The 144,179-nt window shown below is 39.2% G+C and overlaps 2 long non-coding RNA genes across 2 annotated transcripts; one reads left to right on the top strand and one right to left on the bottom strand.

The window, feature by feature from the left end:
- The first annotated feature begins 30,029 nt into the window (after positions 1 to 30,029).
- On the top strand, positions 30,030 to 105,709 carry LOC129473283 (uncharacterized). Its single transcript, XR_008654236.2, has 3 exons — positions 30,030 to 30,083; positions 30,271 to 30,381; positions 105,345 to 105,709. It is a non-coding gene; the product is annotated as an uncharacterized lncRNA (long non-coding RNA).
- A 34,628-nt stretch (positions 105,710 to 140,337) lies between these two features.
- Positions 140,338 to 140,929, bottom strand: LOC129473284 (uncharacterized). The gene is made up of 2 exons (XR_008654237.2): positions 140,872 to 140,929; positions 140,338 to 140,583 (listed from the first exon to the last, which is right to left on the bottom strand). It is a non-coding gene; the product is annotated as an uncharacterized lncRNA (long non-coding RNA).
- Between the last annotated feature and the right edge of the window lie 3,250 nt (positions 140,930 to 144,179).

The raw sequence follows: 144,179 nt of genomic DNA, 5'->3' as shown, positions 1-144,179 counted from the left end.
AAGGAGGAACTGGTACCATTCCTTCTGAAACTATTCCAATCGATAGAAAAAGAGGGAATCCTCCCTAACACATTTTACGAAGCCAGCATCGTCCTGATACCAAAACCTGGCAGAGACATAACCAAAAAAGAGAATTTCAGACCAATATCCTTGATGAACATTGATGCAAAAATCCTCAATAAAATACTGGCAAACCGAATCCAGCAGCACATCAAAAAGCTTATCCACCATGATCAAGTGGGCTTCATCCCTGGGATGCAAGGCTGGTTCAACATACGCAAATCAATAAATGTAATCCAGCATATAAACAGAACCAAAGACAAAAACCACATGATTATCTCAATAGATGCAGAAAAGGCCTTTGACAAAATTCAACAACCCTTCATGCTAAAAACTCTCAATAAATTAGGTATTGATGGGACGTATCTCAAAATAATAAGAGCTATCTACAACAAACCCACAGCCAATATCATACTGAATGGGCAAAAACTGGAAGCATTCCCTCTGAAAACTGGCACAAGACAGGGATGCCCTCTCTCACCGCTACTATTCAACATAGTGCTGGAAGTTCTGGCCAGAGCAATCAGGCAGGAGAAGGAAATAAAGGGTATTCAATTAGGAAAAGAGGAAGTCAAATTGTCCCTGTTTGCAGATGACATGATTGTATATCTAGAAAACCCCATTGTCTCAGCCCAAAATCTCCTTAAGCTGATTAGCAACTTCAGCAAAGTCTCAGGATACAAAATTAATGTACAAAAATCACAAGCATTCTTGTACACCAATAACAGACAAACAGAGAGCCAAATCATGAGTGAACTCCCATTCACAATTGCTTCAAAGAGAATAAAATACCTAGGAATCCAACTTACCAGGGATGTGAAGGACCTCTTCAAGGAGAACTACAAACCACTGCTCAATGAAATAAAAGAGGATACAAACAAATGGAAGAACATTCCATGCTCATGGGTTGGAAGAATCAATATCGTGAAAATGGCCATACTGCCCAAGGTAATTTATAGATTCAATGCCATCCCCATCAAGCTACCAATGACTTTCTTCACAGAATTGGAAAAAACTACTTTAAAGTTCATATGGAACCAAAAAAGAGCCCGCATCGCCAAGTCAATCCTAAGCCAAAAGAACAAAGCTGGAGGCATCACGCTACCTGACTTTAAACTATACTACAAGGCTACAGTAACCAAAACAGCATGGTACTGGTACCACAACAGAGACATAGATCAATGGAACAGAACAGAGCCCTCCGAAATGATGCCGCATAGCTACAACTATCTGATCTTTGACAAACCTGACAAAAACAAGAAATGGGGAAAGGATTCCCTATTTAATAAATGGTGCTGGGAAAATTGGCTAGCCATATGTAGAAAGCTGCAACTGGATCCCTTCCTTACACCTTATACAAAAATTAATTCAAGATGGATTAAAGACTTATATGTTAGACCTAAAACCATTAAAATCCTACAAGAAAACCTAGGCAATACCATTCAGGACATAGGCGTGGGCAAGGACTTCATGTCTAAAACACCAAAAGCAATGGCAACAAAAGCCAAAATCGACAAATGGGATCTCATTAAACTAAAGAGCTTCTGCACAGCAAAAGAAACTATCATCAGAGTGAACAGGCAACCTACACAATGGGAGAAAATGTTTGCAACCTACTCATCTGACAAAGGGCTAATATCCAGAATCTACAATGAACTCAAACAAATTTACAAGAAAAAAACAACCCCATCAAAAAGTGGGCAGAGGACATGAACAGACACTTCTCAAAAGAAGACATTTATGCAGCCAAAAAACACATGAAGAAATGCTCCTCATCACTGGCCATCAGAGAAATGCAAATCAAAACCACAATGAGATACCATCTCACACCAGTTAGAATGGCCATCATTAAAAAATCAGGAAACAACAGGTGCTGGAGAGGATGTGGAGAAATAGGAACACTTTTACACTGTTGGTGGGACTGTAAACTAGTTCAACCATTGTGGAAGTCAGTGTGGCGATTCCTCAGGGATCTCGAACTAGAAATACCATTTGACCCAGCCATCCCATTACTGGGTATATACCCAAAGGACTATAAATCATGCTGCTATAAAGACACATGCACACGTATGTTTATTGCGGCACTATTCACAATAGCAAAGAGTTGGAACCAACCCAAATGTCCAACAACGATAGACTGGATTAAGAAAATGTGGCACATATACACCATGGAATACTATGCAGCCATAAAAAATGATGAGTTCGTGTCCTTTGTAGGGACATGGATGAAACTGGAAAACATCATTCTCAGTAAACTATCGCAAGGACAAAAAACCAAACACCGCATGTTCTCACTAATAGGTGGGAATTGAACAATGGGAACTCATGGACACAGGAAGGGGAACATCACGCTCCGGGGACTGTTGTGGGGTGGGGGGAGGGGGGAGGGACAGCATTGGGAGATACACCTAATGCTAAATGACGAATTAATGGGTGCAGGAAATCAACATGGCACATGGATACATATGTAACAAACCTGCACATTGTGCACATGTACCCTAAAACCCTAAAGTATAATAAAAAAAAAAAAAAAAGAAAATAAAAAAAAAAAAAAAAGAAAAATATAAAAAAAAAAATGGTACTGAGATAAAACTATTTTTTTGTATCCTTTATAGTTCTTCATTCACAAATCCTACTTTTAGATGGATTCAAAGAGGAACCAGTTTTATATGAAATTCAGGGAAAGGGAGTTGTATCCCCTAGTTTCTTCTGCGGTTGACAGAGCAGGAAAGGAACTTGAGCTAAATGATCTTAAAATCTGTTGTTAAGAGATTTTAGGTTAATGGAAGTATAACCCTCCCTAAATCTGAATAAAAATGCTAAAATCTTTTGAAAGTGAACATAGGTTGGAAAGTTAACATATTGGTGATTATCTCAATGAAACATTACTACATGGAAATAATGACAGCATGAACTAAAGCATGGGGTGTTATGATTTGTGGGCCCTTGGAAACGTTAGTAGACAGTTGTCAGTCTTCACCGAACATTGGTAATAGTTGCTTGTAAACTCAGACTTTAAGTGAAACTATATATAACAAAACCAGTTTTACCATAGGCTAATGGATATGGCATATTTTGGTCACAGAAGCATCACCAAACATATAAACTAAGACCCAAAACACTTCTGATGTTAAACTTTGAAATAAATGTGAGCTATACATAGACTTAAAGATTATTAAAAACAAGATAATTCAGTTCAGGGTCACAGGTGGCCAGGAACCTCATCCGGCAGGCAGCTCAGGGCGGGCACCATCTCTGGACAGGCCGCCATCCAATCCCAGATTGCGCTCACACACACCCACACCCACCCACAACATAGGAACAATGCAGACACGCCAATTCATCTGATGTGCACAGCTCTGGGATGTGGGAGGAAGCCTGACTATTTGGAGAAAACCTACCATAGGCGTGAGGAGAACATGCAGACTCCACCCAGACAGTGGCCCCCATCTAGGAACTGATTTTTTTTTTCTTGTCATCATTATAACAAAACAATGTTGAACATGATGATGTTATTCCAGGACCTGCTCCACCGGGCAAATGTTTATCCTGCAAAATTCAGGCATTTTTATCATGTGTTCATCAGACCACAATAAAATCTCAGAATCTCATTTTCTTAAATAAATAATAGAATCATCACTAGATTTCATTAGAGAAGATGTAAAATTACTTGTTTCTATATATGTGTACAAATATATTTTATTACATGTATCTTTACATAGATGACAAATATTTGCTATATATTTTATATATATGTATCATGACTTTTCAATATATGCTATAATACAAAACTATTTTCATTTTATCTATTTACCATTTAATCCATTTAGTTTCTGTACCCTGTGGCAGGGAATACTGCAATGTGTGGGAATCTGGTCTTTACATCTTCAGAGAAGGAGACCAGGTTCTCATGGATGGCATTGACTGCTGCTTCTCATGGATGGCAAGCTGCTTTGAAGCTGGAGGTAGTTTCCAGTTTACACTCTGTCACTTCCACTTTATATAGTTATCAGACACCAAAAACCAATCCTTCTCAAAGGACAAGAGGAGCAGAGTGGGGGGAAGTAAGAGGGAAAATGAGACTTGACTTTTTTTTCTTTTTTTGAGACAGAGTCTCGCTCAGTCACCCAGGCTGTAGTGCAGTGGAGTGATCTCAGCTCACTGCAACCTCTGCCTTCCGGGTTCACGCCATTCTCCTGCCTCAGCCTCCCGAGTAGCTGGGATTACAGGTGCACGCCACCATGCCTGCCTAATTTTTGGATTTTTAGTAGAGACGGAGTTTCACTATGTTGGCCAGGCTGGAGAGACTTGACTTTTAGTAAGTAATGATGCTGAAAATTCATGTGCTAAATTAGCCACCATGAAATTTAGTCAGCTTAATAAAAAGGTAAAAAGAAAAGGTATCTTAGAAGACATGAAAGAAGTATGAGATCCAAAAGTAAAAACAGAAAGAGTTGTGCATGTGAAGTATAAGAAAAAACTAAGAAACAGAGACTGGAAAGAAAGAACAAATAATAATCAGAAATGTTAGCAAGTAGGTTGGAGTTTCAGATCTTTCCCTAAGCGACACCTTTTAAGACTTTGATAAACTAATTTACAGTTATTTGATAATGAAAAGAACTTCCAAATGTCTTGTTATTTGAAGAGTTTTTTTAATTATAATAGGATAGAAATGCATGCTCCCCCCTTTTTCCATAAAGCATTCATTAACGTGTTAAAGGAAATGAAAGAATGATTAAAACCTAGATTTTCCTCATGCGACTTTTTCCTTTGATCCAGAAAAGAGCAGAAAACATTGATGTTCTTCATTTTCAAAGTCCTGAACATGAACAAGTCATTCTGCATTGAATGATTTTTTCATATTGTGTACAGTGCTAAAATCACATGCAGGTAAAATGTAAATACATGCCCACGAATGACCACGTAACACCCACTGACACCTTCCACAGATATGCTGATAGAGCAGAATCGTCATTTAGATTGCCTACTGGATTTCCCAGAGAGGATGATCCCTTGCCTAAAGTTGTCATTTTACCTCCTCTACAGGAAATAAGCAGGATGTAGGGCCTGCTGGTATTTGTTGGTAATGACCTCTCACAGCAACCTTTTCTGTTCTCGCAATGAGAAATCCACACAACAGCACAGAGTAACGTTAAAGAGAGCCTGATGGAGGTCTGTGTACTAGTTACTATTTGCAGCCAGTGTTAGGATCTGTGTTGTACTTAAGTCACAGGAATGTAATAGAGTTAACGTGTATCCAGTGCTTTCTATGTGCTAAGCGATGTTCAAACTGCTTGATGAGCATCCTCTCATTGAAACTTCACAGCAACACAATGGAGTCAATACCACTTTGTCCCCATTTGTTAGACGAGGAAACTGAGTGAAGCTCAGAGAAGAAATGTGCCCCAAGTCATGCCTCGTAAGAAATGGAACCAGGATTTGAACCTGGACAACTTGCTCCAGGACTTTTCTTTTCTTTTCTGTTTTTTGAGAAGGAGTCTCGCTCTTTCACCCAGGCTGGAGTGCAGTGGCGCGATCTCGGCTCACTGCAGGCTCCGCCCCCCGGGGTTCACGCCATTCTCCTGTCTCAGCCTCCCGCGTAGCTGGGACTACAGGCGCCCACCACCACGCCCGGCTAATTTTTTGTATTTTTAGTAGAGATGGGGTTTCACCATGTTAGCCAGGATGGTCTCGATCTCCTGACCTCGTGATCCACCTGCCTCGGCCTCCCAAAGTGCTGGGATTACAGGCGTGAGCCACCGCACCCGGCCGCTCCAGGACTTTTCATCAGTCCTCTTTCCTGCTTCACAAGGACATGTGTGAAAATGCTCCTGAATCTATGCCACAGAACAGTCATTCTGATTATGGACATAATGCTCCGCTTTTATAGTATTTCAGCCATTATATATTAATGGTATATTGGCTGTTCATCTGAAAAACCTAAAACGACGATTGTGCTAGCTATCCTAGCTGAACAGTTTTTCATGTGTCATACTAGCAAATATGTTTTGTATTCTATCCAGGTATATCCACTTACTTTGAAATCTGGAATTGTGTGTTGAATACTCTGCATCTTTAGACATCTGTAGTCGTTTTTGGTTTGATTTTGCCAATATCAGATACTTCTAGGTATGAACTTATTTCCTCCATAAAGATGGATATGCCATGTAGTTGCTATCTTGTAGGCAAGTGTCATCTGAGGCTTTCTAAAAGGCAGAGGTCCATGTGGATATCCTGGAGAGGGAATAAAATAAGCCTAGTGTGTAAACTATTACATAATATTTAATACATAAATATATCTGAAGTTGTGATGTCTGACCTACAGAGTAGTCAGTAAGGAATGAACCCTGTGCTTGCAGACGGTGTGGAACTTCCAATGCGTTTTTAAAGGTCTGAGCATGTTGCCTACTATATCCATGTACATTAAGTCATTCTCAAGGGATTTTTGAGATTTCAATTTAGAGATCTAAGTTAATTGTATTCTTTAGATGCTTTTTACACCAGACCACACTATTTTCCAGAGAATAAAAATGTTCCGGCTGAGTGTGGTGGCTCACACCTGTAATCCCAGCACTTTGGGAGGCTGAGGTGGGCAGATCCCCTGAGGCTGGAATTCGAGACCAGCCTGGCCAACATGGTGAAATCTCATCTCATCTAAAAAATACAAAAAAATTAGCTGGGCGTGGTGGCGGGCACCTGTAATCCCAGCTACTCGGGAGACTGAGGCAGGAGAATCGCTTGAACCCGGGATGTGGAGGTTGTGGTGAGCCGAGATCGTGCCATTGCACTCCAGCCTGGGCAACAAGAGCGAAACTCTATCTCAGAAAAAAAAACAAAAAAACAAAAAAACCCTGCCTACTTCTTAAGTGTTTTGAGTTATTCTAGTGTCTGTCAGTTATTTAACGTTGAAAGCAATATATGAAATACCATGCGTTTCCTAATCCACCAGCACTTATGTATGGAGTATCTGCTGTATTGGAGGAAAATACCATGTATTAGATATTGTAGGAAGAAACTAAGAGCTTAGAGCCTGCTCTCAAGCCAGTCCTTGGGTAGCTGAGGGACCAGACATACGTATGGGAAATATGGACTTACAATACTAGAGGGGCAGGTGAATCCCAAGCAAGTACCATTGTGTTTGGGGTGGCTTATTCCAGGGAAATAAAGATGGCATTATGTGGAAGAGTCTCACAGGAGGTGGGATTTTATCTCAAGTGTTGAAGGATTAAGTTGAACAAAATGATTGAAGGTAGAAATTCTAGCATGGGGAGTGTGTGAACAGAACATTGGAATCAATATCTGTTTAGGACATGGGAGGGAGATGAACTTGACCACAGCAGAGGTTTTCTCTAGGGAAAAATGGTATATAAGACCTGCAGTACACATCAGAATCGTGAATGTTTGTTGTTGAATATGGTTAAGGATAACTGGGGTCAGTTTTTTTTGTGTGTGTGTTTGTTTGTTTGTTTGTTTGTTTTTGAGACGGAGTCTTGCTCTGTCGCCCAGGCTGGAGTACAGTGGTGCGATCTCGGCTCACTGCAAGCTCTGCCTCCCGGGTTCACACCATTCTCCTGCCCCAGCCTCCTGAGTAGCTGGGACTACAGGTGCCCGCCACCAAGCCCAGCTAATTTTTTTTTTGTATTTTTAGTAGAGACAGGGTTTCACCATGTTAGCCAGGATGGTCTCGATCTCCTGACCTCCTGATCCACCCGCCTCGGCCTCCCAAAGTGCTGGTATTACAGGCGTGAGCCACTGCACCCGGCCAGGGTCAGATTGTTAAGTCTCGAATGGTAAGCACAGGGGTGTAGAGCAACATTTCCTAAACTGTATTCTCTGCAGCCCAGTTAACCCACAAAGTGATTTGTGAAAATGCATTCTGTGATCACATAAGTGTAGGCAACATCATAGTTCACAAAGTGTACATGGACTTCTCACAGTCTTGAATTTGCTAATACATACTATGCATTCCCAAGGAGGTAGAATCATAGCATGCCATGTCTCTCACACTTTGAACACAGACTGCTTCCCAGAATACTCACCAACAGCTACCCTGCATGCTAGTTTTCTGTGTAATGCTGTTTGAAAAGCACTGGCTTCCATTGCTCCATGTAGGATGAAGCATTAAGAAACATTTTGGAAGAAGAGAATGATAAGAAGAAAGTATGATTATTATTGTTATTATTTTTTGAGACAAAGTCTCCCAGGCTGGAGTGCAGTGGTGCGATCTCAGCTCACCACAGCCTCCGCCTCCCGAGCTCAAGCGATTCCCCTGCCTCAGCCTCCCAAGTAGCTGGGATTACAGGTGCCCACCGCCACGTCCCGCTAATTTTTGTATTTTAAGTAGAGACAGGGTCTCACCATGGTGGCCAGGCTGGTTTTGAACTTCTGACCTCAAATGATCCGCCCAGCTCGGCCTCCCAAAGTGCTGGAATTATAGGCATGAGCCGCTGCGCCTGGCTGAAGGTATGATTTAAGGAAAGTTTTATGTTGCTTAAATCTGCCTGCAACTTTTTTTATTCCTGCAGGCATAGATCTAGGCCGGGGTCCCCAACCCCTGGGCCGTGGACGGGTACCAGTCTGTGGCCTGTTAGGAACCGGGACGCACAGCAGGGGATGAGGGGTGGGCGAGCATTACTCCCTGAACTCCGCCTCCTGTCTGATCAAAGGCGGCATTAGTTTCTCATAGAGCACCAACCCTATTGTGAACTGCACATGCCAGGGATCTAGGTTGCGCGCTCCTTATGATAATCTAACTAATGCCTGATGATCTGATGTGGAACAGTTTCATTCCAAAAGCACCCGTGACCCCCACCGCCATCCGTGGAAAAATTGTCTTTCATGAGGTCCCTGGTGCCAAAAAGTTTGGGTCTGCTGATCTAAGTAGCTAAGATTTTAAAAGTACAGAGAAGTCCTAAAATTTCATGTCTTCCTAAAGCTACTGATGGGAACTAATTTCAAAGTTTGTTTTGTTGTTGTTTTGAATGCTGAGCTTCTGGCTCCTGTTGTGCTCATTGACGCTGAGTTTGAAAGTCTCTTTGCAGTGGCCAGGCGCTGTGGCTCACGCTGATAATCCCAGCACTTCGGGAGGCTGAGGTGGCCGGATCACGAGGTCAGAAGATTGAGACCATTCTGGCCAACATGGTGAAACCCTGTCTCTACTAAAAATACAAAAATTAGCTGGGTGTGGTGGTGCGTGCCTGTAATCCCAGCTATTCGCAAGGCTGAGGCAGGAGAATCACTTGAACCCAGGAGTTGGGGGTTGCAGTGAGCCAAGATTGCACCATTGCACTCCAGCCTGGTGGCAGAACATGACTCTCCCTTAGAAAAAAAAAATTTTTTTTTTTTTGCATGTTCATCTTAGGTATCTGACTATGTTAAGATGCTGCCCCACCTGGATGGTAATTGCTTTTGGGCATTAGCACTGTTAGAGGTGTTTGGCTGGGGAGAGAGCAGTGTGGCCACCCATTTCATGCAACGCTGTCCACACCATCGTGGCATTGAAGGAAGGATTCACTAGGACCTATTGTAGCAATACACACATGGTTGGGTTGAGGTGAGGTTCAGCCCCTCCAGCAGCTGTTGATAAAGGTTTTATTGCTGTTTCTAGCACCCTGCTCCTAAAACCCCAGTCTGACAATTTGGCCTGGTAGAACCCTTTGGACGGACCTGGTATTTGTGTTCTGTGTTGTCAGCCTCTGGATCATCACAGGATCATGGGAGATTGACTCCAAAAATTGTATCTTCCTCTACCCATATTTGAATGAGAATCACGTGGAAAGCATTTCTTCAAAAAATCCTTGGTTGCTTTTTTCTCTGCCTTTCAATAGCTATGTTTAGGAGCATTTTCTTTAACTCTATGTTTTGAAATAAGGTGGCAAATAAATATGCCACCTTATAGATAAAATTAGACAAATAAGAACACCGGATCTAGAGAAATATTAGGAGAATCAATAATACAATTAACTGGATTCTTAGTTACGAAGGTCTTCAATTAAAATCTGTTCTTCGCAAAGACAGGTTGAACGTCAGGGTGGTGTGTTTGTGTGTGTGTGTGTGTGTGTGTGAGAGAGACAGACAGACAGACAGGCAGGCTCTCGTTCTGTCACTCAGCCTGGAGTACATTGATGCAATCCTGGCTCACTGTAGCCTTGGTCTCTTGGGCTCAAGCAATCCTCCTACCCTAGCCTCTTGAGTAGTTGGAGCTACAGGCACACACCACCATGCCTGGTTAATTTATTTATTGTGGAGATGGAGTCTCCCCTTGTTACCCAGCGTGGTCTCAAACTCCTGGGCTTAAGCTATCCTTCTGCCTCTGCCTCCCAAAGTTCTCGGATTACAGGTGTGAGCCACCGCACTCAGCTGAAACATAAGTTTTTAATGAAAGTTGTCATGCTTACCAAGGATTAAGTGCCAAATCCCTGTGTAATTCTTTTTAACCCAGATTTAGACTAAAATTACAGAAAATGAGAGAAAAATTAGGATAGTAAGTACAAAATCCTGAAGTGATCATAATAAAAGCAAATCTGTATTTGGTTCAAATTCTAAGATAGATAAACATGAGTCTTGCAGGAGAATCGCTTAAGAAGAAAAGTGTGTTCAGGAGCAGATGCTTCCACCTTTTTTTTTAATACAGCTCATTTCGGTTTTCTTTTGGTCACCCTAAAATGGTGAAAGGTTTCTTCATAGCCAAGTGGAATCTCTTTTATTTAAACTATCCTCAGAAAGTTTTCTGTGTATATGCGTGTTGCTACTCTCTTTGGACTTGTTTGTGTCTGGTCCTCTTGGAGATTTTTGAAATAATCAAAAACACTTATGTCATTGACAGTGTTTACTGTCTTTAAACAATAGTTTACTTTTTTTTTTTTTTTTTAACAGGTGACATGTTGGAGCACGGGCCTGAGAAATAGTATAGCTAGAAGGGGAATTGAGTGTGAGACACTGGAATCAGGCTGCTTGGATTCTGGTCCTGGCTCCACTGTACACTAAGGCTGCAACCTTGGGTGACTTTGTCTCTCTGTGCCGTGGTTTCTCCTTAAGTAAAATGCAGTGAATAATAATAGTACCTGCTGCATAAGTTCTTTGTGAAGAGCTTAGAACAGTGCCAGGTACATAATAAGTATTAAATAAATGTTAGCTATCGTTGCTAAATAAATTAGTAACAAATAAATGTTAGCTATTGTTTTTAGATTGTATTGTTTGAAAAAGTGGCTTCTCACTTTTGTTGGGTTTTTGGAGGAGGGAGAGAAAATGAGGCAGAAGGGAGGTATAAATCTTTGTTTCTAATATGTTCACTGGAACATCTTTAACTGGAAGATAGGATTTGACTGTTACATGTTTTCATATGTATGCAGAAGCCATGTTATTCCTCCCCTCCCCCGAGTCAATGCCAAGCTCCTGAACACTCTGTTCATGCAGCCTTGGAAACCTTCTAGCTTCATGTTCTCTACCAGAAGCTTGAAAACAACTCAAGAGAATATCTGGTTTACTCAAAACCTTGAGTGGCTCTTTGACATAGAAGCTTATAGTGTTTAGGGTTCTAGGAAACCATACACGTGTATGTCAGTGTTTTTTTTTATGGTTGTCAGTGGAGGGCTAAAAATATCAGACCCTACATACATGTTGGTGACACTGGATTTTTTTTTGTCATAGTGTTAAGTGATTAAAATCAGGTTATTGGTGAACCATAATTTATTTATAGAGTCAAATTCCACAGAACTCTATTTAATGTCATTACTGACCATGAAATTGGCAGTTTGATATTTTAGGATGACTTTTGCTTGTTAGATGTTTGTCTTTGGAATGTTTTGAGAACTACGGCCCCCGTATAAGTCCAATCTCGTCTCTGAAGTATTTCCAAGTTCTTCGGTTTAGAATTTTTTCTGATGGTTTGCCACTAAAATCAAAAGCTGTGATGTGTGTTTGAGAAATTCCACAATCTTCTCAGCCCTTAGCCCCTGAATTCTTTCTCTAAATAGTTTCTCTAAACCTATATGACTTCAACTCCCATCCATAATGACTTCTAATCCATCTTCAGTCTGGACTGCTCACATTTACTCTGACCCCTCCAGAAGGTATCTCATCTGGGTTATAATCATCCTCACCTCAAATTGAGGTGTCTTCAAAAGAGAATCCCCAAACTGGTTCTTCCTCCTTCCTCCCCAATGGCTCATTGGTGATATTCTTATTCTTCTGCTTGCTGAGGTGTAATCCCTAGCTATTCTTCACTTTTTCCTCTCCTTTATCCTCCTTGTCCTCACAGTCACTGAAACCTTTTAAATTATTCATCAGCACTCTTTCTCCCAACGATCTCCCTGGTCAAGAACTCCTGGCTTCATGCCTATGTTAGCATAACAGCCTCCTAACCAGTCTCTGTGATATGGTTATTTAGTCCCATCTTCCCTTGGTAGCTTTCTGACTAACCTTCTAAAGCCTGTATTTTATCTTTCACTCCTGATTCAAAACTTACAGTGGTTCTGAGTAAAGCCCAGATTCCTCCATCAGTGTGTCTTCATTTGGCCCTGCTCCTAATTTGTTCTCAGCATCTTCTACTCTGCAGCAGGAATTTCCTTTTTGTGTTTAGTGTCAAAGCCACCATCACACCAGGCCTATTCTTCCTTTATTTGAATGCTTTAGAATCTCCTTCACTCTATTTCCACTCAGGTATCTCTCTGCCATCCGTCAAGCTTCAGCTCAAGTCTTCCTGTTCTCCTTCATCTATACCTCTTCACTAGGAGACTCAGAACCTGCGCTTTCTTTATCTCTCATTGCTTGCCTTGTGCGAACACATGTTACCTGTCCATTTTGATAACTCCCTAAGGGCAGGTATTATTAATATTAGCTTTCTATGTCCCTCAGTATGATTTGTATACCATAGTAGGTACTAAATAAGAGAATGTGGAGTAATCCTCTCCCAAAACTTGGGGAAGTCAACACATACGCTGCCCTACTTGGGATCCAATGAGATGGCATATGAGGCAGCATTCATAGAAGGACTGTGCAAACGTAAGGCAGTGTCATTAATTGCTGGGCACATTTGGGGCTTTTGATGATGCTGTCCTCTATTCCAGAATAGCAGTATGTGGTCAGGACTTCTCATGAGCTTCAAAGTTTAATTGGAGACAACCAAAATGTGTTTCCAATAATAGGTCGTAAAAAATAAGACTTTTATTTGCGCTATGTTTACTTGTTTATTTACATATTTTTCTAGGTCTTTTATTTCCTATTGTGAATATATTTGTTTTTAAATGTAACAGCTGACTAAGATAGAGGTGCTGTTTTTTGGTCATCTCTGCATTGCCATGGTCTTTGTTATTGGGCCAAGAACCTTATTTATCTTAACACACACAATTGCTTAAGGATGGGGATTATATCATCATCCTTTGCATCTTTGAATTACACTGTGCTGCCTTCCCACATTGTCATGCATACCAACTATCTAATCCAGAATGTCACAAGCTGCTCCCTCTAAGCCATTTCCATGTTTCAGCTAGTATCAGCCATGAAAAATTGCAGGTGAGAGCGGGGAGATGCCTGCATTCTCCAATAGGGCACCACTCTACACCTAAGCTCTTTGGTAAAGGGGGATATAGAATCTATAGCTGTAAGCGAAAATGAGTCATTTTCACATCTGATTAACAGACATTTTTTTCCCCAGATAAACCTGTATCTTCATTAATTTTTTGTTCCTTATCCTTTTTACTCAGTTCATATCAGTGAACATATTGGTCTTTTTTTCCTCTTTATAGGATCTGAGTTTATTGCTTAACCACATCTAATTTGATGTCCTCTGCAGATTTAAAATGTGTGCCTTCTTTTCCATTACCAAGTCATCCCTGCGTTACTACTGAACATCCTTCTCAATTCCCCCCGACCCATGGATGGCTGTTCTCCATTGTCTATTTCACTAGATGTCCTCAAAACAAACAGAAGAAGGATGTGGCTAATGGCAAGAATTTTTTCTCCCTCTTAGAAAATTTTTAATGCATTTACTTTAAAGTGCTGGAGATGTGAGGTTTTTCTTGTAAGTAGGTAATATGAGTGTAGTTCAAACATTTTGTTTTTAGGATATCAAAATTTTAGGAACCTTCATTGGGTCCTTTCATAGTGATGAATCAGAAAAAAGATGAAAGAGTACAGTGCAGATAACTTTTTCAAACGTTCAAACATTTACGACATTCTTCTGTTTTCAGATCCCAGTGCTCTCTACCTGTCACTCCTGGCATGACCCACCCACACAGGAAACTCAACAGAGCCAGAGACAAACTCATTCTGTCTGTTTTAACACGTTTTCCTTTGAGTTTTGTGCTTCAAAGATCGTTGTTCTCATTTCTCTGCTGTCCCCTGCTCCCCAGTCACTCATTCCCTATTCAAGCAGTTTGCCATGCCTTCCAAATATTTCTCTAATTCACCCCCATTTCTCCATTCTCCCATTTGGCCCTGACCATCTCCAGCCCTGGGTGGTTCAGTCACCTTACTGGGCTATCTAGTCTACCATGGACAGTCCTTACTGCTCCCACCCTTCTCAAGTGGATCTCCTTACGTGATTTTTGTTGTTGACCAAAGAGCATATTTCAAGATTTTCAGCATTTCATGCCCCATCTATCTCTTTGCCATAATCTTCCCACACCTGTATTTCCTGATGTCTTTGATTTGGTGGTCTAGTTCTGGTCAAGTTCCTGAATCAGTGCTGATTGAGACAGGGTACATGTAAACGTTTTCCATTCTCCCCTCATCTCTTCCCCTACCCAATGGGCACTTAAAATTAAAATGACTATCCTACCAGAAATTTGGTGGCCCAGTAATGACCTCTGGGTTGTTGTGTCTTTCCTGTTGTTCCCACTACTATTCAGACTCACTTTCCTTCCCTGACATGTCGTCATTTGGTGGCTTCTATTTATAGTTCTTCCAGCCACCTTGTATTAACCTAGTCTAGGATTATACCCTAACCCTTAATTTTGACTAGTTACTCAGGTTAATAATCTTGTCTTCCTCTAAGGTGGCAGCTTAGACTTCAATTTCTTCTTGACAGTTGGAGTGCCTTCCATCTGAATTCTTCTTTTTTTTTTTAAGATGGGGTCTTGCTGTGTTGCCCAGGCTGGAGCAGAGTGGTACAATCAGTCTGGAACTCCTGGGCTCCAGCAGTCCTCCCTCAGCCTCCTAAGTAGCTGGGACTACAGGTGTGCACCACCATACCTGGCTAATTTTTATTTTTTGTTGAGATGAGGTCTCGCTTTGTTGCCCGGGGTAGTCTCAAACTCCTGGCCTCATGCTACCATCCCACCTTGGCCTCCCAAAGTGCTGGGATTATAGGTGTGAGTCACTGCCCCTGGCCTGAATGATTCTTATCAAGACTGGTGATGGTGGCACCCAAGAACAGCTGGGGGTGACTCTTTGTTCACTGTGTGTATTAATTTCCTCTGGCTGCTGTAGCAAATTACCACAAACTTGGTGCCTTAAAACAACAGACATTTAGGTTTTGACAGGACTGAGCTCCTGCCAGAGGCTCTGGGGAAGAATCTGTGCCTTGTCTCTTCCAGCTCCTGGAAACTGCTGACATCCCTTGGCTTGTGGCCTCATCACTCCAATATCTGCCCCCTCCATGGCCACGTTGCCTTCCTGTCTTCCATCTGTAGTCAAATCTGCCTCTGCCTTCCTCTTAGAAGCATACATGTAATGACATTTAAGGCCCAACTAGATAATTCAAATAATCCCCCCATCTCAAGATCTTTAATTTCATCCCATCTGCAAAGTCTTTGCATAGACGATAACATTTACAGGTCCCAGAGATTAGGACCTGATATATTGGTGGCCATTATTCTGTGTACTACACTGTCCACCTAGGTTGGGCCTGCTACTTCTCCTGGAAGTCCCACTCTTGACCATTTCTGAGCCATGGTTCAATTGCACTATGCCTTCCTGCTTCTCTGCCTCTTTGTCTTCCTCACCTCTACCTACAGAACTGGCCTTAGCAATGCTGTCAGTTTCCCCAAGGTCTGTCTCAGGCCCAGAGGCCAGGGCTACCTCCTGTTCCTGCTGCTTCTCTTCCTGTACACTTGCCTCCTTCTCTTTTATTGAGTTGTAGAAAATACCAAGTCTCTTTTCAAAAATCTCATCCTGTGATGCCCCCTTCCTCACAAAGACCTTGCAATCTAGGCCCTTCCAGGCTGTCTGCATTGTGTGACACTTAACTTGGACATACCTAGACATGCCTTGAGATGTGGGCTGCCATTTATTTATCTAAAATGCCCCTTACCCTTGCTGTATATTGGGTGAAATATTGTACATTTTGCAAGGTCTTGTTTAAGTGTCAAATTCTCTGAGACTTTCCTAAGCCCCTCCCCCTCCTCTTTTCCATACAGAATCAATTACATCTTCCCTCTGTTCTTCCTTAGCAGGAAGGAATTATACTTGACTCAAACCCTTCCCACATTGTGTTATACTTTTTTTTGTCTCTGTCTCTCCTTGCTGGACTTTGAGGTTCATGAGAACCAGGAAAAGGATATTATTCATCTTTTTAATTTTAACCTGACATGTAACTCACAATACATCCTTGATATAATAATAATATATGTTTAATTAATTGATTAATTGGAATTTTAAACTTTTCATAATTCAGAATATCTTAGAATAGATGAACATTTAATACTTTTCTCCCAATTTCCTTATGGACCCAAGAGTAATTATTTTCCTTAGATGGCTATGTACAGTCAAGCATGGCTTTTGTTTCCAGTATAAATTAATTAAAAATACTGTAATTTATGCATTCTCTTCTTTAAATTTTGTTCAGTGTGGGGGTTATTACCCTTACCCTTCTAGAGAGCCAATTTACTTATTTTATTTTATTCTTGAGACAGAGGCTTGCTCTGTCATCCAGGCTGGAGTGCAGTGGCTTGATCACAGCTCACTGCAGACTTGATCTCCTGGACTCAAGCAATCCTCCCACCTCGGCCTCCCGAGTAGCTGGCACCACAGGTGTGTGCCACCATGCCTGGCTAATTTTTAAAATTGTTATTGTATGTAGAGACAGGGGTATCCTTGTGTTGCCCAGACTGGTCTCAAACTGGGCTCAAGCGGTCCTCCCACCTCAGCTTCCCAAAGTGCTGGGATTACAGGCTTGAGCCACTCTACTTGGCCCAATTTACTTTAATATGAGATTTTTCTAAACCTTGCAGGCTACCAGTGTAATGTTGTCACTTGGTTGTCTTCTCGTAGATCCAGACTTTTAAGCAAGAATTAGGAATGTTATCTGTGAAGATTGCTTCTTTTCACTTACTGGTGCTCTGCTGAAACAATACTATTTTCCTCCCTTTTCCTGGGTGTTTTGTCTGAGTACATGTGAATGTCAGAGTTATTTTCCCCGCCTTGTCACTGGAATCTGCAGCCAGCCTCCCTGATTGTGAATGCATCCATGCTGTACAGCTGGCGTCTGTTTCCTATTTCTATAGCCGTGAGTCTCTCAGGGCTTTTGTAGAGAGTACGGGTGTTTTATTACATTGCATGTCTTATATTTATGAGAAACTCAAAGGGCTTTGAGGGTTTTCTTTTTTGGTATCTAATCTTCTAACAGCTCTCTGAGGTAGGTAGCAGGAAGTGTTATCTCCATTTTGCAGATGTTATAACAGAGGCATAGCACAACTTGATGTAGGCCCCACAGCAAATCAAGGGCTGAGTGGAAAAGGTCTCCCCAGTCTTTCAACCTCCATTTCAATGCACTAGTTGCCAGACAAGTTAATTTTAATTTTTAAAGCCTCCATCCATTTTGGTTTTGCGTGAAATGTTATTGTCAGCATTCAGGTGGTAGCAGGGCTCCACTTCTAGTACTACCTTTCCCATCTTCTGCATCCTTCTAGAATCCCTTCTTGCTTGTCACACTCACACACACTCGTAAGTGTGTCTGTCTTTTTATGTGTGTATGTATATATGTAAATAAAGAAAATAAAAATATATACTCTTTCTTTAAAAAGAGTTTCTATAAAACATTAGGTTTTGCAGAGGGGTTGCTTGGTCTGGGGACTATATGCAAATATGAGATTTCTGTATTAGCAGCCTATCTGATACTTTCCAACTAGTTTTTTTTTTTTTTTTTTTCTTGTCAATCGAACATACTATGTAGATATTAGCTGTAGGCAAGGAAACATTTAAAAATATAACCAACATGGGCAATATAGTGAGACTCTGTCTGCACAAAAAAATGAAGAAAATTAGGGCGTGGTGGCACATGCCTGTGGTCTCAGCTACTTGGGAGGCTGATGTGGGAGGATTGCTTAAGCCTAGGAGTTGGAGGCTGCAGTGAGCTGTGATCTCACCACTGCACTCCAGCCTGGGCAACAGAACAAGACCCTGTCTCAAACTAAATTAAAAATATATATATATAAAACCTATGACAATGGGAAACATAAGAAATATTGTAAAACTGGATATCAGATACTATTAATAAGTGAAATAAATGTTTTTACTCAGGTAATTCCTCTATGCCACTTATGGTATCCTCAAAGTGAGCTCATACTGTAACTTTCACATAACTTTCCGTCAAATGTGAAGATTTTTTCCTTCTCTCAGAGGACTGTTAACGCCTTTTTGTAAATGTAAAACTGTACTGCAAATGTCAGTTCCTGATCAGATTTGCCTGAGTCTTTAAAGGGAACACGACGAGGGGCTTTGTGCCTGCCGTGTAGGGTGTGTGGTAAGACGTCTTTCTTCCTTGTGGCTGAATTTGGAATGCCTCGCTCTTTCACTAAGTGCCATTAATTACACTATTGCTCCTGGAGCACTGAACTGCCTAGCAGGGAATTTCTTCCCACTTGCTGGAGTCTCTAGGGCAGTTTCCATTCATTGCTGTGGGTGGTGGTGAGGCACAGGCTCTGCACCGGCTGCCTGCCTGGAATCCGCCTGGAGACCTCTTTGTGATTTCCCTAAGCTGGGAGACGGGATTTGGAGCACCTGGTGGGGGGATGCAGCTTGCCACCCTCGTCTTCATCAGCCTCTCCCCTCCACCCCCTGCACTTGGGAGCACCACCCAGCAGCAGTGTTTTTGTGCCTTGAAACCTTTTGGAGCCGCTGGAATGGAGGCCACCCAGAGCTTCTGTGAGCAGCTGTAGCTGCAGATCTCCTATTGGCCAGAGCAGAGAATGTTCTTACTTATCTCCATTGAGCATGGGTGGCCGTGATCCCTCAGGATAATGCAATTTCTCACTGTCTGGAGGTGGAAGCTATTGTCCTGCTCTCCAGCTTGTTGTTTGAAGTTGTTTTGTAAGGCTTCCGGCTTCTGCTGACTCACAGACACACACAGAAAAACTCCCTTACTGGCTTGCTGGCTCCCAAGGCTTTTGAAATGGCTAAGGAGATAACAAACCTCCCCCCTGCAAGGGGGTAATAGCTTAAATAGTAAGTAGAAAGAACTGTTTTGTACATGTCCACAAAGTCTGAGAAACTTCATCTTCCTCTTTCACTGCTCACTCCATTTCCTTCCTTGTCCCTTACTCCCCTCTTCAAAAGTTTTGGGCTGAGCCACAGGCCTAAATGTGGTTTGCATATGATTTTACAGAGACACAATTCACATCTGGGGACTTTCTCGGATTAACGAGTTGAAGGATGCCATCTTTGTTTCCCCTATGGAAAATTGCCATTTCTAATGAACATTTTATGAAGAAGCCTTCTTCACTTACCTCTCCCACTTGTGATAAACTGTAATTAAAATGTATGAAGAACTTGATTCATGGTGTGTGCACCTGGGCTCTTTGTGGAGTCTCTCTTAGCAATATGCCGTGAGAACAGACTGGCAGTTGATGGATTTCTAAAGCAGAAAATCAAGCTTATTCACAATAGAAGCTTATAGTTTTAAAAACCACATGGATAAGAGGACTGTAGTTTTGCAAGATTTGGCAGGCATCAATGAACCCAGTAGCCACAGTGACCGAGACTGAAAATGTAGAAGGCTGGTTTTCCTTCTTAATTACTTTTAAACTACGTTAGCAAATTCTCAGGGTCAGTGTGACAGTGATAGTTTCAATGCTTGATTATAGTGATTTGTTTTCTCATAATAATTTTCTTATGTTCCCATAGCATAAAATACGTCTTTTTATTAATTAAGGAGAAAGAGTGTGTAGAAAGCATTCTTATGTGGTAGCATGTGTGAACTTATAATTAGCAACATGTCCTCATTGTGCACCTAGAAAAATCCAGTGATATAAATCCTCTATTTTGTGCAGTCACTATTTGCCCAACTAAATAAATCATTTAACTGATAACATTCACACCTTTCTCCATGATATTTTAGAATAATATCAATGTACAAAAATAGTCTCTGTCCTTTCATTGTCATCAGTTTATGAAAATACTGCCAAAGAGCTGGAAAACAAAATTTTCTCATGTTTTACAACACAATCCCCTGGGCCACTGGGCCTAATTTGTTCTTAATAATTTTCAAAAGAGACTCTGTCCATTAGCTCCCCAGAAATATACAGGCTGTCCTAAAGAAAGCTGCAGCCTGATACAGAAACTCTGCCAACTTCTAGGAAATGGAAGGTTCTGGAAAGTAGATCATTTTTCCCTCTGGTAGGAACAATGTAAGTTTTAGATGTGGGTGTGAGGGGGTGTTGTGTTTGTGTTAGACATATATGTATACAGCTGCTAGTGCAAAAATCACAAACCTTTCAGTTTCCCTAAGGCTTGTCTGCAGCCCTTGTGCCCTGAATGCAGATTGTAATAAATAGAGGCAGTCACTGTCTGGAAATGCCGGACATCTCTGTTTGAGTTAGAGCTCTTGTTCCAGACCTCAGGGGATTAAGACAGAGGGTTGTTTTCTAGCTTGCCCTAGAGCCCCTGAACCTTTGTGGATTGGCGTAGTTGCCTTTCTGTGTGTGCAGAATCTTGCCTCCAGCCTCCCACAGTGTGGGGAGAGAGAATAGGGAGAAGTGAGAGAAGGGAGATGAATTATTCAACTTCTGCAAAATGCCAGGCACTGTGCTGGGTACTGTACATACATTTCACTGAAAAGTAAGTCTTTTATAAATATGGCAATGTAGAGCTTCGGAGATGGGATTTTGGAGCCAGACTGCTGAAATCAATCCTGGCAAATGATTTTGCCAGGATTCAAATGATAACTTGGCCACTTTCGAGGTATAGGACTACTTGGTGCCTCAGTTTCCCCATTTGTAAAGTGGGGGATAATATCAGAACTAACATGAATTGTTTGTTGTTGGGATTAAATTGTAAAGTACTTAGAAGAGTGCCTGGCATGCAGTGTGATAGATAAGTGTTACGTGAAAGAAATGGAAAACAGAAGTTCATCCACTTGCCCAGTTCAACTAGCAAGTAGCTGGGGCAGGATTTGAATCTGGGTCTGTTGGCTTAAAAGAGATGATTTTTGCCTGGGGAACATGGTGAAACCTCGTCTCTACAAAAAATACAAAAATTATCCAGGCATAGTGGTGCGCGCCTGTAGCTCCAGCAACTTGGGTGGCTGAGGTGGGAGGATGGTTTGAGGCTGGGAGGTGGAGCTTGCAGTGAGCTGTGATTGTGCCACTGCACTCTAGCCTGGGGTAACAGAGTGAGAACCTGTCTCAAAAAATAAAAATAGAGACAGATATGATATTTTTACCTTACCATAGCACCATACTTTCTTTTCTTCCTAGCTACACTTGAGGTGGTACCTTGAGTCAATTCTCTCCATTCCTCCCAACCTTACCTGATCAGGGGTGGTTGCTGTATCAGTCTAGTTTTCCCTTTTCCTTGCTCTTGTAGAGACACTGTAGGGCCAGGACTCAGAGCTTAAACATTTAATGTCTTCTGTGCAGGCAGGTGATAATAGCTTCTTTCCCCCAAACCACTTTGGGGTTGAACTAACCATTTTAGTTGCATGGTCAATTTTTTGGGCTGGAATAAATGATCTTTTGTTCTTTCTTATAGTTATTTGATGTGTTGGTTCTTTTCTTTCCTCAAAAATAGAAGCATCTAATGAGTAGCCTCGATGTCATCTACTTCCTATTGTACTCACCCAAGCAGTTGACTCTCTGCTGAGCACATTGGTAGCAGCTCATGGGCATTTGAATGGAGGAAGAAGGCATCATATTAAATGGCTTTTCCCTGTTTTTGGACATAAAATGCCATGGGACAGCTTTTTTCTTTTTCATGGCGGCAGGATCAAGAGTATAGAGTCTGGATTTGGAGATCTTTGACGTGTGCTTTGCTTCATCTGGCAATTTCTGCTGGGATTTCCAGTTGTAAGCCCATGTCCCTCTATCCTGCAATCCCTCTAAATGTCTGGAGTTGGCTTGAACCTGCGTATCTTATGCCAACTTTCCTCTCTTAAGAAATGCTGCTAAAGAGGTAGAACATATTTACAAAGTCCTTAGCTGTGACGATGAAGAACATAACATTTGGTCTCCAGTAAGGAAAATAAAAAAGGGATTTGATTACTTTTGCCCTAGTCCCACCTAATTCACCTACACATGTCCAGTTTACTTTGGACAGGAGTTTTCATTAATGTTAAAATGTACGTAAACTGCAATGGGGTTTTTGACTAAGGACACAGGGTCTCTAAGGCAAGACAACACTATTAATAGAATGTGGATGTGTGTGGTTTATTTTTGTTTTCAAAATGGAAGTGTTTCTTCGGGGTTTTGGCATGCTCTTTGATATGCTGAAAGATGAGAAAACATCATTTGGGAAACTCAGCACTTCTACCATATTAGGAAATTTACAGTGCTTCAGATTTCACATTTAATGTTTTAATTGCCTGGTTTGGTAATAGAAAAATGTCAAGCTTCTCTCTTTCATGTGGAGTTACCACCACGTTTTTTTCCCTCTTTGCAGTGATGGGCTGTTGCCAGCTTCCACTTACTGCCCTAGTCCCAGCATGGACTGAGTATTTGCTCTGAGAAAGCAGTTCCTCACACGTCATCTGAAATGAGTATCAATGTGGACTTCTGACATACTGGTTTAGCCTTTTTTGTATGATATCACATATGCAGTTGTCTCCTGTGGTGCTTGTAAATATCCTAAATGTACAACTAAAACTGAATTGTCTTTTTGAAACTTTTAAATTGTTTTTGAACGGAGGGTGCTATCCTCAACATTACATAAAGTACAGAAGAAGTCAAAGAAAACACTACCTTCAGATCTGAGAGCATCTTTAGGAAAAGGCTGTACCTTACAAGAGAGAGACAGACACACGTGGAAACAGAGAAACACACACACAGATCGAGGCAGAGAGAGACAGACAGAAATGGAGACTAGAAGGAGAGAGGAGGGTGGAGTTGTGTATTCTGTGAAGCGTAGGCCTTTTGGAAAAATCAAGACCCAAAATCGAGTTGAAATTTACTCTTCTTATAAATACACCTTCCTACCGAGGAAACAATGCTGAAAGAACTTCCAGAAGTAATTTTTTGTGGACAATAAAATGTGGAGGGAAAAACCCTGTGCCTCATCTTTACTGTCATACATTGTCACAGGATTTAGAGGGGAAATGTGCTCTTATCTGGGGAATTAGGGCTCTATTGCTAAGCAGCTGAGTGTAGATATTTTCACTTTCCCTGCACAGTTATCTCCAAACAATATTTGCAATTAAAATAGTTATTTCATTTTTCAATATCCAAATATAATTTTTAACTATATAGTAAGTCATATTTAGTATAGAAAACTTGGAAAATACAGAAAGACCTCCAGACAAAAATAAAAATAACCTGCAATCATATAATCTAGAGGTAATTTGAATGTATTTCCATTTAGAATGTGTTTCTATGTGCTTATGTCTATATGCATTTTTTTATATAAGTGGAATCACACTGCACATACATTTTAGATTCTTCATTTCTCCGTAACAATAAACATGTTATTTAATGGTTACATTGTAATTCTTGGTAGGACTCTATCACAATTCATGTTACCATTTCCCTATGGGTTTTCTTCTTCACTAATTACGTTGCTAGTGATTTATGGGTTAGGTTAAGAAATGCAGTAAAGAGGATCTTGGAGTGTGAATAGTTTTTCTGAATTCCTGATTATTTTATCAAGTTACGTTTCTATATAAGAATTACTGTGTCTTTTTAAGGGCTCCTTTGCACATTGCTAAATCACTTCCCAGAAAAGTTGTATGCTTTGAACTCTAACATTTCAGATTGCTTATCCTTCTTACCTGAGACAGTGCTGACCTGCTTTTAAGACTTCCTTCATCTAACATGAAAAATAATACTTTATTCGTTACTTTAACTTTCATTCTTTGTGAATTATTTGTTTTATTGGAACTTTTATTGTTATGTTTTATTGGTCATTTACTTATTGGCTGCTGTAAATTCTCTACAAGCACCTTTTCTGTATTTCTACTGGGATTTTAATGATGACTGTATAGATTAGTGTGACTTCTTATTTATTCAGGTTGTTAACTCTTGTTTGACTTACTTCCTTTTTTATACATACAGACATAAAACCTAATTTTTATCTAGTGATAAATGTTTTGTGACATCATTTTTCTTTCCTTTCCCGTATTTTTTTTTTTTTTTTATCTTCTCTTAATTTTTCTCCCTCTGAAATGCCCTTGAAATTTCTTTGCTTCTCAGTCTTATCTCTCCACTTCTCCACGGTCTTTTCCCCAGACTACTTTTCCAGACTCACTTCCTGCCATGATCCCAACCAAGTCTTGCTTCATCTGCATTTCTCCACTTTTCCCCTCAAGCACAGTTTTGCTTTCGGTGATTTCTGTTAACCTGTGGTCAACCGTGGTCTGAAAATATTAAATGGAAAATTTCAGAAATAGACAATTTGTATGGGTTAAATTGTGTGCCATCTTGAATACTGTGATGCAATCTCACGCCTTCCCATGCCGTTCCTGCTCTGGATGTGAATTATCCCTTTGCCAGTGTAGCCACTGTATACACTCCCTGTCCATTAGTCATTTGGTAGCCATCTAGCCATGAAATGGAAAAAACATAGTGCATATGGCATAGGGGTTGGTACTATGTTTCTGCTTCAGGCATTTACTGGGAGTCTTGGACCATATCCCCCGTGGATAAGGGAGGACCACTATACCTGGCAAATTCCACTTGCAGCTCTGTGTGTGTGTTTCCCTTGACATGTTATTGCGGATTCTTCTTTCTCTTTTAAGACAGAGCAGGTATGTCACCTCTTTCATACAACCTTCCTTCACTTCAGCATGTGGTGATCTGTCCTTGCTCTGTTTTCAGTGCTCATTTTGCACTTTTTGCACACTAATTTATATCTTTAGTTATACCTTCATGTGTGTATGTTTTGTCACCCTGTGTAGGCTGCCAGGTCCTTGTAAGCACAGATGCTGTCGCTCTCATTTCTCTGTAAGCCTTATCCCCACCTTGGGCACCGCCCAAAAATACTTAGCACAGTGCTGCATGCATGGGACAGCTAGACACTTAGCAATATGTTGTTGACTGATCACTCTCGTGATACTTTACTTTTTCCATCTTATTTCTTTTCGCCTTCTGCCCCTCCCCTCCCCCGTTCCTTTTTTTTTTTTTTTTTTTGACAGAATTTAACTCTTTTTGCCCAGGCTGGAGTGCAATGGCATGATCTTGGCTCACTGAGACCTCTGCTTTCTGGATTCAAATGATTCTCCCGCCTCAGCCTCATGAATAGCTGGGATTATGCATGCACCACCACGCCTGGCTAATTTTGTATTTTTAGTAGAGACAGGGTTTCACCATGTTATCTAGGCTGGTCTGGAACTCTTGACCTCAGGTGATCCACCCACCTTAGCCTCCCAAAGTGCTGGGATTACAGGCATGAGCCACTGCACCTGGCCTTTTTTTTTTTTTTTTTTTGAGGCAAGTTCTTTTTCTGTCACTCAGGCTAGAGTACAATGGCATGGTCATAGCTTACTACAGCCTCCATCTCCTGAGCCCAAGTGATCCTCCTGCCTCAGCCTCCTTAGTAGCTGAGACTACAAGGCATGCATGACCATGCCCAGCTAATTTGTTTTCATTTTTAGTAGAGATGAGGCTTTGTTATCTTGCTCAGGCTCGTCTCGAACTCCTGAGCTCATGTGATCCTCCTGCCTTGGCCTCCCAAAGTGCTGGGATTACAGCGTGAGCCACTGTGTCTGGCATATTGTTGGTTTTCTTATTCGGGATAAAGAATCACTTGGTACACTCACACTGGAAGCCATGTTTCCTACTTGCTCCCTTCCCTTTGAAACATTATCCTATGCCTTCTTTATAATATGCCATGTTCAACTACCAGAGAATCATTTTTTTTTTTTAATAATTTCAACTTTTATTTTAGATTCAGGAGGTACATGTGCAGGTTTGTTATATGGGTATATTGTGTGCTGCTGAGATTTGGGGTATGGGCGATCCTGCCACCCAGATAGTGAACACAGTACCTAATAGGTAGTTTTTTAGTCCGTGTCTCCCCACTCCTCCCACCTCCCCCCACTACCACCCACTCTAGAAAGTCTGTGGTGTCTATTGTTCTCATCTTTATGTCCATGTATACTCAGTGTTTAGCTCTCACTTATAAATGAGAACATGTAGTATTTGGTTTTCTGTTACTATGTTAATTTGATGATAATGGCCTCCAGCTGCATCCATACTGCTGCAAAGGATATGGTTTCATTCCTTTTTTATGGCTGCATAGTATTCCATGGTATATATGTAGCACATTTTCTTTATCCAATCTACTATCGACAGGCTCCTAGGTTGATTCCATGTCTTTACTATTGTAAATAGCACTGAGATGACCATACAAGTGCACGTGTCTTTTTGGTGAAATGATTTATATTCCTTATTCCTTTGGGTATATACCCAGTAATGGGACTGCTGGGTCAAATGGTAATTCTGTTTTAAATTCTTTGTGAAATCACCAAATTGCTGTCCATAGTGGCTGAACTAATTTACATTCTCACCAACAGCGTATTAGTGTTCCTTTTTCTCTGCAGCCTCACTAGCATTTTTTTTTTTGTCTTTTTAATAATAGCCATTCTGACTGGTGTAAGTTGGTATCTCATAGATTTGCATTTCTACCGAGAATCTTGATATCATCAGAAACTGTTAGGCAGTTAATTTCCTCATTGTATAGTTTTGTTTTCTTGGTGGCTTCATCAGTATTATTTGCTGACTTATACACTTCTTGCCTCTCACCTTCTCTGCCAAATCTCCATGCTTTATAACCCAGACTTACCCACGGTCGAGTTCTCTAGACTTGGCTCCTCTGATTGTGTGAGATCCTCCCACATTTAGGAAAGGGGAGCTGGTATTAAATATATGTGTGAAATATTTAAAGAATAAAGTGTGGAATAGTGAAATACGGGCCCTAATGCACTAGGAGATCAGAAGGAGACAGATGGGTATGAGCTGATTGACTCAGGGACAGCTTTATAGGTACAGAGGAGATTTATTATGGATATAGGAGGATGGGTAGGATCTAGATGGGGCATGAGGAAAGAGAGGGCACTTAACAATTGGAATGAGAGTAAACAAAAGCCCCCAAACCTTTATTATTAGTAATAATGCTTGGTAGAAATGAATGGGGTATATACGTGGGAAATGGTATATAACAAGGATGTCTAGGTGGGCAAGAGGAGGACATAGTTATTTCTCAGAAGGAAGTCAATGGGTGCTATGCATGGCCACCGACCATGAATTTCTACAGCTGCTTTCTGGATCCTGCTGCGTGGTTCTCCTCAGGACGACTGCTGTCCTTGTGGCAGCCATGTCAGCTTCCTTCTTCTCCCTCCTGTTTAGCCTCCCACTGGGAAGAGCTGCTATGTAGAGACTGATTAAAATTTTCTCAAAGAGTGGCAGGATGCAGTGGCTCACGCCTGTAATCCTGAGGTGGGCAGATCACTTGAGGTCAGAAGTTCGAGACCAGTCTGGCCAACATGATGAAACCCCTGTCTCTACTAAAAATACAAAAATTAGCCAGACATGGTGGTGCACACCTGTAGTTCCAGCTACTTGGGAGGCTGAGGCAGGAGAACCGCTTGAACCCAGGAGGCCGAGGTTGCAGTGAGCCAAGATCTGTACTGCACTGTAGCCTGGGCGACAGAGTGAGACTCTGTCTCAAAAAAAAAAAAAAAAGAAAATTATTTTTCTCAAAGAATTTTTCGAATACTGTCTCATTGGATGCATGTGATAATCTTGGGCAATGCTGTTACACCAATTTACAAGTAGGAATCTGAGGTTCTTTGAGGCTAAGGAACTTTCCTGAAGCCACAAAACTGGTAAGCAGCAGAACTGGACTGTGAGGCTCTGGCCCAGATGTGGTCGGCGCTGTTTGTGGTCAGCCACGCCACACCAGAGGCCATTTGCCTGCTTTTCTGTTCATTCATTCATCCATTCACTTATTCATTCATTTTTGGTAAATCTCGTCTGACCATCTACTAAGCTCTGGGTCCCAAGTTAAGACAAAGGTAAACAAGGCCCTTTTCTTGCTCCCCGTTCCAGTTGGATGGGGATCAGAAAGGCAAAGCCGGCAGTTGCAGTCTCACATGGTAAGGGCTGTAGGGAGATGCCCAGGGTGCTATGGCTGCCCCTAGGAAGGACTTTAAGGGTGAAATTGTGCCAGGGGCTAAGGCTTCCTAGAGGAAGTGATAGCAGAGCTGAGATACCAGGAAAGATTTAAATGTTCTTTACGGAAATCAGTAACATAAAAGGCGAGAGCCGAGAGAGAGGAATGGTATATTTGGGGAATTAAAAGTAGTTGAATTTGCCTGGAATGTGAAGGGCAAGTTGGGGAATGGTGGAAGATGAAGCTAAGGACACCTTAGCTTAAATCTACCGAGGCCAGATCGTGTGTAGTTGTGGAAACGATGGTTAAGAGATCTCCACTGCTCAGAGCACAGTGAGGAACTGTTTGAAAGGTTGGGAGCCTGAGAGTGACTTGATCAAATTTGCAGCCTAGAAGAATTCCTCTGGTGCAGTGGGAAGGATGGGCTCACTGTTGCAACAGTTGTTGCAATCTGTTAAAATAGAGACATTAGTTGATAGTGTAAAGTGCAGTCGCGTAAGGTGCTTCTCTCTTCTTCAGTCTCTGCGGCAGCATTCTGGAGGAATCCAAAGGCCTCTTCCAGAGCAAAGCTAAAAATGGTGGAGAAGGGAGAAGCGGAATTTGCTGTCTTCCGTGATTTGGTTCCAAATGCACAAGCCTTGTTCTGGTTCTTTTTAACATCTGCGTGTCTCAAGTCAGGAAGATGGCTTGAAAAGCCATAATATCAGCATAGTCCTAGCGTTCAGATTACCTTCTTTCAGTTAGTTAACCAAGATAAACTTTGATTTCATTAAAATCGTGTACTTTATCTACAAGTCATGGGACTAAAAACGCCAACTCTTTAAAAAATATATACGTTTCTACAAGTTTAGAATCATTTTAAAGTATCTATCTATAGCAAATATAATTTTAAACATCCATAAAACCAAAATATAGCTCAGGATCTTTTCATTATGGTCTCGGTTCTCAAAGAGCACATTGCAAGGTAAAGCAAAGAAGCTTAGAGAAAATGTTAAGTGCTTCTTTCAGACAGGCAGAGTTTTGTCAATGTGGCTGAACGTTTGGACTCACAGAGCTGCTTTTTTTCTACGTAAAGAAAACTCTTCTCTTGCAGACCCCTCTACATTTTTCTCATAAGCAATTCTCTTTAGAGACTACTTCTCCAGTTTATCCCTTCCTTCCCCTCCAAAAAGAGAGATGAGAAATTATCTCAAGGAGCTGGCAGGACAGAATCAGAAGCAAGAGGGTGTGGGTGTGGAATAAGTCAGTGCAGATCCAGGTCCTTGCCGTCGCTGGAGATCTCTGAACTTTGCCGCCTCCCTCTTTGCTGAGGTCCCTCAGGTGGCCTCATTGTTTCTATCACCTTGGTAGAAAGCCTGTGTGAAGTCCTTGCCTGCCTGGCAGTCTCGTTGCCATGGAAACTTCCATTCCACACACCTGATTCACACATCACGCTTGGCTAAGTCCAGACAGAGGTCACAGACTGGCATTTGCCCTTTGTTTCCCCTTCTTGTGTTTTCCAGGCACTTAAAAATGGATACAGAAAGACTAGAGGGTGGGCAGTGTTGTGTGTAAGAACGCTTTGTTGTCAACTGTAGATGTTTGTGAGGAAAAAAGCAAAACAAACAAACAAAAAACCTTGTAAATGGAAGAGCAGAGCAAATGGCAAAGTGTTCATATAGTTCTAACCTTCTTGTAAGAAGGCAAAGTTTTAATCCTGTAATGTGTCTGAAAGTGACTTTTTTTCTGGATTTCTAGGTGAGATTGGAAATGGGTATAACAGATTCCAGAGTCTGCGGCTTCACAGGGCGTTTTCTGTCCCATTTCACCAAGTTGCTCTTACACTCTAGGATTGCATTGCGGGTTCAGGTAAACCATCCCTGACAGCTGTATGTGAAGAATCAAATTCTCTGATGTTGCTTTCTATACTTCAGCTTTACTTTTACATAAAGTGTAATGCTTTAGAAAGCATAAATACTTTTGAGGAAATTATCCTTCATTAGAGGTCAGTACATTTGCTGGAGTAGTTTTCTGTTTACCTTCTGATTTTTTCTTCTTCCCATGTAACTTCTTTAATATATAACTTAGAGAAAAGGACCCTGTAGGAAGGCAGATTATTAATGTTCTTGCCCAACCAGAATTTCTCTTTCTTTGGTTGAGTCGTTTTCTTTTGATTCTTGTTTATAAAGCTGAGATTTAGAGATTAAAAAAAAAAAAAAGACTTTCAAAGGGACATGGGACACAGCATTCAGCCCTCCTAAAACATTAAGTTGGCCAGGTGCGGTGGCTCACGCCTGTAATCCCAGCACTTTGGGAGGCTGAGGCGGGCAGATCACGAGGTCAGGAGTTCAAGACCAGCCTGGCCAACATGGTGAAACCCCGTCTGTACTAAAAATACAAAAATTAGCTGGGCATGGTGGCGTGTGCCTGTAATCCCAGTTACTTGGGAGGCTAAGGCAGGAGAATCGCTTGAACCCAGGAGGTGGAGGTTGCAGTGAGCTGAGATCGTGCCACTGCACTCCAGCCTGGGCTACAGAGTGAGACTCTGTGTAAAAACAAACAAACAAACAAACAAAAAACCCACATTAGGTTTCAGACATTACGTGCAGTGCAGTTATCATGTCTTGGCAGTCGGATTAGCTAGTGAGTTTCTGTTTGCCCTTACCTCCACTGACGCTTCTGTTTCTTCTCATTTGTCAGTATTCCTCCTGTTTAGATGGCCTTGATTTACAAAATATTCCCTTCCTACCAGCAACCAACCAGACCTGGGTTTCAAATCTCATCTACCTTGTGTCCTTGGATGAAATTATTAGCCTCTGTTGTCTCGTCTGTGAAATGGCGTTAATAATACAAAACTGCTGTAAAAAATAATGTAATTTTTAAAGTAGATTGCAAGATACCTACCACATAATATCTATTGTTACTATTATCCTGTTAGATCAGTTTAGAAATAACATTTATAGCATCTGAAAGCATATGCTTGCTCTCAGTATTACTAAGTTTGGTGTTCTTGACTTTAGCCAAGGTAAGGACAGGTTGGGGCTAAGTATATGGATGGTGGATGGAAAGAAATTGTAATTTTTACAAAAAATAGAGCATGTACACACACATTCTCCTTGTCTTTTTTTCATTTGTGTACTCACCCTCAGTCTGTTTTTTGAATCTTCCTGCAAGTTCAAGTGGCAAAATGAAAAGGTTGTACAAGTATTGGAAGATAAAATATTGTCATAGAAACATTTAGTGAGCAGTGGCCCTGCTCTGTCAACATTTCCAGGCAGTCATAGGGGTACATGTGTGAATTCCCGTTCTCATGACCTGAAGGCCATTCTAATCCTCTCATTCTAATCCCCTGGATCCTCACCTCCTTCCCTTTCCTCTCACTGTTCTCACATTTTCTCCTCGTTTTTCCTCCTCTCCTCTCCTCCTCCTTTTCTCCCCGTCTTCCATTTCCTCCCCCTTCTCCCCCTCCTCCTTGTCTTTTTCTTCTTTTTTTAAAACTGTGGTAAAATATACCTGCCACAGAACTTACCATCTTAACTGTTTGTACGTTTATGGTTCTGCAACATTACGAACTTCCACATTTTTTGCAACCATCACCATACTCCATCTCTTGAACTTTTGATCTTTCCAGACTGAAACTCTGTACCCATTAAACTCTGACTCCCCATGCCCTCCTCCCACCACAGCCGCTGGAAACCACCATTCTACTTTCTGTCTCTAGGAATTTGACCACTTTTGGTATCTCATATAAGTAGAGTCATATAGTATGTGTTCTTTTGTGACTGACTCACTTCACTTAGCATAATTAGCCTTCAAGGATCATCCCTGTTGTAGCATATATCAGAATTTCATTCCTTTTTAAGGCTGAATCATATTCGATTGTATGTATTAATATATACCACATTTTTGCTTATCCATTTATCCATCGACAGACACTTGTGTGGCTTCCACATTTAGTATTTGTGAATAGTGCTGCTATGAACATGGGTGTACTCATATCCCTTCAAGAGCCTGCTTCAATTCTTTTGGGTACATACTCAGGAGTGGAACTATTGGATTATATGGTAATTGTATTTCTAATTTTTTGAGGAACTCCCATACCGTTTTCCACAATGGCTGTACCATTTTACATTCCAACCAACAGTGCACAAGGGCTGCAGTTCTTCCACCTTTTCACCAACATTTATTTTCTGATTTTTCGATAGTAGTCATTCAAATGGGCATGAGATGGTATCTCGAAGTTTTGATTGCATTTCCTTAGTGATTAGTTATGTTGAGCATCTTTTCATGTGCTTATTGGCCATTTGTATATCTTCTTTGGAGAAATATCTATTCAGTTCCCTTGCCTGTCTCTTAGGTTGTTTGTTTTGTTGTTGTTGAATTTTTAGGTGTTATTTGTGTATTCTGAATATGAATCCCTTATCAGAAATATGATTTGCAAATATTTTCTCCCATTCTGTGGGTGGCCTTTTTACTCTGTTGGCTTTTGATGCACAAAATTTAAAATTTTTAAATGAAGGCTAATTTATCTATTCTTTTCCTTTTGTTGCTTATGCCTTTGGCGTCATAGCCAAGAAATAACTGCCATATCCAATGGCATGAAGCTTTTGTCCCATTTTCTTCTAAGAGATTTATAGATTTAGGTCTTCTGCTTAGGTCTGTGTTCCATTTTGAGTTAATTTTTGTATATGGTGTTATGTAAAGTCCAACTTCATTCTTTCACTTGTGGACATTTCATTTTCCCAGCACCATTTGTTGAAAATGTTGCCCCTTCCCATTGGGTGGTCTCGGCATCCTTGTCAAAAATCATTTGACCATATATGTGAGGGTTTATTTCTGGGTTTTCTATTCTGCTGGTGCATCTCTCTGTCTTTATGCTAGTATCACCATGTTTTGATCACTGTAGCTTTGTAGTAAGTTTTGAAGTCAGGAAGTGTGAATCCTTCAGCTTTGTTCTTTTTCAAGATTTTTTTTTCTAATTAGGATCCTTTGAGAGTCCCTATGGATTTTAGAATGGATTTTTCTCTTTCTGCAAAAATTGTCATTGGGATTTTGGTAGAGATTGCATTGAATCTACAGATTGCTTTGGGTGGTATATCTTAACAGTATGAAATTTTCTAATTCATGAACATGGTATATGTTTTTATGTATTTATGTCTTTTTAAATTTCTTTCAGAAAGTTTTTATTGTATAAATCTCTTAACTCCTTGATTAATTCCTAAGTATTTCATTGTTTTTGATGCTATTATAAATGGAACCATTTTTGTAATTTCCTTTTCAGATTGTTCATTGTTAGTATATATAAATGCAACTTATTTTTATGTGTTGGCTTTGTATCCTGCTACTTTATTGAATTTATTAGCTCTAACAATTTTTTGAGTGCGGGATCGGGGGTTCTTTTGGAGATAAGATCAGATCATTTGCAAACAGAAATAGTTTTACTTTTCCTTTCCAATTTGGATGGCCTTTATTTTGTTTTCTTGCCTAATTGCTCTGGCTAGAGCTTCTTGTACCATGTTGAATAGAAGTGGTGAAAGCAGGCATCCTTGCCTTATTTCTGATCTTAGAGTAAATGCTTTTAGTCTTTTACCATTATGATGTTAGCTATGGGTTTTTTCATATATGGATTTTATTATAATGAGGTAGATATCTTTCTAGTATGTTGAGTATTTTCAACATGAAAGGGTATTGAATTTTGTCAAGTCCTTTTTCTGAATCAACCACATTGAGATGATCATGTGGTTTTAGTCTTTCATTCTGTTAACATTATATATTACATCAATTTTTCTATGTTAAACCATCCTTGCATTTCAGGACTGAATCTCATTTGGTTGTGGTGTATAATTCTTTTAATATTCTGCTGAACTCAGATGGCTAGTATTTTGTTGAGAGTTTTTACAACAGTGTTTATAAGGGATATTGGTCTATAGTTTTCTTTCTTTTTCTGGCTTTGGTATCACGGTAATACTGGCCTCATAGAATGAATTAAAAAGTGTTTTATCAGCTGGGTGCAGTGGCTCACACCTGTAATCCCAGGACTTTGGGAGGCCGAGGTGGGTGGATCACCTGAGGTCAGGAGTTCAAGACCAGCCTGGCCAACATGGTGAAACCCCATCTCTACTAAGAATACAAAAATTAGCCGGGCATGGTGGTGTGCATTGGTAGTCCCAGCTACTGAGGCAGGAGAATCACTCGAACCCAGGAAGCAGAAGCTGCCATGAGCTGAGATTGTGCCGCTGCACTCCAGCCTGGGCAACAGAGTAAGACTCAGTTTCAAAAGACAAACAAACAAAAAACGTGTTTTATCTTCTTCAGTATTTTGAAAGAATTTGAGAAAGATCAGTGTTAATTATTTATTTTTATTTTTATTTTTTGAGACAGAGTTTCACTCTTGTTGTCCAGGCTGGAGTGCAATGGTGCAATCTCAGCTCATTGCAACCTCTGCCTCCCAGGTTCAAGCGATTCTCCTGCCTCAGCCTCCCGAGTAGCTGGGATTACAGGCATGCGCCACCATGCCCAGCTATTTTTTGTATTTTTCAGTAGAGACAGGGTTTCATCATGTTGGCCAGGCTGGTCTTAAATACCTGACCTCAGGTGATCCACCTGCCTCAGTCTCCTAAAGTGCTGGGATTACAGGCGTGAGCCACTGCGCCTGGCTTACTTCTTTAAATGTTTGGTGGAAGGTTGTGCATTTTTAAAAACAGTTTTAAAGAACATATTTAATCAGCTGAACTGAGGGAATCGTTACATTTAGGATAAAGAGAAGTTTGGAAAACTGTGGGGTTTCCAGATTCATTGTTTTATCTCCAAGTGACAATTCCCTTCTGCTCTCCCAAGTCTTTACCACAGGACTGAAGATTGAGTTTGGCCTCTGTGATGTGGCCTGGCCGACAGTCTGTTGCTCTCTCATCCTTTAGGAGTCCTGGGTGATTAGTAAGCGTTTTCTCACAGCAAATGATTCAGAATGAAATGTAGTTCCAGATACAAAAATTATTTCTGAAAATAACCTCACTTCTTTAAAACCATTTCTATTATATGTTGATTTAAAAGCATTTATACTGGTCTCCAGTCAACTTTCTCTTTCTCTTGGTGTTCCTTCCTCCATCCCTCTCCCCACTCTCTTTCTCTCTCTTGCCTGCCCGCCTGCCTGCCTGCCCGACCCCCTCCCTTCCTTCCTCCCTCCCTCTCTTCCTTCCTTCCTTCCTTCCTTCCTTCCTTCCTTCTTTCCTCCCTCCCTCCCTCCCTCCCTCCCTCCCTCATGGAATACCCAGAACAATACTATCTAATAGACATAGAATATAAGCCACATGTGTAGCCATGCTAAAAAAAAAAAAAGAGAATTAGGTGAAATTGATTTTAATAACACACTTTATTTAACCTAATATATCCAAAATATTATTTCAATATTTAATTAATATAAAAATTAATGAGATATTTAACTGTATTTTTCATAGTAAGTCTGTGAAATCCACTGTGCTTTTTAAACTCGAGATACATCTCAGTTTGGACTGATCACATTTCAAGGGCTCAAGAGCCACATGTGTCTAGTGACCACTGTATTAGACAGTGCAGATCTAGTGTATTCGGTACCAAGCACATAAAGTCCAGAAAAGGGCAGCCCTCCACTTTGCTTCATAGACAGGACAGATCAATAAAAGATGAATGATGGCTGTGAGTACCTGGGGAGGAGCTGTGCATAGAGTATTAGGGAAGCCCAGAGGAGGGGCTCCAAAGGCAGAGCTGTGAGCTGGGGCCTCCCTGCAACTTACTTGGCTTGTTCACTACCACTAGATCTCATTTCTTTGAACTAGTCCCCTGTGGGGAGGCAACTGAGCTGGAGTTTGGCATGGGCCCCAGTCCATCAGACATTAACTTTTTGCCTCATGTATTAAGAGAGCCACTGGCAAGTTCATGTTTAATTACAGGCTCTGCTCTGGCCACAGGTTTGGGAGCTGGGATTTTGGAATCACAACCTCACTGCTTTCTGTTCTGGTCTGCCTTTCATTCCCACACACAGGATGGCTCATCTAGCTTCCTGGAGATTGCTCTCCAGCTAGGTGCACCTCCTTGCTTCTTTTTACTGCAGTGCTCAGAGGAAGGTTTAAAGTGTGACTGAGGGAAGGGAAGGAAGAAAACATTTTTATTTTCTTCTTTGTCTAGACACCTCCCCTACTCATCTCTGGGAGGCAGCACCAAGAGCTCTGGTTGTTAATGGAAAGGTCATCAGGTGGCCTTCTGTGGATCCACCCTGTCCCCACCCTGGCCACTCTGCCTGATCTGCTTCTCAGGGACTTAGAGAGGTAGTTAATGTGGATGGTGTGGCTCCAGCAGTTAGGCAAGTGTGTGTATGTCCCCAGGCTCCCTGCGTGGGGAAGGGTGGTAGAGAGATGTTTACAGATATCCAGCCAGGAAGTGCAAGGGAAGAGGAGGAGCTGTTTGCACTTATCCTCCTACCTCCTTTTGGCTTTCTCTTCTGGCATTGCCTACAGCCAAAAAGGGATGGGAATTTGGCAAAGTGAAAGTATCTCATTGTACTTCCCCACCCCTCCGCCTCACCTCCCTTCTAAGACTTTTTTCTACCCAGGTCACTTAATACTCAAAGACTGCAAATTCCTTTCCTACTGCTGATGTGGAAGAAGCTTGGAAACATGTTCCTTTCCAGGAGATGAGTGATACGGCAGAAAGACGGGTCAGATGAGGCCAAGGGATTGGCGCCAGAGTCTTACCAAACTTGCAGGCAGCTTGTGACTGCGGGCATGCTGTGCTGATGGAGGAGGGGAGGCCTGGGGGCTCCATGCTGTCGGGATTCCTCCCTTGATAAACAGAGTCAAGGTGGGTAGGGGGACCTTGTGAGAGGTGTCCAGCCCTTTAGAAGATTCTATTAGCATGTGTTGGCTTGTTAAATGATCTACCCATTGAGGTTGGGGGCCTGGTCCAAGACTCTGCTTCTGATACCACCTAATCTCTTTTAATATTTGAACTGTATACTATTAACATAGATTTCTTTGGGAATTGTATACACTTTCCACCACAGGGAATCAAATCCAGCGTATAAAGATGGCAAGAATCTCAGTAATTACCTAAATTCATGAAGAAGCCAAAGTAAAAATATTTCTTCTCTTGGGAATAATAAAATAAAATAATAACATAAAATAAAATAGATGAGTTGAATAGCTCTTCTCCTTACCCCACACTTACAAACCTCCTAAAACTCAAAATTAATGTTACAATGCACATTAGCAGATAGCATTTTTATTGATAAGTGTTAAATTAAGGAGTTAACACTGAGAAATTGAAACTGATTAAGAAAATGGAAAAGACCACAGTATTTGAATGTTACATATGCATACTTATATTGTACTGTAGATAATGAAATAAGATCATTGTTACTGGTGCAGCCTGTGGTCAAATGCATTTTTTTTTTCGAGACAGGGTCTCTTTCTGTCGCCCACATTGGAATGCTGAAGTACAGCAGTGCAATCATGGCTTACTGCAGCCTTGATCTCCCAGCTGCTCAAGTGATCCTCGCACCTCAGTTTCTTGAGTAGCTGGGACTACAGGCATGCAATACTGTTCCTGGCTAATTTTTTAAATCTATTTCTTTTGTAGAGACAGGTTTGCAGCTCAGGCTGGTCATATGCATTTTGACACCCCAAAATATTTTGAATTATTCTTAGTTTCAGTAGATGAGATGAGTGATCATTTGAGTTCCTTCAACAGGTCATTAGCCCAGACCAGAAGCGAGCTGTGATGATAACATAGGCTGTGGGCAGGCAGGCAGGCACCATGAGGCACAGTGAGAGCACCAAGACTGTGGGCTCTGGGTTTGAATCCTGGCTGCACTACTAATCAGCCCTGTGCAAGTTAGTCAGCCTCTCTTAACCTCATTTATTTTCTGTAAAAATGGGAATTGTAGATTTATATTTATGGAAATCATATAAGATGATCTGTGTAAAATACTTAGGCCACAGTACCTGGCAAATATTAAATTCTGAGGAAATAGTAATTGCTATTATTACTACTTCAGCTCTGAAAATGCTGTTTTCTTGACAGTAAATGGCTGTTTTGTTTATTTCTGCCAGTAGCAAAGCAATACATTGATTGTTTAATGCCTTCTTGGCCTCTTTGAAAATGTTTAAAATTATGTTTACTTTTTCTTTATATCATTGCAGGTTTTGTGTGTGTGTGTGTGTGTGTGTGTGTGTGTGTGTGTCTGTGAGTGAGTGCATTTTGGGAGGCCAGTAATTACCCTGTGCAGTTGGAGCTGCCCAAACAGTCTTTCCCATGGCAACTGAAAAAATAAAAAATAAAAGCAAAAACTTTGAGGTTACATAATTGCCTTCAATAGACTAGGAGGAGTGTAGAGATCATGACTTTTTTTTTGTGGGTTTTGGTGTTCTTTTGGTTTAAGGTGTTGGGTGAAGATACAGAGGTCCTACTGAGTAACTGAACAGGATGCTGTTGCTTGCTTTGAAGTGAATAAATTGGTCAAAAGTACAAGTGGGAGGGGAAGTTGAGGTTTAATGAAGGAGGGCCATTATTAATGTTTCCATGGTTTTAGCAGTTTAAAAGTTGGGAGTTTAAATAAGGTTGTTAGTTGTGGGGAAAACGGCCCACAGACATTCAAACATAGTTGAAGTTTAGTCTTTCAGTCTTCATTTTAATCTGAAAGTAGGGAGCCAAGGCTTCTGAATCACACAGCAAAGGGATTGCTTCATAACTTTAACAGTCTGAATGCTAATTATTGCATGCTCATAATGGCATAAGATTTGCATAGCTCCACCGCTCTCATCAAATCCCAATTATCTGAAGATTGTTTTTCTTGGGAAGCAAAAGAATATTATAATTTTTGGATTTCTTTTAATCTTCCAAAAAGATTTATATTCATCCCCTTAAAACCTGGGTGTAACCAAAGGCACTAGGGTCCAAAGAACAGGTGTTGTCTTTCCAGAACATCCATAAAATGATCCCTGTATACATTCTCTTTGTATCTCTTGTGTAGGGATTAACATGGAAGGCTTCATTATTTGATTGGAAAGTAGGTTTGACTTTTCCACTGGAGATTTGATACTCTTAGCTCCAGAACCAAGAAAGAGAAGACTATTAGACTTTCCTTGCCCACCACCCCCTCCCCAACCCTGCCAAATGTATGCTAAGCCTATATTTTATTTCCAACCAATTTGTTGCAAATAAATTGGTTACTTATTTATTTATTGGTTTTTCTCTTCAGAGACCCGAAAGATCACATAATGCCAACTCTGTGTTATTGATAATAATCTGGGCATAGGAAGAACATGGAGAGTTGAAATCCACAAATTCTCCTAAAACCCAACATTCAAAACCTCTTCTGCTCAGCTCTTTATATGTGAGCAAAGGAAAGGAGAATGAGAGATAAGATATTAAATGAGTACACGTGGCTCAGGGCACTTGGTGTCAGAAACTCTGTGTTATAATCCAGCCTCTTCCAGTTACCTAGTGAGCACTGGGAAATTTTTGTACCTCCCTGAGTTCTCCCTTTATCATTTGTCAAATGATGAAAGAACACTTTAGTCTTGTGGTTGTTGTATTAGATGAGATACGATACATGTGACAATTTGTAAATTTTGGGGCACTCTCTATGTGGTGCTCACACTTTGTGTCATCTGATAGAGAGGAGGAGGAAGCATATACAACTAGTAGCCTGAGTAAATATTGGTTATTGTTTACTTCCAAATCGCCAAGAATAGGCTGTAAACCAACAGTCTTCCTTGTTTAACCTCCATCAACTACAGTTGTGTCAAGGCCCCCAAATTGCAATTAGTAAGACAACAAACAATAAATGCAAAATCCATATTTGTATTCTTCTTCCTTAACTTTTTTCATTCATGGTGGTCAATTGAGGTTGTTAACCTAACTGACCTGCAAGGATAAACAAATGAGTTTTTTTTTGTTTTTTTTTTTTAATCCTTTCTGGGAATCCTAAATAACCAGTTTCAGTTGTTGTAAGTTGTGGGAGCTGGGAATTTGTTTTCTCCCCAGTACTGGATGGACCCTTTTACAGTGGCACACTGGGAAACCAAATTTGAAACTCGAAGGAGAAATGGAACAGTGACAGTTTCCTTTAACCTGAGCTCAGGGCTTTGGCAACAGCTCTGCTCCAAGTTTCTGTTCTATCTAGTTCTGCCTGGAACTTAGATAAAGGAAAGCTTTCTGTATCTTCCATCATCCTTGCCTTGTTCTAATGTAGCAGGAGTAAGTCCTTCCTAATAATGTTGCTTTTTTTTTTTTTTTCTGAGATGGAGTGTTGCTCTGTTGCCCAGGTTGGAGTGCAGTGGCACGATCTCGGCTCACTGCAACCTCCACCTCCCACGTTCAAGCATGTCTTCTGCCTCAGCCTCCCGAATAGCTGGGATTACAGGTACATGCCACCACACCCAGCTAATGTTTGTATTTTTAGTAGATATGGGGTTTCACCATGTTGGCAAACCATGGTTGATCACCAGTAATTCCTGACCTGGTGATCCACCCCCCTGGGCCTCCCAAAGTGCTAGGATTACAGGCGTGAGCCACTGCACCTGGCCGCTCTTTTTTTTTTTTTTGGCCTTCACTTTATTAAAGAGTGAGAGTTTTCTTTTACATTTTTTCTCATTGCTCTCTCCAGTGATTTTTGTTGAAACCAGTATGGAATAGTCACCTTTCCTTAGTGTGTGCGCCCATGGTGCATTACACATGGCACCTCTCCTTGCAGGGGCCACACTCTATCACAACAACCAGTGTCCTCATCTCTCCTAGGCCTTGCTCCTGGCCCAGCCCTGAGCACATACTCTGCCATATCCGAACCCTTGATCAATTCTGAAAGCAATTTATTAACTTCCAGCCATGAGAAAGATGTGAATTAGTGGTCAGGGTAAAAATTGTAGGCATAGTTTGAAAATTCATTCCAGTGACATAATGAAAAATTTCATCAGGAGTCAAGATTGGAGATCTCTTTTTGGCTTTGCAACTGAGTAAATGTGGCAAAGTAACTTGATGTCTATGTACTTCAGATTCTTATTTATAAAATTGGACTGAATTAACATGACTGAATTAACACAACAGCATTGTAATTCTGTGTCTTTAAGTCCCATACAACTATCCATAGTTTAGTTGTCTGATTAGGGATTATAATATTTGCGTCTTATGTAACCTAAAGAATATCTTATGTTATTCAAGACTGCTCATTTTCATTGACGTGCTGAATACTCAAAGCACATAGTTTTTCAAGACTATGACTATTCTCCCCTGTCTTGTGAAGGAGAATGGTAAGGGCCAGTTTCCTCATGAAAGCAACTGAAGAAACTGAAGTAAACATGTCTTTTTTTTTGAGCGGGAGTCTTGCTCTGTTGCCCAGGCTGGAGTACAGTGGTATGATCTTGGCTCACTGAAGCCTCTGCCTCCCACTTTTAAGCAATTCTCCTGCCTCAGCCTCCCAAGTAGCTGGGATTACAGGCGCCCACCACCATGCCTGACTCATTTTTGTACTTTTAGTAGAAACTGGTTTCATCATATTGGCCAGGCTGGTCTCGAACTCCTGACCTCAGGTGATCCGCCCACCTCAGCCTCCCAAAGTGCTGGTATTACAGGTGTGAGCCACCACGCCTGGTCAAGACATGTCTTTTATCCGATCTTTGGAAAGGAGACTGTATAACAAACAAACAAAAAAATCTTCTAAGCTGAGTTCAGTAATAGATGTTGCTTTTGGACTCACTTCTTTTGGAAGCTTTAAAAATGGGATCATGAGATCAGAATGTTACGTAGGTATTCTCTGAAGACAGAATTGTATTTGTCCTTCTAATACCCATCTCTCAAACTTATCAAGTGTTTAGTTGCTTCTCGTTAACATAAGCCTCTGTTGGTAGTTTGTGTATTCTTTTCAGAAGAAATGTAGGAAAAAATATCTAGGGGCTTATGAAAGCTACCGAAATATAGTTGGAAGGTAGATGTGTTCCCTTAGAAAGATTTATATAGAAACCTGTTTTCTAGAAAGATGAACAAACAATGAGCCAGACTGTCCTTGTTCTTGTTTTAAAATAAACATATTTGTAGACCTGTAATTGGTTCCTGATGAGCAATACATGAAGCTGTTTAAGGCATGAAGCTTTGCATTGGTATGGAACCAACTGAATAAAACTTGTTTATAACCTTGTATACCTTTCCAACATAAACACCATTTCTGGAGTTAATCATTTTTGTACTGCTTTATACCTAATATCATGTGACAGCTTTTTCTTTTGCATTTTTTCTGACCTGGATTGCTAGCTAGGCATTTGTATATTTTGATGGTGATTTTCTAGGTTATCCTTTTACATGCTAAATTGGCATAAGCCAGAATATTATATTTTATACTTGTCAAAGGATAGCACATATTATTACTGTATCCTAACTAGGGCTCTCTGTTTTGTTTTGTTTTTTTAAACTGCTTCAACTTTCTACCTGTGTATAAGCAAGTATACCTTTTAAGTGAATGCTTGGATCGAGGAACCAGGAAGTGTTTTTTACTTATCAGTATTGCCTCCCACCTGAAATAGTTCATTTCCTTAGAGGATGTTATGGAGTTTAGTTGTCCATGAATCTGTTTTTGTGGATTGTATTGAAGAAGATGAGTACCACCATGCATTTTTTTCTAAGAGTAAAATTGTAACTATCAGTATGATTATATTTTACTTTTTTTGGTGCATTTAGTGGGTTTCATTAAAACTGATCTTGGATTTTCACAATATAGGAGAGTGGGGTGTTTTTGTAGGAGATGATGTCTGCATACAGGAGATTGTCATTATAAATATGATGTATCCTGGAAATTTTGGAAAGTTGGAAAGAGTGACTTGACAACTCTTACATTGAACAATGTATCTGAATCTATTAATCAAACAGATCACTATCTGACCAGAAATCCCTGTAAGAGGGAAAAAGCTTTCAGTTCTTTTCCTAATTTTATCTGTCTATACAGATAATATTTCTGTTCCTGTTTGACATGTTATTTTCCTCATAAACAGTTTTAATGGTTCCATGCGCCTACAGGCTAAAAAGCAGAGACCCAGTGATCTCATCTCTACTAGTTGACTCCAATCTGTCTTTTCAATAACAGCCTCCACACCCAGTCCTTTGTCAGATGTGTACTCTGAGAGGAGGCATTCTATGATGGGGAGGGGAGACACTAGATTTAGAAAACTCTGGGTTCAAATCCCAGTGCTTCATTTATTAGCAATGTGAACTTTGTCAAATCACATCATGCCTCTGAACCCTAGGCTCTTAAAGGGTAAAATGTGTATAAATATATTAACTTTTGTTTTCATCTGTGATAGCATGTGATATCTTTTAGGGTCAGAAATGTAGTTCCATTTCTTAAATGAATTATGGTGGCTAATTTGAATTTGCAGCGCATAAACAGGCTATTTGGAATTCAAGCATTTCTCCCTTTCCTTGTCATCTATTTAGATGACACCTATTCTATTCAGACGTCATGACAGATGACACCTATTCTATTCACATCTATTTAGATGGTGAATTCTTCTTTTCCTGTTGTTTATTATCGAAGCTCTTTGACCACAAGGGTACTTTTTTTTTTGGGACGGCTCGTTCTGTTGCCTAGGCTGGAGTGCAGTGGCACGATCTTGGCTCATTGCAAGCTCCACCTCCCGAGTTCAAGTGATTTTCCTGCCTCAGCCTCCCAAGTAGCTGGGACTACAGGCGCCCGCCACCACGCCTGGTTAATTTTTGTATTTTTAGTAGAGTTGGGGTTTCACCATGTTGTCAGGATGTTCTCCATCTCCTGACCTTGTGATCTGCCTGCCTTGGCCTCCCAAAGTGCTGGAATTACAGGCATGAGCCACTGTGCCTGGCCCACAAGGATACTTTTAAATATTTGGGATACAAATAAGCTATTTTAAATTTAACAAATAAAAGGGCTACACACAAATTTTTGAGGTTGGTGTCCATTCTTTAATTTTAATAGGTTGTTCAATTATGAAGAGGACAGAGAACATAAAATTGGATTTTTATTTGATTACTTTTATGCTCAATATAATGTTTTTTGGTCTTATCTAATCCTGTAGAAATATCTAGGAGGATATATAATCCAGTGTTCATAGACATTGCTCACCATCTGTTTCCAAAGTGAAAAATCAGCATTCATATTGTACCTTCATTTCCCTTTGTGTGCTAAGTCCAAACTCAGGCAAAGAGGTCGCTATTTGTTCTCTTTACAGCAAACTTGATCCTAACATTGCATATTCCATAATCTGTCATCTTTTTATAGTTTTGTGGTAACGATCTACTCTTACTTGGCCTCTTCACATACTTATTATGATAGATTTTCTTGATTTACCAAATAGGGAACTTATCCATTAGAAATGTTTGATTGGCTTTTTCAGAAAGAAGAAGTTGTTTTGCTTTTTTTAGTTTTTTTTTTTAAATTTTTTCCCTTAGACCCAATCTAATCTAGGTGGGAGAGAAAGTAGCGAGAGTCTCTTGGAAAACTGAAGAGAGTCACAGCAAACCCACAGAGTTACATAGGAATCAGGAGGAATAAAAATGTAAAGGTAACATGGATGAACTGTCTATTAGGTGCTTTCATACATACTATCTCGTTTAAGGTTTACCAATAGCATTAGGTATGGTGAAGATGATTGATATGGGTTGGCTGTGTCCCTATCCAAATCTCATCTTGAATTGTAGCTCCCGTAATTCCCATGTGTTGTGGGAAGGACCCAGTGGGGAATAATTGAATCATGGAGGCAGTTTCCCCCATATTGTTCTCGTGGTAGTGAATAAGTCTCATGAGATCTGATGGTTTTATAAGGGGTTTCCCCTTTCCCTTGGCTCTCATTCTCTCTTTGCCTGCAGCCATGTAAGACATCCTTTGCTCTTCCTTCATCTTCTGCCATGATTGTGAGGCCTCCCCAGCCATGTGGAACTGTGAGTCCGTTAAACTTCTTTCCTTTATAAATTACCCAGTCTTGGGTATGTCTTTATTAGCAGTGTGAGAATGGTCTGATTACAATGATTGTGATAATGACTATTGCCATTGGACAGATAAGGAAGCTGGCTCAGAGTGGCAAGTCACCTGGGCCCAAACATCTTGCTAATAAGCAGCATAGCCTGTTCCTTGATTACTCTGTTATATGTGGCTCTAAAAGGTTTTTTTTGTGTGCATTCATATGGATGTCAGCAAAACCAATTTAAGTGTAGTTAATGGAATTATTATTTCTCATGCCTTCTATGATTTCTTGTCTGATTGGAACATAATACTCCAGGATCAGGTTTGTTATACTTCCTTCTATGACATGTGCCCCAAATGGCAGTGACCTTATGGCAGAGATTGGCTCAGGAGAAGTATTTTCTCATCTTCTGGAATGTCCTACTAACGAAATAACTTAAAAGACAAGGACATATGAAGGTGATTCTATAATATTAACTCTAACCATTATTAAATTCTTAATGCATGCCACATATGCTTCTATTTGCTTACCTGCATCAATTTTTCACTCTGCATAATACCCTTGTGAGGAAGGCACCATTTTTTTTTTTTTCATTTAAAGATGAAGAGGTTGAGGCACAAGAAGATTCATAACTTGCCAAGTTCCCAAAGCTAGTGTGGGTTCCAGTCCATGTCCTCTGCCTCCACAGCCACTCTCCAGTGCTGCTTTGGAGCCTGATATGTTAGTAACTGGTGGCTCCCTAAGAGCCTTGACTTTGGCTTTAGTTGACTTAGAAAATATTTTTATGTGTGTGTATTTACTTCCAAGCCTCTCATATTTTCTCATTAATTATAAGTAGTCCACAATTTTCAGGACTGTAGTTGTAAAATATATCTCAAGGCATAGCGAGAAAGTAGATTTTAGTCATTTGGAATGGTCAGGACCAGCTCTCTGTGTACCTTTCCAGGAATTTAATATTTTAGCTGAGCATAGTGACCCTAAATGTTTGCAGAAAGCGAGAGATTTTGTGTCTATATACATAGATGTCCCTGTGTCATCTTTTTCTTTAGCTTGAAGCACTCAGGATGGAAAAACAAATCTTGGGAAAGATGAAAGGGTAGAACTAAAGGAAATACCACATAAGTTACAAAGGACTAGAGTTTTATGGCTGTAATTTGTAATGTCCACTATCCTTGTGAAAATTACATGGCATAGTTTATCTTTTTCTATTTGGGAAGATGTATTTTTTATATTTAAAAATATTTTGTCTTTAGAGTTCTTTTAAGTGTAATGATTGGAGGGCTGAGATATACAAACTAGAATATTTTCATTCTGGTCTTTTTCTTCTAGTATTTGGGGTAATTTAAATGCTTCTTCGTTCACTCACATGCTTATTCAACAGATATTTATTGAACGCCTACTATATACCAGACCCTCTGCTAGACCCTGAAGATGAAAGGTAGATAAGATGCTGAATCTGTCCTCCAAGCATTTGGATTCTGGTGGTAGAAACGGTTGTGTACCCAGTTAGCCACTGCAGTTTGAGAAGTGCTACACTAGCAGAATGAAAAGTTCTGTAAGGCCACAGAGGAGGGAGGGAGTAATTCCTCCTGTGGTTATGAACAGAAATTTGAGCTAAGTCTTTTAAAGGATGAATAATAAGGCTGGGTAGGCCAAGTGGGCAGGGAGGGCCCAAGAGACAAGGTGCCCAAATGCCTAGAATATGAAAAGGACAGAGTAACTATCATTATCTCACAGCTAGGAACACTGATCCCTGTAACTAGCTTGGCTTACCTGAGAAGGAAATGCCACCACCTCTGAGGGTTTCCCCCCGCCAGTCTTCATTTACTATTGTGTAAAATTAGAGGATGACAGCAGTGATGGCAGTGGTGGTGGTGGCTGCTGCTACTGCTTCTTTGTCTTCTTCCTTTTCCTGATTAGCTTGATAGATTTGGGTTAGATATAGGCATTTTCCACATCAGGCTTTAGTTCTTTATTTTTTCAACTTTTATTTGATTTTTTTTCTTTTTTTTTTTTTTGAGACAGAGTCTTGCTCTGTTGCCCAGGCTGGAGTGCATTGGTGTGATCTTGGCTCACTGCAACCTCTGCCTCCTGGGTTCAAGTGATTCTCCTGCCTCAGCCTCCCAAGTAGCTGGGATTACAGGCATGCACTACCACACGTGGCTAATTTTTATATTTTTAGTAGAGATGGGGTTTCACCATGTTGGCTAGGCTGGTCTCCAACTCCAGACCTCAGATGATCCACCTGCCTCGGCCTTCTCCCAAAGTTCTGGGATTACAGGCGTAAGCCACTGTGCCTAGCCTCAAAAACTTTTATTTGAAATATGGGGGTACATGTGCAGATTTGTTGCATGGGAATATTGTGTGATGCTGAAGTTTGAAGTACAGATCCCATCACCCAGGTAGTGAGCATAGTAGCCAATAGGTAGTCTAACATGCCCCATCCGTATCCAGGCTTTAACCATACTGAGAGAGTGGGAAAAAAACTGAGCTGCCTACAATGACCCAGTGGAATGGAAAGTTTTCTACCATTTTGCTTCTATGTCATTTTCATATTACTTTTTTCAGGAAATTCGATTTTTCTGCCATTCTACTAGACTGTATCTCTTTGATCACTACCTATGTGCCCAAATCACTGCTTCTCCCAACTTTTTTTGTGGGCCATCATCCATGAGCATGGTACGTCCATGTGGTGACTTCCTCTGTTTGTTTAAATTTGCTCATTTAGAGTTTTATATTAGGACAGTAAAACAGTCATGTCTAAATAATTTATAAGTTCTGGGAAACTCATAAAAATGGCCTGACATGATGTTTTGTGCCTATAAGAAACCTTGCAGATGGCTAAGAGAAGAATGAAGATGTTTTGACTTACTGTCTCTTCAATTACATTATAAAAAATTCAGTGGACTTGTCCATGATCATTAGGAAAATGAATGATTTTCCTATTATAAATTACAAGTGCCACAAACTACATAAGGACTGTAATTGACAGGTATCAACTGGTAGCGTTTATTTACATTCTCCAAGGCAACCCACAGAAATGTAGTACTCACCGTATTTATTCAGAAAAATATGTTTTTAAGTAAATAAAACTTCCTTAACACTGGTTACTATAGTTAAGCAACTTGATTCCAATTGTTAACTTTGCTTAGTAAATGATAGGTGAAACATGATTTTGTAAGATAAAAGAACATGGTGCCAAAACATTATATGAGCATGATGCCAAATCACACACACACACACACACACACACACACACACACAAACACACAACTGAATACATTGTTCATAGTGTTTTCTAATTCAGGGAAACTGGAAGATGATTTGAAAGTATTATATTCAACTTTGTATTAATTCCAGGAAAATTTACATAAGGAGAAAATACATTAATCTTGGCATGTAATAAAAACCTACATTTTGTTATATAATTCATTTTGTGATTTACATTTCTATAATTTATTCAGTAAACCTAATAAATGTTAGGTAATGAATGAATTTAGTTTCATGAGTAAAAAATAGTACATGAATGATCTGTCATTGTACAAAACTGCTGAATTATGAATATGGTTTTCGTGAGTATTTTCTTCCCTTCCTCCTTGTCCCATCCATATGTCCTTCTTACGCTAACCTCCTACAACCCGAGGATAGCACGTTGAGGGAAGAAATCGTCAGAAGTTTTAATATAATTATATTCAGGATGAGAGTTCTGTTTAACACCACATCATTGGTTAATTTAGTAATTTCTAGAATGCTGCCCAGACTTGAAAATACTTTCAGTACTCATTGCTAAATATTGCTGTTCTCTGCATGTTTTTCTTCTGGGATTGAACTGGACAGGATTTTGGCTTTTTAACACATTCCAGTGGGTATAAGTATATTGGCTAGTAAAGGTTCCCTTAATTGACCTGGTTTTAATAAAAAATGATCCAGTACTCCTGCCACTAATTTTTCTCTTCTTTGAAACCACAGATTAATAAGCTGGTGTTATCTCTATCACCAAGGTGAGAAATTCTGCCAACAGTGGTTTACAAAAACAGCTATGGGGTTGGATCTGGAGAGAGGCTATGAGTTTACCAAAACTAGATCCCTGTTTTTCTTTTAAATTACATATGGACAGTTTCATCAATTAAGTTACCAAATTCGTATTTTATATTCTATTCACATATCAGGAAACATTTAGCCCAAACAAAGTCTGTTCACATTAAAATTTCTTTTTGGATATTTTCTTCTACTCTGAGGACACATGCCTGTCTTTCCCCAGTATGTTCTCTGCCGCTCCCAGTACCTTGAGTAAAGTGAGCATTCAATAAAGAGTCAGCGAATGAATCCCTTTGTCATTGTGTCTCCATTATGTAGAGTGGAAATCTGTGCTGGAACAATAGCTGGTAGATGATCTGCACCAGGGAGATCTGGGCCAGACTTCAAAAGCTGTTTCCCCATCCCGGCAAGGCAAAACATGTTCCTTATAGGCTGGGAGGTCACAGCTCTATCCCCGTTAAGACTGCACCTCCTTTTTTCTCTCTTCCTTCCCAGGAGCTGTGGAGTCCAAGTGTGACTGCCAAGAGGAATCCAGCAAAGCCAAAAAGCCCGAGCATGTAGCCCTGCCCGAAGCCCGCCACACGCGTGGAAAACCCAGAGGAAATGAGTGAGGATCAATGGGAAGAAGGGAGCCAGCCAGGTGAGCAAGCTCATCAGTCTGGAGGCTAGCGCCACTGGAAAGAATCCCGGGCGGTTCTGTTTATTTGGCAAGTTTGGGCCATGACCTGAGCTTACACTAAATTACCTCAGAGCAAATTATTTTTTACCAAGCCATGTAAATGTTAGGTCGACTCCCTAGAGCTTTTGGGCTGAAGACAGATGACTACATCAAAGGCTGCTCTTGAGTTTCCAGGTGTGGCTGGGGGAATTGTCTGTCTGCTTTCAGGAAAGGGTTAATTTCTAACTCTTCCCCTTTCCGTACCTCAGGTGAATTATTTTGTTTCATGCCAATTTAAGTGTTACGTAGAGACTTTCTACATAGAGCCAATTTATTTATTTATTTATTTATTTATTTATTTATTTATTTATTTATTTTTATTATTATTATTTTGAGACGGAGCCTCGCTCAGTCACCCAGGCTGGAGTGCAGTGGCGCGATCTCGGCTCACTACAAGCTCCGCCTTCTAGGTTCATGCCATTCTCCTGCCTCAGCCTCCCGAGTAACTGGGACTATAGGCGCCCGCCACTGCGCCTGGCTAATTTTTTTGTATTTTTAGTAGAGATGGGGTTTCACCGTGGTGTCGATCTCCTGACCTCGTGATCCGCCCGGCTTGGCCTCCCAAAGTGCTGGGATTACAGGCGTGAGCCACCGTGCCGGGCCACATAGAGCCAATTTAATTGAACATAGAGTCCTCTGGTTTTGGTATGAGTAGGTGTGCCTGTGTGCCTGTCTTCATAAGAGGAGGCCAAGGCTGTGTTTCTTCTTTATAAATACAAATTTCACATTACAGTCTTGGGTGTATATATTCTGAAGAATCCTCCTAGGTAAATTGAATCGGACTATGGTGAATTTTTTTTTTTTTTTTGGCAGGGGTAAGGATTTTAATAATTAAATCACTGGTTGAAGGCTTGTGCAAAGTTTGGTGCTATATTAGGATTTACCAGGGTTCCACTGTGATTCTAAGTTCATTTTAAATTTCTGCCCCCTGCCTTCCTTTCCATTTATATTAAGTGTTATTACCACGTGGAGAGAAGGTATTTTAATAACAGAATTTTACTTAAAAATGCCTCCAGCCAGGCATGGTGGCTCATGCCTGTAATCCCAGCACTGAGGCAGGAGGATGGCTTGAGCCCAGGAGTTTGAGACCAGGCTGACCACCATGGTAAAACCCTGTCTCTACAAAAAATTCAGAAATTAGCCAGGCATGGTGGCATGTACCTGTAGTCTCAGCTACTCAGGAGGCTGAGGAGAGAGAATTGCTTGAGCCCAGGGAGGTTGAGACTGCAGTGAGCCGTGCTCAAAACAAAACAAAACAGCTCCCGTTCTACCACTCCTAAAATCCATATCGTGTATCAAAAAAGGAAGTTTGATACCTGAAATGACGCTTGGCAGGGCTTCTCAACCTGTGTTCCCTGGTATTTGGGGCTGTATCATTCAGTGTTGTGGGGAGCTGTCCAGTGCATTGCAGAATATATAGTAGCACCCCTGGCCTCTACCCAGTAGATGCCAGTAGCATAATTCCTCTCCCCACCTGTGGCAACCAGAAATGTTCTGTGGGGGACCAATTTGCCCCCAGTTGAAAACCATTGTTTTAGGGATTGATTCAACAAAGGAAAAGAAGGTAAAGAAAATAGTAGAGATGTCACGTATGGACCTTTGTTTTTGTTCCTTGTTTATTTTGTCATATTACCCTGTGAATTTCCAAAGAAAGTAAATCCTAAGACAATGAGGTCTGCCACTAGAACTCCCATTTAGCCACCAGTTCTCTCTCCGTTGTTGACTGGAATTTAGTTTGGATTAGTATAACAATTGCAACTCACAACAAGTATTGACTTTGATGCTGTCATTATCAACTGAGGAACTCCCAGGTGTTTATATTAAACATGCAGAACTTCCTATGAAGTGGCCATTCTGATCACTGGGTGTTTTCACAGGGCTGTTTTATTGGGGGAAAAAGAGGGAGTGGTTGGAGAAAAAGACTCAAATAAGGCTGATGCAAGACTTTAATAACTGAATGTATGAGTTGAATGAAGAAACACGCCTACTCTACACTGTAATTCAGCAGTTTTATGAATGGGAGGTCAGATACATGATTTAAATACAGGTTTCATTGAATGCAGTATCTTTTATGGTACTAAAAAAGGTCTGGAATCCTGCGTTCTTCCTGTATAGGATTGTAATTCATTCTCTCTGCTCTCACTCTCCTTCCAAATTTACTTCTACCTCTGTCATAGAATGTTTGAGCTGCCAGACAAGTAGGATCATGTCACTGCTGTGACTTAACATTAAATGTCCTGGTGTCTTTATTTCAAATGTTCTGCGTTTCCTCTATTTTCTGCTCACATGAACATACACACTTGCCAGGCACATTCTGGCTTTTCTTATTTCTCTTTCTGATTTTGCCTCCTTCCTGCCCCTGTTTTCTTCCCTTTTCTCTGGCTGTAGAAACTGTCAGGTGGCCTTGCTGGCATCATCCTACCTCTTTTGAACTATGTTACCCAGGAACTTCCATTTATTATGCCTCGAGCACTCTCTTTCTTTAATACTATATATCTCTGAGGGATAGTTAATGATCTTTGCAGCAAATGAAGGTGAACTGTAGCCACATTATTGTTAGAATACAGCCAACTATATGGAACAGATTGGGCTGAGCTTTGAACAGCTGGGGCTGGCAGAGTGAGTCTTGACTTCTCTCGGAAGAGTTCCAGAACTGCCAAATCATCAAACTTGAAGGGGAAAGAGGGACGAGAAAGGTTATAGGGATAGTGGTTCCTGCAGGTGCTTTTTGCTTTTGTGATCCACCTTTTTCGAAATGTTTGCTAGTTTGTAGATCTGGCAAAGCATGGGCTAATTGAACCCAAGAGCTGCTGTCATTGCCACAGACTAGACCTGCTTAGTGGCCGTGGTGGTGTTTTATTGTTTATTTGCAGGTACTGAACATGGGATAAGATGGATGCTTTTGTTGTGAAAGCTTGTGGCTCTTTTCAGGCAACTGAAACTTTGTGTAGGTTTGAAGAGAATTTTGATTTGCAATGTGCATGTAACCCTAATATAAATTTAATAATGACTCCATTGGAACTTTTGGACTATAGTATGGCTTCCTGGTGGATATAATAAACGAAAAATAGGCGAGGTAGGACAGATATCATAAACTGGGGGACCAGAGAGCTTAATCACTCTTTCAAAAACGTTGTGTTTGCCCATATGAAGTGTTGTGTGTATGTATGCACATGCATGGGTGCATGTGTGTTTAAATGACTTGCTGCCGATATTTAAAAAATGTTTATGTAAACATTTGGTCAATTTTTCCAAAGAAGCCAGAATCTGACTTCACTGGTCTCTCATGGTCAATATCAGCTGTGGCTGAATAAAAAGTGACTTGTGATTAGTTCATTTGTGGAGTCCAAAAATCCAGCCAGGTTTGTAGGTAACCAGTTATGTTTCAAATGTGATCTTAAGCCCACCCTGAGTGAGTGAACCTCAACATGAGAGTAGAAGACCCTGGAAGGGAAGATGTGAGAAGATAAAATACTGTTTTCAGAGCCCTAGGTTTTTGTTTGTTTGTTTGTTTTTTGACATTTTTATGAGTGGAGGAATAGGACTACCTCTGGCACCTAAAATTGGGCTGAAATCCAGGTCCAGTTCTAGGTGATTGCTCAGGGTCCTTCCCATTCCTTCCTCCATCTGCTCCTGCCCACTTGAGTGAAGGAGGTGAATAGTAAAAGAGGAAAGAATGTGGATGAAAAGGAGAGGATGCAGAGAATGAAGATTCTCTGTCCTTTGTAAACCTTTTGTCCTAATCACCAAGAGTATTGTGGCATGTGTAAGTCTGAGAAAATATTTAGGTGAATCCCTTGAAATTGTCAGTATTTCAAGGGTTAAAAAAAAGACAGTTTCACATAGTTCAAATGAAAGCAACAATTACGTTTTTGCTAGAATTTCTCTGGGTCCACCAACGGGATGTATGGAGTGGTTTTAAAAAACCACACAAGGCTGGGCACAGTGGCTCACGACTGTAATCCCAGCACTTTAGGAGGCTGAGGCAGGCAGATCACCTGAGGTCAGGAGTTTGAGACCAGCCTGGCCAATGTGGGGGAAACCTTGTCCCTACTAAAATACAAAAATTAGCTGGGTGTGGTGGCACACGCCTGTAATCCCAGCTACTCGGGAGGCTAAGGCAGGAGAATCGCTTGAACCCAGGAGGCGGAGGTTGCAGTGAGCTGAGATCGTGCCACTGCACTCTAGCCTGGGCTACAGAGTGAGACTCTGTCTCAAAAATAAATAAATAAATAAAAATTTTAAAAACCACACAAGTTTGGGCATCCAGTTGGTGGATTTTTTTCCTTTTGCGTATGCTTTTCTAACATATGCAGATATTTTCTTCTTTGATTTTTCTTATAATCAGGCTTTCTTACTTTTTCTAAAATTGTAGTTATTGCCTCGAATCTCACAGTAGAGGAGTAGAGGCAACGAAAAGGAGAGCCAAGTGTGGGAGCAATTGAAGGCCATGGAGTCTTTCCGGATCATTCACCTGGGAACTTGCATGGCAGTCGTGGGGTTCCAAAGATCCAAAATCACGTGTTTTAACTTAGCTGACTTGAATATTTACTTTGAAAATAAGAAATGAATGTTAAAAAGTTGAAAAGTTATACACATGGGCACGATTTATTGAAACCTGCTCTTAGTTAGGGTAGATTGAACCTTGTTGAAAGTTGTGAAATTTGCTCAAATAGTCATTTTTTCTCTTTTTTTCTAGGTCAGAATGATTTCATGAATATTGTGGTAGTTTGGGCAAAGAACAAATTTGCTTAGTCAAGAAACATTAAAAGCTTCTACGAAGGCCTGGAAGTGGTGAAATCAGTGATCCTCTGGTGGGCATGGTGTGTGTGCATGTGTGTGTGTGCGTGCACACGCGTGTGACTCATCCGGGGTTGGCTCAGAGTGAAAGAGACAGATGCTTCCTTCGCCTGCTTGTTTCCTGGTTTTCAAAGCCCCTATTTCATTGTTGTTTTATTTTAAGGTTCGATGCCTTCTCCATCCGTCAGTGAGGGTGTGGAGAGCCTGCAGGCGTGTGCCTCCCTCTGTAACTTGCTATTCCTTGTGTAATGTCAAGTGGAAGTGTGAAGCACCACAAACTGCTCTGAGCAGAGCCCACTTCCCTTCACCCACGGAGAGCGTGAAGCAGTTACACCAACATCAATCAAGGAAAACCCACAGGCTGAGCTCACACGGTTGAAGCAGGTGCGTGAGCGAGCATTCTGTGACAGGCACACGTGATTGAGGTGTACCTCGGCGTCTTGCCCACAGATGTCGGTTACGATGACTGTGTGGGGCTGTGCCCATTCCCTGCAGAGCTGAGCCTGTCATGCTTGTGGGACACAGCGGGTGCAGCTCTTGGCAGCTCTGTGGGGTGAGCAGGTCAGATAGTTCTGAAGTAGGCTTCTTTGCTGTTTACTCACTTGTTTAATGGCGAGGAGAAGAATCTGGGAGAAATAGTGTTTTATTTTCTTACTGTGGTTTTTTGCAATGAGAACACCCCTGGGATTACTCCTTTAAAATAGTAAATAAGAGGCTGGGTGTGGTGGCTCAGGTCTATAATACCAGCTCTTTGAGAGGCCGAAGCAGGAACATTGTTTGAGCCCAGGAGTTCGAGATCAGCCTGGGCAACATAGGGAGACACCGTCTCTAAAAGAATTTTTTTTTTTTTTTTTTGATTTGCCATGTGTGGTGGTGTCCCCTTGTTCTCCCAACTACTTGGAGGCAGAGGTGGAAGGATCCCTTAAGCTGGGAGGTCGAAACTGCAGTGAGCCATGGTTGCGCCACTGCACTCCAGCCTGGGCAACAGAGCGAGACCCTGTCTCAAAAATAAATAAATAAATGAAATAAAATAGTAAACAAGAAAACATTAGTATTAATTGATTTGCTAAGCCTAAGGGGGAAAATGTAAGGCCTTGAATCTCCGTATGTATGCATATGTGTGTATACATATCTATCAATATATATCAAATATATATGTATGGAGTGGTTTTAAAAAACCACACAAGGCTGGGTGTGGTGGCTCACGCCTGTAATCCCAGCACTTTAGGAGGCTGAGGCAGGCAGATCACCTGAGGTCAGGAGTTTGAGACCAGCCTGGCCAATGTGGGGAAACCCTGTCCCTACTAAAAATACAAAAATTAGCTGGGTGTAGTGGCACGCACCTGTAATCCTGGCTACTCGGGAGGCTAAGGCAGGAGAATCGCTTTAACCCAGGAGGTGGAGTTTGCATATGTAGAGGAGTAGATGTATGTGTACACACATATGCATATGTAAATATGTGTGTGCATACATCAACACAGACGCCAATTTAAAGCAAAACTCAAGTGAGCCATGAGATAAAGAGAGAATGTGAATATCTAGACATTTTAAAATATCTGCTGATAAGGTGAAGGGGCTAGTAAAAAAATGCATATCTCATCCTAAGTTGAACCATCTTGATATGTACTGAGCTTTAGAAAATTTTCACAAAAATTTTGAGCATTTTTAATTTTAAAAATACAGAGGCAGTTAATACTAAGACTTCAATATATATTGTGCCAGTCTTTCAAGGCTGCTAGTACCTGCTATTGGTTATGAGTATCTACTTTGAGTTGACACTTCAAAATATTATACATATTATTTACATTTAAATATGTGAAACAATCACTCTTTCTTTAAGCAATGTAAAGTAAAACAAGACATACTTTTAAACTACTAAACTGACTCAGTTGGAGAATAATGATAAAAATCAGTATTACTATGGGTAAGGAAAAAAACATGCTATTTTGGATGAAATTTTTTATATACTCTCTAAAGGTGATTTCATGATATGTAAAATCAAAAGCCACAAAATATTCTTACTCACAGTTTCAGCAGTTCAGCTTCTAGGCATATTTTTTCTTAGACTGTGATCAAATGTGTAAAAAATTTAGCTGCAAGAATGCTTGGTCGCAAACTTATTTATTTTTGATATATTTTGCTAGAAATGTCTAAACAATATTACAGTGGTCAAATAAATTATAGTAGAAATATGCAATAAAATACCAAGTGAGGCATTAAGCAGTGGTGTAGATTTCTCTAAGACCCTGTTTTTTTAAAAAACTAACAAATCGGTATTTCATGCATTCAGTATGTGCAGATATATTATAAACAGTTTGTGAGATTTATATAAACCTAAAAGTTGTTATAGCTGTGTGATTACAGAATAATTAAATGGCTTTATTTTGCCTATCTGTTGTTATAATTTTCTAATATTCAAGTGTATTACCTGCACATTAAATACAGAAAATGGCAAACGTGGAAATAGCATTTTGGAAGTATACTCATAAGTTACCTAGAGATATTTGTGAAGATGAGGAAGGGAAAGAGGTTTCTTTCTTTTCTTTTCTTCTTTTTTTCCTAGACAATGGCTTAGCAGAAAGTGTTAAAGACTAGTGATTGATTAATCAGTTCAACAAATATTTGTGTGCCTCTATGTGCCAGGTACTAGAGAAGACTCCGGTCACGTTGCTATGTACTTTTCACATGAAAAATTGCTGAATCCGTTCTGTTTGATATTCTGCATCAATGTAGCTTTACCAATAGAGAGTCAATAATATGAATATGAAAGTAATATGGGCATGTAAAAATTATGACGTCACGGCCCAGCATGGTGGCTCCTGCCTGTCATCTCAGCACTTTGGGAGGCTGAGGCGGGTGGATCACCTGAGGTCAGGAGTTTGAGACCAGCCTGACCAACATGGTGAAACACTGTCTCTACTAAAATACAAAAATTAGGTGGGTGTGGTGGTGGGCTGGGCGCCTGTAATCCCAGCTACTTGGGAGGCTGAGGCAGGAGAATTGCTTGAACCCGGGAGGCAGAGGTTTCAGTGAGCCGATATTGTGCCATTATACTCTAGCCTGGGTGACAAGAGTGAAACTCCATCTCAAAAAAAAAAAAAAAAAATTATGATGTTGGGCTGACATTTTGCTTCATATTTTTACATACGTATTTTATCTGCTTTATGCTGTTTCGCATATTAAATGTGTGAAACTTTTTCTATACTGTAGATAGTTGACACCATGAATTGTCTGGAAAGTCAAAAGCAAAAACTGAGAAGACTTGTTATCATTAATGAAAACTTTAAAGGACATTAAAAAGCTTATTTGCAAGTGCTTTGAAAAATATGACCTTTCCATATTTTGTGAGGTTTTGGCTTTGATACTTAATCTTGGTTTAATGTTCTGCAGGTGTCCTTTGGGGAGTTAGAACAGGATTTGCAGGGGTGGGGAGATTGAGTGTGATGACTTTAGTGTCCACTCGCCTGGAATGTTGAGACTCTGAGGCTATAAATAGGAGGTTTAGGTTTGGGATGTCTGACTGGAAGAGGGTCAGGATTCAGGCTGATGTGGAGATGCTCACTGAGGAGTTTAAATGCCTCTCTGAGCCCCTAAGAATCTACCCAAAGGACAGTCTTCTCCTGATGTCCAGTCTCTTTCTCATGAAAATGATATTAGAAGTTTAATTCTTCGAATGACCTCTTAACATGACTTCTCATACTGGTGTGAGATTAGAAAAAAAATCCCAGCCTGAACCATCAAGGGCTCCAAAATGGAGAGTTTTTTTGAGTTTTAAAACTCTGAAAAAGTTTTTCATGAGTTATAAAAATAGCAAAGGTTCTTGGGAGGAAAGGTTTGTTTTGGGTCAGTGCCAATGTGCCAAAGTTGCTTTCCTTGTGTGTGTTTTTGTGTTTGTCTTTGTCTTCTGTCTGCCTGTCTGTGGGGATGATGATGGATTCTTGAACTTGGTTCTTTCTTTCCTATTGATTGGTGAAGGGAAGAAGTTAAACTTTGGATTTGGCTCTGTTTCCGTTGTCCATTGAATCGGAAGAGTTAGCCCACTGGTTATTCTATTGCTCTTTTGCTATGATTTTGTGGGATAATTGTCATTTTCACTTCCCCCTTCTTCTCTCCATCCTTTCCTCTTGTTAAAACAGACATGATGCCTTTAACGAATTGCCTTGGGATAGTTTGAAGTATAAAGGGAGGAAAAAGAGATTTAGCTCTTCCTGAGACAAGCCGCGAGTAGTAAAATCAATAATTCGAGAAATCACTTGCCCTTTAAAAAAAAAAAAAGACTTGTAAATAGAACAAGATTGAGAAAAATATGTCTTTAGGCAGGCTAATCTAATCACACACAGAAGGCAGCCTGTTTTCTTACTTGCTGGATCACTTCCACTTTATATTCTCACAGGGAACAATATATTAAGTACAGTATTTAGAAATATTTGTTGAATCCTACTGTCTGATTTTGGCAAGTCCCAAGGAAAAAAAGAATATGTCTTGGACTGCTTGAGCCTTCCTGGGAGGATATTGGAGTTTTCCCAGAGAGGCTGGCTTCACACTGTGGGAAACACTGGTTTGGTAGATAACACTGTTAGAATTTATATTTCAGAGGGCATTTAGTTGTCTTCAGATTTTAAGAGCAGCCACAGCTGATCTTCTCTGTCTCAGGATCTGAAGAAACTCAAAGTATAAGCTAGCCTTTCTTTATACTAATGTAGTCATTCTCTTTTGAAGGGCACCCTAACTTGTAACTCACTGATCCTGTGTTATGGCAGCAGGCTGAGTTCACCAGCACCAAAATATCCAGTTAGTGTATCAGAAGAGAAGATGTGGGTGTCACAAATAAGAGTAGCTAAAAGATAGGACATGATAGGGTGAAAGGCCCATTGGCTGATGCCGCCTTCTCTCAGGGAATGTTAAAGTGTCAACATTTTGGCAAAATCCTAAGCTAATTTTGTTTAAATGTGATCATCACATAGCATTGACTGAGTAATTGAAATTTGTGATGGGAAATAAGGATGAAATATTTAGAAAGTATGTTATGGCCCCTTTGCTTAAGAGTGTATGCTAAAATAAAAGTATATCTTTACGAGGAATGTTAAGTGAAATAAATTCTTTCAGTTTAATTTTCTCAGCATGTATCTGGCATTAAGTAGTTTATATAAATCTTAGGCAAGGGCCTATCCCATAGCCCTATTCCATTGGTTGCTTAAATGTGAAGTAGGCATATCTGAAGGGTTCTTTTGCTCTGTATTATAATGTCGAGAAGTTAGTTATTGAACCTTAGCTTTTCATCTCTAGAATGGAGATAAGAGAATCATCCTCAGAGTTTTTAAAAAAAAAAAAAAACTTCTAATTTTTAAGTAGTTTTAGATTTACAGAAATGTAGCAAAAATAGGAAGAGTGTAGTCTTACATCCCTTGCCTGGTTTCTTTTATTGTTACCTTATTATGTATGCTTGTCAAAACTAAAAATTAAACATTGGGACTTTCCTATTAAATAACTCCACAGTTTGAGTTTTTTTTTATTTGTTTTTTTTTTTTTTATCTTTATATTTCACTAGTTCTTCTCTAATGTCCTTTTTCTGTTCCAGGGTTATACTGGATACCACATTGCATTTAGTAGTCATGTCTCTTTAGGTTCCTCTGAACTATGAGGGTTTTTCAGCCTTTCCTTCTTTTAATGAGCTTAACAGTTTTGAGGAGTGCTGGTCAGATATTTTGTAGAACGTCCTTCAGTTGAGATTTATCTCATGATTGGACTTGGTTATGGGTTTTTGAGAGGAAGACCACAGAGGTGAAGCACGATTCTCCACCAGCATATCAAGAGTACCTATGATCACCATGACATATCACTATAGATGTTGATCTTGATAGCCTGGCTGAGGTCATGGTGCCAAGTCTCTTCACTGCAAACTTGCCTTCCCCCGACTTCTTCCCATACTGCACTCTTTGGAATGAAATTACTAAGCATGCGTCATAGGGTGATTTTAAGGTTGAAGTGAGATGATGAAGCTTGTGGCATAAAACCCAGTGCTTTAGAAAACACTCATGAATGTTAGTTGCTACTGTAGTTGCTGCCTTTGCACTAGTCCCTTTCAATACATGAAAGCTAGTATTCTTTAGAGCTGCTTTCTCATAATTATACAGTTCTCAGCCATTTACTGATATTGATCAGAAAGTAAAAATAACAAAAAAGAGTGCTCACACACCTTTCAAACGAGATGCCTGTAGACAAAGTCACTCTAGGATGGAAGGATATGAATTCTCTCAAAGTTTACCATGGAGAGACTCAGCTAAACTGGGATTATCAGCCTCTGGTTGTGTTTCCTATGATGGAGTCAGTCATTGATGACAGAGCTGGTGGGTTCTGGTTGGTCTTGGGCATGAGAGGGAGAAAGCAAGTTTAATTTAGGAGCTGAGCCTGAAAAATTGGTGAAGTTTTTTGTTTTGGTTTTTTTTTCTCTGGTGATAGCTTTTGGGTAGAATTTTGAGTTCTTACTGGAATAAACTATCTTCAGCACTTCTCTGTGAAATGAAGGGCTTGTTCTGGGACCTGAAATGCTTCAAACCCTGTGCAGTTGTTGCCAGAGTGGCTGTCTGAGCCTGGATAATAGAGCTTGGAGTCCTGTGTAACCATGTCTGTTGGAATAAATAAGAACAGCTGGTCGCTTGTACAGATACTGTTGGCATGAATTTTTTATTTAAGTCTCTCCATGTATCTAGTAAACAGTAAGCAGTATTCTAACATTACTAAAAGCCTCCTAAGTCTCCCACCAATAAATTTCTTTCACTCTTCCCCATTAAAAGTTCAGGGAGTAGGGCAAGGTTAATGTACCAGAGAAGGAATGGTAGGGAGGTATTTCTGAGCTAGAGAAAATAAGGTTCTTCTTCTGTGTCTCTTTTCCCATTTGACCTTCTAGCTTCTCTCTAAGATAACACATTTTTTTTTGGACTATTTCTTGGGAAAGCAAGATTTATACAGATACTCTTTTGCTGTTTCTTATGTACTAAGTGAAGAGAGACTTATTCGTGTTAAAATGGAATACTCTGTCCCTGAGCGCTTAATGGGAAAAAAAATTTGCATTTTTGTTAAGGGGTAGGTGAGTGGTAAAATATTCTCTTGGTTTCTTTTAAATGTCTAGCAAGGAAACTCTTCCATGTATCTTTATGAATTTTTGTCTCCATAACCTTATTAGAGACTAAACACTCCTTCACTGTCCTATAGAGAACCAGAGATGTACTTAAAGAACATAGATGATGTCGCGCATTCATTTTTTCCGTTTTTTTTTTTTCTTTTTTCTTTTTGTTTTTGTTTTGAGACAGAGTCTTGCTCTGTCACCCAGGCTGGAGTGCAGTGGCACGATCTCAGCTCACCACAACCTCTGTCTGCTGGGTTCAAGCGATTCTCCTGCCTCCACCTCCCAAGTAGCTGGGACTACAGGTGTGCGACACCATGCCCAGCTAATTTTTGTATTTTTAGTAGAGACAAGGTTTTGCCCGGCTGGTCTCAAACTCCTGGCCTCAAGTGATCCGCCGGCCTCGGCCTCTCAGAGTGCTGGGATTATAGGCCTGAGCCACCACACCCAGCCTGTTGTTATCGTTGTTTATAAAAGCAGAAAGAAATTTCCAGCTTAACCTGCCCTATTAACCCTGGGGTGCTAAGAAGTGAGACCTATCAGAGATACTTGGCCCCACTGCTCTGTTATTTCTTTCGTCAAGGAGACACTGAGTTCCCTGCACCAGGTGCTAGGAATGTAAGTAAGAAGATGGGATCTGTGTGCCTTAGGAATCAAATGATAGTCTTTATGTGCTCTGGTACGGGTGTGTGTGTGTGTGTGTGTGTTTGTATGTGTTTCTTTCAAGCCTTTGTGAGACTCGTATGGCCATTAGGGAGGCTCACAGATATCCTGATGGCCTTCCTTGGGCACACTCAGCACAGTTGTACTTTCTTGCCTCCTTTAAGTCTAGACATGACTATGAAAGTGGCTTGCCATGAAATGTGGCAGAGGTCACATGTGACACTGCCCAGATGAAGCTTTACGAGTCGCCATGTGATTTGCTTCATCCCCTTCCCCCTACATTGGTTGAAGCACAGGCCAAGAGAGAGCCTACACAGTCTGGTCCTGTGATGAGGGGCTGTGATGGAAAGACCTCCCAACCAAGGTTGAACATGTCATGTAAGCAAGAAGTAAGCTTCAGTTACTACAAGTCATGGGGATTTAGGTAGAGGTGGTGTGTTCCTGCAGCATTATCCAGCCTGTCCTAAGCAATGCAGTCAGCATTCTTATCTCTTTAGAGTTATAGGAATTAAGGCCTCAATGTTGGGCTGTGGAGGGGATGTTCACAGTTGTGACGGTGGCAGCAGTGGTGGCAAATCTGTACATGTGGTAGTTATTGATGCACAAAAATTGGGCATCATTTTTTAGAGGTGTGACCTACATTTCAGTATCGTTGTTAAATATCTGTAGGGAGATTACATCCCTTCTGACACTGTATGTCTAATTGTCAGTGAATATCTTTATATAATGAAGCATAATTCTAAAGAAGGAAAAAACTCAAAGTATGTACACACACGCACACGCACACACACAAACACACATGCACACATGCACACACACACCCTCTAATTTATTCTCCCAAGAATTATATGAGAGATTTTAATGTTGTTCTACTGGTTGAGTGCCAGGAAGAATTTCTCGGGTGGATGTAATGCTTAATTTATATTTGGGGAATTTCCACTGCTAAATCAGTGCTTGTAAAGTTTAAAAAGAAAAGAGGGGGAGGGTTGGAGAAGGGGACCAAAAAAAAAAAAAAGAAAGCCCAGGGATGTGGTTGACAATATTCCTTTTAATTTAAAGCCACCTGAAGGCTTCAGCTGAATAATAAAGTAATTCCCATATGGTTTCCGTTCTTTCAGTGTTAGAGCCTCCGAAATGCAGTCTACTTTTAGCCTTGGCTTCTACATGCCTCTTTGTCAGGCTGAAATGCTTCCCGTCTGCTTGCTCTGGTAGGAAATGGAACCAAAGTCGACTGCTCTGGGGGACGAGTTCCCAGGCTTTGCTTTCTGTTTGGCAAACGTGGCTCATGTGGTGGGAGGCGCTTCTCCTCCAGGGCACCCTCGACTCTCCGGCAGACAGGACCAGCTCTGAAGGTGGCTGCAAGCTTTCATTAATGCCAGAGCTCGCTATAGGCACTTTTCTCCCTCCCTTACAATTCTGTTTACAATAAACTTTCCCTCAAAGGAAAAACCCAGGATTCATTTGAGTTTCGTTGTTTTCCCTGGAAAGAAGTTTTTGTAACCCTCAGACTCTTTAGAAGGGAAAACATCCAGTAAATCCTGAAATCTGACTGCAGAGTTATTTTTGATTATTTGTACTTTCATTAATTCAAATTCCACCGAAAAACTTTTCTCTTTTTCCTGCCCTGTGTAAGTTGACTTCCCCCCTGTGTTCATATGAGTTCGTGAAATACTTAGGAAGTATATGAAAAATGTTTCAGAAACACAGTTGTGTTATGTGATGCTTACCCGAATCCTGCTGAAGTAAGTGAAAAGACATCCCCTCTCCCTACCCCTTCTTTTTCTCCCCTTCTCTCTCCTAACTTTCTGTGTTCAGAGTCAATGCAAAGGCCCTTCATTTTTAATGTTAATTTTAAAAATAACTAGTTTTCTTCTGAGGTAAACTTAGGGAAAGCATATGTGTTTGGAGATCAATATCTCCATATATACATACATATATATATATCCATATATGTATATGTATATATAAATATTTGCATTTGGAGCTCAAGTTTTTCATTTTATTTTTTAAACAGGTTGGATTAAACTAGCTAAGGACTGGAAACTCACCATGACCATTTGGTGTGGGTTGTATGACACTATTCTGGCTTGAGTTTTTGAACTTCTACAGCAACATCTTTAAAGTGCCATGAGATGACTTTGCTGTTGCCCAAAAAGAAGCTCTTTAGGAACTCAGAAAACAGGAATTCTGGTGCTATTTTATGGTGATAATGTCACTAACTTTTGTACCTTTTTGTCCATTTAAAAAATGAGATAAATGGTGCTGGCCTTTCCGCGTTTCATGTAGTTGCAAAATCATTTCTTCATGCAAGGACAATCAAAATAATATGAATAACGTGGCCTGAATATTTGGAAGGAAAGTCCTGCAAAAGTGTAGGCTGGTGGAAGCAGAGGAAGAACATTTTATATTGAAGAACAAAGGAATTTCAAAAGAAATGGTGTTACCAGCTCTTTCAGTTGACCAGACAAGTACTAAGTGTTTGGGACTTGTTCCCGTCCCAACAAAGCCAGCATTTTGAGGAGGCCTCTCTGGCAGGGTCATTACATCAGCCAGTTTCTTCTCTATTTGAAATGAGAAAGTACATGTTAAGCATAGAGGCACTCTGAAGATGAGCTCATGCCAAAATATGCCTTCATAAGCCTCCAAAGTCACTTGTGGGATACAATGTCAGAATGAACATGATCTTATCTGGCCTGTAAATTAAATGACACATTTTCTGTTTCTTGCACAATGTGGCCTAAAGTGGTGCTTCATGTGAGTTTCTAGAAATGCCTTCTGTAAACTAGACTAATAGGTACATGTGCTTTTTCTTGATCTTTAATTGTTCATTATTAATATACTGACTTTGCATCAAATATAAAGCAATCAAGAGAAATATATCTATGTCGTATAATTTTCCTCAATAGAAATTTTTAATTATACTACTTTTTAAAAAGCTCTCCTTCTGGTTTTCTTGGGTAATTTTACTTAGCATATTTAAAAATCTACTTCATGAGCTGAAGATACAGGCACTGTATCCTTTTCTCTAGCTCTCTGCACCATTCTACTTTCCAACATATATAAACTATATATTTACTTCCTATTTCTAAGATTGTTAGCAATGCTATTCTGTAACCATTATGAAATCTCTCATGGTTCCTGTTCAGCTTGATACTAAAAATTGAAAGCCAGTAAGCAGTGTTTATGCTATATATGCAAATACTTTTCAACAAAGGGCCAATTGGGATGCTCTGATTACATACTTTTCTTTTCCAATTTCTTGACCCCTGTGTCTCTCTATGAAAGGGGTCAAATGCAAGAGGCCAAATGAAGATTTTTCATTTAATTTTATCGCTGATTGAAACCATACAACATTTAGTTTGCTTCAGGCTTGACCCTCTTGTACAATTTGTTAACTCTCAAGTTTTTGATCTTTGTTTTTTCTTGCTGGGAGAAGAAATACAAGCCTTAAAAAAAGGAATTCTCTGTCTAGAGTCAATGTTGTTTTCTGTCATTAAACTTTTAGGATTGCTTTTAATCTCGGTGTTCTCAGATTTCATAATGATGTTTGGGTCTTATTAATCCTGAATGGTACTTAGAGTAATCTGGAAACTAGGCCTCCCTGAGGCCCTGAGACATTTTCTTGCATTGTTTTGATGTGTTTTCCCAAAACTCCCTAATGGGACTCCTATCAGTCAGATGTTGCGTCCCCTGATTTGAGCCTCTGCGTCTCTTCTCTGTCCTTCATATTTTTCATCTTTCTGTCTTTGTCCTTATAATCTGGAACACTTTGACTCTATCTTCTAATCCTTTCACTAATGTTTTTCAGCAATCAAAATTTTGATTTCTTACCATTTGAGCCGGGAAACTCAGTAGTGTATATACACAAAGGAATAGAAATCATTCTATTATGAAAATACATACATGTGTATGTTCATTGCACCACTGTTCACAATAGCAAAGACATGGAATCAACCCAAATGCTCATCAATGATAGACTGGATAAAGAAAATGTGGACATATATACCATTGAATACTATGCAGCCATAAAAAGGAATGAGATCATGTCCTTTGCAGGGACATGGATAGAGCTGGAAGCCATTATCCTCAGCAAACTAATGCAAGAACAGAAAATGAAACACCGTATGTTCTCAATTGTAAGTGAGAGCTGAACAATGAAAACACATGGACACAGGGAGGCGAACAACACACACTGGGGTCTGTCAGGGTGGGGATGGGAGGAGGGAGAACATCAGGAAAAATAGCTAATGCATGCTGGGCTTAATACCTAGGTGATGGGTTGATAGGTGCAGCAAACCACCATGGCACATGTTTACCTGTGTAATAAACCTGCACATCCTGCTCGCGTATCCCAGAACTTAAAATAATTTTTATTTCTAAGAGCTCATTCTTGATTCCTTTATTTTTTTGACACGTGTGCTGAAGTACATTAAAACACTGGTATAAAACACTAGCACATTGCCAGGAATTGATCTGTTATAAAGATCTACATTGTAAATTCAAAATTCCTATGGGTATTTGAAGAGACAGCTAGAATTACCCTGCAGTGTCATAATTTGACCACTTAGGAAAACCGTCTCAGTTGCTGATTGGCTATCTGATTTGACTTGTACATTACAAATAATGAGTACTGAATAGCAGCAAGACACAGAGAGATGAAAAGCATGCAGTTGTGGCCCTCAAGGAGTTTATGGTCTAGTTGTAAAAAAAGACAACATCAGAAAATAAGAATAAAACATGTCAAATTATGCAGTATGGAGTCTTAAGCCAAAGAATATATGTTGTTGTTGTTGTTAGTTAAGATAGACTTTTTTTTTTTAAGATAGACTTTTTTTTTACAGTATCTTTTTTCCATGTTTTGGATTTTTTATTTATGAAGAGATATAGAGAGTCAAATTGTTGGATAAAGACTATTTGCTGTGGAGATATATGTCTATATTCCTTTTAGACTGCCATTCACCATCAAGCACAAGACCAAATTTACCAAAATTTAACTCACAATAAGAAAAAATAAAACCACTGAGTAGCTTATTTGTGAAAAGTAGAATTTTATCATTTTAGTTTGGATTATTTAATTACGATTATGTTGCTTTTTATCATTCATTGCCATTGATATAAAAATCATAATATACTTATGTGCAAAAGATATTGTTTGTTTTCTCCTTCTGCTCTTCTTCCTCTCCCTCCTCTCCTCTTCTCTTTCTCCAACATCTTCAGTCTGATTGCCCAATACTACAGGTATATAAATATAGCAAGTCCAACTTGTGTCTGAATATTTTCTGTACATTTTCTGCTCAGTTCTAGGACTACATGGGATTGTTTCCTGGAGTATGGTTTGATGTATATTATATACACTACTGTCTAGAGGCAAGGTGGTATTGGTTTTATTATTTAATTAATAAATTAATTAAGGCCACCTGTTCTTAGATGGTAAGAAATGTAAATGTGGCTTTTGTTGGGGTAGGACTTGAATTGGAGAGCAGAGGGCAGTTGTTGATACTATTAAACCTTTTTTCCTGAGTGCTAATTTCTATGACTTGTTTAAAGGCTATCTTGATGTGGAACAAGAGAACCATGTATGTGGACTTTGGATTCTTAACCTGGCATCAGAGCAGGCCTTAATTGAATTGACTGGTCACAGCACTACTTCTGTTTTGAAAGCTCTCTACAAAAATATACAAAGTTTAACAACTTCATTCAAAGGGAATAATAATTGGCCCTACTTACTGTATCTGTTTTCATCCTAAAATTCTTTTTCAATTTTGAAATGTGGCTGTCAGTATATTTTGGCTCAAGAAAACTCACGAAGAAATATTGTACCACTTAGAATTTGGCATTATGTGGATCAGTTTCTCATCAATGAAAAATTTTATTTCTTGTGTGAACTAGTCCTGAAAAATGTAAATGTGTATTACTTGATATTTAGAATAAAGCTATCTGAATAGAGTTGCCAGCGTTAGAAATGAGGCTGCAGAGTGAGCCGAGATCGCGCCACTGCACTCCAGCCTGGGCAACAGAGTGAGACTCCGTCTCAAAAAAGAGAAAAAAAAGAAATGAGGCTGCAGATAGAGTAGCAGGACAAAGACTGCATTGTGGCTGAGTATTGATAGTTGGCCTGTTATGCTATAATATTTATATTTTTATCATATATAAAATGTACACTTGGGTTTTTTTTGAGGCAGAGTCTCGCTGTATTGCCTAGGCCTGAGTGCAGCGGCGTGATCTCAGCTCACTGCAACCTCCATCTCCAGGGCCCAAGCTATCCTCCTACCTCAGCTTCCCAAGTAGATGGGACTACAGGCATGTACCACTACTCCCAGATAATTTTTGGATTTTTTTTTTTGTGAAGGTGGGGTTTTGCCATGTTGCCCAGGCTGCTGGGCTGATGTGAGCCTCCTGCCTCAGTCTCCCAAAGTGCTAGGATTACAGGTGTGAGCCACTGCGCCTAACCTTAAAATGTACACTTAAGAGATAAAAATAACTTTATCTATTTGATCCAGTAAAATTACCCTAAGCTTTCAGGTAATTAATCTTTCAACACTTTGCTGATGTCAAAGCCCAAGGTGAAGGTATTTTCTTGAATATTATGGTATTGCCTCTGGTGGTTAAGAGTCGTTTGTTGCAGGCAGTAAGAGGCATGGAGACAAATTTAATTTTAGTTTTACTTTTTAGAAAAAGAGAAACAAGTATTTGTTCAGGTACAGTATAAATGTAGAATATATATATGTGTGTATATATATATATATATATTCACACAAACACACACACATGAAATATTTCTTTGTTTAAAGCAATCAATACAATATAAGACTCCAAAACTTTGTGTAAACATGTTCCTGTACTACCTGAAAGTTCCTATCTCAGTATTTATAGTATGATGTTGATAAATTGCATGATTTTTTTTTTTTTCTGATTGGTGGTAATAAATGACAGTGATTTATCACTAACTTTTCAGGTGAGCTCAAACAGTTGCCTAGGCTGATAAGCAACTAAAGTATTTAACAGAAAAGCAGAACTTTCTGTTTTTCCAGAAGCATTTGTCCAGATATTAGCAATAGGATATGAAGAAGGGGAAGGAAAATTGTAAAAGGGTTGTTCTGAGAGTAGTCCTTACAGTCACAACTGCAATAAGAGCTCGTTTCCATGCCCGGCTGTGTGTCTGCTCTGTCAGCAGCATTAGAGTCTTGACCTTTATCAGGTTACTGCTGCTGATGTCTACATTTTCATTTACCTTGGCTGCCATTTAATAATAATAATAATAATAATAATAAGATGACAAATGATTAAGGCAGAGCTAGGAGTGTAGCTGAGAACGCATGTCTCGTTATGTCTATCACATCTCCTGTGACATCTATGATGGGGCATAGTCTTAATTTTACCAAGCCAGATTCCTATTTTTTGGTTTCCTAACTTTTTCTAGCTTTTAATAAGTTTTTGGAATTATGAAAATGATGAAAACTCTGAAGTCTCATTTCTAGAAGTTGTTCATTTTCAAACTGTGTTCTAAGGAGTCTTAAGGACACAGTTGCCTCTGATGCCATGGAGAACAGGGGTCAGAGAAGGGGAAGGTAACATCTCTCTGAGTTCCTCAGGAAAAGAAGACTTTATCAAAGACTTCTATTTATATATTGGAGTTCTATAAGATTTCTTATAGAAAAAATACCTTTTGAATAAAGTTTGAAGACCAATGGTCTAAGCCATCATAACTGCGGAAATGTCTTCCTTTCTCCAGTATCCCAGCTTGGACAGCGGTTTTGCCTCCGTCGTGTACAACACTGTTCCAAAAAGCCTTTCAACATTAATTATGGCTGGAGCTGACTGCTTTCCTCAGACCATCATACTTCTCCTAATACAATAAATGTTTCTCTTGCTGGGAAGGTGGATGATTGGATTGATGAATGGATGCATAGGGATGGGCAGGAAGGAAGGGAGAGAGGGCGTGCGTTTATCTCCGTGTGTCTGATCCTCTATGTCCAGACATATATTTTTTTAATTATTTGATTATATTTCTTATCACTTAGGATAGGAACCATATCTTGCCCACATTTTTTCTGGCTCATATGCGGTTAGAGAAACAGTGAACTGCCTACTCACTCTTTCATGTATTTTGGGGGCCAGATATCCTTCTAGGTGCTAAGGATACAGCAGCAAGCAAAACAGACAAAAATGCCTGTTCTCGTGGAGTTTAGTTGGAGGAAAAAGAGTAAACAGAGAAGTGAATTTTACGGTAGGCCAGTTACTGATCGGTGCTACAGAGAAATACAAAGCAGCAAAAGGGAGGAGGCAGCTATTTTGTGTGCAGCAATCACTGATACTTGCACAAGGACGTGAAGGAGGTAAGGGAGGGGACCTGGGAGCCATAAGGACAAAGACTTTGAAGTAGGTGCTTGTTTGGCATATTCTAGGACCAGCAAGGAGACCACCTGGGGCAGGGCAGGAAGAGCCAGAAGCTGATTGCTATGAGGTCTGACTGTTTTTCCTTGTTCACTCTAAGCTGGGAAGCCAGTCATGAAGTTTGAGCAGAGCAAAGACATGATCTGACTTAAAAGAACCACTCTTACTTTAGTGTTAATCATAGACCAGGCATCAGAAACCTTTTATGTAAAGGTCCAGATAGTAAATAGTGAATATATTTTAGGCTTTACAGGCCATATGATCTCTTTCACAGCTACTCAACTCTGCTATTTTAGTACAGCAGCAGCCATAGACAATATGGAAGTGAAAGGCTATGGCTGTGTTCCAATAAAACTTTATTTTTTATAAAACAGGTGTCAGGCTGGATTTGGTTCCCATGCCACAGTTTGCCAACCACTAAACTAGACTATTTGCCAAATGGTTTTGAATTGTGGCTATGAGTGGGTAATTATTTTGTCTGTATCACTTGTCAGCCAAAACACACCCAAAACAGGCTACCATCTATTGATAATTTTTATGTGTAATGCCCTATTTATATAACTCATCTGCTAATCACCTCAAAGCCATAGATGTAATTTAATAAAAATTGATGCTTTTAAAAGACTTATCTATTAGAAGGAAAGCCATTCATAGGTTCTTCATATCAAAGTTTCTACATCACTTTGAGGAATGGAATATTCAGGACAAGGACTGTGTTCCCTGTAATGATTGTTGTGACTTCTGCTTACTCTTCTCTACTTTTTTCTCTGACTGGGCTAGCCCAGTGCAGTCCAAGAGAAATGTAACATGGGTCTCAAGTGCAAACCATATCAAGAAGTTCAAAACTTCTAGGAGCCACATAAAAAATGCAAAAAGAAACAAGGGAAATTAATTTTAATAATGTTTTGTTTAAACCAAAATATTTCAGTACGTCATCAATATAAAATTACTGAGATATTTTACATTCCTTATCTTGTACGAAGTCTGAATTCTGGTGTGTATTTTGCAATTAGACTAGTCACATGTCAAACCCTCACTCCGTAGCCACATGTGGCTCTTGGCAGAGATCTACAGGATTGGAGAAGGCTCAGAATTTGGCCTTCCCTGATGAATGGCCTTTTGTAAAAACAGTAGCAACACTAATAACCCAGCAATAATCTTTAAGCTAATTTGTGAAACTAATTTACTTTTTCTTTGAAAGAGATTACAGGTATGGACCACTTTACAAGCGCTGAGATTATTATTATTGCTGTTCTCCAGTTACTCAGCAATGATGAACAGCAAAGTATGATACAAAGAGGACTTCTAATGGTCAATAGAGTTTTCTTTTCTTGTCTTCATTTAAGTTTCTTTTTTTTGAGATGGAGTTTCGCTCTGCCACCCAGGCTGGAGTGCAATGGTACGATCTTGGCTCACTGCAACGTCCGCCTCCTGCGTTCAAGCAATTTTCCTGCCTCAGCCTCCCAAGGAGCTGGGATTACAGGTGCCCACCATGCCTGGCTAATTTTTTTGTATTTTTAGTAGAGACGGGGTTTCACCATGTTGGCTAAGCTGATCTCAAACTTGTGACCCCAGGTGATCCACCTGCCTCGGCCTCCCAAAGTGCTGGGATTATAGGCGTGAGCCACCGTGCCCGGCCTAAATTTCTCATGTGCTTACTAGGTAACTGGTTACAAATATAAAAATTGCAAAATCAGTTCACTAGTGATTCTCTCACCCTCACCCCCAGCTCAATAACTGGCTCTAGAGTCATTTGGCAAGACTTTAGATCTACACAGATCGCACCTTCTCCCCCTGCAGGGGGAATCTTCTATGTGCTCTATCGGTTGTTTTCAATGTGAAACAGGACTCAGAGGTGGTGGCCACTGAAGGCCCAACCTGCAAATAAAGCTTAGTAATATTCATTTTGCACAATTTAAATACATATATGTACATTTACTAATCTATAACTGATCCCCCCAAGACAGAATTATCTGGAATTTGCATAAGAAACTGTTTATATAAACTGTAAAACACCTATATTTTAAATGATTTTTAATAGAATTAAAATTCTAAGAAATTAAATTCTTTTTTCTATTCTTTAAGAAAGGGTCTTGCTCTGTCACCCAGGTTGGAGTGCAGTGGCACAATCATGGCTCACTGCCACCTGGACTGCCTGGGCTCAGGCAATCCTCCCGTCAAGGCTCACAAGTAGCCGGGACTACAGGCACATGGCACCATGCCCAAATAATTTTTTTTTTTTTTTTTTTGAGACGGAGTCTAGCTCTGTCGCCCAGGCTGGAGTGCAGTGGCGCGATCTCGGCTCACTGCAAGCTCCGCCTCCCAGGTTGACGCCATTCTCCTGCCTCAGCCTCCCGAGTAGCTGGGACTACAGGCGCCCGCCACCACGCCCGGCTGATTTTTTGTATTTTTAGTAGAGACGGGGTTTCACCGTGTTAGCCAGGATGGTCTCGATCTCCTGACCTCGTGATCCACCCGCCTTGGCCTCCCAAAGTGCTGGGATTACAGGCATGAGCCACCATGCCCGGCCAATAATTTTTTTAAAAATTAAATTTTTTTGTGGAGACAGGGTGTCACAATGTTACCTAGGCTGGTCTGGAACTCCTGGGCCCAAGTGATCCTCCCACCTCAGCCTCCCAAAATGCTGGAACTACAGGCATGAGCCACCATGCCCAGTCACTACAAAAAACTTTTTTAAAAAATTAGCCAGGCGTGGTGGCATGTGCCTGTAATCCTAGCTACGTGGGAGGCTGAGGTGGGAGGATAGCTTGAGCCTTGGAGGTCGAGGCTGCAGTGAGCCATGATCATACTGCTGTACTCCAGCCTGGGTGACAGAGTGACACCCTGTCTCCAAAAGAAAAAGAAAAAGAAATTAAAGTATAACACAACATAGAGTTTGAGAGTTGGCAAACAGCAGGGCCATAAATAAAATAAATGCTACAGAGCCATTTGACTAAAATTTTTGAGAAACTTGTAGCACTGCAGCAGGGCTACTCCAAAGGCCTGTAACAGCAGTAAAAGCAGCACCTTTCCTCACTTTACCAGACACTGCTGTTTTGGCTTTACCACCCCGAGGGGCTCCCAGGCCATTGTGGGAGTGTCCAGTGGTGTTCACGGGGACCCTGACAGAAAACAGGCCATAGGATCTAATGAAGGAGGCGATGATCAGAGCTGGGAAAATCTGAGTTATCACAGTTTCTCTAACTACATCTGATTCTACCACGGGATCAGTCATGGGTATCTTTGAGGTACACACATACTCAAATCTTGCTCAGTTAATTACTTTCAGGCACAACCAGGCCATTAAAATAGTAATTGAGTTATAAGTTACTATTTTATAAATCCCTTCCTAAGTCTTTGTAGATTTATAGATTCAGTCTTCATTAAATTTGACCGTAAGCCAAGTAATTTCAATTTCTTTAAGAAGAGAGTTTGGCAGATGTTAAAATAGAAGGGAAAACCTGATTTTGTGGAATTTCTTGAAAGAGAACATTTCTGAATCCAGTGAAAAGGAAAAAAAAAGTCAGTATTATTTATAGTCACATAGTATAACAGCAACAAGAAGTAATTCCTCTGGCTAGACGTGACCTCCTCGGGCTAGGGCACTTTTAAAAATGGTTTATGTAGAACTTATTTAATTCTCACAATCATATGAGATAGGTATTGCTCTTTTCCTCGTTGTGCAGTGAAAGAAACTGATTCCAAAAAGGTTTCCTAACTTGCCCAAGGTTATACAGCTAGTAACTGGTAAAGCTGGGATTTGCGCCCAAACAGCCTGACTCTGGAGTTCCTCCTTTTAATCACCACACTAAGTAAATATCCATGTGCATGATGAATGGATACCTGAAAAGCATTTTACAGATCAAGTCGTATTAAGCACCTAATGGGTTTAAAACGTAATGCCATCCCCTAGTGAGTCCTTGTGACATCAGTGGGACATTATTAGCTTAAAATTCAGCAGTTTTAAAAATATAGATTTTGAAAAATCAGATTCACCTAAAACGGAGATCATTTATAGAAAAAAAAAACACAAAGGTCTTCTGTTGAACTGTTCAATAAGTGTGTACTGATACAGTAATATGGCAGGATATTTGGTTTCTAACTCAGAGTTGATAGTTCAGAATTAAATTTTGGCCTATGTCTTGCTTTTAGCTTTTTAAGCCATTCTGACACTACCATAGACATGCCCATCTGATAGATGAGAAATTCAGGTGTAGAAAGACTTGCAGAAATCTTATGAGATGCTCTTTCTTTGTTCCTGTTCTCTTTCTCTGAACCAGCTCCTAACTTACATCTCTGTAGTCCCACCATTAATCCTACCTTTGACCTTCTGGGCTCAATTGTTACGGTTAGTCTTACCAGTGTTTCACACTTGGTTTTCCCTAAGTAACTCTTGCTGTCTGGGTAGGACAGCATGAGTCCTGTCCCATAAGACCCAGCCTGCATCTGCTTTCTCGGACATATTTTTTTAAAAGCAAATATGCTAGTGGAGTGTGTTATTTAGAATGCCTTTTTCTTAGAGATTTCTCTGGAGGTTTATATGGGCTAATGGCTCCCCACCCACTTGACTTTTTGCCCATTACATTATATGTTTCTTCCAAGGAACAAAAATATAACTCTCTTTCTCTGACAGCATGAGGGACATTCTCTTGCTGTTGCTCTCCAGGAAAAATCTCATAATCTAACTAGACAAACCCTTGCTGAAAAATTAGACCAAATGGCATTTGTAAACTCCAAGGAAAGCATTTTTCTTCTGTGAAGTATTCCCTAGCTGGAAGTGTTAGAAACTTTACATATACTGATACCAGTTAGGTTTATGGAAAAAATGAAAAGCTATAAACAGCTGGATACACTGTCAAAACTGAACCCTGTCAACTTAATTTTTTCCCTAGCTCTGTATTCTAAGAACCTGGAAACACTCTTTACTCACGCTATTAAGACGATTGAGAAAAATGGATGGATAGAGTTTATTTGCGAAAAGAAAAACTGAATGACTACCTAGCTACCTCACTCCTTTTTTCTCTATTGGTAAGTTCAAATGAAGGAAATAGTATTAGAAAACATATGTTGGGATTATGTGCCTTTATCCTCTTTCTCACACTGTATTCGTACATAACAAAGTCAATGCACAGATTGTCCGTATGCCTGATGTGATTGGTGTTTGTTTTATTTTATTTTTGACTCATGATCTAAACCCATTACACAATGAAATATTTCATCTTGAGAAATACATATGATCTGCCTCTTTTGGCTTACCAGGGAACCATAAAGAAACTAAAGATCTATGTTGCTTACTTGTTTTCAGCATCAGATAAAATAAAAATGTTACATCTTTTTTGGGTAATTCATGCTGCACCAATGCAACTTTCTTTATAGGATTCTTTTATTTGTTAATTGGCACTCCGCTATCTAATTGATTTGAAGAAACTTCTCATGCCTTGTATATGATGAAGAACTACTAGTGAAGAAATAAGCATAGCCTGTAACTTATTTAACATACTTGTAGGTTCTTAGTAAACACAGTTACATAAATGTTGAAACAAAAATGGGCTGGAGTGAATGAGTCCTGATCTATGGTTGATATTAAATGTAACTAACTTCACTATCTAATGTGCCTTCTTCTTTTTAAGAATGAGATTAGTGGCATGTCTAAAATTGGATTTTGGTTCTAATACATTAAAAAAATAACTTTCTTGTCTTGAAAAAGCAACGAGTGAACAGGAGAGATGCTTGCTCAGTTTATGAGTGCCGTGTATTAAGGGAGTTTTGAAGTGATATTTATCTGTACAACTTCAAATCTACCATGGCATTCTGTGGTAGAGTAAAAACTTTAGAGCTAAACATACCTGATGTTTATACATGACATATAGCTGCATGTCCTTGGGTAAGTTATTTAATTTCTCTCAACCCTAAATTTTGACTGTTTAAAGTAGGTTTTATGTAATTTGAAGTGTTATTATAAATAATAACAATAATAAAATATCTTACACAGTTCCTGGTTTGCAATGATTGTTAAAAGGTACTTGTGGCCTAATTGGTTTCACTAGTAAATTCTAGCAAACATTTAAGGAAGAAACAACACTATTATGCAAAGTCTTTCAGAAAATAGAGGAAGTAAGAACATGTCATATTATGTAGCCATTATAAACTTGATTAAAAAATAAGTTTTAAAAATAGATATCTTAAGAAAATATGAAATGGAATGAAGCAATGCATAAAATTGGGGTTTATCCCTGGAATGCAAAGTTAAATGCTTAAAGATTAACCTGTGTAATTCACCAGAGCCACACAATAGAGGAGACAAAATATATGATAGTTTAAATAATATAGAAAAATTATTTGACAAAAGGGAACATCTATTTATAATAAAAACTTGAAGCAAAGGTGCAATGGTAAGGAATTTCAATCTGTTAAGTGAGTATATGAAAAATCTACAACTAACATTACACTTAATAGGGAAATATTAGATGTTTTCTCCCTAAGGTTTATAACTAGGCAAGGATGCCCACTCTCAGGTCTTTTAATTATCATTGTGTTGGAGATCATAGCTAGCGCAATAGGAGGAGAAAATGAAATAAAAGAAATACAGATTGAAAAAGAAGCAATAAAACTGTCTGCTTGAAGATGATATGGTTGATTGCACAGTATGTCCTAACGACTCTACGAAACAACTATGAGGAATAGTAAATGAATTTGGCAAGATTGCAGGATATATTGTTGATATGCAAATTCAAATGTATTTTTAGATGCTAGTACAAAGAAGTGGAAAAATAATTTTTAAAATTCCACTTACAATGTCATGATGAAACACAAAATACTTAGGAATACCTTTAACAAAATGCATGCAAGGATGTGAGGGTGACCTTGCTGTGACATCTGTCACCCCATTGATCACCAAGGTTGATTTGGCTGATCTGGATGGCCAGGCGGGTGTCCCTTACCTCCCTTACTGCTCTGTGTGTATCCTTCCTGAAGCTGCATGCTTGGTCGAAGAGGACGACTACCCCCGACATAGAGGAGGACCTGTCTTTGGTGAAGAGTATATGAGTAGCTGCGCTCCCCTGCTTAGAACCTCCAAACAAGCTCTCAAAATGCATGCAAAACCTCTACGCCAAGGACTATAACACATTGCTGAAACTAATGAAAGACAACCTAAATATCTAGAAAGAGATGCCATGCTTATTGATTAGAAATTTCTCAATAATGTTGAGATGTCTGTTATTTCCAGATTGATCTACAAAGTCAGTGTAATCCCTTATAAAGCCTACCAGGCTGTTTTATTCTGCAGGAAGACATCCTAATTCTAAAAATTTATTTTAAATGAGCTAGAGCTAGGATATCTTCAGCAACCTTGAAAAAGAAGAACAGTGTTGGAGGAATTACACTATCTGGCTTCATAACTTACTACAAAACTACAGCAATCAAAACTTTGTGACACCTTCATAAAGAGACGAGCAGATCAATGGAACAGGATTGAGGGCCTGGCAATAGACCCACACTTACACAATGGACTGATTTCCAATGTATGTGCCAAAGCAGCCCAATAGAGAGAGGAAAATATTTGTAGAGTAATGGTGCTGGAGTAACTGAAGCATCAACCCCTACCTCACACCATTCACAAAAACCATTTTGACGTGGTTCACAAACCTAAAAAGTCAAAATTATAATGCATCTGAAAGAAAACATAGGAGAATATCTTTGCAATGTAGTGGGTAGGTGAAGGTGTCTTAGGTCACAGAAAGTGATAAAAATTGATAAACTAGGCCAGGCACAATGGCTCATGCCTGTAATCCCAGCACTTTGGGAGGCCTAGGCAGGTGGATCTCTTTAGCCCTGGAGTTCAAGACCAGCCTGAGCAACATGACTGAAACCCACATCTCTACCAAAAATACAAAAAATTAGCTGGGCATGGTGGTGCACACCTGTATTCCCAGCTACTCAGGAGGCTGAGGTGGGAGGATCACTTGAGCCCATGAGATTGAGGCTGCATCGAGCCGTGATCATATCACTATACTCTAGCCTGGGCAATAGAATGATACCTGTCAAAAAAAAAAAAAAAAAAAACCTGATAAACTAGACTTAAAGTTGAACTTGAGCTAATCAGAAGGCATTGTTAAGAAATTTACAGAATATATATGTGACAAAGCGTTAGTATCCAGAATATATAGCACTCTAAAACTCAATAACAAAAAGACAATTCAATAAAAAAAAAGAGGCCAAAAACTGTCAGGTACTTTGCAAAGGAAGATAAACAAAAAATGCTCGATATTGTTAATTATCAAGGGAGTGCAAATTAAACCACGATGAGAGACATCCACTAGAATGGCTAAATTTAAAAAGACCAACAGCAAATATTGGTCAGGATGTGGAGCAACTGGAACTTTTAAATTTTTAGTGAGTGCGTACAATTGTGCAGCCACTATGGATAAAAGCCTGGAAATTTCTTATAAAGCTAAATATAAACCTACTCTGGAACCTACAGTTTTACTTCTAGATATTTTCCAAAGAGAAATAAAAAATACATCTACAAAAGTCTTATAGGAATATTTACAACAGCTTTATTTAGAATAGCCAAAAGTGAGAGTGGATAAACTATGGGATTCCTAAGTGGAATACTTGCCAACCATGCCAAAGAACAAACTACACATTCATGCACCAACATAAGATGAATCCTCCAAACTTTTATGCTGCATAAAAACCCTTATACAAACGAATACCTACTGTATGTTTCCATTTCTATGAAGTTCTTGAGCAGGTAAAACTAATTTATGATGAAGGTATTATCAGAACAGAAGGGATTGCAGCAGGGATTTACCAGGAAGGGGCATGAAATTTTGGAGGTGATAGTAATGTTCAGTATCTTGATATAAGTACTCGTTATACAGGTGTATGTATTTGCTAGAGCTTATTGAGTGGTATACATTTTCTGTATTTCACAGTATGTAAATTTTGCATATAAAATACTGTAAAGCATTGCAGCATTTAGGGGTAAAGTGTACTGATGTTTGCAACTGACTTTGAAATGGATCAAAAAGTAAAATAGATTGATTAAGAGAGGGATGGGAAGATGCATAAGTATATATAACCAAACATCAATGACAGAATTTAAGTGGAGGGAAAAATAGGCTTACATTGTGTAATTATTTCAACTTTTCTGTGTGTGTGAAAATTTTTATAATAAAATATTGTGATAAGCAATTATTTTTATGTTCTAACCTTTAAGGGTAGAAATGATCTTGCTTACAGGTGAAGAAGGCATTGAAATTCAATCCCTCAAAATCCAAAGTTGTCAAATAACAGAGCTAGTATTAAAATTCAGGTGGCTTTAATCCTACAATCCATATCCTTCCTGTGTTGCTGCACAAATTTCCAAATCTAAACACCCAGAGACCTTTGGTTAAAATAGGAAGTGAACATGAAACCTCAGCTTTGCTTTGAACCCCAGTGACGACTCTGCAGTTTCTTAATCAACTGACCTTTCCTTAAACAAAAATTATTCTTGAGGGAAGAAATGCTAGTAGTCAGGTTGTTGAGCACACGTTTACTAAATATCCAGAAAAGGAGATAAATACTGAGATGAAATAAATTATAAGTCAATTTCTGAAAGAATTATTTTTCTTCCTAAGCTCAGGTGCTGAGAATTCTAGATGCAAAAATAAAAGGCCAAGTGTCTTAGAATGATATGCTCATGCCTATGTGTATTTTTTCTTTGCCTTTCAAAGCAGAAATTCATCAAAGTCTTGCAGATGATGAGTGCGTATTCTGTTCCTAAGATCACTACAGGGCAGGCTTAGAGCAGTGTATGGCAGTGGAAAGAGTTTGGGGCTGGGTGTGTGAGACCGGGCCTCTAATTGCAGGTCCTGTGACTTTGTACAACTCCTTTAACCTCTGTCAGCATCTTTCTTCGATCCTGCTTTCCTTATTAGTGTGAGGATAAAAATAAAGCAAATTTCAAAGTTGAAAGAGAGCTAAAAGATAATCAAGCCCAACCTCCTCATTTTATCAGTGAGAAAACGAGCCTCGCTCAAGGAAACTGAGCCCCATAGAAGCAAAAAGTGTTTACCTGATTTAGAGGTTAGTTTAATTGCTTCATCAAAATGATCTGTAGTCAATAGCTATGGAAATACTTCAAGGATGTAGGTACTATAGGAATGCAAAGTGTTGATATTTCTTTATTAGATTGTGTAAATATTGTATGCACATTTTTACTTAGAAAGTATGTCTTTTGAATTATGCATATTAAGATTTTATATTGAATCTGTAACTGTATAATCACGTATATATAACAATCTATGTGTAGGGACATGGTCGTTTTTGTAAAATTCATCACTTTTTTTAATACTCTGACCACTTGACAATATGCTTGACCTTTTTACAGATTATTCTTTAGTGTAATATTCAATGTATATAATAAATTACAGGAGTCAGTATTTCAGCTGTAGATGTTTCACTGGGACCCGGTTGAGGAAAAGTATATAAAACACATTACACAGCATTGCATTTTGAAATAATAAAACTTTTGCAACACTGTAACTAAATATAATGACATCTTGTCAAATATAGTATTTTCTTTCTATCTTTAAAAAGCCAAAAGCCATTTTGAGGCAAAACAGGCTAAATGAGATTTCTTTAAACCAAATGTGCATTGGCAGCTTTTTAAATTTTGGGTTGTGTTTGTGTTTTGTCAACTTTATATTACATATATATTTTTAAACAACTTTATTGAGGTATAATTGAAGTACAATATTCTGTACATATTTAAATACAATTTTATCAGTTTTGACATGTTTACACACTGGTGAAACCATCACCACAATCAAGATAAAGAACATTTCTGTTATCCTCAAAACATTCCTCAGAGCCCCTTTGCCATCTTCTCTCCTTCCAACCCCGTCCCCAGGAAACCACTGACTTGTCTTTTCTCACTATAAATTAGTTTGCATCGCTAGAGTTTTATATAAATAGAATCATAAGCATACACAGTTTTTTGGCCTGGCTTCTTCACTGAGTCTATTTTTGCAATTCATCTATGTCATTGTGTGTATCAAAATTTTGGTCTGTTTTCTTTCCCTTTGCACAGTAGGCATTATGTGGATAACGATGCCATCCTTTGCTTATCCATTCACCCATTTGTTGGACACTTGCATTGTTTCCACTTAATGGCTATTACAAATAAAGCTGCCATGATCATTTGTATACAAGTCCTTGTGTGGAAATATCTTTTCCTTTCTTTTGGGTAAATATCTAGGCCTGGAGTAATTGGATTATATGGTATGCTTAATTATTTATGATGCTGCCAATGTGTTTTCCAAAATGATTATACCATTTTACATTCCCACCAGCAGTGAATAAGAGTTCTGGTTGCTCACAGTCATTGTTAGTGTTTGGTATGGTCAGTCTTTTTAATTTTAACCAATCTAATGGATATGCAGTATCACTTATATATTTTATTTGCTTCCCTATGGGCACGAATGATGCCTGTATGTTTTATGCACTTTTGTCCATTTGCTTATCTTTTGTGAAGTGTCCATTCAAATATTTTGTCCATTTTTCTAAACACTTGAGTTGTGTCTTATTATTTAACTGCAAAAGTTCTTTATAATATTTTGAATACAAGTCCTTCCTCTGATATTTGTTTGGAGAAAATTTTCTTCAACAATATAGCTTGCCTTTTCATTTTTTAGTGATTTTTTTTTTTTTTTTTGACGGAGTCTTGCTCTGTCGCCCAGGCTGGAGCGCAGTGGCGCGATCTCGGCTCACTGCAAGCCCCGCCTTCCGGGTTCACGCCATTCTCCGGCCTCAGCCTCCCAAGTAGCTGGGACTACAGGCTTTTTAGTGATTTTTTAAGAACAAAAGTTTTAGATTTTGATGAAGTCTGATTTATCAATTTTAGCTTGAAAGTTTTGTATTTTGTGTGTGTGTTTTATCTAATAAAACTTTGCCTACCGTAAGATTACAGCTGTTTAATGTTTTCTTTTAGAAGTTTTATAGTTTTAGGTTGTACATTTAGGTCTATGACTATTTTTACTCAAATTTTGTGTCGAGTGTGAGGTAAGGATCATTGTACTTGTTTTTTCAATTTTGATTTCCAGTTGACCCAGCATCATTTATTGAAACGACTTTCTTTTCTCTGTTCAATTTTCTTGACACCGTTGTCAAAATTCAAGTCATCATATATGCATGGGTCTCTTTCTAAACATTCTATTTTGTTCCATAGATCTATGTCTCTGTTTTTTTTTTTTTTTTGCCAATAATCCACATTCTTGATTACTGTAGCTTTATTCTATATCTTGAAGGTTAAGTGAATTCTCTACCTTTTCACTGTCTAGATCCTTTGCATTTACGTATCAGTTTTAGAACCAAGTTGTCAATTTCTAAAAAAAAGAAAAAAAGAAGAAAATCTCAGTATATTTTGTTTGGAATTACATTGAATCTATCGGTCAGTTTTTGGAGAATTGCCCTTCCCGAACATGCCATTTATTTATATATTCCCTAATTTATTATAGCAATTTTTTGTAGTTTTTAGGTGAGAGGTATTGGGTATATTTTCTTAGATTTATTACTAGGTATTCTTCTCTTCTCTCTGCCCAACTACTGTAATAGGAATTTGAAAGAAAATCAGTTTCATTTTTTTTGCTGTGAATACATAATTACAGGATACTTTTTATATTAACATTTATCCTGCATATGGCTTCATTCTTTCATGGTTTATGTAAGTTTTTGGGAGTTCGTTGGTATTCTCTGTACAAACAATATATAATATGCCAATATTGACAGATCCGTTTCTTCCTTTTTGGTTATTATTCATTTGTTTCTTCTCTTGATGGGATCAATCATACCCCAAACCTTAGCATCATGCAATATACCAATGTAACAAACCTGCACATGATTATATGGTTTTCTCCCTTTACTAGGTTACTGTTTTAAATGACATTGATTTCTGCATGTTTAACCAACTTTGCATTTCTAGGAAAAGCCTACTTTTGTTATGATGTATTTTTTTATATACAGCCGTGTCATTCAATGACAGGGTTACATTCTGAGCAGTGTGTCACGAGTCAATTTTGTCGTCGTGCAAACATCATAGAGTGTACTTTCACAAACCTGGGTAGTAGAGCTTACCAGGCTACATGGCAGGGCCTATTGCTCCCAGGCTACAAACCTGTACAGCATGGTACTGTACTGAATACTGTGAGGGAATTGTAACACAATTGTATTTGTGTATTTAAACATGTCTAAACATACAAAAGTAATGTGTTGAGCTAGGACATTCTGACAGCTACGATGTCATGTCACTGACAGGCTACCATGTCACTAGGCAACAGGAATTTTTCAGCTCTGTTACAGTTTTATGGGACTGTCATATGTGTAGTTTATTCTTGATGGAAAAATCATTATGCAGCACATGACTGTATATAGTGAATTATATTTGATAACGTTTTGTATCTTTACATCTATATGAAGTACATTGGAATTTTTTTTAAATAATATATTTTTTTTTATTTTTATTTATTTTTTTATTATTGTACTTTAAGTTTGAGGGTACATGTGCACAATGTGCAGGTTTGTTACATATATATCCATGTGCCATGTTGGTGTGCTGCACCCATTAACTCGTCATTTAGCATTAGGTGTATCTCCTAATGCTATCCCTCCCCCGCCGCCCACCCCACAACAGTCCCTGGAGTGTGATGTTCCCCTTCCTGTGTCCATGTGTTCTCATTGTTCAGTTCCCACCTATGAGTGAGAACATGCGGTGTTTGGTTTTTTGTCCTTGCGATAGTTTACTGAGAATGATGATTTCCAGTTTCATACATGTCCCTACAAAGGACATGAACTCATCATTTTTTATGGCTGCATAGTATTCCATGGTGTATATGTGCCACATTTTCTTAATCCAGTCTATCGTTGTTGGACATTTGGGTTGGTTCCAAGTCTTTGCTATTGTGAATAGTGCCGCAATAAACATACGTGTGCATGTGTCTTTATAGCAGCATGATTTATAGTCCTTTGGGTATATACCCAGTAATGGGATGGCTGGGTCAAATGGTATTTCTAGTTCTAGATCCCTGAGGAATCGCCACACTGACTTCCACAATGGTTGAACTAGTCTACAGTCCCACCAACAGTGTAAAAGTGTTTCTATTTCTCCACATCCTCTCCAGCACCTATTGTTTCCTGACTTTTTAATGATGGCCATTCTAACTGGTGTGAGATGGTATCTCATTGTGGTTTTGATTTGCATTTCTCTGATGGCCAGTGATGATGAGCATTTTTGCATGTGTTTTTTGGTTGCATAAATGTCCTCTTTTGAGAAGTGTCTGTTCATGTCCTTCACCCACTTTTTGATGGGGTTGTTTGTTTTTTTCTTGTAAATTTGTTTGAGTTCATTGTAGAGTCTGGATATTAGCCCTTTGTCAGATGAGTAGGTTGTGAAAATTTTCTCCTGTTTTGTAGGTTGCCTGTTCACTCTGATGGTGGTTTCTTTTGCTGTGCAGAAGCTCTTTAGTTTAATTAGATCCCATTCGTCAATTTTGGCTTTTGTTGCCATTGCTTTTGGTGTTTTAGACATGAAGTCCTTGCCCATGCCTATGTCCTGAATGGTAATACCTAGGTTTTCTTCTAGGGTTTTTATGTATTCAACATTCTTAAAGGGAAGAATTTTCAACCCAGAATTTCATATCCAGCCAAACTAAGCTTCATAAGTGAAGGAGAAATAAAATACTTCACAGACAAGCAAATGCTGAGAGATTTTGTCACCACCAGGCCTGCCCTAAAAGAGCTCCTGAAGGAAGCACTAAACATGGAAAGGAACAACCAGTACCAGCCACTGCAAAAACATGCCAAATTGTAAAGACCATCGAGGCTAGGAAGAAACTGCATCAACTAACGAGCAAAATAACCAGCTAACATCATTATGACTAGATCAAATTCACACATAACAATATTAACTTTAAATGTAAATGGACTAAATGCTCCAATTAAAAGACATAGACTGGCAAATTGGATAAAGAGTCAAGACCCATCAGGGTGCTGTATTCAGGAAACCCATCTCACCTGCAGAGACACACATAGTCTCAAAATAAAAGGATGGAGGAAGATCTACCAAGCAAATGGAAAACAAAAAAAGGCAGGGGTTGCAATCCTAGTCTCTGATAAAACAGACTTTAAACCAACAAAGATCAAAAGAGACAAAGAAGGCCATTACATAATGGTAAAGGGATCAATTCAGCAAGAAGAGCTAACTATCCTAAATATATATGCACCCAATACAGGAGCACCCAGATTCATAAAGCAAGTCCTGAGTGACCTACAAAGAGACTTAGACTCCCACACAATAATAATGGGAGACTTTAAAATAATACTTTTGTTTGATTATGATATTAGTCTTATGCTGGCCTTACAAAACCAAGTTGGGCAGTGATACCAACTTCTTTATCTTCTGAAAATATTTATGTTAGATAAGTGTTATTTCTTCCTTGAAACTTTGCCAGAATTTATGACTGAAGACATTTTACCCTGGAGTTTTCTTTTAGAAAAGATATTGGATAATTTAATTATATATAATTATACATTATTAATTATTAATTGTCTTCATATAATTATATGTAGTATATAGTATTTATTATATATATTTGGGCTTGTGGGTTGCTGAATTAAACATATATTTGTTATTAAATACACATATTGTAACTTTGTTTTTCTTGTGTCAATTTTGGTAAGTGTATTTTTTAAGAAAATTGTCAATTTTATGTAATTGTTGCATATTTTGCTGTAATATTGTATTGTTACCCCCTTTAAAGTCTATTGGTTCTGTGTCATTCCTGACATTAGTGATTTGTGTCCTTTCTCTCTTTTTCTTATACATTCCAGCTAGGACTTTTTAAATTTTATTGATTCTTTTTTCAAGAAACTAGCTATTAGATTTTTGTCTATCTGTTGTATCTTTCATCAATTTTTGTTTTTTTGCTATTTTCTTCCTTCTACATTGAGTCTTTAGACCATGGTTGAATTTAGGTCCAAGATTAAATTACGTATTTTCTGTTTGTCCCCTCTATTTTTTTTATCTTCATTTCTCCTATTCCTGCCATGTTTTAGTTTATTTGTATATCTTTTCACGTTCCATTTTTATTTATCTAATGTATTTTGGCTAAATCTCTTTTTTTGTGTGTGTTTTCTGTAGAAATTTTATTATACATACCAATCCTTTCACAGTTTATTTAGAGTTAATATTATGCCATTTCACATAAAAAGTAGAAAAATTCGGGGGCTGGGTGTAGTGGCTCACACCTGTAATCACAGCACTTTGGGAGGCCAAGACAGGAGGATCATTTGAGCCCAGAAGTTTGAGACCAGCTTGGGCAACACACAAAACCTTGCCTACAAAAGTTAAAAAGAATAATTTAAAAACAGACAAATTGCAATAATATAAATGATCCTCCACTGACCGTTATGTTGTAATTTTTGTATGTATGGCACATATATACATAAAAAAATCCCACCAGATAATAAAATACTGTTTGTTTCAACTAGTTATATGTATTTTATAGAACTTCAAAAGGAAAAATAATCTTTTTTATTTACCCAGAAATTTACCATTTCTGTTGCTATTTCTTCATTCCTAAAGATCCATGGTCCTCTCTAGTATTATTTTCATTCAGCGTGGAGAACTTTCATTAGCAATCTTATATTCAGCTCTCCTAGTGATGAATTATCTTACTTTTCCTTTATCTAAAAATGCATTTATTTTGCTTGCATTTCTGAAGAACGTTTTCACTAGGTATAGAGTTTGGGGTTGACAATTCTTTTTTTTCAGCCTGTAAAGAAGTTGTCTGCCATCAGGCCTCCATGGTTTCTGATGAGAAATCTTCATTATTTCCACCCATTCCTCTCTGTATAATGAGGCATGTATTTCTAGCTGTTTTCAATTATTTTTTCTTTATATTTGGTTTTCACCAGTTTAACTGTGATGTGTTTAGGTGTGATTTTCTTTGGGCTTGTGTATTGTTGAGCTTCTTGAATCTATACATTTATGGATTTGATTAAATGTGGAAAGCTTTCTGGCATTGTATCTTCAAACAATTTTCCTTCTCAATCTCTCCTGTCCTTCTGGTACTCCAACCACATTATTTTTGATCTTTGGAAATTTTCCTACAGGTCCCTGAGGCTCTGTTCACTTATTCTTTATTCTCCACTTTCATTCTCTGTTCTTCAGATTAGATTATTTCTATCATGCTATTTCCAAGTGTTAAATCGAGTTTAGCCTAAAGCAGCCTTCTTACAAATTTTAAGTTCAGTCTAAAGGTTTCTCTGTACGTCGTGAACTAAATGCAGTTGCATACAGACTGGAGTCTACTCTTGTGCCAATCACTGAATGTTGGCCAGTCCAAGGTGGCCAACTGTCCAAACCATGTTCAAATAAGGCAAATGCCGAGCTATAAACAATCCAGCTGCTTCTGAACCTCACTTCTGTTTTCTGTAGGTCACTTTGCTTTTTCCTATACATAAGTCTTCTTCCACTGCATGGCTATGCTGGAATCTCTGAGCCTTCTTTGGCTTAGGAGCCTGCCCAATTTGCAAATCGTTCTTTGCTCAATTAAGCTCTGTTAAACTTAATTCGGCTAAAGTTTTTCTTTTAACACAGATTTGCTGATTCTTTTCTGCATTGTTTTCATACTGCTTTCAAGTTCACCTAGCGTTTTAGTCCGTGTTCATACTGCTGATAAAGACATACTCGTGACTGGGTAATTTGTAAAGAAAAAGAGGTTTAATGGACTCAAAGTTTCGCGTGAGTGAGGAGGCCACACAATCATGGCGGAAGGCAAAAAGCATGTCTTACATGATGGCAGGGAAGAGAGAGAATGAGAGCCAGGCAAAAGGGGTTTCTCCTTATAACACCATCAGATCTTGTGAGACTTATTTACTACCATGAGAACGGTATGGGGGAAACCGCCCCCATGATTCAATTATCTCCCACTGGGTCCCTCCCACAACACGTGGGAATCATGGGAGCTACAATTCGAGATGAGATTTGGGTGGGGACACAGCCAAACCATATCACCTAGTGAGGTTTTCATTTTAAATGCAGTAATGTGCTGCATTACAATGTTTCAGTTAACAACAGAATGTATGTATGACAGTGGTCTCAAGATTATAATGGAGCTGAAAAATTTCTATCACCTAGTGATGTCGTAGCCATCGTAATGTCATAGCACAATACATTACCTTTTCTATGTTTAGATCCACAAATACATAGCATTGTGTTATAATTGCCTGCAGTATTCAGCATAGTAACATACTGTATAGGTTTGTAACATAGGAGCAATAGGATCTACCATATACTCTAGGTGTATAGTAGACTATGCCATCTAGGTTTGTGTAAGTACACTCTATGATGTTCCCACAATGATGAAATTGTCTTATGACACATTTTTCAGAATGTATCCCCATCAAGTGACACGTGACTATACTGTATATTTCACTTCCCAGCAATTTAATTTTTTTATTGTTTATTCTCTATTGAGAATTTTTGTTTTCATTCATTTGAAGAGTGTTTTTACTTACTTATAAAGCATAGTCATTAAGTGCTGCTTAAACTGTCCTAAAGTAGCTAGATCATCAGGTAACTTGATAGGTTTTTGGTTTTTTTGTCATGAGAATTGGTCTTTTTTTTGGTCTACTGAGTAATTTTGGATGGTATGGATATTGTGAATCTCTGTTGAATACAGTCTGTTAGAACATTCCTAATATACTTATTTTAGCAAGCAATCAGGCCACTTAAATTCAGACTGTAAGTTGTGTCTCATCTTCTATGAGAGGTAGTTCAAATCTCAGTTGAGTTTTTAAATTCTCGGCTTTATTGGTTTGTGTCCCTCCTGTGCATATGCAATTCAGGGGTTAGAATAAGGCTTGTGCAGACAGCTCAAATCTCTGTTTGGCTTCCAAAGTATTTGTGATCTTTATTTGGGACTGTCTCATGTATGCTTATTTCAGGAATGATGCTGATAGTTTTGTGAGGTTCATTCACAAATTAAAGGATTCCCTTCGCTTTCTCTTTTATCTGTGGGATTCTCCTTAACCTCTCAGGCTTGCAGGAGTCTTTCTTTTTGGTTTCTTTTGCCAGAGAAACAGGATTTATCTCAGAGTTTATCTGCTTCTGCAGCTGCCATTTCCTCACCATATTGCAACTGAGGTCTATCCTTGAGATCATATTGCACAAGAAAGAAGCAACATGGAAAACTCATCACTGTGCAGGTCACTTTTCCAACTTTTGACTCTCTTCTGTGGTTTGCTTGCTTTTGAGAGGTGGTTGTTTTCTTAAATGCATTTTATTCAGTTTTTAGTTGTGATTAGAATGAGGAATGGGCTACCATGATTGAACTAGAATGTTTATTAATTTTTTTTTGCCAGAAAAAATACTGATTAGGTGTCAAGGTATAGAACCTGTCTTTTAAAATTAACCAAACCAAGGCAGGCACAGCGGCTCATGCCTTTTGAGAGGCCCAGGTGGGAGGATTGCTTGATCCCGGAGTTTGAGACCAGCCTGAGCAATATAGTGAGACCCTGTCTCCACAAAAAAAATTTTTTTAATTTAAAACTTAGCTAGATATGGTGGCTTGCACCTGTAGTTCCAGCTACTCCAGAGGGTAGTAGTTGAGTATGGTAGTATGGTAGTACTGAGAAGGGAGGATCACTGGAGGTCAAGGCTTCAGTGAACCATGATCATGCCACTGTACTCTAACCTGGGTGACAGAACAAGACCCTGTCTCAAAAAAAAAAATTAACCAAACCATTGTGAGAGATGAAGTTCTGTCTTCATGAGTCAGTTAGAGAAGAGCAAAAGTGATTGTTAAATTGTGACTATTACACACACATGCACACACACACAATTTAATAAAATAGCTGCCTGTGATACTATAGATTTCACATTCCACCTATTCTGTGTACTTAGTATTATTGTCAGTGAGTAAAAGACAACACTGTGTTTTCCTCCTCCACTGGGTTATTAAAGATAAAACCAATTGTATATTTGAAGTGCTTGGTGCCATCAGAATCAAGATGTATGTAAATTAAAGTGGTATTATTTTTCTGTTGCATAACTAATTCTTAGATATTGTTAAACCTCCTTATGACTGATTCTTTGAGATGATTTACGTATAAGGCTTAGTTAAAAATCAAGTTTAAAATTAACATTGGTGACAATGTTTCTTGTTGTCAAGTTCAAATAGTAGGTCAATGACAACTTCCTTATGAAGTCGAGTTTACATAGTGATACAATATGAAAATCAAAGGATAAATTACTGTGTTTGATGCACATTTTGGATGTAGTACCATTTTCTTTTTTCCTTCAGAATAATCAAGGGCTAATGTGAATCCTGTGTTATGTATTTCTACTTTTTTGATGGTGATTAGTGACTTTTAAGGAAATGAAAGGATGAGGGCAGCAAGGCCTTTTTATGTAACACTGAAGTTAAATTGTTCTTTAAAAAAATAAAGGATGTATGGGCATATGATAAACCATAACATTTTCCATATGCTTATGATACCCTTCTGACCCTGAATTGGATCAAATTATTTAAATATGGCTCAGATAAGAAGCACATTGCAGTTCAGATGAAAGAGTATCCTAATGGACACTTTCTAAACATTTATTATTCTTGTTTGCCTCTTGAAATTGTGGGCATAGAAATAGCAAGTCTCTGAATTTATGTTATTATTTGTGAAATGATGAACTATTTAGACATTTTATTATATGACTATGAGAATTTAAAAAATACTTATCTGATTAATCTCTAATTTATTATATCACGTGACCTCAGTATTTTACAGTTTTCAAAATTGAGATATAATTGGCACTTGGTAAAATGCACAGATCTTAAATGTAAAATTCAATGAATTTTCACATAAAGTCTATACACTTTTTACATATATTACCCAGATCAAGATATAAAACATTTCTGTCATTCCTGAAATTTTTATTGTAACTTTTTCGTTTCAATAGCTCCCACCCTCCAACTAGAGTCAGTCACACCTTTGTCAGCATAGATTAGTTACCTGTTCTTCAGGTGCATATATATATATATATATGGCAGCATACAGTGTGCACTCTTTTGCATAATGTTTTCAAGATTCATGCATGTGTTGTGTTTTCATCCATGTGTTGTGTGTTATTTCATTTATATTGTTGGGGAATTGTATCAATATTCCCCAGTTTCATTGTTCATATTTCTCTTGCTGGACTTCTTTTTTTGTTTGTTTCTTTTTTGAGATGGAGTTTCGATCTTTTTTTTGCCCAGGCTGGAGTGCAATGGGCGCAATCTCAGCTCACTGCAACCTCCATCTCCCGGGTTCAAGCAATTCTCCTGCCTCAGCCTCCCAAGTAGGTGGGATTACAGGCGCCTGCCACAATGCCTGGCTAATTTTTTGTATTTTTAGAAGAGACAGGGTTTCACTATGTTGCCCAGAATGGTCTTGATCTCTTGACCTCATGATCCACCTGCCTCGGCCTCCCAAAGTGCTGGGATTACAGGCATGAGCCACCGCGCCCGGCCTTCTTGCTAGACTTCTGACTCACCTCCATTTTTGAGCTATCATGAATAAAGCCACTTAGGATATTCTGTATGTCTTTTTGTGGAGACAGTTCTTATTTTTTACATTAGATAATAAATTTATTATAAATTCATACGTATATTTGCCTATTTGGATTTCTGTTTCATGTCAACTTTTAGAATATAATTTGCTATAAAAAATGGTCCCAAAAGGTAAAAGTTACACTAAAAAATTCTAACATTATTTGAAAGATTATTCTCCCTTATTTAAAACATGGATTATCCATATTTGATTCTCTTGTGTAAACTGCAGGGAAAAATTAAACTTTATAAATCTGTAAAAAGCATATGAAAATTAAAACACTACACACATGACGTTCTCACTTTTTCCAAACAACTGATGTGACCATTTCTCCCTTCAAGGGCCAGCCACATGGCTCCCTATCCTTTCTCCACCATGCTCTTTTACTATATTATGATAAGCAGTGTATTCACCCATCTCCCCATGAGACTGTAAGCTCCCTGGAGACAAAGACCATCTGTGTCTTTTCTTTTTATCCCTAGCTTCTAGCGCTTTGCCTGGTACATGGTAAGTACACATTCTATGTTGAATGAACTGAACAACTGCCTTTTGTCTAGGGTATATATTTGCTTTGCAAAAGTTGCTTTTACTATAGAAACACAACATACACTTAGCTTTAGCTCAAGAATTTACTATTCCCTTTATGTCTTAAGCCTTTTGTTTAATACATGAGCTGACTTATCCTAGTTTCCTGTTTATGTAAAGAATGCTTCTGATGAAAATATACACTACTAGAAACTTACAAAGGGTTTCTGTTTTATTAGTTTAATAACATTGTTAAGATTTACTGATGTGTCATTGAGAAAAAACAACTTCAAGTGAGGACAACACACACACACACATCTTTAACTGTTTTTTTCTTTGAGAGTATATAGTACTTAGCACACTATATACTTGGTGCATAGAATATAAACATCACTTTGCTTATTTTTATTGTTGGCAAAAGATACAATATCTGTTTTACACAATTAAAAGACCTTGAAATTATGCATGATTTTTATTACTACTGGGATTTCCATGTTGGATCAAAGGTCATCATTCTAATCGTCTCAGACTCCCTTTTTTTTCTTCTCATTGATCATTGCAGTGCCCATCTGTCTGTGGCTCATGGTATAACCTTTTTTGATAGGGGCAGGGTGGCAGATGGACAGCAGGTGGGAGTTTTGCCCTGCCTCGTGGTTCAGATCTTGGCCCAGGCACGAACTGTCAGAGACTGTCAGTTTGTCATCTCAGCTTGTGGGCTCCAGTGCTGTGTTTGGCACCTCAGCCATGGGTCTGAATTGATGCCAAGCTGGACCAGCTATTTGTCATTGTGACTAGTTAATGTTAATGACCAACATTCAGGGTGGGAGCACCTAGTGAGTGTGTAAGATAACCTGGTAGAATTGTGCTTTCTACTGTGAGCTGGATCCCCAGGACCCGAGAGTTAGCTCATTCTCAGGATAGAAGTTACAGAATTAGAAACATGTAGGTGTCTTATAGGTATTTTCCCACTTTAAAAACAACACAGTTTCCCCAAAGTTTTCCTTTCTATACAAAATCACATGAGGACATGAGTAAAAAGTAGATGTAGATAGACAGTGGCTTGTGTTTTTGTCTAATTGTTGGACAGTTGTCATCTGGAATTCCTAAGGGTACTGCATGATTCAAACTTTGACTATTGATAACATGTTGAATGCAGTAACTATGACTGCTTCTGCCATCACATTAAAAGACAGTTCCTGAGATTGCTGGTCTTTTCAAAAGGAAAGAAGAAAGTCTTTAAAAAAATGTATTCTGAACTATCAGCACACTTTTTTTTTTTTATGTGTGCATGAATATGCTGCTTTACAAGTGACTCTTTTCATTTCAATAGAAACCAGCTTGAAGTAAACAGACCAGGCTGGGTGACGTCTCCTAATGGAGGGTAAGCCTTGGCAGTGACCATGAATAAAAGGCAATAATGAGTCAGAGTGGACGCTGAGTTCTGTGCTTTTGTCTTATTTCTTTAGTTTCTTTAGACTTACAGCTCCACGGAGATCATATTGTGCCATTCCTTAGCTGAGCTGAATCCCAACTTTGATGAATAACACAAGAGAGTTTATATAATGAATATGTGCCCACAGATCTCTAAATAAATGTCCACAATAAGTATAGAAAACTGTCCCACTCTGTCTACCAGGGCCATCAGTAACTTCTCACCCAGTTGTAGAGATCTTTAGAATACTCCATTTCTTTCCTGTCCTCTGAACTAAATCGAAATATTATGTCCTGATGGTTAATAGTATTTCTGTTCATACAATAGGTACATGATGACATTATTAGACAGTTTATTAATATGAATTGTCCACATTTGAATATTTTCTTGTATTCTGGGAGGCAGAGGTTGCTCCTTCATATTTGTAATGAATTATGCTGCTCCAAATTATATGAACAACATTGGATTGTTATACTCAAATAAATTATGTTTTCATTCACTCCAGATATTCTCTCAATTTGATTTAGATATCTGCAGTGTTGACCACCACAAGGCACTTTAAAATCTACATTATAACAGATGGCTAGACAATCATTTGCTTAAACCTTGAGTAACCCCCGTATTATAAAATAAATATACATTTTATTCCATATTCCGTCAGATATTCTTTTATCTCTTCAATTTTCTTCTTTCATAATTGAATATATTTAAAAATTGTAAAACTGTGCTTATATCCTCAGGTAAGATAGTGTGTGTATGCATTTGTCTGCTTATCTTTGTAATTATTGTTCAATTTATATATCTGACAGGTGACCAAGGTACTTGTATTTTGGAATCTTGGCATTGTATCTGTGGCTTCCTTGAGACCAAGTCATTTATTCTTTCCTTTTAAAGGAATCTTGAAATAGAAAAAAAAATCTTAATTACAGTGCTACTCAGGATGGCCTAAAGGACTGTGTTATACCCTGGCTAGCTATTAATGTACTTTAACTTGGATCTTGCTAACATGATTTCAGGTGAGGTGTGGACAGGATCTAATTAGTTATAAATCTGTAAATGCTTGAACAGAGGCTAGCTTGAAATTCTCCATCTGACTGATACTGCTGTAATACTCTAATCCCAGAAAGCTGTCTTAAATGAATTTCCATTAGCCATGGAGTTAAGGGAAAGTCATGAACTTGAGGAAATTAAGCAATGTCTGTGACTTAGCCAGTTAGATAGAAGCTTTGCTTTGCCAGTACGCTATCTGCTTCCCCCTAGTCTTGTTCTTGCTTTGGGATGGCAGTTCTTAGATTTCAACCACCATGAGCTGTTCTACAGAAATGTTTAAGCTATCTCACACTGAATGTCTCCTATAAATAGCTAATTTATTGTGTTTAATCATCCTTTAGATTATATAGTACTTATGGATTACAAAGTGTTTCGCTCCTGCTTTGTCTCTTATGATTTTTTAAACCCTCATTAGGCAAGCAAAGAAGAAACCTACATAACCAAGAAAACAAATCAAAGTTCAGCATCCAGTTATATTAATTATTGCCTTTTATTCATAGTCATTGCTATTGGATATAGAATGGCAAACAAGAAAAAAAGTCTTCACCTTCAAGAAGCTGACACTCTGATAAGGCCGGCAGTAAATAGAAAAGCAAATACTAGAACATCAGATCTAAATAAGTGCTGTGACAAAGACTAAGGCTAACGTGTCAGAAAATGAGGGACAGGGAGGTGAAGTTTTATGTAGGGTGGTCAGAGAGAGCCCATCTCTAATGTGTGTGTGTGTGTGTGTGTGTATTTACAGATTGACAGGTTGTGAATCGCACAAATCTTAAGCATGCACACACACACACTCACATTGATAGAACCTGTACTTCCGTCAATATATAAAACATTTTTTCTTTTTTTTTTTTTTTTTGAGACAGGGTCTCAGTCTGTCACCCAGGCTGGTATGCAGTTACATAATCATGGCTCACTGTAGCCTTGACCTCTCACCTCAGCCTCCTGAGTGCCACCACAGCTGGCTAATTTTTGTATTTTTTGTAGAGACAGGGTCTCCCCATGTTGTCTAGGCTGGTCTTGAACTGGGCTCAATCGATCCTCCTGCCTTAGCCTCCCACAGTGTTGGGATTACAGGCGTGCACCACTGTGCCCAGCCTATATAGAACGTTTCTATAAAATATAAAGATTATAAAATATAAAGCTTGCTCCTGCACTTTTCTCCCCCATTGCCCCCAAGGGGAACACTGTTCTGATTCTTTCTTCATAGATCACTTTTGCCTGTTCTGGAATCACACAATATGCACTCTGTTGTGGATGGATTCTTTTGCTCCTCTTAAGATTTTTGGTGTGAACCTATGTTATTGCTCTGTTGTGATCATTTCTTTTTATTGTGTTCTGTTGTCTGGATATACCAAAATTTGTTTATCCATTCACCTGCTGAAGAACATTTGGATTTTTTCCGGTGTTTGTCCATTGTAGATAAAGTTGTTAGGAACCTTTTTATACCACATTTTTTATGCATATGTACTTACATTTCTTTGGGGTAAATACCAAAGGGTAGATGGTTAACTTTAAAAGAAAGTTCCATACTGGTTACTAAAGAGGTTGTACCATTTTACTCTCCCACCAGCAATGTAGGAGACTTCTGTTTTTTCATATCCTCTTTGGCATTTGGCATCATCAGTCTGTTAAGTTTTAGCCATGTGAGTGGGTGTAGGGTGGTTTTTCATGTGGTTTTGATTTGCATTTCCATAATGACTAATGATGGTGAACACTATTTCATGTGCTTTTTGGTTATTCATATGTATTTCTTTGTGAAGTGCCTATTCAGGTCTTTTGCCCGTATTATAAATTGCATTCTTTTTATTATTGAGTTGTAGGAGTTAGAAGTCCTTTGTCAGATATATATATGTATTGTGAATATTTTCTTCTAGTTGGTAGCATTAACCACTTATTTTCCTTATGGTGTCTTTTCTTTTCTTTTCTTTTTTCTTTTTGAGACAGAGTTTCGCCCTGTCACCCAGGCTGGAGTGCAATGGCATGATCTTGGCTCACTGCCACCTCTGCCTCCCGGGCTGAAGCAGTTCTCCCACCTCAGCCTCCCGAGTAGCTGGGATTACAGGCGTGTGCCACCATGCCTGGCTAATTTTTATTTTTGTATTTTTAGTAGAGATGGGGTTTCACCACGTTGGCCAGACTGCTCTTGAACTCCTGACCTCAAGTGATTCGCCTGTCTTGGCCTCCCAAAGTGCTGGGATTACAGGCATGAGCCACTGTGCCTGGCTTTCTTATGGTGTCTTTCAAAGATCAAACGTTTTAATTTTGATGAAATCCATTTATATATTTTTTCTGTTATTTTAAATGTTTTCTTATGCTAAAATGTTTGTCTTTCCCAAGATCATAAAGATACTCTTCTATATTTTCCTTCAGAAGGCTTATAGTCTTACGTTTATGTTAAGATCTGTAATCTAGGATATAGTTTTGTATATGATCTGAGATATGGGGAACTTCCCCAAATGAATAGCCAGTTGTTTCAGTATAACTGGTTGAAAAGAGGTTTTCCTTTATCTATTGAAGTACTTTGGGGCCTTGGTTGAAAAATCAAGATTTGGGGCATCCAATTAGGATGTAGAAAGCTGAAAAAAGAATATTTCCACCCTTACAAGAACAACAAAATAGCAGAAAATTTGCAAATACATGCTGTTCTTGAACCTATGAGAGAACTGAGGTCTCAGAGAAACCAGCTAAAAGTTAAAATCCAAGGAGGGACAAGTGTCTCTCAGGAGAGATGAGGGGCTAGCCCTTGCTTACCTGGAGCAGATGCCTAGGACACTGGTAAGAAGAATTCCACTAAAATGTTCAACAAATTGATAAAGGCCAAGATTGAGCTAGTTAGAGCAACGAAAACCCCTGGGGACTGCAGACACAGGGAGATTTGCACTCCTTGGCAGGTTCTTCTTCACTGATGTGCAGGATATGCATAAAAAGGATAGGGCAAGAGTCCCCAAAAAAAGAAAAATTTCCCTCATGCAGGCCTGAGAGGGTGTTCAGGGGAGGGCATGAAGATCCACCTGTATTGCTTTCCCCTCTCTCTCCTACGGAATAAAAGCCTTAAACTTCATGGGGAAGAGCAACAAACCCTGTTGTCCTTAGGGATCTGGGGAAAACTTATTGCAGCTGAAGGGAGGTACAAAAAAATCTCTCTTCCCCTGGGATGAGTCAGGAATACATCTTAGGCCCAGACCTATAGTTGGGGGAGGAGGAGGAACCAAAGGAAAGCCCTACCTTCAAGATCCAGGACTCACTGTCTGCCCAATTAATCACTGCAACAGAGAACATCTCCTATCCCCATCACCTGGCCAACAAGTGACAAGTGGCTATACCAGGATGATCCCCAGGTTACAAATGGAAAACTAAGAACAGGGAATTAAATGGGTTGCCCAAAGTCCTGCAGCCAGTAAATGGAAAAACAGATTTGAACCCAGATAGTCTGGTGCCAAAATCCCCATAACCACCATGCAGTATTGCAGTGGCGAGAGAGTGGGGACTTGGAGGGAATGAGGTAAATCAGAAGAGTAACTCTCCTGGAACGGACAGAAGTGGCCAACAGACATGTGGCCACTTAGGAAAGAGGATGCAATTGACAAGACCAAATTTAACAGAGCTGTTGAAACAGGTGAGAAATGAAAAGTGTCGATTAGATTTAGCAATGTAGAAGATTTTGTTTAACTTTTAAGAGCAAGCTGTTTTACTATAATTGTGAAGATTCAAACCAGAATTCACTGGATTCAGAAATGAATATAGAGTGATGAAGATGAGTTAGTAAAAATAGCCCACTTTCACCACAAGTTTGGAGAGGACGAGGAGTTGGAGCATAGGTATAGAGTGACATGCAAAGAGGAGTGGTTTTTAAAGATAAAAGTGGGCCTGGCGCGGTGGCTCACTCCTGTAATCCCAGCACTTTGGGAGGCCGAGGTGAGTGGATTACCTGAGGTCAGGAGTTCAAGACTAGCCTGGCCAACATGATGAAACTCCATCTCTACTAAAAATGCAAAAATTAGCCAGGTGTGGTGATGTGCCTGAGTCCCAGCTACTGGGGAGACTGAGGTAGAAGAATCGCTTGAACCTGGGAGGCAGAGGTTGCAGTGAGTCAAGATCACACCACTGCACTCCAGCTTGGGCAACAGAGCAAGACCCCATCTCAAAAAAAAAAAAAAAAGATATCAGTGATTTGGGCTTGCTTACAAGACAGGGTGACAAAACCAGTAGAATGAGAAAGTTTGTCCTCACAAGAAAGAAGAGTAAATAGAGAACAATGTAGGTGGTAATAGTTTATAAAATAGGCATAAGGAGGTTTGCTGATCTATCTGGGATATGTTTTGTGGCAGTTTTTTGAGTGTACAAACACCCTTACTTTTTTTTAGCTTCTTATAGTATTATTTTAAGAGATATATAATTTGCTCAATTTCAGTATATTCCTTATGTGAGCTAAGTTTTTATCTATACTTAAAGACATATGTGAATTTCACATACCTCTTGTGTACATTGTTTTTGAGTGAGCTAGCCAGGAAGAAGTTGTTTCATCTTTGCTGCTGTGTGTTGATATGCATTCTGTCAGAATACAGCTTTTTGGTAATGCTGCAATAAACTGTCACTCTAATGTGGTAACATGTAATAGATACAATAACTCAATCATTCCATGTTACTTGACATAGTAAAAAAATGGCTTGAAAGACACAGCCTAAAGAACAAGGTTGAAACTCTAGTTAGTACAGGTTTTAGGCTTTCTACTGTTGTAGTCAATACTTTCGGAGCTGATACCTTTGGAGGCAAGGACTGTGAAAACTTTCATGTCTTTATCACCATTGCCTAGAATGGTGGATGCCTCAAAATGTCAAAGGTATGGGAAAAGAGGATACATTTATTTAGGTTTATTATCAATATTTTAAAGCATATGGCTATTTTAAATGATTAACCCTGTGTTTGACACATAGTAGAACCTCCAGAAGCCCTGGAATTTCAACTACCTCCATGAAGTTTCAGCTGACTTCAGAGATTTAGTTTGATGGCCAATTACTATGGGCAACCTAAAAGGCGTTGCACCTGGCAGAAGCACTGGTCACATCCTTTCCTTATGCTTCTAAACCTTGAGATGATATCATCAGGTCCAGTTCCATAGTATCCATCTTATTCTCAATATTCACTCTCTCCATTGATACGTGTGTAGTACAGTTGTTATTTTTTTAAAATGCATTAGTTTTTACTCCAAACATGAGATGGTTTTGTTTACACCAATATCTCAAATATTAACACATATTAAGGAAAAAATTAAAAGTTTACATTTGGAAATTGATTTGACATTGGGAACTTTAGGTTAACTATCACAGTGGGTCACAGGAAAGAACCTGGCCAAATTTGTCAACCATATTTGGCCTAGTTTTCTGCATATGTTTGCCAGATCCAACAGCCAGTTTATTGCTGGAGGGCACAGAAATCTGGAGGAAAGGCTTGGCACTTGTGCTGTTTAACCCATTGGGGGTTCTTACTTTTGCTGAGATTTTGCCTACAGAGATCCGATTGTACAATAGAGTATGAATGGAAGAATGGGGCGACTCTTTGCCTTCCATAAACTAGAGATTTATAGAATGCACCTGTCAAGCATTTTTGGGAACACAGTTGCAAAAAAAAAAAAAAAAAAAAAAGTGGATTAAAAATGTTGTCTGTATGGGGAAGAATACAGTTCTAGGTGCGAATGGTCAGGCAAATGAGCCAATTAACAAACATGTACTCTTTATTAAGGGTGCTCTCAACTTCCCGGAAGGTTATCACTTAAAATGGGAAGCATGAATATATATATATATATATATTTATAAAGTTAGCCTGATATGCAAAAGAATTTCAGAATTTTTGACAAATCATATAATTAGAGGTTATATATTTATAGCTGATTCAAATCCCAAAATGAATAGAGATGTCAAAGCCTTGAGCATATTGAACGTTTACACATGAATAAGCAAGATGGCAGAAACTGGTTTCAAGCAGACCTATTTTTTTTGCCTTTGTATGTTTTTGGTGGTTCTTCAACTTGCAATTTTCATATAATATTTTTTCATGGTTACATTAGCATGTAATTAGCATACGTATAATTCCATAGTGGGATATGTAAATGCTCCCCACTCCCCAAATAGGTCAAATGGCTGTGGGTTTTTATTTTGTTTAATACTATACTTCTAGACTATTTGTTATTTAGACAGTAATTGTATTTTCTTTCTTTTTAATTGTTAGTTTGAGTCATGTGGCAGCTTAAATCCCGTTTTTAAGTCAAAGACATTAATGTTTAAGGACAGGTGTTTGAGTTTCAGAATTTGGAGGAATAGAATTGAACACATTTATATTACTTTTCCCTTTCACCACACTTAGTATTTGAAGACTATAGTCACTCTTTAACTATCAAATTTTTTTTCCATTATTTTCATAAAACCTTCATACAACCAGACACCTAAATACTATCTCAAAGTCATAACTTACTTCTGGAGGTAGTCTCTCTGTAACTCTTCTCAGATCACTGGGAAATATCTGGGAACTGTTTGAGGAAAATATTTTAATGAAGTTTACCAAATTTATTTTTAATGCTGTGTGTGTGTATATATGTGTTGAGTGAAAGAGAGACGCACACTATAGAGAATGTATTTCAATGATTAAAACATGCAGAGAATAAACCAGTTGAAGTATCATTTATTTGGACATCTTATCTTTCACCTAATACAGACGTATGAGGATTATGAGTAAAGTTATACATCTTTATATATATGTGTATATATATATTTATATATGTATGTATACATATTATATCCAAAGGCCTCTGATACAGGTGTGTGCACGTATACACACACACACAGAGACACACACACACACACACGCGCGCCTTTGCATTTCTTTCTTTTTTTTTTTTTTGAGATGGATTCTCCCCCTCAGTTGCCCAGTCTGGAGTGCGGTGGTGCAATCTCAGCTCACTGCAACCTCCGCCTCCTGGGTTCAAGTGATTTTCCTGCCTCAGCAGACTGCAGGTGCCTGCCACCATGCCTGGATAATTTTTGTATTTTTAGTAGAGACGAGGTTTCACCGTGTTCGCCAGGCTGGTCTCTAACTCCTGACCTCAAGTGATCTGCCCGCCGTGGCCTCCCAAAGTGCTGAGATTATAGGCGTGAGCCACTGCGCCCAGCCTGCATTTTATTTCTGGTTAGCTCAGGTCAGTGAGTCATTACTGCTGGGTACAGATGTGAAGTGCAGATGATTTCTCTAACACTGCTTCGGGAACAAATGGGGCTAACTGTGGCTGCTCCAGAGAGGTACAGTTTTTAGGGCACTGAGATTACTGAAAAAGAAAATGACCAGTGATACATGTGTAGGTAGCTGGAGTGGGTGGCCCTCATCACTTCCATGTCGCTATATACCCTATATTTCTATCTTTCCCTTGGTAATCTGCAGATTTATTGAGACAAATATTTTCAACTAAGTAATTCTTCACATCCTAACGTGTAATGCAATTCCTACTTGTAGAGTTACTGTGTAATCTTAGTAACCATTGGAAGCATGGAAAAAATTGATTTGGAAACCCTGAAAACCCTATGATAATAAAAATCATACAGCACTGAACTTGCCTAGGTGTATTATAATTACATTTGTCTATCTCCCCCCACCCCCATACTGTGATTTCATTAAGAGCAGGGACAAATTTTAAATTTCCACATTTTAAATTTCACAGTTTGTTATGGCAGAGGTATTCAATAAAGGATAGTTGAATGAAGAAAATGAATGAAGTTTAATGAAACATCAGAATCTCTCTATTTTGTTATCTTTACCAAAATCATTATTTTTTTTTGCTTAGGTAAGTGGCAGAAATTTATATTTATATTTCTCTTTTCTTGTATTTACTGATACTGTCAAGGAACTATGATATTAGTAATGAAAAGAACGCTGGAATAATAATACCAATACCTGAGTTTAAATTTTGGTGTCAGCCTTCATTTCTTCATCTGTAAAATGGGCTAATAATATCTACCCCATATAAGTTGTTATTTCACAGTTATCTTTCTTCCTTTCTTTATTCAGGAAACTCTTAAAAATCTCCCATAATCCTAAACCGCCTAGCTAATATAGTAAGGATACAGTTTTGAAACATTTCATGATGCTTTAAAAAAAAAAAATCCCTGTAGATTGCTCTGCAGGTGCCATGCTCATGGATGGGGGATTGAGAGCCTCTATGGCTTTAGGAGTAGGGCAGGGACAGCCTAGATTCTAGAACAAATGTGCCTTGGCAGCCATCAGAGAAGTTCTTATAAAAACCCGGATTTGTTGAAAATTCTAAAGCTTATATTTAAATATTAAGAAGAAACCCCGAGGATCTGAGACAGGATCTTATGTAAAGTGAGATGCAACCACATAGGAAAGGAAGATCCTTCCAGTGGGTCAAAGTGATGCTTGGGGAGAGATTGAGGATGGGGATCAAGAACAAGGTGATTAAAAACAACACAGAACACTTCAGAAGGTTGAGGAAGGAGAGGCAGAGGGGGCCGTATCTCCCTGATCCTCTGGAACCCTGGGGGAGTGCCTTTTGAGGGTCTCCAAACCATCTTGGCACAGGTAGTAGAGTTGAAAAGTGGCCTGTTGAAGAAAAAGCCATTCTACTCACGTCTTTTCCAGGTACCTCATGTCTTAAAATTGAGCCAGATGTTCTGGAGAGACAGCTGATGAAGTGACCTTATAAGTAGGCATCAGCACACCTTGCAGGGTCCCGGTAGCTCAAAGCAAGGAAATCGGTGGCAGAGATTCCAGGGTGCCCCTCTCCAAGCTGGGGTCACAGCTGAGTCTGAGCGTCAGACAGAGCTGAGATGAGGAGTCTGGTCAGTCGGGGGAGATGGCCACAAGCAGGCATTGTTTGGTGCCTATGACAAGAGGACCATCCCAGACACTTCAGAAACAGTTACAGTGAAGTTAGAAGACAACACCCACCAGCGACCAGGCAAGATTAGCTGTGCCTTACTCAGACTTTAGCAGCCCACCCAAGAAGGGCAGTAATGAGAGCAGATGTTCTTTTGCCACCACAGCGTTACACATGCTTCCTCTGAGGAGGTGCTAGCATGCCACAAGGAGGGGGAAGAGAGAAAACAACCCGAAAGACTGAAAATCTGCCCCAAGTTGACTATTTTCCAGAGAACACGAGTGATACCAAATGAACCAGCTTAAAACGTTTGCTTTGTTTTGCATTTTTATCACCAAGGAAGAATGGAGACTTGTGAGCAACATGAAGTTAGTTATGTGACGGCAAACACCATTTTTTAAAATATTATTTTTTGCACATCTGTATTATAATGAATACATTTCCAATCAGCCACACTAGTGTGTCTCTCTTTTTAACTTATGGATGTAGAGTGTTCTCATTTGTAATGTATGTGTTTGGAGCATTTTATGGTGTACAGAATGCTTTCCCATAAGCCCTCTCATCTGTTCCTTACCATAACACAATGAGGTAATGTCAATATTATTATGCTTGTGTTTCAGGAAGTTGAAGATTTGTCCAGGAGCAGATAGCTGAAGAGAGAGAGAAAGAAGAGAGAACGGCTTACAGCTCAGGTCCTCTCTCCATGCTTAGGAACCACTACAAATGCTACTGCCTTCAGCCTCATTTTGTTTCCCCCTGGAAACCACATGTGTACTTTGTTTGCAACAGTATGGGTATGGTTATTTGTTAGTTCTTACACATTTATTTTAAAATCTAAAGAAGTAGTGCCATAAAGCTTTATCAGGATGTATTTAAAATGAAAATAGTCTCTTGTTATCTAGCATGCAACTGATTCATTCAATTTGGTTTTGTTAGTCAGAATCTTACCAGAAGTCTGCCCAGGTGATAGTTTAGTTGAGAGCATCAAAACCGACCAAAATAAAACAAAAACAACAGCCTATGGCAAACTCATTCTGATCATTTCACATCCTAGAGAAAAGTGCAGAGAAACAAAAATGAGTCAATACTTTATAAATTCAGGGTCGATATTGTATGCAATGTCGATAGTGTATGAGTTCCAAAGGATTTGTGTCACTATTACATTAGAAATGATCCATTTTTATTTGATGTATAGTAGATCTGGCCATATAATGGCCAATAAATAAATAAATAAATAAATAAAACCCCCACACCAGAATACAAAGGATAGAGGGCAAACATATTTCGTACGACAATTGCAAACCACATATGGGCTTCAATACAAAGTAATAGAGACCATCTCTTCTCTTCGGCTTTTCATTCATTTTTAGCATTAGTGAATATATGGCCTGTGCTCTTGACCTTGAGCCCTAAGAGGTGTGTGTCTTTGCCGTGCTTCCATGGCTACATTTTAGAGGAGTGAGTGTGCATTACATGTCCATAACCCAGATCTTAGATAGTAGAGGGGTGCTGTTATAATTTGTGGAGAGAGGCTATAATTTGGTGCGCAGGGATTACCTCCTTTGTATATGTTTGCCTACTGCATGCTACCATTTATTGTAAGCTTTTTATTCATGATCTTCATTCTAGTTGAATCTGTGGAGCTATTGGTCATGAGTATAGAAATAGATCTATAGGGTTTTCTTGAATGGCATTTTTCATTGCTAATGTGTTTTGTGACCAGCCAGGTTTATGGATAAACCCAGTTTTTGTGTTTCTCTGAGAGGTATGCAGCAAAGCAGTTTTTTGCTCTTTACTTAGGAATTTTAATTTTCCTTCAGGGTTCAGTGGGCCATTTAGTACCTCCATTATCTCATAACTTATTCTTACTATTTAAATGACTTTTTTTTAGGATGTTAAAATAGCATGTCGGCCCTTTTACATAACTTTTATTTTCAAAATCAGACCAAACAAACCATCAGAGTGCTGTAAATTTACACCTTATATTTGTTTGGAATTCTTTTTATATTCATATTTTTAGAGTCTTCACATGCAAGCAGAAATTTTCCATCCCCTCTCCACTGATCACCATTAAGGACAGGGCGTGAGATGGGCAAACCCATGCTTTTGTGTGCCTGTAATGGCTAGCCCTTTTGTTACACACTTTATATTGGTCATTATCTGATAGAATTCCAACAAATGAAAACATGCCCAAGTTAAAGAAATTAAATCTCCTTATCCATCACCTTAGAAAAATGACAACACAGCATGTATATAATTTAAAATGACTTGTTGGAATATTTATTGCTAGATTGGGAGAACATTTCTACTGATAAGAAGCTCCTTTGATTTATCAAAGTTTTCCATATTATTTGTTAATTAACTCCATGTCCTTAATATCCACAGCTCATTTTTCCTATGGTAATGACTCCATTGTGCAACATATAAATATAATGAAAAATATCCCTACCTGTATTAAAAATTGAGAAACCTCAATTTAATTCACACACATTGTATTTTGTAGTCAACTCAGGACGGTAGTTATATAACTTGAGTTATTATTGCTGGAGCAACAAGATAAGAGAGGCATTGAAACACTGCAAAAGAGAATGCAGTGGACCAGGGTGGTAATGTCGTCCTTGTAATGAGCGTACTCCTGCCATTGCTGTTAGATGAAGGTTTTCTTTTTCTTTTTTAAGTGTTATATAATTATATGCAATTATTTTTGTCCTTTGGTTTTCCTATTATCTTTTTCCTCCTCTTTTTGATACGAAAATGACATTAACTGGAAAATATAAACCAATAAGATTTGAGCTATTTAATATGTTAAAAGAGAATTTGCCAGGTTTCAAATTATTTCCTCATTTGGATCTAGCATGCAGCACTTACTGATATGAATTCTCTAACACATCTATTTAAAAGTATTAAAAGTATTGTGTACACATTTCAGCAAATTTTGGCAAAAGGGTGTCCTCTGATGGGGAAGTGACTGTTCCTTTCTTTTGCCATTTCCTAGTCTTAAACCCTTGTTTTTACATCAAGCTCCTTTGTTAAGGATTCAACATAAAAGTCTTTGATATTACTGAGTCTATCTCTGACTCATTATTAGCCAACACTTTGTGTCTGGCTGGCAGCTTTTCCATAAGTGGTAAGGTCAGCCTCATACAGTATTGCACAGCCTTTCCCATTCCTTTTGCGTCAGTGAGAATCAAATGATTCAACAGTGAAAAGCAAACTTTTGGACTGGAATAGCAAGATGACCCATCTCTAAACAAAGCAAACTGACTAGGATTCTCTCATGCTTAACATGCATTTACTGGTTCTTTATGAAGAGCGTTCTCTTGGTAAGAGTACTCTTTAGTATTTGTCTTTACTACAGGTAATCAGGATCTGTGATTCATGATTTCTCTCCTTAGTTAACAAGGCTATGGAATATTTCAAAGCAACTCAGGGTCAGCATGGTATAGTGGAGAAGGCGCTGAGTCAATAGATACGTGTACCATCTGGGTGCTCATTGAGAGGCCTGTTACCTTCTCTTAGTCTATAACTTCATCTGTAAAATGGAAATAATCTTATCTGCTTCACAAGGTTGATGCAAAAGTGAAAATGTATAAAATTACGTGGTAAAATGTAAAACTCTCTTCATATGTAAGGGACTGCTATCCTTTTAAGAAGCAGAAGTGTTTGCTATCATCATTTGAGAGAAGTTGAGAATACTGGAACCTTTTAAAAATTGCAGCATAATGTCTTGGAGTGATTTGTTAAATATTGGCTTAAACTAGTAGGATTTTCCTTTTTTCTTTTTCTTTTTTTGAGACAAGTTCTCGCTCTGTCACGTAGGCTGGAATGCAGTGGTGTTGGTGTGATAAGGGTCAATGCAGTCTCAACCTCCTGGGCTTAAGTGATCCTCCTGCCTTTTGAGTAGCTGGGACCACAGGTGTTTGCCACTGTACCTGGCTAATTTTTGTAGTTTTTGTAGAGCTGGAGTCTCACCATGTTGCTCAGGCTGGTCTCAAACTCCTGGGTTCAGGTGATCCTCCTGCCTTGGCTTCTCTCGGTGTTAGGATTACAGGCGTGAGCCACCGTGCCAAGCCAACTAATGGGATTTTCAATAGTCAAACTGTAGCATTTTCCTTAGTCTTTGGCTCTGTAAGGATATCATGCTATGTCGGAAAATCTTCTTTCTTTGACCACAAAATTTAAAATGAAACTGGATTTGAGTTAGCTAGTACTCCTTCAGTAAATTGTGTGTATTTCCTTTTAAGTAATTTGCTTCTTCCAATTGTTTCATCTTTATCATTCATTCCCTTTCCTCAGTCCTTTATTTGCTGCTGAGGGGAAGCAATGAAGAATTTCCTTTGACTCTGCCCAGTTTTTATGGACATAAACAAACCTTTTTTTTTTTTTTTTTTTTTTTTTTTAAAGAGGCAGGTGTTAATTCAAAGGAAATGTAATATATTTTTTAAACCTAGTGGTGGGTGTGCCAATTAAGGAACTTGTAAGTAAAAGTTGAACTTTGGAGCCAAAACGATTGTTGGGACTCATCATCTTCATAATGAAAGTCTTTGCAATTGTAATTTCATTTGGCAAAGATGAAGTTGTACCCTTGGGAGATGCCTTGCCAAATCTTTATCCATAATTCTGAATTGATTCCAGCCAGACTTTGTTATCGGAAAACTACTTCATATCCTTTCTTTGTGGTGCGTGCCCTCAACCTCAAGAATTCAGTTTGTGAACACTGAAACAGTGTTCACAGAAAGTGTTTGGAGAAGAGTGCCTTTTAAAAATTACAGTCATTAAGGTATAATGCCATATGGGCTCAAGGGGTGGCAGAGATGCTGCGTGGCTTCTTGTTCATTAAGACTGAAATATTTATATGAGCGGTAATAATAACAGCATATTTCAGAGTCTGTGTGGTATGAAATTGAGCAGCGATGCAATTAGATAATATTGACAGCCCCTATTGTAATTATGTAAATAGTAGTAAGTTCAGCTCTCCTTTTATCTTTCATTTCCATGTGCACATGTAAGGAGAAGGCTAGAAAATATATAAATGTTGGGCAGGAGTGCTTGGCTATTTATTTATAGGACAGAGTAGCCTGAAGCTTGTGTTCCCCTGAGTTATTGTATTTTTCTTCGAAATTAAGCAAGTCCAGTGGGTTCCCAGAGGGGACATGCAAATATGTGTTTATTTGGAGAAATGCTTAGTGTTAAAGCATCCACTTGAGGATCCTGACAACCTCATAGGTCCATTCTGAGTACCCTTCTTTTGGAGTTGTGTGTTGGGATCCTACTTGACTAATACCAATACTTTTTTTTTTTTAACCTTTCGAACAGATAATTTAAAGTTGTTCTCCATAGCGATGTTTTCTGTGTCTAGCTCCCTATCAATCTTTCCATCTCAATGCAGAAGTATTTGATTAGTGTATTTAAAGTAATAAAGATGCCAACAATAGTGTCACCTTGATTGATGCTAATTATAAGTCTTTAATGGTTCCTCTGCTTCGGCCACTGTCTCTGCAGATTGTGATATTTATGGTTAAAATAGTGCCCTGCTGTCCAAAGGCTTAATCATAAATTCTGGTCTCCCTTTCTTTAATGATTTTGCATGCAGTGGTATAATCCCAGTAACACACATTATCTTCGTTAAAAGCAAGCAGTGACTTTCATAGGGGCGATTAATGCATTTATAAGGAGCTTGAGGAATCCTTGTTGGGATCATAGCAGAGGTTATGATGATTGTGCTTCCTGAGCATTAGAATTCGCAGCAATGTTGCATAGACTGTCTGAAAATAATTGAAGATTTTTATGCAGTCCCTATTAGCACATTAATGTTGTAAATGAGACTGTAACTGCAATGGTAAAAAGGCAGGATTTGCAACCTGAAGATGCTATCAGTATGTGGCTGTCAGACCAGTGAAATGAAAAGCAAGTTAAATTATATGAGGGCTTTCCTTCTTTAGAACAGTCTTAAACAGATTTGGGGTCACTCAATTTGAAATATCTGTCGATGAAAATATCTCTTGTCCTGAAGTTTTTCAGGCTGAATTTTCACAGTACTAATATATGTTTAGTCTTTAATCTCCTTACTCAAGTCCAGAGATACAGTTTTAAATAAGAAGAAATGTGCCTAGTAATATACACATTTATGGTACTTTCAAGGTATGGATAATTTGCTTATGTAAATATATGCCCATATACACTACACATACTAATACTTCTCTGAAATGACGTATCTTACTGCAGACAAGCTTAACATAAATTAAATCGATGCTTTGCTACCTTGTAAGAGCAGTTTACTTTCACATCAATTACAAAGCATAGCTTCTTGCATGTAGCGGGTATTTTAAAATAGTGCTTTAATGCTCTTATTGAAAAGACGTTGATAATTAAAAAAATTGTTTTTTAAAAGCACATTAATATTGCACACATTAATATTATTATGTACCTGTTTTCTCCTATTTAATTTTACTATATTCTATGCTTATAAACTAAGCTAGATGAAACTAAAATAAAATGTTAGGTGTTTATATCATATTGCTTTCCACTAGTTATTCAGTTCAAATGATAATATCATACTATAATATCCTCTGTTAGTGCTAACCACTGACATCTAGACAAAATTGTTAACTTCCAGTAAGGAGAAGATACTTTTAAAATTTTTGAACCATTTACATTTTCAAAGAAGGGAATGCTAAATTGCTTTATAGGAAGGTAGTAATTTCTCAAGTGGTACCGGCTTGTAGGAAGAAACCACAGACCTCAGAAGCCAAGCTTGAAAGGGTATTAAATAGCATCTATTCAACACTTCTGGGGGTAGCTATAGTTAATAATTCTGGATGATAAGCAAAAGTCTACCCAATATTTATTTTTTTGGTGGAAATTTGAGGAGATATGCCCAGCTGCATAGTGGTTATTAGAAAATGCCTCAATTTACAAGCATTATATTGAGAAACTTGTGACATCTACTTTGGGTATTTATAATAATGACTTACTTGCAAAGTCTTTTATTTTGCCATAATATAGTTTAAGGTGGTTGTTTGAAATGTTAATGTTCAGATGTTCTGAGGTGCTCTTTTAGGTAATGGTTATCATCGGCGAGCCACTGGACATCTTTTCACCAGACTGATAATACAGAAAACACGTACACAGAGTGTAACCTCTCCCACAGGGAACCTTTATCTTTTAGAGCGTCACTCAGACATTCTAAACATGGGCAGACCAGAAAGGGGTGTTAGAAAGCTTGCGATGGATGAGGAGGGCTGGGATGAAATGAACTAGGATTGGCTGGGGAAGAAGACTGGTATGGGAGCCTATGGGATTATTAGTGGGGATCTGTATGGTAATTAATCCCATGTGAAGACAATACCTACCCTCCAATCTGTTTGTCTACTCATTCCACTGTTGTCGTGCCCTACTGATTATCGATAGTGTCATTAGAAAAACCAGAGAAAGAGTCTTCTGTGGGTGTCAACAATCAGCAGAGGTCTAACTAAGCATTAGAATGACATCTTGTGTGATTCTACAATGAGAGATGCAAACTGCTCGATCAGAGGAGGTGTGAGCTGCATTGTTTAGTCTCTCTTGCTGTGTGATAATTTTCTTTTGTAGTTTTGATAAATTAACATTGGCTCATGTATTCAGCAATATTCAACAGGAATCTTTTTTTTTTTAAGCCCCAGGGCTTATGTTTAAAAATGCAGGTTAGTTCTCAGAGGCTTTCAAAAGCATTTCTGCATCATGCTACTAATTAAGATAAGGTTATCATTTGAAGTTATACCAAGAATGCAATTAGAGCTTCTAGTGAGAACTGTAGCAATCAATTTTCTACAAATTATTCAGACCTGGTAAGGTAGAATACAGTTTTAATAGGACAAGCGAACATACTGTGATTTTTTAGATATAATGTGAATTCAAAAGACACCTGAATACAGCATCTGTAACACATCATGTAGCCCAAGTCACTGGGACTCTAGTTCAACAGCCCTTCGCTAGGAGAGATTTAATAATATGCCTTCCATTTTCCATTGTTCAGTGACTGTTATTTTGGATTTTGAGAGGGATTTTTGTTTTTCAGTTTGAATGGTTTTCGACAGGAGAAAGGATACAAAGCGCAGATGAGTGAGGCCCCTCGTTTATCTAGACTGACGCGCTGCAGAGCTGTGGGTCAGTCCTACCTGTCATTTCTTTTACTTTTGTGGGATCCACAGAGTCTAGGTGACCAGCTGACAGTGTAATTAATTTTTCTACACTATCCATCTCTGCTAAGAGTATTTGGTGTTGGATAAGAAACTTACATGTCTTATCTGCCAACTGTCAGTAATTACTTATTCATTCAATGGATACCTGTTTTCTAAGGATGTATGAGGACTGCAAGGTTGAATAGCTCCTGAGGAGGCTGCAGATTTTCTTCCTAGGTCACTGCAGGTCATTTGGAGCTCTCCATTAGGTCATAAATTACAGTACTTTTGGGCTTCCTTTTCTTAAACCTTTTAAAAATATCTGGAACACCTTTTACTTCTCCCTGGTTGGCTTTTATTCCATTTGATCTATCAGCTTGTTCTACATTTTTCCGTGCACCTAAATTCCTCAAATTGCAGTTGTTCATTCAATGTATATCTAGAGATTTTCCATCGTGTGCCATGCATTGTGCTAGGTATTGGACACATCACGGTGAAAAAGGATACTGTACTAATATCTATAACATATACCTGCCTTTCCCACCTCCACCATTAAGCACGTAACATCCCTTCCCAGCACTTGTGACCTTGCCTTGTAATTTACAGAGAAGATAAATATCCTCTTGTACAATCTCCCCTATCTTCTCCTTTCTTCCATATCTGCCATTATCCGCAGCTGAAAGGTGTTTTCTTTCTGTTCTGTCTCATAGAAAGTGTCACCTCTCCTCCATTAAATTGCCGTGATTAAGATAAATTTTCTTTAATGTTTCTTTCTATGCATTAATTTTTCCAATAATTTCTCTTTTTGCAATAATTTTTCTTTTCTTTTCTTTCCTGCATAATTTTTTTCTTACTTTATCTCAATCTTTCTTACTCTTTTGCTATTTCCCTTTGGCCAACAAGCAGGCTCACATTTTAGCTCAACCCTCTCCAGAAACAATAAGTAAAAAATCTGTTATCTTACCTCTGTTACTCATTCAAACTTCCTAGTTGCTAGTTTCTTCAAAGTGTGCCTACACAAATTCTGATTTTTCTTCTTCATGTCTCTGTCTTATTACAACAATCTGACTTCTGGACCAGCAAATCTCTAGACCAAAACACACCAGTGGCCAAAGTTTACTTCTCACTTCACTTAGCCTTGTACTAACATTTGGTATTGCTGCATCTTTCCTACTTCTGAAAATCGGCAGCTGTCTTGAATCTATGGTGTCATTTCTTCATCCTCAATTTCTTAGGCTGAGTTGTCCTTTCTTGCTAACACTTTTGGTGACAATGTCCCTCAGGGTTTCAACTTTAGTATTCTTCTTTACTTATTCTGTGTGGGCAGGTTCTTAAAAGAAGAGGCTTCAAAGGTGAACTGCGAATGCCCTAAAATCATATGCTAACATATATGGTGTAGGTACCTACATTTTTCTGAGAAAAGGGTTTGTAGCTTTCATGTGATTCTAACAGGTGCCAAAGACCAAGCTACAGCGGAAACCTCATTCTTTGAATGGTAGCATCCTCTTCCATGGTATCCTGCTCCAAATCCTCACCTGCGTTTTACTGTATTCTATCTCAGGCTGACACATTGCTGTTGACCTAAGTTCTTAAAGAATCTTCCGTGTCTTCTCTTTCCACACTCAGTTTTATGCCAAATTCTTTCTGTTATGATTCAGAAATATAATTAGTCTGTCATGGTTTTGTCTTAGTTAGAGTCCACCTATTTCTCACCATCCTGGTCCAATCTGCACAATATCTCCAGAAATATCTTTCCATGTATCCTAAAATTAAAAACCCTGCTCCTAGGATTTTTCCCTCACTTACTATTCTTCAGTACATTCTTTCCCTCCTCCTCTACAGGTCAGGTTCCAGGTGAGAAATCACTTGAATTATAAAAGCCTTCAATATAATTCTCCTTACTTATATCACTCTTCCTCAACTTATGAACACTTTGAACCCTTTGCAATTAGCCAAAAGAAAACTCCCCCTTCACCCTTTAAAGGTTTGCTTAAAAATCAACGGACAAAAGACAGATTAATAAGAGAAGAGTCATACACATTTATTAACATGCACTGGAGTCTTAACAAAATATAAGAACTCAAAGAAATGGCCAGATGGTTGACCCTTTTTTTTTCTTTTTCTTTTTTTTTTTTTTGGATAGGGTCTCCCTCTGTTACCTCGGCTGGAGTGCAGTGGTGCTATCTATCTTGGCTCCCTGTGGTCTCAACCTTCTGGACTCAGGTGAACCTCCTACCTCAGCCTCCTGAGTAGCTGGCACCACAGGCTCACATGACTACACCCAAATAGTTTTTAAAAAATTTTTATTTGGGCCAGGCACGGTGGCTTACAGCTATAATCCCAGCACTTTGGGAGGCCGAGGTGGGCGGATCACTTGAGGTTGGGAGTTTGAGACCAGCCTGGCCAACGTAGTGAAACCCCGTTACTACTAAAAATACAAAAAAGGTAGCTGGGCGTGGTGGCATGTGCCTGTAGTCCCCAGGTATTTGGCAGGCTGAGGTGGGAGGATCACTTGAACCCAGAAGGCGGAGGTTGCAGTGAGCTGAGATTGCACCACTGAACTCCAGCCTGGGCAACAGAGTGAGACTCTGACTAAAAATATATATATATAAATAATTTGTAGAGACAGGGCCTCACTAGGTTGCCCAGGCTGGTCTCAAACTCCTGGGCTCAAGCAGTCTTCCTGCCTTGGTCTCCCAATGTGCTGGGATTACAGGCATGAACCACTGTGCCTGTACTGGTTGACACTGTCTTTTCTTTTCTTTTTTTTTTTTTTTTTTTTTTTGAGATGGAGTCTCACACTGTTGCCCGGGCTGGAGTGCAATGGCACGATCTCAGCTCACTGCAGCCTCCACCTCCCAGGTTCAAGCGATTCTTCTGCCTCAGCCTCCTGAGTAGCTGGGATTACAGGGACCCATCACCACATCCAGCTAATTTTTTGTATTTTTAGTAGAGACAGGGTTTCAGTATGTTGGCCAGGCTGGTCTGGAACTCCTAACCTCATGATGCGCCTGCCTCGGCCTCCCAAAGTGCTGGGATTACAGGTGTAACCCACTGACACTTTCATACCATCTTGAGGTTACAGAAAGAATGAAAACTTTGATTATGGAAAAACAGGTTATGAGAGGGCAAGACGAGCAGGCCTGGCTAGCAAGGGTGGTCTTCTTATGTAGATGAAAGCTCACAGGTAGCAGCCCTCAGAGAGCATAGATGGTAAATGTTTCTTTAGACCTATAAGGTGTCAGACTGTCAGGTCATGTTTCCTAACTGCACAAGGGTGAGGCTTAGAGAAAGCATAGATGCATCCGTGCCAATTTTCTCTACAGATGTGAATCTCCCCTACAAAAGACAGCTTTTTGGCTGTTCTTGTATTTCTAGCCCTTCTGAATAGCCATCTTGAAATATGTCAAAGAAGTATATTTTGGGGTGAAATATTTTGGTTTCCTTCACATTTCTCCAGATGTGTTATGCTGTGGTTTTCTCTCCCTGAAAGGAACCCCTCTTGGATCTACATAGATGTTTCTTATTTATCTCGCACGATCCAGCAGACCCATTACCCTGGTCCCAGCCAACATTCAGCATGGCTTCCCTCTTGTCCATATGCATTGACAACTATTCAATATCCTCACTTTGTTCCTATCTCTCTCTCCAACAATATGAGAGGCCAGGGAATTTGCAGCAAATTTTTGTTATCTGAGTCTCGTTAGCACTTCAAGAAGTGCATGTTGACAGATCACACACTCTGAACTTCCGCTGGACATTTATTTAGATATAAAGGCATTTTAGATCATTTTTTGGATCAAACAAACACATCAACTTTTTCAGATAGGCTTTCTGAGTGGGACTCCAACAGCTGTGGTTAAAACTGCAGTTGCCATCCCTGAAATTCTCCGCATGGTGTAGTCTGCATAAATGTGCATCATATGTAATATATATTGTTATACATGTAATATAAGTTTATATATATATATACGTATATATACGTACGTATATATGAGAAACACTCCCAGGCTGGAGTGCAGTGGCGTGATCTAGCAGAAAGTCCTGGATCTATTTTATGAAACAAGATGAACAGCATATATAAGCATATGATATATTTTGTGTGATATACTTTTTAAAGAGAAGGTAAATCTTGAGTATATTGACAACAGCTCTGGGATAGTTGATGTGTGACTTCAGTGATAATTTGGTATTTTGCAACTTTTGAGCAACTTTGTGCAAGGAGAGATCTCTCCCACTCCCCACTTCCATGGTTCTTATTCTCCTTCTTGCCTGCCCATGGTTAAGGCAACATCAGACCAAAGCAATTGATATTTCTGTGCCTTACATTTCACAGTGTCACATATTAATAAAAGTGATGGATATTTTTCTCTTTTCTGAGAGTTTGTTAGATTTGTTAAGGTAATTTATTAACAAGATGTATCCTAGGGAAATACATTTTTTCACCTATCTCTATCTTAGTAACATTTTTTGCTAATGAGGAAACTGGGTCACAGAGAAGTTAAATTACTTTCCATGGAGTTTTTGTCAGAGAACCATTAAGTGTGATATCATTAAAAGTTACAGCAAATTTCTTCTAGAAAAAAATGTAGTGCTTAGTCATCTGTATTAGTACTTTATCCTTAAGTCAACCTGGTAAATAGTTTCTAGATAGAGTACAAAGCTAGAGTACAATACCTTCTGATCCATTGAGCCCTCTTCCATCTTTCCTTCTGCTCTCTGTATCATTTCTTTTTTTCTTCCTGAGGTGGAGTCTTGCTCTGTCGCCCAGGCTGGAGTGCAGTGGTGTGATCTCAGCTCACTGCAACCTCTGCCTCCTGGGTTCAAGCGCTTCTCCTGCCTCAGTCTCCCAAGTAGCTGGGACTACAGGCATCCACCACTGTGCCCGGCTAATTTTTTTTTTTTTGTATTTTTAGTAGAGATGGGGTTTCACCATGTTGGCGAGGCTGGTCTTGAACTCCTGGCCTCAAGTGATCCACCTGCCTCGGCCTCCCAAAGTGCTGGGATTACAGGCATGAGCCACCGCACCCAGCTGCTCTCTTTATCTTATGTAGAGAAAAATAACACAGAGATTCTTATTCATATTTTTATGAAAAATTTAAAAAGGAAACAGATTTCTATAAAAGGAGTAGGTGTAGAAAGAGTTAATTTTCTTTCTGACACTTCTTAACACATGAAAGGAATTAATTATTTGGCTGTTAGGTAGATTAATTAGGTGATGGACATTCTGGTTTTTGTTGTTGCTGTTGGTATCTTTTCTGAATACTTAAACACTTCTTTGGCCAGGCGCGGTGGCTCACGCCTGTAATCCCAGCACTTTGGGAGGCCGAGGTGGGCAGATCACCTGAGGTCAGGAGTTCAAGACCAGCCTGGCCAACGTGGTGAAACCCCGTCTCTACTAAAAATGCAAAAATTAGCTGGGTGTTGTGGCAGCTGCCTGTAATACCAGCTACTCGGGATGCTGAGGTAGGAGAATTGCTTGAACCCAGGAGACAGAGGTTGCAGTGAGCCGAGATCGCACCACTGAACTCCAGCCTGGGCGACAGAGCGAGATTCTGTATCAAAACACAAACAAACAAAAAGACTTATTTTCCCTGTTAAATGCTTTAATATTTGGGTTTGAATAGACAGAATTTGAATCAAAGCCATTCTCTTTTACCTGGGACTTTTGTTTTTGTTTTTGAGACAGGGTCCTGCTTTGTCACCCAGGCTGGAGTGCAATGGCGCAGTCACGTCTTACTGCAGCCTTCACCTCCTTGGCTCAGGTGATCCTCCCACCTTAGCCTCCTGGGTAGCTGGGACTATAGGCATGTGCCACCATGCCTGGTTAATTTTTCGTTGTTGTTGTTGAGACAGGGTTTCACTGTGTTGCCCAGGCTGGTCTTGAACTCCTGGACTCAAGTGATTCACCTGCTTCAGCCTCAGGCTCCCAAAGTGCTGAGATTACAGGCATGAGCCACCGCACGGGCCTTACCTGGAACTTTTACTTCAAACTTCCTTTCAGCCTACAAAGAGTCGTGTTACAAAACGTCTGAATCCAAATTCTGCCTCCTTACCTTGTCATGTCTTGGCATGAGTCTATGCATTAGTCTCAGACTGATTTGATTCATGTTAGTTGTGGCCACCTCAGATGTATTTTCTTTTGTACAAGAATGGAGCCTAGTTTTATCAATGTGATAAAATGCACTAGATTTTTTTTTCTTTTTTCTGGAAGGAATTTTGAAAGCTTGAACTGTTGTCTCCTGGAGTATGTTAGAGTATAGGAATGTCTCAAGATATCTGACTTTGTCCATGAACTTCTGCATATCCTTGATTATTGAATATCACACACCACAACTGGAAGTATGTTTTATGATCATTCATTAATCCTCTCCATTGCAAAGGCTAAGTGGCACATTTAAGAGGTTGGGGAACATGAACTGATGGGCACACTCCTTTTAAGATTGCTTCATTATAAGGCAGATTGATTAGGGCCCCTGCTACTGTCCTGAAAATTGTACATGTCCTCTGGGTCCAAATTACCGTTACTCCTGTTTCACTCTGATTTTTGTTTATGACTTTTAGTACCTCCTAGGTTTTTATTCAAGATCTCATGTGAACTTTCTGTATCTTATTTTTTCTGCCTTTGTGATGCTACCAATTACATTATAGATAGAACATCACATCTACTTGGTGCCTCCCAGAATGGGCCCTATATACATTAATTATCCACTTTTCTCCCCCTGTTCAATCCTGATTTAGCAATAGCAATCTTAGCAGATTGAAGCTTGCTGCTTTAAGCAATATCTTTGCAGAATATTTTCTTTTGGGTCTTGATTTCTATAGATGAGTCTAAAGGTGCCACCACCGGTATTAGTTCTCTGAAGGCATTTAAACAATGTTGTTAGTCTGTGGGCATGATGAGAAAGTATACCTTAATACTATAGACATTAGATTGGCCTGTTAAGAGTTAACTTGCATAAATCTGCACAAAATGGATGTGATTTATCATGAGTAATTGTTAACTCAAAATTTTCTATAAATAGAGACTCAAGAGATTACAGAACCCATAGATGCTAATCAAGATGGACTCTGGGAAAAATCTGAGAGGCAGGACTGGAAAGTGGTTATCATTTGCTAATCAGAAACATTATCGGAGTATTGTATCCTGTTTTGAAAAGGGCTATACAAATATAACCAGGTTAGCAACTAAGAAAATGTAGAAAAGGAAAGTCACAAAGGCAAATACTGTTGATGTTCATGTAAGCAAAGTCTGGTGGAGAGGAAGTCTTGAAGAAAAGACTTGAACCTTACCAGCAAAACTACTGATAAATTTAGCATCTATTGTGCCAGGCATATGCTAAAAACTTTATCTGCACTGTTCTCATAACTTCTCAAAAGGACTTTTGACCTACTGTTGCATTTTTTTCTTTCCAACTTTTGTTTTAGGTTCAGGGATCCATGTGCAGGTTTGTTACATGGGTGAATTACGGTCACTGGAGTTTGGTGTACAGATTATTTTGTCACCCAGGTAATAACCATAGTACCCAAAGGTGGTTTTTCGATCCTCACACTCCACCCTCAAATAGGCCCTGGTGTCTATTGTTCCCCTCTTTGTGTCCATGTGTACTCACTATTTAGCTCCCACATCTAAGTGAGAACATGTGGTATTTAGTTTTCTTTTCCTGCGTTAATTTGCTTAGGGTAATGGCCTCCAGCTGTATCCATGTTGATGCAAAGGACATGATTTCATTGTTTTTATGGTTGCATAGTATACCATGGTGTATATGTACTACATTTTCTTTATCCAGTCCACTGTTGATGGGCATTTAGGTTGATTCCATGTCTTTGCTTTTGTGAATAGTCCTGCAGTGAACATATGTGTGCATGTGTCTTCATGGTAGGACATGTTATGTTCCTTTGGGTATATACCCAGTAATGGGATTGCTGGGTCAAATGGTAGTTCTGTTTTAAGTTCTTTGAGAAATCTTCAAACTGCTTTCCACAATGGCTGAACTAATTTACATTCCCACCAGCAGTGTATAAGTGCTCTTTTTCCTCTGCAACCTCACCAGCATGTGTTATTTTTTGCCTTTTTAAAAATAACCATTCTGATTGGTGTGAGACAATATCTTGTGGTTTTGATTTACCTTTCTATAATGTTTAGTAATGTTGAGCATTTTTCCATATGTTTGTTGGTTGCGTGTATGTCTTCTTTTGATAAGTGCCTGTTTATATCCTTTGCCCAGTTTTTAATGGTATTGTTTTTTGCTTGTTAATTTGTTTACATTCCTTATAGATCCAGGATATTAGATCTTTCTTGAGTGCATGGTTTGCAAATATTTTCTCTCATTCTGTAGGTAGTCTGTTTACTCTCTTGAGAATTTATTTTGTTGTGTAGAATTAGGTCCTGTTTATCAATTTCTGTTTTTGTCACAATTGCTTTTGGAGTCTTTAAAATGAAATCTTTGTCATGGCCTATGTCCTGAGTGTATTTCCTTTATCTTTTTCTAGGGTTTTTATAGTTTTAGGTTTTACATTTAAGTTTTTAATCCATCTCGAGTTGATTTTTGTACATAGTGTAAGGAAGGGGTCTAGTTTCAATCTTCTGCATATGGCTAGCCAATTATCCCAGCACCATTTATTGAATAGAGTCCTTTCCCCATTGCTTGTTTTTGTCAGCTTTGTTAAAGATTAGATGGTTGTAGGTGTGCAGCTTTATTTTTGGGTTCTCTGACCTGTTCCATTGGTCTATGTGTCCGTTTTTTTTGTTTGTTTGTTTGTTTTACAAATACCATGCTGTTTTGGTTATTGTAGCTGTATAGTATAGTTTGAAGTTGGATAGTATAATGCCTCTGGCTTTGTTCTTTTTGCTTAGGATTGCTTTGGCTATTCAGCCTCTTTTTTGGTTCTGTATAACTTTTAGAATAGTTTTTTTTTTCTATTTCTTTGAAAAATGTTGTTGGTAGTTTGATAGGAATAGCATAGAATCTGTAAATTGCTTTGGGCAATATGGCCATTTTAATAATATTGATTCTTCCTATTCTTGATCATGGAATGTTTTCCATTTGCTTCTATCATCTCTGATTTCTTTCAGCAGCATTTTAAAATTCTTGCTGTAGAGATTTTTCACCTCCTTGGTTAGCTGTATTCCTAGGTTTTTTTTTTCTTTTTTTCGTGGTCAATATTGTGAATGAGATTGCATTCTCGATTTGACTTGGACATTGTTGATGTTGATGTATTGAAATGCTTCTGATTTTGTACATTGATTTTGTACCCTGAAACTTTGCTGATTTATTAGATCAAGGAATCAAGAAGCTTTTTGGCAGGGACTATGGGGTTTCCTAGGTATAAAATCATATCATCTGTGAAGAGAGATAGTTTGATTGCCCCTCTTCCTATTTGGATGCATTTTGTTTCTTTCTCTTGCCTGATTGCTCTGGCTATGACTTCCAGTACCATGTTGAAGAGGAGTGGTGAGAGTGGGCATCCTTGTCTTGTTCTGATTCTTAAGAGGAATACTTCCAGCCTTTGCCCATTCAGTATGATGTTGGCTGTGGTTTGTCATATATGGCTTTTATTATTTTGAGGTATGTTCCTTCAATGCCTAGTTTGCTGAGGGTTTTTAACATGAAGAGATGTTATATTTTACCAAAAGACTTTCCTGCATCTATTGAGATGATCATGTGGTTTTAAATTCTATTTATGTGATAAATCACATTGATTGGTTTGCATATGTTGAAGCAACCATGCATCCCAGGAATACCTACTTGATTGTGGTGGATTAGCATTTTGATGCGGTGCTGGATTTAGTTTGCGAGCATTTTGTTGAGAATTTTTGCATCCATGTTAATCAAGGATATTGACCTGAAGCTTTCTTTTTTTGTTGTGTTTCTACCAGGTTTTAGTATCAGAATGACACTGGCCTCATTGAATGTGTTAGGGAGGAGGATTCCCTCCTCCTCAATTTTTTAGAATCTACTGTTGTATTTTGAACTGTCAGGGATTAGTTCTAATAAGTTTCTTATTACCAGGTAATTCAGTTATAAAGCTGGGATTTGAACCTAGATTTTAGGGTTCCAAAGACTACAGTGTCACTAACTGTGCTATATAATTTTCTTATACCAAGACTATTTGCTATAAGTAAAGTAAACTTCTTATACTCCTTGAAGTACCCGCTTAACACATAGAGTCATATAGCCATCAAGATAATCAAATCCCTCCTGCCACTTTGAAAACAATCCCTATATTCCTACTCTAAGTACCTGGAAGCCATTGCTCTGTCTTCTGTTCCCACTTACATTTTTAAAATGTATTTTTATTTTAAAATTATATTTACTTGTGTAAACTTAAGGGGTACAAGTGGAATTTTGTTGTGTGCATTTATTGCGTGGTGAAGTCTTGGCTTTTAGTGTAGCCATCATCTGAATAATTTACATTATACCCACTAAGTTATTTTTCATCACCCACTGTTCCTCTGTGCCCCTCTTCCTAGTCTCTAATGTCTTTTTTTTTTTTTTTCCATCTTCCCCTTATAAGTGGGAACATGCAGTATCTGACTTTCTGTTTTGGAGTTGTTTCACTTATGATAATGGCCTCTCGTTCCATCCATGTTGCTCCAAGACATGATTTTATTCTTGTTTTATGGCTGAATGAACACATAGGTTGATCCCATATCATTGCTATTGGGAATAGTGCTGTGATAAATATAAGAGTGCAGGTATCTTTTTGACACAATTTCTTTTCCTTTGGGCAGACACATGGTAGTGGGATTGCTGAACTGAGTGGTAGTGCTATCTTTAGTTCTTTGAGAAATCTCCATACTGTTTTCCATAGAGGTTTTTCTATAGTGTATGAGTTCCCTTTTCTTCTCATCTTTGCCAACATCTGTTGTTTTTTGACTTTTTAATAATAGCCATTCTGACTAATGTAAGATAATATCATTGTGGTTTTAATTTGCATTTCTCTGATGATTGGTGATTTGGGGCATTTTTTTTCATTTGTGGGTTTACCATTTGTATGTCTTCTTCTAAAAAATATCTATTCATGTCCTTTGCCCACTTGTTAATGGGGTTGTTTCTGTTGTTGAGTTGTTTGCATTCCTTGTAAATTCTGGATATTAGTTTTCTGTCAGATGCATAGTTTGTGAATATTTTTTCTCATTCTGCAGGTTGTCTGTTTGCTTTGTTGATTATTTCCTTTGCTGTGCAGAAACCTTTTTATTTCATTACGTCTCAGTTTTTTATTTTTGTTTTTTGTGGCTTGTGTTTTTGAGGTCTTAGTCATGAATTATTTTCTTAGACCAATGTCCAGAAGAGTTCTCCCTAGGTTTTCTTCTGGTATTTTTACAGTTTCAAGTATTACATTTAAGTTTTTAATTCATCCTGAGTTTATTTTTGTATATGGTGAGAGATATGCGCCTATCTACATTTTTTAATGTAAGGTTTACCAATCAGTGGCTGGCTTGGCCAGGGTAAAAATATGCATTGCTCAGATTAACAAAAATATCTGATTGAATTGACAGTTGTACCTCTCATTGTAAATTAATAGATTGACATTCTGATTAGAATTTCTTTCCGTGTTGTTTGCTTAGTAGGAGAGAATTAATGGACAGGTGTGTGTCTGCTTAAAAATACTCTTTTGTATAAAATAATAAAATGGCATATGCATATGTTTTTATATTTGTAGGAGGGATGAATATGATCATGGATATAAAAATATAACTAAATATTAGACTACAATGCCTTCTTTAAGTATGATTCAAATTTATATTGATAAAAATATTTATTGGTGACCAAAATCAGAAGCACATTGAAACAAATATCCAAAATCATATTGAGTTTCAGATTGGGTTTTGATATGGTTAGGCTTTGTGTCCCCATCCAAATCTCATCTTGAATTGTAATCCCCATAATCCCCACATATCAAGGGAGAGACCAAGTGGAAGTAATTGAAGCATACTGATAGTGAGTGAGTTCTCACGAGATCTGATGGTTTTATAAGGGGCTCTTCCACCTTCGCTTGGCATTTCTCCTTCCTGCCACCTTGTGAAGAAGATACCTGCTTCCCCTTTGCCTTCCGTCATGATTGTAAATTTCCTGAGGCCTCCCCAGCCATGCTGAACTGTGAGTCAATTCAACCTCTTTCCTTTATAAATTAGTCTTGGGTAGCTCTTTATAGCAGTGTAAAAACGGACTAATACAGGTTTGTTTCAGTAAGTGTTTTGAACACAAGTTGTTCAACCAATGACTGTTTATTTAACATCTTCATCAGGCTAGAAACTGGATGAAGAGGTGGGGCATTGGATGGGGTGAAAAACATTCTTAGCTGAAAAAAACAGCAAGTGCGATGTGTCCGAAGTGAGAGGAACGTGGCATATGGAGTCATGAAGGAAGGCAGGGATAGCCAAAGGGAAATAAGGAAACTAATGGGTATGAGAGCAGAGTGGAGCACAGGCAGGGCTTGGATCTATTACTGGTTTCTGTGACATGTGTTATGAAGAGTATCATTTCACTGACTGGTTCTGCCCAAATATGTTTGACCATATTTACATCCCATCTCTCTCACTCTAGACTGCTGAAGAAGCTTACGCTATCAACGTACTCTTTTTTTTTTTTTTTTTTTGAGACGGAGTTTTGTTCTTGTCGCCCAGGCTGGAATGCAATGGTGCGATCTCAGCTCACTGCAATCAGTGTACTTCTCTCATGTGTACTCAACTATTCCCTCTCAAATGAATCCTTTCCATTAACTTTAAAACTTGAATACAGCTCTCCCATCTCACCTGCAAACAAACAGCTCCTCCCTGACTCCTTTAGCTCCCTGCAGGTACTGCTTTCTCTCCTACCCTTTATAGCGAGATGCACCGAAAGCACTTCCCTGTCTTCACTTTCTTGCCTTCCATGCACCCTTCTCTAATTTAGCTTCCAGCTTCATCAGAACGACTTTTACTTGCAATGACTGACTGTTTTCCATCCCATAGTCCTCTTCTTAGTAAACTTAACAGCATTAAATAAAAACTGTCTTCTTCTGGGGCACCAACTTCCCTTGGCTTCCAGGATAGACCAGCCTCCTCCTTCCTCAGGTCTGGTGATATACTCTCAGTCTTGTCTGCCAGGAATCAGTTACTGATAGTGGCAACCTCAAAATCCCTCTTCTTTTTTACGCCCTACTATCTCCAAAGTTGGTTTCAACCCCCTTCCTTGGCTTGCTATGAGAATGATATAGGCTAATTATAGGATCTGCTCATTTAATAATTGTGAGGATAAAATGAGTTCATATATGGAAAGTACTTAAAGTAATGCCAGGCAAATGATAGTTGCCCCTTGAGTCGATAGCTGTAGTTATAATTTGTGGATGAAACCTGAATGACATCTGTCCATACCTGTATATTCAGTGGCCTATAACTATCTCCATATTCAACTCTAAAGGCACATCAAACTCAGTGTATGCAAGACCAAATGTATGTCATTCTTATGCTTCATCCCGAGAAAAATAAACCTGGTCTCTCCTAGTATGTCTTGCTTCAATGAGTGGTCCAACCATTCTGTCATTTGCACAAGCCAGCAAAGTAATTTGGCCCACTAAATTTCTATGAAAAGCTTCCATTTCTCAACATTCCCTCTGCCAACACAGCAGCCAGAGATACCATCATCTCGCCTCTGAGTTCTATAAAAAGAGATTGCCTTGTTTTCATTCTGTCAACTCATCACCCCCTATAAGTTCTCCCCCCCAACCCCCATTGTCGGAATGCTTATTTCAGAAGACCACCCTGAGTCCCCCTTTGCTTCTGGCCTTTCCATGGCTTCCCGTGACTCTCAGGATAATGAACAAAATCCTTCACATGGTTTGCCAGGCCCAGCCTCTGAGGACTGTCCCACCCATCTCCCATCCCACCTCCCGCTGTTCCCTCCACTCCAGCTGTGCATGTCACTTTCAGCTGCTCACACACACTTTACTCTCCCCGACCAGAGGATTTGTACATGCAATTCACCATGCTGGAAAGCTCTCTCCACCTTTATAAGCAATGTCTTATTTATAAGCAATGTCTTATGCATCCATTATCACAGCTCACACCTCTCTTTTTCAGGGAAGACTTCCTTGACCTCCTAGTCTACTTCAGGTTACTATGTTATAAACTCCCACAAACTATATTATTCTTCTTTAGAGTATGTACCTCATTTTTTAATTGTAGTATTGTGTTGGGGATCCCCAAGATAATTCTCAGGCTCAATGGTTTGCTGGAAAGACTCACAGGACTCAAAAAAAGCTGTTATACTCATGGTTAAAGTTGATTACATTGAAAGGATACAGAAAAAACTCAGCGAAGTGAAAAGGTGGATAGCGTGGAGTAGAGGAGAAATTAAGCACCAGCTTCCAGTTGTCCTCTCCCAGTGGCATTGCATGGAGTACACTTAATTTTCTCAGCAACAATGTGTGACAACATATGTAAAGTGTTGCCAACCAGCGAAACTCACTTGAGGCATGTGTCCAGGGTTTTTATTGGAGGTCAGTCATGTAGGCATGCAGCACCTTAGCTACTAGTCTTCAGGCCTCAGATCAAATTGATACAGCATGATCCAAAGCCTCAGGCATACAAAAACAGGTGTTTGCCATAAATCACACTGTTGGCATAAACTCCTGTCTCAGCCAAGGGCTCAGAAGTAATCTTCCCAGGAGCCAGGCCAAGACCAGTCTTGAGATTCTGGGAATACACAAGATTTGAGCAGCCCAGGCCTGTTGACTTAACTCTTTCCTGCACAAGTGTCAATAGTGCCATTTTGATTAATGTCTCTCTTCCTGCAGACTACATGAGAGCAAAATTTGTAACTATGTAGGTAATATACCTAGTCTTTAGCACAGCTGCTGATAATTGGAGGTACTCTGTACATTTTTGATGACTAAATGAATGAATAAAAACTTCTGATTTTCTTTATCTCCTTCTAGTCTATACTGTGTTCTATACCTTTCTGCCCTATAGCTTTCAGGCACTTCTTTATAATGGAGTCTTGTCATGCATTTAATACCTAAAGTTACTTTTGTGCTAATGAGTAATATGTGGTAAGTACTTAAAATATTTATTACTCTAATTCCCAATTATATCCCTATACCTCCAGGCATTATTCTGTCTACATATTAAACTTTAAACTGGCAAATGTTTTTCACAATTATACTTGAAATATATGTATAATTGTGAAAATTATACATCAGATTATATGATATCACATAATCTGATATATAAATGTTTTTCACAATTATATATATAATATCAGTATATCAGATTATGCGATGCCTACTTATAAGCACCAAAGTTATTTCTAAGAGAATGAGATATTGATCCAACGTCTGCCTTAAGAATTCTGGTAAACAATTTATGCTTAACTTTGAAGCTACTGACGATATATATTGAATTTTATCCTGGATATATCAGAAATATAGGAAGAAAGTTTCCTGGAATGAGGAGGTATATCCCCATTTTCTCTGTGAGATAGAAGAGCAAATATGTCCTGATGATCCGTAGTTTCTTAACCTTCAAAGTCCACATGACGTCACAGTGCTTTGCTCCATCCAGAATCTCTGTTTAGCCAAGGTCAAGAGATGTCAGGCCCATTTTAGCAATGAATTTGAATGTATCTCCATTAAAAATTTCTTTATTATGTTAGTATTGGATTGTAACCCAAAGTATAAAAGAAATACCCATGAGTCCATACTGATATAAAAAAAATCAAATAAATAAATGGGAGAATGAGATAATTTTCCCATGCGGAAGAATGCCAAACAATTTATGTAGATTTTCTGCTTACAAATGGGTGGAGCATAACTTCCCACTCCTTAAATTTGGGATGCATATAGTGACTTTCTTCCAAAGAGTACAGTACAGAAAAATGGGTGATGAGAAGAGTAACTTTACAGTGGAGAAACATGACAAACACTACCACAGCCAGGCAATCAGAGTTCACATCAGTAGTATAAGGCATGCTGATGGCATGTGCCTTTAATTTAATTTGGGGAGAATGGTACTTCACCTCTGTGGTCTTCCTCCCCAAAACCCATAACCCCAGTCAAACCCTAAGAAAAACACCAGCCAAACTCAAATTTAGGGCATTCTACAAAAATAACTGACTAGTACTCCCTCAAACAACTGTCAGGGTCACCAAAAACAAGGAAAGTCTGAGAAACTCACAGCCAAGAGGTACCTAAAATGACTGACAAATAAATTCAATGTGGTGGCCCGGATGGGATCCTGGAACAAAGAAAAAGAATGTTAGCTAAAAACTAAGGAAATCTGAATAAATGTATGGGCTTTAGTTAATAATACTGTATTGAATATTCATTAGCTGTGACAAATATGAGAGGTTAATAATAGGAAAAAAATGGGAACTCTGTGTATCTTTGAAATTTTTCTGTATATCTGAACTATTCTAAAATTTTAGTACCACTAAAGGTTTTTATTACATAATAGTGTTTTAATTTAATCTCCATGCTATTTAATGAAATGTATCAGTTGTATTTGTGTTTGATTAGACATTATCTCAAGTTGATTGGAATTACTCATATTTCTTAATGCCATTGTTGCAGTTGTAATAAGGTTGATTTTTCTACAATAGACACATTTAAGTTTTGAAAAAAAAATCCGATCCCCTGTGATTATAAACTTGAGATTCTTTAAGAAAGTAGAAAGGTTGTAAGAGGTTATGAGTCATAGGATATTTCCAGTTTTGAAGTAATAAGACAAAAATCATTACCTAAACAAATTGGCGTAAAAAAACCAGTATTTTTGAGAGGACCAGTCCAGACAATGTGTCTGTAAGATAGACTTTACAAACTTAGTTTGATTAATTTTTGTTTTTCTGAGGATATGATTCTTTTCTGTAATTACTGTTCTGTTTTTTTCTGACAGGCTATCAAATATTGGCTGCCTTAAGCTCTCTGTGAATTGAGTTATTCTCAATAATACTCTGTATTATGAAGGCATTATTTGAGTGGCTGTCCAGTGTGATCTGGTTATTTGGAGCTTTACATAAAACAGGTGGTTCTTCCATCTCATTGACATTTCTTATTATCCAGAATTCACCATCCTTTTTCTATGGCTCGTCATATGCAGGCCATCACAGACAGGGCCCTATCCTATAGTTTGCCCCAGTTTATTTGGTTTCTCATTTACATTCTGGTCTTTTCTCTTAGATACTCCAAGTTCGCTTGTTTTTGGACTTTATCAAGGCTCTTGCTATATGGTTATGTGTTTATTTACACTGGGAATAATTCCCAAAAGGCTTTGCAACAGCTAATTGTATTTGTTTGGCTCTGTGAGATGAGATGACCCAGGCACCTCCGATTCCAGTCAGAGGGGCCATTCACTTTGAGTGGACCTGAGGCTGATGCCCAGAACCAAAGAGGAAGCAGCCTCTGAGCCGTGATCCTACAGTCTCAGTGCTGCTCAATGGCGCCTTTTCTGCTGACCCAGATGCCTGGAGTTGACCTTGTTTGTCTCTCCAAACCTCTTTACTGGTTTTTCTTGACTTAGATGATGCTTTGAACTTGATCTGTTGTACTATAACGGTAATTCCAAGAGCACAGGCTTTCCCGTCATGTACAGCAATATCTGAATCCTGCCTCAATCATTTGTTACCTTTTTGATCTTGAGGATGTTGCTTCATCTCCGGGGGTTTCAGTTTCCTCATCTGTTAAAGGAGAATAATAGCACACTGGCAGAGTTGTTCTAACAATTAGATACCATGTTTCTAAAACTCCTTTAGAAAGCCTGGTTCTGTATCATGGACACTAACTATGAGGCCTGAGCAGATTCAAGAGAGGGATCTGCCTTTGATATGGTTTTGGGTGTTAGGGGTCAGGTGGGAGAAGAGAAAAAGAGGGAAGAGATACAAGGCAGAGTAATGGACTCTGGGGCAGGAACTGTGGAGCCTCACTACCTGAATATGCAGCCTGGCTCCCCCATGTGTTAGCTGTGTGGCCTTGGTGGTTATTGAACTTCTCTGTTGCTGCACTTTTCTTATCTATAAAATGGAGAATGAAATAGTGCCTAACTCAGTAAATGCGAAGTGCTCAGAGCAGTACCTAACATGTAGTACTAATTGTCCAGTATTATTAGATTTAGTCTTTTCCCAGGGTTTTACACTTTACATTTAACTACACCTGATAATCTGCTTACTGATCAATATATCTTTTTGCAGCCTCAGTAACCTAAAAGTATTAAGATCATTTTGGCCTTTTTAGTACACTCATATAAACGAAAGTTTCTGCTTTCAAAGAAGTCATATGAAGAGGTGCTATATTTATGTCACTATATCAACATATTTGAATAATTATTTTTAAATTTTCCTTAGATTCTGAAAAAAGATATTCTTTTCAGTGTCCTCAGTAATAACAAATCTTTGTCTTTGAATATAGAGTATCAAAAATTAAGCCAACTCTATTAAAGATAAGTTATTTATGCTGATACTGTCTTCTATATGTATAATTTTGCATACTTGTACAGTTATATATACTTTATAACTTTATAATCTCAATAAAACATACACATATCTATTTATATATAAACTGTGAGTGAGTGAGTGTGTGTGTTTTGGGAAAGGCAGTATCAGGAACCAGTGTTTAATGTAAGCCGAACTATTTTCATGAATATAAATTCAATCATTGAGTCACAGCTCATATGAAAAAAATCACATGTGATTTATTGCATGTTTCAGAGCTTTTAAAATAAAGCCTAATTAGATTTTTGACCTTATGGGATGAATTCTACATAAAGCATGCATTGAGTCAAATGGAGTAAAAAAGGAACATCTTTTCTTTCCAGTTCTGCCATCCTTTTCCTCCCTTCCATATACCTACATCCTATAGACACCGTAATACTATAGCACTGATCTTGGGGGAACCTGCAGAAAAGGCCATCAAATGCAGTGGGGGCGGGGGTGTGCTGTACTTCAATAAGACACTCAATCTAACCTTGGGCATAAGCCTGCCTCCTCTATTGCCTGAGAAAGCTTTACTGCTTTAGCAGCCAGTGATGTATCTGTATGCATTTGGCATCCTGAACATGGCCACTTCAATTCTTTTAAGGTTTCCTCTACAAGTCTGCCTTGCTACTTGAATGGAGATGTGGTCATTTGTGCTAATTGCATTTTAGAATCTCTATTTTATTGGTTACAATAAGCTAATGTTTACAACTTTTGTTCATATCAAATGCCATTGGGCACTTAATTATGTAACAATTTGCTACCTAGGTATGTTTTGCAAACATCAAAAGGCACCAGTCCATCTCCACATCACTCTCTATGTCTGGACTATGTGGGCATCACATAGTTGTGGCTTTTCTTTCAGGCTCATTGAAGTGCGGCATGCCCACTGCTACTGAAGCCCGGGGTCTTGGCTTGAGAGTCCTCTGCCTGATACCCAGAAAGGGATTTGAGACTGAGACAATATTGTTGCACTAGGGTCTTTGCCACGAAGCTTTTAAGAATGAGAGAAACTAAGATACAATATGACTTGTGGATCTCCAGGATCATAAGCTGCTTCGATAGCTTGCATGTTGAAAGCAGAGGATCTTCAAAAGCCAAAAAACATGCCTCCTTTCTGACATACGGGCAGAGAGCCTAGACACTCAGAGACCTCTGTTTTACAGAAGATGGTGCTGAGGTCAGGATGGTGAAGGAACATGCACAGAGAAAGGCTGGGCCAAAACTGGGCCCAGATTTTGAGAAAATGAAGCCCACCATTCCAATTTTTATTTTATTTCTTTTGATCTAAGAGAAAAACTGCATAGTCTAGTACTATACTTAGTAAAAAGACCAACTATTGTGCTCTGTGAAGTTAATGTTATGAGGGTTGGATGTGTCTTAGAATCTGATCATGGAGTTAATTTTACTGTAATGCAAGATTTTAAGATGAGCTGGTGTTCTCTTGTTATGCCCATACGCCATCATTCCCTCCCCCCTTGCTCAGAATGTGAATAGTATTCCCATTGTGGGAACTGCTGATTGACATCAAGGCACTCTGTTGTCATGGCTCTAGTTAAAAAATGTGAAAGAAACTAGATCTTTTCAACCTAAAGGTTCTCTCTGTATAGTTAATTAAAGACATTTTAAGAAGACATTTGGATTATAGGAAAGTGATGATATCACGTTATGACATTTATTCCTTACCCCAAGAATCTCAGTAATTGGTTCACCTATTCAAAACTGTTATTTTATCAGAGGGTAAAGATTCCAGGACCCCCAGTCAGACTTATCTAATTTCCCTAATTGGCATATTAAAAAAAAAAAAAACTCTGGACAGAAGAACTTTCTGATTTGTGAATATGCCATTCACTCACTTAAGACACAATGTAATGTAAAACTTATCTAATGTTAATGAAAGTCTAGAGAAAATTTTAGCCAGGGCTTAACCACTGGCTAATATACAATTTATTCCATTGTATTAAAGAATAGATTTACAAATTTAATTAGAATGCCACAGAAATATAAACTATTAGAATGCACTACAGCGCAGGGTGTATATTGAGATTCTCACTTTACAACGAAGGAAACTATAGCTTCAAAAAGGATAAAATGACCTTTCTATAATTATATAACAGGTAAACATATAGTCCATAGCAACATAGATACCAGATCCCACAGCTTTTGACTTCTAGTCCAGTATTTTTCCTACTAGGTCAGGGTATTTTATGTAATCAGAGTTATTCTATGCAGTGCTGTTGTGATAGATGAAAAACAGAAGGTGTACTCAATGCCTTCTAAGAACTTCTGCTCTCATAAGTCTTGTATCTTACCATGGATAGATATGTGTATTTACAAGTTTATCTATGACTCCTTCAAGAATAACTTACTACTACTACTTTCCTTTAAAACAATTTTTTTTTTTTTTTTTTTTTGAGACAGGGTCTCACTCTGTCACCTAGGCTGGAGTGCAGTGGTGCAATCATGGCTCACTGCAACCTCTGCCTCCCACACTCAAGTGATCCTCCCACCTCAGCCTCCTGAATAGCTGGGACCACAGGCACACACCACCATGCCTGGCTACTTTTTGTGTTTTTGTAGAGACGGGGTTTCACCATGTTGCCAAGGCTAGTGTCAAACTCCTGAGCTCAAGTTATTTGCCCCTCAGCCTCCCAAAGTGCTGGGCTTACAGGCATGAGCCACTATTAACTGGCTTAAAAATGTTTTAAAATATAACTAAAATCTGATCATATATGGTAACCAAAACCAATAACAAAACAAAACCAGTCAAATTAATGCACAAAGACATTGTCTGAAGATGGTAGAAATGTGATTTAGGTGAAACTGTATGAATAAAGGCACAGGTGAGCCCAGTAAGAGTCACCAACATGAGGTACCCACTAGGAAAGCAAGTGCAGGTTAGTCTGCACTAAATGAAATATGATCAGTTTGAATGATGGAAGTAATAGGACTATTTTGCTTTGTGTAGCCACATCACGGGACCTTGTGTTATATTTTGTGTGACACATCATTCAAAGCACTACTGATCAACTGGAATGTATTCCTAGGCTCGGAAATTGAATGTTGAAGAGACTTGAAGTCACAGAGTAATGTCTAAAGAAGTTGCAGATATTTTGTGTTGAGAAGGAAAATCTGGATGGGGAATGATAGATGCCCTCCAGTAACTGAGGGACCATCATGTGGAAGTCACTAGATTTGAGCTCCCAAATCAAGGGCTAATAAACAGAAGCTCCAGTGAGGCTCCTCCTGTCATAGAATAGGACCTTTTGGCTCAGCTTTTTTTTTTTTCCTTTTTTTTTGAGATAGAGTGCCACTCTGTCACCCAGGCTGGAGTGCAGTAGCATAATCTTGGCTCACTGCAACCTCCACCTCCTGGGTTCAAGCGATTCTCATGCCTCAGCCTCCTGAGTAGCTGGAATTACAGGCACATGCCAGCATGCCTGGCTAATTTTTGTATTTTTAGTAGAGACAGGGTTTTACCATGTTGGCCAGGCTGGTATCAAACTCCTGACCTCAGGTGATCCGCTCATCTTGGCCTCCCAAAGTGCTGGGATTTCAGGCGTGAGCCACTGCGCCCGGCCTTGGCTCAGGGTTTTAAATGCTGAGGCTGTTGCATTCAAAAGATGGAATGGCTTGTCTCTCTCCCAGGGCACTGTGTTTATAGTCACCAGAGGTGTTCCCCTTGAGTCTGGATGATTACATGGAGGAGGTTTTAAAGGGCAGCATTCACAATTTAGATTTGCGGTTGGACCAGATGACCTTTAAGGTGCTTTCCAGCACCTGGGGTTTTATGATTCTATTTCTATTATGCATCTACGCTGGGTATGTGTCACATTGTTTGAAGCAAACACTGAGAATGAACAGGAGCACAGTGTGGAATGTTGATGGCGCTCACATCTATTTTGTGTTTCAATTTCTGGAAGCAGTCTTTGTCTTTGAGGCAGTTTGGTCCCTGACCTTCTGTAACATTTGGAGCCCAGCCACACTGTCTTTGTTTACTGTAAAGAGCATGGAAAAACCGACTTCCTGACAGTGCTCTGCAAAGTCTAAGGTCAAACCACTCACAGGTGAACAAACACAGTTCTTCCACCTTAAACTTGCCATTTGGTCCCTGTAAAATGGACGAGGGTAATAATGCTGGATAGCAGAGAGAGGGGAAATCAGTCCTCTGCCAGCAGCCAGCAATTAGTCACTTTGTCAGTCTGCTTTGGGAAGGGCTCATCTTAATTCAGCATCCATTTTGAAGAGGTTAGAAACCATGGCATGCAGTTTTAAGTCCTCTAGCAACTCTGCTAGATAAACCTATAGACCCTGCCTTTCTTGACACTATCAGCACATCATTAATATTTCCCAGGATTGCACAGATAAAGCATAGCATTCTTATTCACTTAAAGGATTGAAGAGTCACATTCATTGAATATTCCCATCACGCAAGCTATTTCTGCTATGGTAAGATCTCTAAGGTGGGTTGGCTCCCTGTCAAGAGAGTATACCCCTTTTTTTTTTTTTTTTTTTTTTTTTTTGAGACAGCGTCTTGCTCTGTTGCCCAGGCTGTATGGCAGTGGCATGATCATGGCTCACTGCAACCTCTACCTCCTAGGCTCAAGTGGTTCGCCCACCTCAGCCTCCTGAGTAGCTAGGACTACAGGTGCACACCAAAACACCCAGATAATTTTTGTACTTTCTTTGGTAGAGATGGGGTTTTGCCATGTTGCCCAGGCTTGTCTCGAACTCCTGGGCTCAAGCAATCCACCCACCTTGGCCTTCCACAGTGCTGGGATTACAGGAGTGAGCCACTGCACCTACCCTGCCTCCCCTGCTATTTTTTACTATCATCAAATGCAATAGCTTCCCTCTGTAAAAGGAAGGGAAGTGTCTTTCTGGGTAAGTGTATTGTAAGCTCTTTAAGGGCCCTAGACAATGCCTACCACACTGTCTTAGATTAGCAGGTCCACATAACGCATTTGCGTGAACATCATTGAATCAAACGACCTTGCTCACACATTCACCCCATTTACTCAAAATCACTTATTTGTGAGATACAAGTTTTCTTATTACTATTTAAAGATTATTAGAGTTGATCTAAAGTGATATAAATGAAAATATTGCCAACATACATTTACATTTTTCTTTTTTCTTGGAATAAATTCAGCTTTGGCTGTATTTTTTTTTTCTCTTGTTCTTTTTTTTTTTTTTTGGTCTCTGGTGTAAGCAGGCTCTTGAAATGCCCTAGTTACCTAACACTGCTCTTGAACTCCACTTACAGATGATATACTAGCCTTTTACTAAAATATATCTGGGTATTAAAAGCTCAATTCTTTACCGCTGATGAGAAAGATTATTAACACTTTTTTTTTTTCCCAGCTATAATATGAGGCAGTAACACCCCTTTTTACTTCCAGAGCCAGAGGCAGTATGTCACATTAACCTTCATTAACTGCCCAAGAAATGAGGTACGTTCGTTAATTTAGTATTCTGGTTAGCTAAAATTGTGTGAGAAGGCTGATAAACGTCTGTGGTTTCTCCCTGTGCTATTAAAAAAATAAAATAAAAGAATGTTAAAGTATGTTAGCCCGTTTATCTTATCATCTTGATAAGTTCAACATTCTGATTAGGGGTCAGATCAGGACAGGATGAGTCTACAGCTGGTGGGCAAGGATGGGGGTCTCTGGGGCAGGGTGGAGGACACGCAGCCTGACCGAGATCAGCCTGAGGAAGAGCATCTGAGGCGTGTGGTGGGGGAAATCAGGTAGCATCTGAAAACCAAGCCAAAGGTGGAAAGAGAAAATAAATTCTGTTTCTATATAACTAATGGCATGATGGAAGCCAACCCACCTAAGCCACTCAGATATCCTGTGAATTACTAAATTCACTGTAGAGATTTTTGTTATATGTGGCATCATCACTTCTGATATTCTCATTTCTACCTCCATCACCTTCATTTATTCATTACTTTAAAAAAGCATAGCAAGCATTTGCTAGCTACTGGGGAAGAAAAAGATGAATGACACAACTCCTAAGCTCAGGAACCTGCGTCCTTTCTTCCACTGAGCTTTAAAAAATGTAGAGTCAGCTTTACCATCACCTCCTCTCTGTTTTCCAAGAATACCGCAATAATGTCGTTTCTTCATAACACCTCCAGAATCCATCTCAATTTTCCTTTCACCACTACCAAGGTTTGGGCACAATTCCCTTTTAGCCAAGCAATTGCAGAAGCCTCTTGATTAGTCTCCTTATACCCAATCCCTTCCTCCCCCATCAATCTTAGATTTGGCTACTGGACTTACTTATTATCCTACAATTTGGTTGTTGGTCCCATTGTTTATGAAGAGGGTAATGTCTTTTAGCTTTATATCGTGGCTCTCCTCAACCTAGTCCCACTTCTACAGAACTAACACCCTACTTGATTCCTTCATCCACCTTCAGACATATGCATGTATTTTCACCTACCTGGTCTCCCTCCCACAATGGTTTTCATTTCCAAAGCAGGACAGCATGGTGGTTAAGACCATGCGCTCGGGGGCCAGATATGCTTTACTACTTACTTGCTGTGTAGTTTGGGCAACTTATTTAACCTCTCTTTTGTGCTTCTGTCTGTATATCACTGAAAATAACTTATTAAAAATATTTTCTCATAAAATTAAGTAGGTTAATGTATCTAAAATGCTTAGAATAGATGCTGGCACATAGTAAGTGCTAATTTTTGGCGACTGCCATTGCTATTGTTGTTAATACCTAAATCCCGCCCTACTCTCTGGCCAAATATTTTATAGCTCACTGCAAATCCCAGGGAACTCAGGGAACCTCCCCTGACATTTAGGTAGAAGTGTTTGTTCCCTTTTCAGCCCTTCTGTGGCACCACTTATCTGACCCACATTTAGCAAGTGGATTGAGACTTACTAATTATTTTCATGGGAAATAAAACCTGAAGAAATGACTAGCAATAGAAGATAATAAATGGTTAGTAATGATAGAAAAAAGTAGCACAGGCTTTATAGAGTATATGTTCTCTGAGGGCAGGGACAATGCTTCGTGTGTCTTTGTTTCTTATGCAATGCTTTATGCATTGTTATTAACAAAATTAAGCCCCCAATTTTTTTTTCTGATTCAATGGAGGATGTGATCAGAAGATCATTAATAGACCAATCTGTTTAAATAGACAATGGATAATCAGATAATAGATTGTCTTGACTGGTAGTGTATGAACATGAAGAAATAAGGAGCCACCTTGGTTTTGAACAAAGGGTTGTCTAGCCCATCTGGACAGTAGTTCTGGACATCATGAATGTGGGGGTTTGGTAGGATTAGTTTGGTGGCAGGCTGCCAAATGGAATGACACAAAAAGAGGGTGACCAGAGAGGAGATCACTGGGTGGGAGGGTATGAGTACCTGAGCTTGGACTCTAGGAATGAATGGAGAAGAAATCTTAAATCCAAGGGCAGATGGTAAAGAAACAATATATAGGATTTGGGAGATCATAGAGGATGTTGAAGAGGCAAGGGTAAAAAGTGACTGCTGGATCTCTTCCTTGGTTAACTTTGGAGAATTCAAATTGGGGAAAGGTTGTCTTGAAGGACAAAAGATGTGTACAGTTACTGGACCTTGAGCTCCAAGATGGCAGAGACCATGCATCTCTTGCTCATCATTGGAACCCAAGTGTCTGGGACCATGCTTGACACACTTATACAGTGAGAGGCTGAAAGGGCATCTCAAATGAATTAATGGCCACTTACCTTGATATCTACACAGTCCAATAAGACATGTTGTAGACAATTATCTCCCACCTGTTTAATGATTCTCCGGTTCTAGTTAGCTGGCATAATCAATTTTGCTAAAAAGGTATACCTCTCACATCTTGGGAAGGATGTCCCAAATAGGCAACTTACTTAATTCCAGGATGAGTGATAGAATCTACAGACCCTGAGGCCATCTCACTTGTACTTGCCTTAATGTAACTAGTAAAACATACCTGGCAGTGCAGCACCTCCACAGAAAGGTGCTCCAGAAAGCAATTGTTTGCTCTCACCCTGCTGAGAAGTAGCAATATCCATGTGGCTTAAGGGCTGTAGCTGCAGCCATGAACAGTGTTAGAAAAATATCACCACCATTTGCCAGCATGAGATGCCAAACTGCAAATAAGAGACATGTCGATTCAATGAAGCAGAAACATTTCACTTGTTTTTAAGATTACTTGCGAGAACTTTATTGCTATGTGTTTGTCTGCCTTTAAATAAGAAATAGCATTTTTAAAAAACCACCTCCTCTCTTCTCCCTACAAAGGGACGACGCTTTCCTACTCGGGTGAATATTGCCTGTGCTGCTTACCGAAGAAAGGGAGCAGTCTTGGCAAGCATCTTATTAGTCTAAAAATAAATTATTCAGGGATGCAGGTTCAGATACAGATTGCAGGGAGAGATAATAGAATTGGTTTTCCAAGCCTGATCATGCTATGAAGACGTGGTGTGTGCTTTTCAGGAATCCACTTAAGTGGAATCAGCTTTGACTAATACATACTAGAAATAATATTGCTGCCATCCAGCTAGTGTCTGTGGTACAGCATCCTCAGAATGTCTTCAAGTATCCACGGCCTCTTTAGTCTCTGTAAGTGCGCATATGTAAAAGTGTATATATATTCCCAAGCAAGCTTCAGAGGCATGCTTCTCATTGTTCTTTTAAGGGAATGTCTTCCTGGCCGCCTGAGAGGGGCATGTCTCACTTGAGGTTTGTCTCCCTCCTGCTCCCCCTGCCTGGGTGAAATAGTTGACCACATCAGCAGCCGACTGCAGTTTGTCATGTGGTTTCTCATGTGATGCTGGGTCTGCAGCACTTGGGAGCAAGAGTCTTTGTGACTGGCACTCATGGACAGACAGTAGTGTTCAGGGACAGAACAGATTTTGGAGGGGGTGGGGAGGCCAATAAACCAAGAAACGTCAGAAATAAAAGTCGCATGAAGTACTCTGATCTCTGTATTCCCCCTTTTTTTTTTTGAAATTTGATTTTAACTCTTATGGTTTGTATCTGTTTTTTCCACCCCCACTGGCGCCGAGCTGCGCTGTTTTGTTTCTTTTTTTTTTTCTATTTTTTTTTTTTTTTTTTTTTTACATTCTGAAGCCAGACCGTCTTTCCTCACAGCTCCAGGGCTGCATCTCCGTGGGCACGCCAAGCTTCCCCTGGTTACCTGAGCCGCTCCTGCCGTCTCCCGCCTGGGCTTCGCCGTGGTGCACCCGATCCCGGAATCGTGCGTCTGCGCCCTGCGGAAGAAGGACCTGCTGGCGGAGCTCCAGCCAGGGTCTCCTGCCTCGCAGCTGGGCGAGGGGACTTGGAGGACAGGGTGAAGCTGCAGAAGACCTGGGGTGGGATGGCTAGAGAGGACGCCAAGGACTGGGGAAGGGGAAGTTAGGAATACCTTACATCCAATGCCCACCCGTGCTCCGCAGGGCAAGGGCAGCCGTCGCCTCGGCCGCGTGCACCCAGCTCAGGCTGTTCTCGGGGATTTAGTCTGGGGGGACAACCCATGGCGAGATGTGGTGGCATTTTACCTCAGAGTGGAGCTGAAGATGGATAAACAAGGTATCTGATGTATCTGCTTGAGAAGGCAGAGCTGGAGAAAGGCGGAGTGAGGGAGCGCGTGGAAAGAAAGAGATGCCGAATGCCGGGTGATTGTCTGCCGCTTGCTGTGCATTCTCATTCTAGGGAGGATGGCATAATTTATAACCCAGCACATGGATAGAGGAACTGTAAATTGTAGTCTGGATGTCCCCGGCGCTGTCAACGAAGGAACTGATGGGCTAGGTGACTGTACCAGTGTCCCCAGAGAAAATCGCAGCCTCGCAGCATGGATTTAAATGCATGTGCATGCATGTAGAGACATGAAAAAAGGTTTCTGACCATTTTACACAGGAAGTCTGTCACTTTGCTGGATCGGGCTTGATTGCAGCTTGTGTTTTCAGCTCCAGTTCAACACCCATTTCCTGACTAGTGAGACAGCATGGCCAAAGCAGCTGCACGCAGAATTTTCTTTTTACTGTGAAAGCAAGCCCCCTCTGTTTTAACTCCTTCCAGTTCTGAATGCTCTGTGCTTTGCTAGGACCGATTGTGGTGTTTTGTTTTCTTCTTCTACAAATCCCTATAAACACAGCTGTATTCAGTAATGGCAAAAAATTCTATCCTGTAAATAGAAATCTGATCAATTTAATCAAAATAAATGTATCCCAGATGACTTTGAGACCAGCTGGCTACCACAGGCTTCAGATGCTAAATGCTCAGTGGCGATGAATACGGTGTTATATTTACATGTTTCAGAATGCCGGGATCAGCCTATAATTTGCAAAAAGAAATTATTTTCTAAGGACAAGAGGTGGTCCTACCAGCTCACAGCTAAGATGGTTAGGTACAGGTGTAAATGCTGTTCATGTGATTTGGAGATTTGCAGTGTTGCATTTCAAAAGTCATGTGCCATGAGGCAGAGTATGGCTGTCGTCAGTATGGAGAATGCTTGCTTCTAATTTGCTGTTATGGAGAGCCGAATGCCCTCCGAATAGCTTCTAGTGAGGTTGAGGGCAGGCACTTGAGGCTTGTTGTAGATTCAGATGTGAGAGCTGGGCTTCTCCAACCCCAGCTCAGTGGAATCAGCTCAACTCTGGGGGTGAGGAGCTTTCCCAGTTGTCATGGGGAGCTCTTCTGGGACGCCTGTCTGGCCCTTCCACTGTTTGTTACTAATTCTACAAAGGCAGCTCTGTGTGTTGGATTATGTTTGGCCAGCTGTTGATGCATTCCTGCGGGTGGGGCTGGGTGAGGATCTTATTACTGTACTTTCAAACTGGAGATCTGTGTGCAGGGATAGTACAGAAGGAAAGGAAAAGCAATAAGTTACAGAATCTGATCATTCTTGCCTCTTTCTCCAGATAGTCCTAGAGTGAATCCAGAAAGGCTTTAAAGTGAAAAGAGGAAAGAGGGAGTAAGTGATTGGGGGTGGGTGGCATGAGGAGAAGAGAATGAAACCGAGCAAGCGCACAAGAGAAAAACAGCCTTAGAACTTCAAAGCTGCATAGACAAGCAGAATGTCACCAGCTTGTAATTAGCGGTTCATGGTTGCGTCAGTGACTGTATCTATCCAAGAATAACTATGTGATGTGTGCCACAAAGTGAAGAAGATAGTCATAACTAAGTTATCAAACCCAGTTCAAACAAGGGCAAATGGATTAAGAAATTTTCTGTTTGTAAATCAAATACTGGTGGATTACACAGATAAGACTTACTGAATTCTGCATAATTGAAGGCTGAATTATCAATTTGTCAGGGGGGATATGTTTATTAAATGAAACTGTGAATGCTTAAACAGGCAAATTAATTATGTGAGAAAATATCAATGCAAGCTCTATCAATACAAGATGTTTTACTAAATAGCCAAAAATGGCACTGCCAGTCTCCTATCTCTGTATCCACACATAAATTTTGTTTGTTTTTGTGCATTTCAGTAGAGAGAAGTCAAAAGTTACATTCGAGTAAATAGGGTAAATTAAATTCTAAAATTCCCACTTTAGAATTTAAAAAACAACTAAGGAGCTTTGATTTTTGGTGATCTCCTGAGTTTAAACCTTGAAGGAGCTTTTGTTGTCTTGAAGCCAAACAGCAGCTAGTCAGTAATCGTTATGGGAAGTCAGGGTACCGCAGTTGTTGAGATTTGAAGGCCACGTTCACTTCCCTCCCTTGTCTCTTGTGCTTGGAGGTTTGGAGGCCACGTTCACTTCCCTCCCTTGTCTCCTGTGTTTGGAGATTTGGGTGCTACTACAGCCTCCATAAAGAGACAGTGGGAGGAGCTGATTGGTCCGTAGGCTTAGAATGTTTACTCTTATTTGTTTTCAGTGCTCCTCCATGGCATTCATTTTCTGTTTGTATTTGTGTTCATGCCGCACAATTACTCCTGACCTGCTTTGTTTCTCTGCCCAAAGAGAAGTCAATTTTAGTTCAGCTCTGTGTGTTTAGCTTGCTGGGTAATATGTGCATATGTATTGCATTACCCATGTATGCATTTTTCTTTTTTTTAAATGTGGATTAGGGAAAATTGTAGCATGGAAAACTGCATATATTAAATCAATAGCTTTTTGAATCACATGTAATATAATTTAAATATACTCACTTTGAGGTTGCCAAAACTGACATTGTCTGAGCCCGTTTAATTTACATCTTCGATTTAGTCAAGAAGCGGAACCTGCCAGATCAGAATAGTGTATTCTGTGCACCCAACAGGGTGGAAGACATTATTTTGTTTGTGTTAGTTCAAACAGCTGGTCATTAATGCAGTCCCCATTTCTAGAGCGAAGTGCTGCTGGACATGAATGCCTGCCTGATTAATGCTGCCCCTCCGAGGGTCCTTCACCCAGCAGTCATGCTCGCAGCAGAATAATGTAGCATGATGTGATTGCACTCTAACAGGATAGTATGTCATTGTGTCACCAAGCAATTGAGGTTATTATGGGGCAGGGCAGACAGACGGGACAGTGGGGTTACTAGACCGTAGCATTTTTAGAAATACAGGCCTGACCTACTTAGAGTTATTCTCTCTGGCTGGCAGCTGCATGGTACATAAAGTCTCCTGATAGGCTGAGGCTGTTGCTAGGGGGAATTAGCATGAATTTTTCCACACACAGACTCAGTGGCTGAATGATAAAAGCTGACTGGAATTAAAGAGATTTGGTTTAGTATTATACAGATTTATGTGCCTCCTTTTCTTTCTCAAGTGCAGAGAAAGAGTGCAAAACACAGATTTTGTTTCCATTTGTTCTTTGATCTTCTTGTTCTCTCCCCCTCCCCTCAAGATGCATGAGGGGAGGAGGGCAGGACCGTT

This window comes from Symphalangus syndactylus, chromosome 23 (genome assembly GCF_028878055.3).
Source record: "Symphalangus syndactylus isolate Jambi chromosome 23, NHGRI_mSymSyn1-v2.1_pri, whole genome shotgun sequence".
In the NCBI taxonomy this organism is placed as follows: domain Eukaryota; kingdom Metazoa; phylum Chordata; class Mammalia; order Primates; family Hylobatidae; genus Symphalangus; species Symphalangus syndactylus.
The sequence above is the reverse complement of the archived record's forward strand: the minus strand, read 5'-3'. Positions and strand labels throughout refer to the sequence as shown.